This window comes from Salmo salar, chromosome ssa14 (genome assembly GCF_905237065.1).
Source record: "Salmo salar chromosome ssa14, Ssal_v3.1, whole genome shotgun sequence".
Classification (NCBI taxonomy): domain Eukaryota; kingdom Metazoa; phylum Chordata; class Actinopteri; order Salmoniformes; family Salmonidae; genus Salmo; species Salmo salar.
In genome coordinates this window covers 14356671-14466989 of record NC_059455.1, presented here as the reverse complement: position 1 = coordinate 14466989, position 110319 = coordinate 14356671, and the positions used below count along the sequence as shown (strand labels likewise).

The window sequence follows — 110319 nt, the reverse complement described above, 5'->3', positions numbered from 1 at the left end:
CCATCCCTAGCCCTCTCTCCAAGCCCCATCCCTAGCCCTCTCTCCAAGCCCCCTCCCCAGACCTCTCTCCACCCCCATCCCCAGTCCCCAGACCTCTCTCCAAGCCCCAGCCCCACTATCCATCCAGGCCCTGGCACATCCAGAACAAACATGGTAGCAAACACCCAGACTCCCCCATGCGGCTGCATGCCTAATGAATCGATGATAGGCTTTCTGTGGTGCAAGGGCATGTATTTATTTGCTTTAGCTAATGGATACATGTTTATTGGTAGGCCTATTTGGTCATCATTTTCGTTAAGCCTAACATTTCACGAAGCATGTCACGTTCGCTGTCTTCAAACTCCCTGTCGTAAATCAACCAAGGCGCAGCGTGCCTGTAATTCCACATCCTTTATTGAGGTGAAACCGAACAAAACAATAAACAGGTAAACAGAAAAGAACGTGACACAACTGAGGCGCACACAAAACACACACCGAAATAATAATTACCCACAAACACAGGTGGGGAAAAGGCTGCCTAAGTATGATTCCCAATCAGAGACAACGATAGACAGCTGCCTCTGATTAGGAACCATACTCGGCCAAAACAAAGAAATACACAACATAGAATGCCCACCCCACATCACACCCTGACCTAACCAAAATAGAGGAAATAAAACGTCTCTCTAAGGTCAGGGCGTGACAAAGCTGTACATGGTGTTTCAATGCTGTCATTTTTAGACTGCAGGCTGGTGGCAATGATGTAATTACTTGTTCAGTAATTCAATTTGGAAATTCAAACATTGCCAATTGTAAAATAAATGTTTGATGCAACAGCATACTAATCAGCTACCACTAGATGTTTTATAATATGCACCTGTCCTGTATAGTCTACCTGAACTTGCATGACATGAGCCGTCCTCGTGCTCTCTCCCAGCTTGGATGGAACGCTGTTGTGCGTCTTACAATGCCAAATAATAGTCAGTCCACCTTCAAAACACTAGCTTCCTAGGGATTGTTTCTTAATTCAGTATACTATCCATAGCCATCTACCGTATTTAGCTGCTATTTATAAACTTTGTATAGAAATTACACAGCAGCTAATGGTCATCCTCAATAAATACAAATAGCCTAACAATGAGGAAAAAAGTAGTTGGCTTGAGGATAAATTAAGCAACTTTTTATTGTTGAACTCAACCGATTTTGTCTGGCTAATAGCCTACGCAAATGGACTGCAATATTCAAGGTAAATTAAATGAAATCCAACTTCAACTTCAGAGAATCCCCTGGTCTTCTGAAGTTTTTTTTCACCACGCCCTGTCGGTCCAGGTTGCAGGCCCGACTGTTTTCTATACCGAGTATTGCCAACCCAGACAGTCTTTCCTGAGAGATTGTGCATTATAGGCCTATGATGCACACAATTTAAACTTAGTTTTGAATGGTGCGTGCCAAGATATACCAGAGATAAAGGACTGCTGATATTTACGACCACACAACACAAACGGCGGTTCACCAGTATGGACAAAAAAAATGTTGTCCACTAAATATGACCATCTATTTGCATCTGCCAATGTACTGGCTGTCCAGTATCCAGACGACCTGTACAGTTAATCTCTTTCCGTAACGTGTTGAGGCCGGCAATTAAGGAGAATGAGCGGCTCAATTAAAGATGTTGCAGAACTGCTCTATTTGAAGCGCAACTCCCTTCTGTCTAGTTTCCCTGATGTTTCTAAGGTAATCAAGCTGTTTTTACCATCCTGTAACTGTCGCTTCTGCGGAGAGATTGTTTTCTAAACTAAAACTCATGAAGAACTACCTAAGAAGCATTAGGCTCTCATTCCACTCATTAAACTGGCGCCGTCGTAGCCTTGACCGCGACATTTGTCAACCGATATCCAATAACCTTATCCCCTGAGAAACTGAGAAACTTTTTCAGTCATATTCCTAAAGCCCAGGAAACAAACACTTAGCTTCCTACAGTAGTACATACATATGGAAATTTAAACAGGTTCATATGAATGACATTTTGAAGGGTTACTGTCAAAATGTATTTATTAAATTAAAGAAAATAGATATCTATGACAGGCACATGGGCCCCCAGAGCTGCGAGGGTGTCCGGTATGCCAGTGGCAAGACATTGGCACATTCTTAGAAAATCGGGTTCCAAAAGGGTTCTGCGGCGGTCCCAATAGTGGACAGAAGTCTTTTGGGTTCCACGTAGAACCTCAAGCTGTGAGGGGAAAAGGATTGTTTGTGAGCACAGGCACATTTACTGTAGGTTGTCTGCCTCTGAAACTGGCTGAGGATCAAAGACGTGGGTTTCTTAATTACTGTACATTGAACCACATGTATTTGACGGAGGGGGGGGGGGGGGGGGTGTACCACGATGAAATAATACACAACATAAACACATGATAAAAAACACAATCCATTTGTGGTATAGACTTCCGGGGTGAACGCAGTCCTTGGCAGTGTGATATTCAGTGGCGTGTTGCTTCGTCTAGTCAACCGATGCTTATTTATCATGTGGCTACTGTTAACGGTGCAGTAGAAGAACAACCACATCTGTTTCTCGTTCATCACCACAGTGGGAAATGTACAGAATCACAACTAAAATACTCTCAATGATAACTCCAATGTAGTAACCTGGGTAATTGAGAGTTGACATATTGATGTTGTTTATTTCATCTTGAAAGCTACAGTATTTTGCTCACTAGTACACAACTGTATAAGGCCGACGTGCAGTATTAGTGAGATACAGTATAGTGGAGAGGTTTTGTGCTTGGCTGTGGGAAGAAGTACAGTATGGTCCATCACACACAAAATAGTACAGAAAGAGACGGTCCTATGTACTCAGCACCGCCACGGACTCACTGTTTTGGGGTGTGTGCACATGGAGTTTCCAGCGCTTACAGACAGGCTCCAGTCTCGACCATGCAGGAGGGAGACGATAATAACAGCATCGCACTCATTGTCATCAGGCGTATGATCTTAGATCTACTTTGTTCTAGCAACTGATCACACAACCTTTCCAAGAGGAATAGATATAGCAACTTCTGATTCAATACAGGAAGTATTGCTATTGAAATGTTTTGTATTTGATGTTAAATATTAAACTACTCAATTTTTATTGCGTACCTTGCTCCGGGTTTTTGTTTGAAAAGCGGACAACCTTCAGTGTAGCCTTGAGACTTCAAACCAAAAGACCTTGTGCAGAGGACATGAATAGTTGATATTTGATAGTGTGCTTTGGGGATTTAAAATGGGAAAAAAACAGACGTAGGAACTGACGATGTCGAAGACTCAATTTTATCACTGAAATATTTATTGTTTGCCAGTATAAAATAAGCCATGTGGAATTAAAGCCTGCAAGTGGAAAGTCATTATCATACTCAACTTTTCTCTGTGTTTTGTTCTTAACGCTCAGCCTTGTGCACTATCATTTCTATCCTTGATGTTTTGGCAAGTTATTCACCTTTTAGAATTAGCTTAAATATTGAAGCAATTACTGTAAACATTAGACCATAAAAGAACAGGATCAATTGCTGTGAAAATCGACATCGCTGCCATGCTGAATCATGAAAGAGTGAAAACAGTTTGTCTGGCATAGAATTAAATAGAATAGAATACTATACTTCCCAGGGGACTTTCCCAAGATACGAGGAGATAAAACAACTTAACACGATAAGAGGACCTGCTTCATAAATGTCACCTTGCTGAAATGTAGACCTATTACTGCTATTAGTGCCAGTCGTAGCTCATTAAAGGGGCAGTCTGCGATCACTACATACATTTTTTAACTTTTTATAAATGCTTTATGATATTAACTTCTTTTACTCCTTTGTTTGGAAATAAAGTAAGTGCAAACAAACACTGTGTAGCCTCAAAACACAGTTAAAACTGTAATTTTGATCTTGGATCCATAGCTCTGTCTATGAATTTGAGAGTGGTTACATTTCTCCAGACCCGTCACTCAGCTATTTACCAAATCAATGGCGAGGAGAGAACTTTCGTTTGAAATGCAGATTGCCCATTGAAACCGAGGTCTTTGAAAGTATTCTATATCTCTCCAAACCACAATAACACTTCGAGGTCTCCTGTGGCTACCAGAACACTATCACAACACGCCCTCCTCCTCTGTCATAGCTGCCCCTATACCATCCCCTTGGGCTGTGCCTGCTAGTGTGAAGAATACGAGGCAGCCTTTACCTCGCTTCTCTGAAAAGACATTCAACATACTATTGTCATCCCCCCACATGGTTTTCAAACACCGGTAGGATGAAACTTAACCAGTTAGCCTACACTATGTCATATGGAGCACCTTTTACTATCCTCAGGGGTTTCCCGTGCTGGCGTGCAGGGGCTACGTCCTCCCGGAGAGTTCCAGACCTGCGTTATATACACATAATGTTAAATACTTGGAAGTGTGCTTGATTTAGCTTGAGAGATGTGCAGGTGGGTAGAGTTAGTGTTATTGGGCTTATTCTGTTCATTCCATTGTACCAATCAAGTGGATCTGAAGTATTTCATGGTCTAAGTATTTGACTTACAATGCCGTGATAAAGTATTTGCCCCCTTTCTAATGTTCTATTCTTTTGCATACTTTTTATACTGAATGTTATCAGATCTTCAACCAAAACCTAATATTAGATCATGGGAACCTGAGTGAACAAATAACACAACAATTGCATACTTATTTCATAAACAAAGTTATGTAACACTCAATGCCTCTGTGTGAAAAAGTAGTTGCCCCCTTACACTCATTAACTGGTTGTGCCACTTTAGCTGCAATTACTCCGACCAAATGCTTCCTGTAATTGTTGTTCAGTCTCTCATGTCACTGTGGATGATGTTTGGCCCACTCTTCCATGCAGAACTGCTTTAACTCAGCGACATTTGTGGGTTTTCAAGCATGAACTGCTCATTTCAAGTCCTGCCACATCTCAATTGGGATTAGGTCTGGACTTTCACTAAGCCATTCCAAAACATAACGTGTTGCTTTTTAGCCATTTCATGTAGAGTTGATTGTGTGTTTTAGATCATTGTCTTTTTGCGTGACCCAGCTGCGCTTCAGCTCGCAGATGGAATGCTTGACATTCTCCCGTAGAATTATCTGATACAGAGCAGAATTCCTGGTTCTTTCTATTAACTTTTTGAGGAAAGGGGGGCAGTATTGAGTAGCTTGGATGAAAAACATGCCCAAAGTAAAATGCCTGCTACTCAGACACAAGAATATGCATATAATTAGTAGATTTGGATAGAAAACACTCTGAAGTTTCTAAAACTGTTTGAATGATGTCTGTGAGTATAACAGAACTCATATGGCAGGCAAAAACCTGAGAAAAATCCAACCAGGAAGTGGGAAATCTGAGGTTTGTAGTTTTTCAAATTATTCCCTATCTAATACACAGTGTCTGTGCGGTCATTTTGCACTTTCTAAGGCTTCCACTAGATGTCAGCAGTCTTTAGAACCTTGTTTCAGGCTTCTACTGTGAATGGGAAGAGAATAAGAGCTGATTCAGTAATGTGTCTGGAAAATTGGCATGAGCTCAAACATTCGCACGGCCGTGAGAGCGAGCTGCCTTTCCTTTCAATTCTAAAGACAATAGAATTGTCCGGTTGGAATATTATTGCAGATTTATGATAAAACATCCTAAAGATTGATTCTATACATCGTTTGACATGTTTGTACAAACTGTAATGGAACTATTTTGACTTTTCGTCTGGACTAAACTCACCCGCTTAGTGAATTTGGAGTGCTGGACTAAACGCGAACAAAATTGAGGTATTTGGACATAAATATGAACTTTATCGAACAAAACAAACATTTATAGTGGAACTGGGATTCCTGGGAGTGGATTCTGATGAAAATCATCAAAGGTAAGTGAATATTTATAATGTTATTTGTGACTTCTGTTGACTCCAAAATGGCGGGTATCTGTATGGCTTGTTTTGCTATCTGAGTGCTGTACTCAGATTATTGCAAAGTTTGCTTTCGCCATAATGCTTTTTTGAAATCTGACACAGCGGTTGCATTAAGGAGAAGTTTTTCTATAATTCTGTGCATAACACTTGTATCTTTTGTCAAAGTTTATGATGAGTATTTCTGTAAATTGATGTGCTCATTCACTGGAAGTTTTGGAGGCAAAACATTTCTGAACATTACACGCCAATGTAAAATGGGGTTTTTGGATATAAATATGAACTTTATCGAGCAAAATATACATGTATTGTGTAACATGAAGTCCTATGAGTGCCATCTGATGAAGATCATCAAAGGTTAGTGATTCATTTTAGCTGTATTTCTGGTTTTTGTGACGCCTCTCCTTGCTTAGAAAATGGCTGTGTGGTTTTTCTTGTCTAGGTGCTGTCCTAACATAATCTAATGCTATGCTTTCGCCGTAAAGCCTTTTTGAAATAAGACAATGTGGTTGGATTAACGAGAAGATTATCTTTAAAATGGTGTATAATACTTGTATGTGTGAGAAATTTGAATTATGAGATTTTTGTTATTTCAATGGCTGTTGGCGAGGTGGGACGCTACCGTCCCATATGTCCTAGAGGTTTTAAGGCAAGTCGTCCAGGTCCTGAGGCAGCAAAGCACCCTCCAACCGTCACACTACCATCCCGCTTGACCGTTGGTATGAGGTTCTTACTGTGGAATGCAGTGTTTGGTTTTCGCCAGACATAATGGGACCCATGTTGTCCAAAAAAAGTTTGACTTTTGAATCATCTGTCCATAGAACATTATTCCAAGAGTCTTGATGATTATCCATGTACTTCCAGGTGCTTTTTGGGAAAACTTGAGCCAACTTGGACCCCTGCGTGTCGACAAACTCCACTGTTACTTTACTTCGACAATGTTAAGACAGACTTGGCAGAACAAAACTCTGTCATCTCATGCTACTAAAGGCTGTCCAAGTTTTAATCAGCCCGGTATGTTTGTTCTGTCTCTGGTGGGTTCTAGGTGGTCTTTTTTCCTAGTCGTGCTGCACCTCTCAAAAACTTCTCCCAGGCGTTGTGAGATCTTATTATCTGTGCAGCTGCATCATTACTAAAAAACAGGACAACCTGGAACCTTACATGTGTGGTTGGGTGTGCTAGTGTATGGTTATAACCAGCTCCTGTCTCTGTGTGTGTCTGTCCACTAGGCACAGCCTTGGTGATCCAGCGTGACCAGGTTCACCTGCAGGACAGTGTCAGTCAGGGCCGGTTCACCTTCCAGACCTCTATGCACAGTGACGGAAGCATCGTCTTCGCTTACAAGGAGGTGATTCTCCTCTGGCAGTCATACATATCGACTGACTTTGGTGTGCTTATTCTTGTGTTTAGGTTCCTATTGACATCAGTGAGGTCAGTGCAGTGAACCACCCAGTCGAAGTGAGTGTCTCTGATGCGTTTGTGGTGCTTCATGAGATTGAGCAGATACCCAGTGAGTATCAACGTACTTTACTAACCTACTGCCTCTGTGTGTCTATTCTCCCTGCATCCCTGGTCCTCCAGTATGATTAGACCACTATGCCTGACCGCAGTCTGACCACCATTGACCACCTAACTCATTATGCCAGATGTCCGCAGGAGGACCGTCTATGAGTACCACAAAGTGAGCATCCTTAAGTCCAAGATCTCCAACTCCACTGCAGTTGAGGTGCTTCTTCTGCCCAGTAAGTCAAAGTCTGCAGTGCCCTTTACAGTTAGATCCATATGGTTATTGTTTGTGCTGGGTTGGAACGAAAATGTAACATTTTTGGGGTACTATTTGGCACAAAACAGACAAACAGGGCGGACTAGCTGAACTTGTGCAGTAAGAAACATTTTAGTTTTCTTTTGCAAAACATTTTGCTACAGTGTGCTCTAATGAATATGGCTCTGGCCTGGGTTTCAGGAGACGCTGCTCTATTGGAAATGCCTTCTTCTTTTGTCTCTCATTGTGTTTCCAGTTCACCAGCTGTGGTCCTTGTGTCTCGTCTGAGATCGGCTTTAACTGCAGCCGGTGTAGCGGACAGCGGAGGTAAACAGTGAAGTCCAAGTAAAGGTCATTGCCATTTGTAGGTACAGAATACACCGGAATGTTGTTGTGAAGGATCCAAAAGAAAAAAATACCAACCTAAATACCAAGCTCTCTCTCCCATATCAGCCCTGTGTGTTCTCATAATTCCTGTTCTCTCCTAATCAGGTGCTCCAGTGGCTTCGACAGACATCGCCAGGACTGGGTTGACAGAGGCTGCCCTGAAAAGAAACTGAACAATTCACTATTCAATTCATTAGTTTTCTTCTGCTTCAAGGAAACTAATTCAAAACTGGAAACTAAATTCCCACCGTCTTGATTTCACAGGGGGAAAAACAAAGCTGAGTTCAGATGGTTCACACCAACACCAGCACCACACCACCTTACATTGTTACTCTCACTCACACTACAACCACTCCAGTTGCTACGACAACCACAGTGAGACAACGGACCGCCACTTTCGTCGCCACGACGACTACCTCCACCACCACAACTACTACTACAACCAGACCCAGCACCACGGTATCCACCGCCCTGCCCTTCACCAGTGCTCCTCCAGTGTGTTAGTAGCACTACATACCTGGCACACTTTCTAACCAACGCATTCTCCCCAAAGCGTGCACTAGTTATATTCCTTCTCATGGATTCACTGTAAAAGGACTGAATTGTGTGAAAATCCCTCTTGTGTGAAAATGTGTCTATGCTTGCCAAAGCCAATCCAAAGCTTCTAAACCCATGATGTGAAGTAAAAGAGTGCGCACTCCAGGGAGACAGGTATAGAATAGGAGTTGGGCTGAGGTTTGTGTTTAGCTCTGGCTGCTCAGGGACGTAGTGATGGCGAGGGTACGCCTCTATATTTGGCTCTGGTGTGAACATTGACTGCAGCCCTCTGACTTGCCATGAATTGATCACTAGGTGTCCAAACAAATCCTTTACCCATCTGTATGTCCTCTTGTTCTTTCAGATCACACAAAGAAGTGGTTGCCAATCCTATTCTAATGAATAATGCATATGATCACGATAGGCAGGGCGTGCACTTTTGGGACTATTCCATTGGTTCCATTAGGCTGGGCAAGCAATAAGCAAGCGCACCGAAAGTACTTGAATGAACGCCAATATTATTTTGACCCAGATCTGAGCAACAGCCCAGCAAACTGAACATGTTAGGTAACGTCCCAACTTGTCCCCCTCCACAACACATCTAATTTTATTTTATTTATGCTAAACACATTGTGACATTTAGGACCTTCATCAGACAGAACATCAGATATTGTTTATGCCTACATGGAGTAGTTACACATTTTAGGGATGCCTCTCTTACACAGTTGTTTGTGCACAAACCTCCTTTCAGTTCTGTGCTTCCCCCAGAGGCTAGGCTGGCCTGCTATAAAGCTGACGTTCTGTCACAGCTCGCGGAACCCTGCATACTCCGAGGTGGTACGCAGGCCGCTGGAGAAGGACGGTGTGGTGGCCATCGACCCCAAACAAGCGTTCATCATCTCTGACTGAGACCTCAGGGAGAGCTTTATAGACGACAAGGACAGTTTCATTGACCCCGACCAGAGAATACGCTTCGTGTCAGACCAGTGCTGACTGGAACTAACCGGACCTGACCATTCAGGGGGCTTTGGGGAGGAACTAGTATTTTTATACTGTGGAAGGAGAATGTATGCTTCCGCTACCTCGCAGTCCAACCAAGGTGTAAGAAACTGGTACTTTCTGGTACTTTCTACGGTGGAAATGCAATTGTATGCTATTGCTACCTCGCAGTCTAGTGAAGGTGCGTGAATAGAGGAACAGACAGAGATTGTGAGACCAAATTCAGACACTTGGAGGACAAATTGAAGTTTGAAGAAAAAAAAACGCTTTGGCCTTCTTCAGTTCTTCCGTGGAAGAACTGTGTTGAGGAATTTATTCAATTACCTTTTATTCAGCATATGACAACCTCCAGGTTGATTTAAAAGCAATGACCGATATAAGCTAAGAATGTCATCAGCATGATGACCAGGTTTTGTTTTCCTGGTGGACTACACTACGGCAGCCTACTGGAGATGGAAATGGCGGTGCCACAGGAGAGAGTCTCATGCCTATGCAGAGTTGACTGAACTCAACAGTGACAGAAAAAGCTGGAACAATGTACTAATGATTCTCTACTGTAAATATGCTTTACCCATTGTCATTTTCATGACATTTGTAACATTTCTAATTTGTGTGAGAATGCTGTGTCTGCAGAGGACTGGACACAAAATCAATTCAACTGGACAGACGAATTGACCTATTCCTCTCAGGTCATTAAGTGATGTTTACTATAATGCATACCTTAGTGAAGGGGATGAAGGTAGGATGCTGTCGAATGTCTATGGAAAACAAAGGCAGGAGCACTGCTTGAGGGAAACAAGTGGATGTTAAAGGAAACACTCACTGGAACATAAACTGTTGAATGTTTGTTTCCATGAAGATGGATTTTTATTTCTCCAGAAGCCCTATGTGCAGCTCCTCGGCTCCATCAACACAGGTGGAATGTCAGACAGTGGTGCCACTTCCTCCTCTCAAAAACCCAAACAAACGTCTTTCCCCATCTCTTTAACCTGAAAGGTTAGGCAAGCTCTGTGTGTGTATGAATCTCAAGATTGATTACTTCAAAGGCTTTAGTTCATGACTTTGTTCCCACACTTGTAATAGTGGAAGACAAGTAGCTAGCCTTCACATTGAAATGTCTGTCTGTAGGAGCACAATGATAAGCCATAAGTAATTGAATGATTATTTTATTGTGCACCATAATTTACAATGAAAAATCAAACATCAAATGTACATGGTTAGAGAGAACTAACGACCATAGACCTTTAATGTGGGACTTTCTGTTTACCGGAAAATCCAAAATGATGTATTATGCATATTCAACAGATACTTAACATTAGACAAAGCATTGATGATTAAGGATGTAATTTGGCACTTTTTGCAATAACTATCTCATATGTAATTGTTCCCATAACAATGATAGACTATTAAAGATGTTAAAGGCCTAGTTCAGTCAAAAAAGTGATTTTCATGTGTTTTATATATGCATTTCCACACAGATTGGAATAATACTCTGAAAATAATGATAATGCGCTTTTAGTGTAAAGGCTGTTTAAAAAGAACACCTGCAATTTCTGCCTGTTTTTGTGGGATGGAGTTTAGGCCTGCCTGGTGGCATCACCAGGTGGTAAATTAGTTAATAGACCAATAGGAAATAACAGCTAGTTATTAACAGCTGCCAATAACAGCTAGTTTTCTGTTTTCTCCACTCCCACACAGCCCAAGCTAAACTCTTGCTTGAGAAATTGCTCTTGCTAAGAAGCTATTTTTGTTTGTTTTAAATTCAAATGGTAAAAAAAAATATCACAGTTAGGTGCTTAATTGTTTCCCAGAAATGATTTTACGTTGAGATAAAAATGGCTTTAACCGTTAAAATATGTTAAAACAATCAGTAGTATTAATCACAGTTTTCAGTCAGGAGCAACACAGCTTGTTAGTGTCCGTTCTCTTCATGACCTTATATGGCTATATGGTTACTGATTGGTTAAAAGGTCCAATAATAAAGAAATTATTGACATGATATTTACGATAAATAGTCTATACGAAACCATCTTTGTTTTTAACTTCATCCATTTTTTTTTTTACATACATATGTACTATTTTCATCTCATTATAAAAAAATCTACAACTCTCGTCTATGTCCACAGTGCCAAAATTAGTGGTAATACTGTCAGCCTGTACTTGACATTGTCCTGATGGTTGGTTAAAGGCAGGTAGCACTGGTGTGAGGGGAAGCTAGGGGTCATGACAGGGGTCAACATGCCTGATCAGTCTGGCTTAGGTTTCTTTATCTGAAAAAAGATAAGGCATGTGGGTCAAAATACAGAACATATACAGTATGAGACCACACACTATTGAATACAGGAACTAATGTGATTGTAGTACATGTGTGACTATCATGGCATACAGCATATATATATATACACTGGTACTATATATATATATATATATCATACATATATACACAGTACCAGTCAAAAGTTTGGACACACCTGCTAATTCAAGGGTTTTTCTTTATTTTTACTATTTTCTACATTGTAGATTAATAGTGAAGACATCAAAACTATGTGTTATAAAATATATTTATATTTGAGATTATTCAAAGTAGCCACCCTTTGCCTTGATGACAGATTTGCACACTCTAGGTATTCTCTCAACCAGCTTCATCAGGTAGTCACCTGGAATGCATTTCAATTAACATATGTGCCTTGTTAAAAGTTAATTTGTGGAATGTCATTCCTTCTTAATGTGTTTGAGCCAGTCAGCTGTGTTGTGACAAGGTAGGGGTGGTATACAGAAGATGGTCTTTTACCAAAAAGGGCTAAGTCCATATTATGGCAAGAACAGCTCAAATAAGCAAAGAGAAATGACAGTCCATCATTAATTTAAGATACGAAGGTCAGTCAATACAGAACATTTCAAGTTTCTTCAAGTGCAGTTGCAAAACCCATCAAGGGCTATGATGAAACTGGCTCTCATGAGGACCGCCACAGGAAAGGAAGACCCAGAGTTACCTCTGCTGCAGAGGACAAGTTCATTAGAGTTACCAGCCTCAGAAATTGCAGCCCAAATAAATGCTTCAGAGTTCAAGTAACAGACACATCTCAACATCAACTGTTTAGATAAGACTGCCTGAATCAGGCCTTCATGGTCGAATTGCTCCAAAGAAACCACTACTAAAGGACAACAATAAGAAGAAGAAACATGAGCAATGGACATTAGACTGGTGGAAATCTGTCCTTTGGTCTGATGAGTCCAAATTTGAGATTTGTGGTTCCAACCACCGTGTCATTGTGAGATTCAGAGTAGGTGAACGGATTATCTCCGCATTTGTGGTTCCCACCGTGAAGCATGGAGGTGGTGGTGTGTGGGTGTTTAGCTGGTGACACTGTCAGTAATTTATTTAGAATTCAATGCACTCGCTCTTCTATTAGTCTACAATAGAACAAAAAATTGTAAAAAAAAAATAAATAAATATATAGTAAAAATAAAGAAGGTATTGCTAGGTAACATTACATGTATGATCTTATTATTCATATCTCAGAGTAATTTGCTTGGCTAGATATAGCCTAATGTTAGCTAGCTAACATTGAACCTGGTTGGTGCGCTCTGAATGCTCCAAGAGCGAAACGCTCTGAATTAACGAACGGACAATCTGACAGCACAGTTGCAGTCACCAACACTCTGGATAACATAACAGCCTAACCAGCTCTGCTAGGGCAAGTAATGTTAAGTGAGCTGTTCTCTCATTTGTGTCTGGAAGTAGCTAACAAGTTAGCTTGGGTGCTTGACTGCTGTTGTTTGCACAGAATGCTCGGATCAACCCTTAAAGAGATGGGTGGGGCTATTGCTTAAGAGGGTGTGAACGGTGCTGAATGGGTGTAGACAAAGACTCCAGTAGTAGTACCAAAACATTCAAAGGCCATTTTCTCAAAAGTGAGTTTACAAGTTTATCAATGATCAAAGCAGAATGACTTTCCCACTGTTCTCAACTGTAATGTATGATAAACCATTTTGTAGCTCTGAGTCTCTACTTGTATCCAATGTAAAAAACACATTTCAAATTTTGCTACATAAGACTGATTTGAGCTGGCTGGTCACATATCTCTAACCCTTCAAGGGTGGAGCAAGTAGTCGTCTCCTCTCTGCCGTGACGAGACCAACATTTGTGGCTGCAGAGAGTCACGTGACACTTGATAAGTTGTTGTTCAAAAATCACAAGATATGTTTATAATTGTTATTGAGTGACAAGTAGGGCCAGGAGTTTTTCCTGACCACATGACCTGACCAGGTAAAACTCCTGGTCCTAGTGCTAAGTGACCTGGTCTGGTCCAGTACCTTAGGCTGTTTCTTGGGCTTAGTGAAGCGGTTCTGTGGGACCACGTTGAGACCTGCATTCTTCAGAGCTGTGATCCTGGCTGCAATGTCCGACACCTACAACAAAATACGTAACATTAACATGAATTTTCTCTCACTCAGATCAACTTAAAAGGACTTAAAAACACAATTGAATGTATATGTTTTTATGTTTTCAGGCAAATATCCACATTATGGACATCTTTCTAATTCTTTCTTTCAAACATTTTATTTGATAGTTTCATTATGTGACAATCACCAACATTCAAACATACAATTTTCTAATTCTAATGTCATCATACCCGAGGTAAAACCAGAGGTAAAATCCCCCGCTTTCTCCTTTTTTCCAAAGCAAAAGTCTGCGTCTGAAATGCCACAAAGGGCTCGGGTCAAAAGTCGTGCACTACATAGAGAATAGGGTGCCATTTTGGACACTAACTAGCTAGCTATGAGACACAGAGGGCATCCAGACTTGAACACACCTGGAGGTCAGACTGATGCACCTGGGCGGCAGCCGATGCCACCTGCTCCTCCAGGTAGGACAGCTCCAGGTCAGAGGTGGCATCGCCGATGGCCCGGGCACACTCCTCCAGGTCGTCCAGCTCCGCCTCCAGGCCGTACGCCGTGCCCGCCGCCACATACACCTGAATGGCACAATTCATTTGGTGCAGACAGATAGACTGACTGTTGGCATTTCAGTTTTATAACATTAGCAGAGGTTAGCATCACAGTGTTCTTGAACCCACAGGGACTGTGAAATACAGTGCCTTCGGAAAGCATTCAGAACCCTTGATTTTGAGACGTAACAGCCATATTCTAAAATGGATTTTAAAAAAATCCTTAGCAATCTATACACACACAGTACCCTATAATGACAAAGCCAAAACAGTTTTTTTGAAATGTTTGCTAATTTATTAAAAATTAAAAACAAGTATTCCAACCCATTGCTATAAGACACGAAATTGAGCTCAGGTGAATCCTGTTTCCATTGGTAAATCAAATTAATTGGACATGATTTGGAAAGGCACACACCTGTCTATATAAGGTCCCACAGTTGACAGTGCATGTCAGAGCAAAAACCAAGCCACGGGTCAAAGGAATTGTCTGTAGAGCTCCGAGACAGGATTGTGTCGAGGCACAGATCTGGGGAAGGGTACCAAAAAATGTCTGCAGGATTGAAGGTCCCCAAGAACACAGTGGCCTCCATCATTCTTAAATGGAAGAAGTTTGTAACCACCAAGACTCTTCCGAAACTCAGCAATCGGGGGAGAAGGGCCTTGATCAGGGAGGTGACCAAGACCCCGATGGTCACTCTGACAGAGTTCTAGAGTTCCTCTGTGGAGATGGGAGAACCTTCCAGAAGGACAACCATCTATGTAGCACTCCACTAATCAGTCCTTTATGGTAGAGTGGCCAGACGGAAGCCACTCCTCAGTAAAAGGCACATGACAGCCCACTTGGAGTTTGCCAAAAGGCACCTTAAGACTCACAGACCATGAGAAACAAGCATCACGTCTGGAGGAAACCTGGCACCATCCTTACGGTGAAGTATGGTGGTGGCAGCATCATGCTGTAGGGATGTTTTTCAACAACAGAGACTGGGAGACTAGTCAGGATCGAGGCAAAGATGAACGGAGCAAAGTGCAGAGAGATCCTTGATGAAAACCTGCTCCAGAGCCCGGACTTGAACTTGATCGAACATCTCTGGAGAGACCTGAAAATAGCTCTGCAGCAACGTTCCCCATTCAACCTGACAGAGGTTGAGAGAATCTGTAGGGAAGAATGGGAGAAACTCCCCAAATACAGATGTGCCAAGCTTGTAGCGTCATACCCAAGAAGACTCGAAGCTGTAATAGCTGCCAAAGGTGCTTCAACAAAGTACTGAGTAAAGGGTCAGAATACTTATGTAAATGTAATATTTCAGTTTTTTCATTAGTAATACATTTGCAAAAATGTCTGTTTTTGATTTGTCATTTTGGGATATTGTGTGTAGATTGTAGAAAAACAATTTAATACATTTTAGAATAAGGCTGTAACCAAACAAAGTGTGTGAAAAAGTCAAGGGGTCGGAATACTTTCCAAAGGCACTGTGTGTTAAAGGTTATACAGACACAAAGACAGACAGGTCTTACGTTCTCCTCCAGTCTGCTGAGTTGTTCGTCCAGCCTCTTGGTGTCAGTGTTGGGGGGTAGTGAAGGTGTGTAGGGAGGAGAACAAGCATAGTCACCCCCTTCCACCCCCTGGAGTAGATCCTCTGTCGCATTCAACACCGTCAGCACCTCAGTGGTGATACTGCGCAGTGACATCGCCGAGTACCTCTGCACACACGCAATTGGATTTAGACAGGTTTTATGCAATCCCTAAAAGCCTACGGTCCCTGTGTGGCACACATCCATTTATGTGAGAATAACCGTGTTAGACAAGCAGAGAAGAGCCAAAGAGTCAAGAGAAAGAAAGAGTGTTTGACTGGTTGACTGCGTATAGCGCTACCCCTGTTGCCCAAAGCACGGTCAAGTTATCAGTTTGCCATCGCACCTGCTGTAGCAAAGCGGAAAAGGAACTGGAGTGTGTTTTCTAGGTCCTAATTGTTAGGACTATCCTAACACAGAGTAATGGAACGAGGGAGGACAGAGGGGGGAAAAAGAAAGGGAAAGTAGAATGGCATAGAGGAGCAAGCACAGAGTTAGTGTTACAGCTGTTAGTTGCTTTGAGGTTAGAAATGTCGAAAGGGTAGATCCACAGAATTACATAGCAATTTAGGCATCTCTATGGGTAAAGCTAGGTGCTTTTTTCGTTTCTTACATTCTGGATCTCCTCTGAAGACAGTATCTCCTCCTGAACACAGGGGGCGCTCTCTTCTGGGTCCTTAGAAACTGAGAGCAACCGAACTTTCTCATCTGTATTCTTCTCAAAATGTTCCCCTTCTCTTTCCCCAAAATCATCCATCTCCTCCTCGCTTGTTTGCTCCTCTACCTCCCCACCTTCATATCCCCCTCTTTCTACTCCCTTGCTCTCTTCTTCCAGGTCTCGGGATGTCTCGCTCTTTGTCTGGTCTGATACTTGTTCCTTTCTCTCATCTAAATTCTGTGGTAGGATGCTTTTATGGGTCTCTGTTTCAGTCTGCTCATCTTTCTCTCGAGCCTCTTTCTCACCTCGCTCCACAACACGCTCTACTGTCTTATCCGAACTGTCCCTTTCTCTTTCCTTCCCTCCAGCCTTCTCTTGAGGTTTGACTCCAGTCTTATCTAAAGTGCCAAACCTGTCTGACAGCTGTTCTAACATTAGCATCTCATTAATTAGATATTCATCTATCTCTTCTTCTTTCTTAAACTCGCTTTCTCTAACCTTTGTTTGGTTCCTATCCTCTTCTCTCCCTTCTCTTTCGGGGTCCGCCACCATCTCTCCATCCATCTCTACCTCCATCCCACCCAGTGTGTGCTCTAGGTTGCTGATTATTTGGTCAAACATCACCTCTTCCTCCACAGTGTCCACACTTTCTGTTGTTTCTCGCTCTCTTCCTCCCACTTCTGCCTCTCCCATCCCTCCTTCCACCTTTCTCTCTGCTTCCCCTGCCCTCTTTCCTTCCTTCCCTCCTTCAAACATCCTCTCCATCATCCTCTGTACCTTCATGACTCCCTCTTCCTCTACCTTTGTGTCCATATCTTCGCTTTGCAGCTCTCCCTCTTTCTCACTTTCATCCTCAAAGTCAAAGAGTCTGACATCTAGTTCTCCGATGCTATCTCTCCTCTCCTTGTTCATCATCCTCCCTTCCACCTCCATCCCCCCCAGGTACCAGGGCTTCTCTCTCACCCTCTCCACCTGTACCCTCCTCTTCTCTCCCTCCATCTCTCCCCATCTCTCTCCATGCCACTTTCCCTCCATTTCTCCACATCTCTCTCTGACCCAGTCTGCCACTCTATTTGACAACTTCATTCTGTCTCCTTTGCTCCCCTCTTCCCTCTCGCCCTCGTTCTTTCCCACTCTATCCAGTTCGTCTTCCGTAGAGGAGAATTGGGAGGCGCTAACGAGACTGGCCAGATCTCTCAACTTGGAGGTCAGTTCCTCTTTATCTCCCTCCATCTCCCACAGTGCCTCAGCGTCTATCTCCTCCCGCTCGCCACCCCCTTCTCCTTCTCTCTCCTCCCTCCCTTTCTCCATCTCTTCATCATAGAGACCCACTCTATCCAGCTCGTCCTCTGTTGATGACAACTGCGCATCATTGACCTGTCTAGCCAGTCTGCACCGTTTGTATGTTAGCTCTTCCTTCTCTCCCTCCCTCTCTCCTTCTCCCTGCTCCTCCATCTCTCCATCGCTGACACCGACTCGGTCAAGCTCTTCCTCTGTTGATGAGAAATGTGTGACTTGGCTAGCCAGCATACGCAACTTTACAGTGTGCTCCTCTCTTCCTTCTCTCTCCCTCTTTTTTGTCCTCTCCTCCACCCGCTCTCTCTCCCATTCTCGCTCAACCCTACCCACTCTGTCCAACTCATCTTCAGTGGATGAGAATTCTGTGCCTCTGACCTGACTAGCTAGCTTGATTAGTGTTGACTTCAGCTCTCCTCCTCCATCTCCCTCCCTTTCTTTTGTCCTCTTCTCCTCCTCACCCTCTCCCGCTCTCCCTCCTTCCATCTCGATTTCTATATGCCATAACCGCTCCTCCTCCTGAGTTCCTTCTCTCCTTCCCTCCCTTCCTCCCTCTTCCTCTCCCGATCTGTACAGTTCGTCCTCAGATGATGAGACGTGTGCAAAGCCGACTTGGCTGGCCAGCTCTCTCAGTCTGATGGTCAGTTCCTGCTCAAGATTGATGGTCACTCCCATGGTCCCTCCTCCCTGGCCCTTAGGGGCCCCGCAGCCGGGGGCCTCCCCCTCAGGACCCAGGGGTTCAGGGGTCAGTGACCTGGAGGTCAAGCCACCATCCAAAGTCAGAGTGTCTGAGGTGACTGCGCCAGATTGGCTGGTCTTTTTCACACTTAGTTTCTTGGCCAGGGCATCCAGTAGCATGCTGCTATTCTCCTGTTAACAGCAGATAGAAGACATAGAAGCTATCAGAGAAATAAAATGGATGTCCAACATGATAAGGGGAATAAGTGAAATTGAGGTCATAAGTGAAAGTGACAGACTGTCTCGCTTTACCTCTCCTCTTCCCTCCCCCTGATCCTTCTTAGTCCTCTTCCTCCTTCGCGTCCTCCTGACTTTGCACCCCTCCTCCAGCTCATCAGCCCCGCTGCTCTCAGCCTCCTTCCCCTCAGGGTTAAAGTTCACGTCGAAGATGCCCGGCCGGGACGACCGACGTGAAGAGGGGGTGCACCGGTGCTCCACGGGCACCTTTCTCTTCAGGACGGTGAGCAGAGGCTTCTGGGGCTTCGGCCCTTGACCTCGAATCTGATCTTCTCCTACCTCAGATTCAGAGTTGAGGGTGTCCGTGCTGGCGTGGTGGTCCAGCAAGGGTGAGGGGAGGCTGTGCTGCTGGTCGGCAGAGGCCTGGGCATCTGGTGCCTCTGACCCCTGGTTGTTGTTGGCTTTTGTCATTTTCCTGCGTATCTCCAGCAGGGCGGCGCCCCAGGCCCCCTCTCCCCCCTCGGCGTCGTCTGAGCCCATCTCATCGTAGGCGGAGATCACACCGGACTCCTTCTCCAAAACGCTGAATACCAGTGACTTCCTCTTGGTCAGCAGGCTGGGCCGAGACAGCTGTGTGCTCTGCTGGGCGATCCAGTTCCCGTCTGGGCTCTTCAGCACTGAGGACGCACCTCCGGACACACACACATCAGGGTAGACAGATGCCACACACACACACACACACACACACACACACACACACACACACACACACACACACACACACACACACACACACACACACACACACACACACACACACACACACACACACACACACACAGCAGACAGGCAGACAGGCAGACACACAAACACAGGGGAGGATGCCTTTAGCCACCAGTCTTTTACTACAGTACATCAATAACAGGTCATTTTGTTTGTTTGTTTTCCCCATATTGGACTGTATAAAGTTGCATGTATGTACAGTGCCTTGCAAAAGTATTCAACCCCCTTGGCGTTTTTCCTAATTTGTTGCATTACAACCTGTAATTGAAATTGATTTTTATTTGGATTTCATGTAATGGACATACACAAAATAGTCCAAATTGGTGAAGTGAAATTAAAAAATTACAAAAAAACAGAAAAGTGGTGAGTGCATATGTATTCACCCCCTTTGCTGTGATGCCCCTAAATAAGACCTGGTGCAACCAATTACCTTCAGAAGTCACATAATTAGGTAAATAAAGTCCACCTGTGTGCAATCTAAGTGTCACATGATCTGTCACATGATCTCAGTATATATACACCTGTTCTGAAAGGCCCCAGAGTCTGCAACCACTAAGCAAGGGGCACCACCAAGCAGGCAGCACCATGGAGACCAAGGACCTCTCCAAACAGGTCAGGGACAAAGTTGTGGAGAAGTACAGATCAGGGTTGGGTTATAAAAAAATATCCAAAACTTTGAACATCCCACGAAGCACCATTTAAATCCATTATTAAAAAATGGAAAGAATATGGCACCACAACAAACCTGCCAAGAGAGGGCCACTCACCAAAACTCACGGACCAGGCAAGGAGGGCATTAATCAGAGAGGCAACAAAGAGACCAAAGATAACCCTGAAGGAGCTGCAAAGCTTCACAGCGGAGGTTGGAGTATCTGTCCATAGGACCACTTTAAGCCGTACACTCCACAGAGCTGGGCTTTACGGAAGAGTGGCCAGAAAAAAGCCATTGCTTAAAGAAAAAAATAAGCAAACACATTTGGTGTTAGCCAAAAGGCATGTGGGAGACTCCCCAAACATATGGAAGAAGGTACTCTGTTCAGATGAGACTAAAATTGAGCTTTTTGGCCATCAAGCAAAACGCTATGTCTGGCGCAAACCCAACACCTCTCATCACCCCGAGAATACCATCCCCACTGTGAAGCATGGTGATGGCAGCATCATGCTGCGGGGATGTTTTTCATCGGCAGGCACTGGGAAACTGGTCAGAATTGAAGGAATGATGGATGGCGCTAAATACAGGGAAATTCTTGAGGGAAACCTGTTTCAGTCTTCCAGAGATTTAAGACTGGGACGGAGGTTCACCTTCCAGCAGGACAATGACCGTAAGCATACTGCTAAAGCAACACTCGAGTGGTTTAAGGGGAAACATTTAAATGTCTTGGAATGGCCTAGTCAAACCCCAGACCTTAATCCAATTGAGAATCTGTGGTATGACTTAAAGATTGCTGTAAATCAGCAGAACCCATCCAAATTGAAGGAGCTGGAGCAGTTTTGCCTAGAAGAATGGGCAAAAATCCCAGTGGCTAGATGTGCCAAGTTTATAGAGACATACCCCAAAAGACTTGCAGCTGTAATTGCTGCAAAGGGTGGCTCTACAAAGTATTGACTTTGGGGGGGTGAATAGTTATGCACCCTCAAGTTTTCTGTTTCTTGTCTTATTTCTCGTTTGTTTCACAATGAAAAATATTTTTAATCTTCAAAGTGGTAGGCATGTTGTGTAAGTTAAATGATACAAACCCCCCAAAAATCAATTTTAATTCCAGGTTGTAAGGCAACAAAATAGGAATAATTACAAGGGGGGTGAATACTTTCGGAAGCCACTGTATTGTATCTTGAAACTGTAATTGTCTAGGACATGGAAGACAAGCTAGTAAATAATTGAGAAAAAAAGTGTAATTTTGAAAATGACTAAACTAGGTGTGTGGAAAGACCGTTGTAATGGTGCGTGTGAATAATGACTAGCAGAGTTGCGGTGGCCAGCAGGGTCTTACTGGAGTTGTCCAGGCGGTCAACACTCTTCCAGTTGGCCAATCCTGCCGCTCCTCCCTCCTTTTTCAGCCCCTGCTGAGAGTCCTGGGAAACCCCAGAGCACTGCATCATAACGTTGTCATCCAGCAGCGAGAAGGCAGAGTGAGACCGCTGAGACAAATACAAATAATGAAATAGTTGAATCTCTAAAGAGAGGTAAATATAATCAACATAGGCCACACTGTATATATATATACTGCTCAAAAAAATAAAGGGAACACTTAAACAACACAATGTAACTCCAAGTCAATCACACTTCTGTGAAATCAAACTGTCCACTTAGGAAGCAACACTGATTGACAATAAATTTCACATGCTGTTGTGCAAATGGAATAGACAACAGGTGGAAATTATAGGCAATTAGCAAGACACCCCCAATAAAGGAGTGGTTCTGCAGGTGGTGACCACAGACCACTTCTCAGTTCCTATGCTTCCTGGCTGATGTTTCAGTCACTTTTGAATGCTGGCGGTGCTTTCACTCTAGTGGTAGCATGAGACGGAGTCTACAACCCACAAAAGTGGCTCAGGTAGTGCAGCTCATCCAGGATGGCACATCAATGCGAGCTGTGGCAAGAAGGTTTGCTGTGTCTGTCAGCGTAGTCTCCAGAGCATGGAGGCGCTACCAGGAGACAGGCCAGTTCATCAGGAGACGTGGAGGAGGCCGTAGGAGGGTAACAACCCAGCAGCAGGACTGCTACCTCCGCCTTTGTGCAAGGAGGAGCACTGCCAGAGCCCTGTAAAATGACCTCCAGCAAGCCACAAATGTGCATGTGTCTGCTCAAACGGTCAGAAACAGACTCCATGAGGGTGGTATGAGGGCCCGACGTCCACAGGTGGGGGTTGTGCTTACAGCCCAATACCGTGCAGGACGTTTGGCATTTGCCAGAGAACACCAAGATTGGCAAATTCGCCACTGGCGCCCTGTGCTCTTCACAGATGAAAGCAGGTTCACACTGAGCATGTGACAGACGTGACAGAGTCTGGAGACGCCGTGGAGAACGTTCTGCTGCCTGCAACATCCTCCAGCATGACCGGTTTGGCGGTGGGTCAGTCATGGTGTGGGGTGGCATTTCTTTGGGGGGCCGCAAAGCCCTCCATGTGCTCGCCAGAGGTAACCTGACTGCCATTAGGTACCGAGATGAGATCCTCAGACCCCTTGTGAGACCATATGCTGGTGCGGTTGGCCCTGGGTTCCTCCTAATGCAAGACAATGCTAGACCTCATGTGGCTGGAGTGTGTCAGCAGTTCCTGCAAGAGGAAGGCATTGATGCTATGGACTGGCCCGCCCGTTCCCCAGACCTGAATCCAATTGAGCACATCTGGGACATCATGTCTCGCTCCATCCACCAACGCCACGTTGCACCACAGACTGTCCAGGAGTTGGCGGATGCTTTAATCCAAGTCTGGGAGGAGATCCCTCAGGAGACCACCCGCCACCTCATCAGGAGCATGCCCAGGCATTGTAGGGAGGTCATACAGGCACGTGGAGGCCACACACACTACTGAGCCTCATTTTGACTTGTTTTAAGGACATTACATCAAAGTTGGATCAGCCTGTAGTGTGGTTTTACACTTTAATTTTGAGTGACTCCAAATCCAGACCTCCATGGGTTGATAAATTGGATTTCCATTGATTATTTTTGTGTGATTTTGTTGTCAGCACATTCAACTATGTAAACAAAAAAATATTTAATAAGATTATTTCATTCATTCAGATCTAGGATGTGCTATTTTAGTGTTCCATTTATTTTTTTGAGCAGTGTATAAAGGTTCTGTACTGGTCTTATGTGACAGACTGGGTTTTGAACCTGGGTCAACTGCATGCCGCAGTTAGACATCTGAGCTAAAGCCTAGGTAAGGCTACTGATCACGTAAGGTAGTTCCCTGAACCACCTTACACTCCATACTAACCCATATAGAGGCCTTGGCGCGGGCTGATGTGGTGCGGGAGATCTTGGAGCTGGGGGAGCTTGAAGCCAAGGGCTGGTCACCACTCTGGTTGTCGGGGAGCCAGTCCAGGTCATAGTCAGGCTTCATCTCAGCTAGGTTCTTCCTCCGCCGGATGATCTAGCATGAAATAAACTGAGTTGAATTAAATTGTATTGAAATTAATTGAAATTAAATTAAATTGGACGTACTTTCTGCACAATGGTTGTGGTCAGTTCCTCAATCAGCTCTTCTCTGTGGTCTCGCAGATACCTTGCCTCGCTCTGCTTGTCCTAGCCAGAACAACAACAAAGTCAGCCAGACACTCAATAAGATGTTTACTGTTTTTAGACAACTCCATCCTGCAGAGTATGTTACCTGACTGTCGGTGTGTCCCTCTGCCTTGGCGATGGCCTCGTCGATGGCCTCCTCTGCCACCCTCAGTGCCACCGTTAGGGTCTCTGCCATGCTGTGCTCTGAAAAGGGATGGGGACATAACCAAGAGGTTTCTTTAGAGTAAAGTCGGTCTTGCTATACACACACCAGCCAGCAGAGGGCGGTAGTACTTAGTGTTTTGTTTGTCTATTTTTGGAATAATTTTTTTGTTTTTATTTATTTTTGTAATCGTTATTTTTCAGAGGGGAGTTACATGTACACACCAAAAAAAATTGTGTAACCTCGATCCATTGATCCATTATAGAGATCAGTCCTTTCTGGAGCCCAGATAATTTATCTATAAATCCCATCATTAGATGATTCGGTAGCTGACCTAAGTTGTAAATATGGGGAAAAAAAGGAATTACCTGGTAATGTGAATGTATCTTTCAAATCTTGGAATGTTCTCAAACCATTACTGTCCATGATATCGGTAAGGGTCCGGATTCCACATTCACACTACTGGGGGGATGCAAAAGGCCGCCCTCCAGATCTCAAGGCATTGTTGTGAAATATTGGAGTATGGGCATGCCATTTTGATTCCCAGTTACATTGTTTTTCAATTTTGCACCAAATAGAAAGTGTGAGCAATAGTAGCATCAAATCGTAATTTACATTAAGGGATATATCAGTGAAGACCACCTCTTCCAGGGCAATAGGAGACATTATATTTCTCTATATACTCAACCAAGAGGCAGAATAATAATGTCTGAAACAATTCCAAATGCTAGAGCCAGGAATGCTAGAGCCAAATGCTAGAGCCAGGAAATACAATTGAAAGTTTGGTAAAATATAGTCCTCCTACGTCTTTACCTCTTTGTAAATGTAGAAATTGTATCCGAGATCGTTTACCTTGCCATATACATTTTTATATATATATGGCTTCCCTGTGGCTCAGTTGGTAGAGCATGGTGTTTGCAATGCCAGGGTGGTGGGTTCGATTCCCACAGGGGGCCATTACAAAAAAAAAAACAAATGCATTAAATGAAATGTATGCATTCACTAATGTAAGTCGCGCTGGATAAGAGCGTCTGCTAAATGACGTAAATGTAAATACTGCACTATGAATTTTATCCCAATAGCCAGAAGGGGGAGCCATGGGATGCATTTAAGTACAGAAATTCAGCCATGGCAATATTCATTTTGACAACAAATATTCAGCCAGTCAAAGCAACTGGGATATCATTCCATCTACTGATGTCGGATTGAATTGATTTGAGCGTTCTGTTAAAGTTTTTGGCAATGGTTTAATCTAAAGAAGGAACTATATCTACTCCCAAATATTTAAAATGGGAAACGATTGGGATTCCATAAGTAGAGATGGAGTCCTCCACCGGGGTCTTGAGAGGCAGTAGAGAGATTTAGTTAGATACATTTTATAACTTGAGATTAAGCTGAATTTATCTATGATCTTCAATGCATTTGGGAACGATTGAGATACAGTGTCTAGATATAGTGAAATGTAATTTGCGTATAAGGAAATGAAATGATCAGTAGAATATAGAGAAATCTGTGTTATTTAAATCGATTGCCAAATTGCCTGGGCCAAGGGATCCATGGATAATAAGAACAGCAGAGGTGAAGTTGGATCTCCTTGTCTACTGCTTTTAGTGATTCTGAACGGAGCAGAGCAGATATTGCTTCGAGTGGCGCAGCGGTCTAAAGCACTGCATCCCAGTGTTAGAGGTGTCACTACAGACCCTGGTTTGATTCCAGGCTGTATCACAACCAGCCATGATTGGGTGTCCCATAAGACAGTGCACAATTGGCCCAGCATTGTCCGGGTTAGGGTTTGGCCTAAAGTCATTGTAAATAAGAATTTGTTCTTATTATTAAAAAATAACCATGACTGAGGAATTGGCATATGGTATTTTAATCATATTAATGAAATTGTTGTCAATTCCAATATGTTCCAAGACTGACCATTCTAGTCTATCAAATGCTTTTTCTGCATCGAGAGATAATACAGCCCAAAGAGCTGTTGTTTCTGATGATATAGTCGATGGAGGTTATCCGAGGATAAACGCTTTTTAACAAACCCACTTTGGACCGTGTGGATTAATTTAGGTAAGTAACATGCTGACCACACTGCATTGCGTGCGCGAGAGTTGCAAAATAAATTTACACATACATGTTATTCAATCATTGCATCCACACTGCTTGCACACATCAACGAGTCTGTGTAGCCAGGCGGTAAAGTAGAACTTGCTTCTATTTGTGAGGCTTGATGCGCTGCAAGTCCCGCCTCTCCCATCTCCTCATTGGTTTTTAGGAGTATATAGCCACATGGGTGACTGAAAGATGAACTGAGGTCCACACTCCAGTCCAGTTGGAGGCAGTAATGCACATTAAAGTTGTTTGCCAACTGCCATATAAAGTCCAAAGAAGAAGACTGAAAGAGGAGAGATTACTAACTCATTATCTGTGGATTAATTGTCATAGAGGACCTTATGCATTTCAGGTAAAACAACAACCCAATGTTTATATCCCAGGACAAATTAGCTAGCAACAGCAAGCTAGCTAGCTAAATTGCCATGACTGTTTAATGCTTTTCGACCTGTCCCGAAATTAATATAGTTGGTTCAGAGTTCGTTTAGATATTTCAACCTGGGTGTCCTGATCAAGTCTGGTGTGGATGGACAAAATCAACATGCGCACGCCTGGTGTAGTCAGCATGTGAGTCTCGAGACGCGACACCAATATTTTATAAAACAGTTTAATATCTGTGATTATCAAAGAGAGGACTATAGTGAAAACACTGGGTGGCATCCTTACCTTTTTTTAATAAGAGCCGTTAATTAGTGCCGTGTTCACATCTCTCCCAAATTAACCTTTAAGAACAGCTGTATTAATCATTTAATAGTGGACCTAATTGATTCCAACATTTTAAATAGACTTCAGTTGGAATACTTTCCCGTCCAGGTGATTTGCCTATGTTCTTGGTATCCAATGCCCCTTTGAGTCCACTGAGACAGATTTGGGCTCCAAGCAAGGTGGCTTCCTCTGTTGAGAGGAGTTCTTAAATGGTGCAATATGCAGAAATTGCTCTGCCATTTCCTCGTATCAAAAATTTGAATAGTTCGCCAACTTTTCTGTTTATGTGGCAAAACAAGCGTACCATGTAAATACCTTTTTAATAAAAATATTGTATTTTCAGCTGTTTGAAGCTGGTGTACAAAACTTAAAGTAAAAGAGGCAAAAACAAAACTTAAGAACGGGAAGCATAGAAATAAAACAGATCTACCGGTTCTTAGACTTGCTTTCAATGAGAATGACAGATCTATAGCTCATATTTCTATTTGAATTTGGTTGGGTCTCCCAAGAATTTACATATTGCAACTTTAATTATTTAACAAAAAAGTCTGGTTTGAAGTGGATTTACAATCAGAGGTGTACAGTTCTTTATAGGAGCGGGGGAATCTTTGATTCATTTAGGTTCTGATAGCAACTATTACTATGTCAGCTAATTGATCATTACTGCATAGCTTGTTAGTCAGTAAAGGACTGGGATGATTACCATGAAAGTAATGGTTAAGTCTTACTCGATGGATGGCAAATTCTGCTCTTTGTCTTATCAATAAATTATGTTCTGTCTTGACTTTGGAACAATAATAGCTACCTGGTCTGAAAAGAGTGTTTGTTGAGAACGTTCTAACACAGCATTTCCAATGCTGATATCTTCTTTAACTGTAATTTATTCAACACAGATGCAAATGTAGTTGCATTATGTTTTATATAACCTTTGGTGGCATCCCATAGAATCCGGGGGTCATCGACGAAATCTTTATTGCATTTCAAATTGATTACAGAATGCAGGATTTTGTAGTAATGACCTCTTAAAATGCCGTCTTGTGGCTCTTTTAGGAGATTCTGACATTTGAAGTTGGCAGTAGTAAGCGTGGTTAGACAAGCTCATATGTCGAATTTCTGTTTTCTTGATTAAAGAAAATAGAGGTGTAGATAATAGTATGAAATCCATTCATCAGAATGATTTATGCTTGTTTGATTAGAATGTGTATTATTTTGCTTTAGGATTATGTGCTCACCAGGCATAAATGAAATGTAATCAGAGAGTATATGCTGGAGAGCCTTGGTTTCATGTGAATTGTACAGTAGTTGCTAGAGCGGTGTTTGTCAGACATCCCCCCAAAAATTGGTCTTCTCACAGAATCGTCTGTAGCGTCCGAACGGTTTGGCCTACAAACTCCTCTATGGAAAGATGAGACTCATGAACACGATGGGTTTCTCTGTTTTGCTCTACGGCCCCCACAAGCATCTTGGGACTCGCTTGGAGTCAGTACAGCCAATCTGCCAACTTATGTCTCTAGTGTTTAGGCTACATGCTAATATGACCCCTCTGTGGAAAGGTGAGACTCTCACATACATTGTTTTGCTCCAGGACGACCACAGGCCTCACAAGAATCATCTGAAGGTCCCCGGTACGAGTTGAAAAAATGAATGGAAGTATATATGGATAGTGTTCAGTGGCAAAAATATGGGGTTAAATATGTGTAAAAAAAATATACAAATGTGACTTGTTTCAGGAAACTAGGCATATGTCGCACGTCATAACTTCACAGGAGAGGCATTTCAACATAAACATAATTTTTTTAAATCAAAATGCATTTTTGGGCAGAAATGCCTTCTCGAACATGTGAACTTTCATGTGCCTTAATATAAAACTTGTATTTCATCTGTAAATACGAATAAAATTGTTAAATTACGAGCCTAGTTGGTTAGCCACAGAGAAAGTAAGCAACCTTCCCGCTTGCCATGATTGGCTGAGATAATGAGTGGGCTGGACATGCCGAGAGTTGAGTTTGGATTGGTCTGCGGTGTTGCATCTTGTGTCTATAAAATGAGCTGCTCGTAATGCAGTTTTTTCAAAATGTATAACTTTAGCCATGGAGAACTGCAAATATGTTGCTACTGCTCTTAATAACATTGCTGCCTTGAATTTATCAGGTGCTATCGACAAAGGTCAGTGGGAAAAAGTTATGATGGACTACTTTCTGGATGACGATCGTGCCATGCAATGTTGACTTTCTCTCACTCTGAAAATAACACGTTTCGAAATCAGTGGAACACAACCGACCAAACAAGCTGTGCAAACTAAACGGAAACAACACAGGATGTGTTATAAAAAAAATCTAGTTTCAGATTCAGATATTATACGTTTCTAATTTTGTCAAAGTTGTTTTCATTGCAAGCTAAAGCTTGCTGTTAGCTAGCCAGCTGGAGTTCGATGGCTGGCTTGCTAACTAACAAGGAACCTAACCAAAATAACTAACTTTAGCTTGCTATGACAATCAGTTTGTATTGCTAGTAACTCTATGGATTGGGGTTATAGTATAGATTATAACATGACATGTCTAAACAAAAGACCCCAAGTTTAGGTTAGGTGGCTGGCTTGCTAGCTAACATTAACTTATGTGTATGAAGTGTCTAACGTTAGTGTAGTTTTCTCAGAATGCCATTTCACATTGCTAGTTATAGCCTAATGTTAGCATTGAACCTATTGTAGGCTGGACAATAGAACGAGTCAAAATTCACCCAAGGCTGAAAAACGACTTAAGAACGTTGGCTAAGCTGGAACACTAGCGTGAGCCCATAGCAAATGAATGGAATTGAACGTTCGCAGAGCTTGTTTTGACTGGAATGATGCTTAGAATTCCATTTCGCCTAAATGGCACAAAAAAATGTATCGGACGGAATTGAAAAAAAAACTACTTGTGTAGAAAGTAAACATCCGCACTCCGATGGTGTCAACTGTGCTTATGTCTGCATAATGAGAAAGTAGGGAAAAAATAAAATAAAAACGTTTGCTGCCCAGATTTACATAATTACAAAGAGGAGATTCTCCTGATTCAAATGGTGTAACTTTAAAAAAATCTAAATATACACAGTGAGATATTTGGCGAAATAGACCGGCATGCCTCTCCATAGGAAAACAGTGGAAAAAAGTGCTCAGTGTTACTGAGGGCAAAAAGTATTTTGGTGCTAGCATTTGATGACAACCAAGCTAGCTGCCCAGGCTTACATAATGGCACCCCAATGGTGGAACAAGCTCCCTCACGACGCCAGGACAGCGGAGTCAATCACCACCTTCCGGAGACACCTGAAACCCCACCTCTTTAAGGAATACCTGGGATAGGATAAAGTAATCCTTCTAACCCCCCCCCCCCCCTTAAAAGATGTAGATGCACTATTGTAAAGTGGTTGTTCCACTGGATATCATAAGGTGAATGCACCAATTTGTAAGTCGCTCTGGATAAGAGCGTCTGCTAAATGACTTAAATGTAAATGTAAATTCTCATGATTAAAATGGCATCCGACTTGAAAAAATCAAAAATATACACATTGCGAGATATTTGGCAAAATAGACAGACATGCCTATATTTCCCCCATAGGAAACAATGGGAAGACCCCAGAGTTCCAATATTATTTTTGTTGTTGTTTACATTTTAACTATAAAACAACGTGAGCAGGTCTCATTGCCAACAATAGCAAAGCAGGAATTGTGACGTTGAACAATATACTGGGAATAGAGTTTTCGGAAGGCGAGTTGATGCCACCGTGCTCAATAGAACTAATAGGAGCTGGCAGGGTGAAAAATGCACTAAAATAAGGCCTGTTTTTTCACGATTACTTCAAACGACGGCAAGCAGTTGGGAAATATGGTCATATTATGAAACTGGGCTCCACGGCGGATGCAATGAACTAGTTTTTATCAGAAAAGAACGTTGTTTCAAATGTCATGTGTCCAGCCTACCTATTGGTTAACTTTAGCTAGCTATGACAATCAGTTTGTATTGCTAGTTAAAGCTTGCTGTTAGCTAGCCAGCTGACGTTAGATGGCTGGCTAGCTACAGTAGCTAACATTCCTTGTATGAACTGTGCATAGTGATATCACTACTGTGCGTAGTGATATCTGGCCTTCTGCCTAGAAGGCCAGCATCCCAGAGTCACCTCTTTACTGTTGACATTGAGACTGGTGTTTTGCGGGTACTATTTAATGAAGCTGCCAGTTGAGGACTTGTGAGGCGTCTGTTTCTCAAACTAGACACACCAATGTACTTGTCCCCTTGCTCAGTTGTGCACCGGGGCCTCCCACTCTTTCTATTCTGGTTAGAGCCAGTTTGTGCTGTTCTGTGAAGGGAGTAGTACACAACGTTGTACGAGACCTTCAGTTTCTTGTCAATTTCTCGCATGGAATAGCCTTCATTTCTAAGAACAAGGATAGTCTGACGAGTTTCAGAAGAAAGTTATTTGTTTCTGGCCATTTTGAGCCTGTAATCAAACCCACAAATGCTGATGCTTCAGATACTCAACTAGTCTAAAGGCCAGTTTTATTGCTTCTTTAATCAGAACAACAGTTTTCAGCTGTGCTAACATAATTGCAAAAGGGTTTTCTAATTATCAATTGGCCTTTTAATATGATAAACTTGGATTAGCTAACACAACATGCCATTGGAACACAGGAGTGATGGTTTCTGATAATGGGCCTCTGTTCGCCTATGTAGATATTCCATAAAAAAATCTGTCGTTTCCAGCTACAATAGTCATTTACAACATTAACAATGTCTACACTGTATTTCTTATCAATTTGATGTTATTTTAATGGACAAAAAATGTGCTTTTCTTTCAAAAACAAGGACATTTCTAAGTGACCCCAAACTTTTGAACGGTAGTGTATATACATACATAAACATTCATACATATACACACATATATACACTTTCTTTTAATATACCTTTATTATTCCCAGCAAACCCTACCACCCTTCCCCCAATTGGAGTAAACTAATAAACAATAACACTTTGGCTTCTACCTTCAGTTTATACATACTATACACATTTTACAGACACAATCTATTTTACAATAGTTCTATTTTGTTTGGTTTTAGTCCTGGCCTTCCTCTATTTCTAATGTCAATCCAGTTTGATTTCTATTTGTAACTGTGCTATTTCACAAAAGTTCTGAACCTATATACATTTTACAGACCCTGTATGTTTTACATTTATTATCTTGTTGTTATTAGTCACGGTTGTCGTAAGGAGAAGCGGACCAAAGTGCAGTGTGTGTGTGTGTGTGTCGTTCCACATTTTATTTACACTGTGAAACTATGCAATACATGAACAAAACAACAAACCGTGACACAGAGTAGAAACATACACTACTCAAAAAAAAATCTCCCACAAACCCAGGTGGAAAAAAACCCTAACTAAGTATGATCTCCAATTAGAGACAACGAGGACCAGCTGCCTCTAATTGGAGATCATCCCAAACAAAACCACAACATAGAAATACAAAACTAGACCCTGACAACATAGAAATAGAAAACATAGAAGAAAAACCTGTCACGCCCTGACCTACTCTACCATAGAAAATAACATCTTTCTATGGTCAGGACGTGACAGTCCCACCCTTCAGCTCCATTCAACCCATCCCATCTATCTCTTAACCATCCATTTTGGATTTCTATTTGCCATACATTTTTAACTGTGCTGTGATGCTTCACAAAAGTACTGAACCTTTCTATTGTCATAGTTTCTACAGATTGTAAATTAAAGAAACATTTTTGCTAAAATAATTATTATATTTTTGATCGATTGACTATGACTTTTCAAAACACCCAGTATTGCTATCTGCAGGGTTAGTTCTAGGTAAATGTTGCAATTCTTCAGTCATTCCTGGACCTGTGACTAAAAACGAGCTACATATGGACAGTACCAAAATAAATGATCTAATGACTCTGCCTCCTCACAGCAAAATCTGCAGAGCTGGGAAGATTGTATCCCCCATATATATAACATTCTATTGGTTGCAAGAATGTTGTATAATAATTTAAATGGAAAAATTCTAAGTTTTGAATCCGGCGTCGTTTTGCGTGTCAATTCATAAACCATGTGCTATGGAATCGGTACATCGAAAATCTCTTCCCAACTATTTTGCAATTTATATGGCACAGTTGTAATTTTTTTGGTCCTTAAATGAAACTGGTATATATTTTTTGTTATCACAATTTTCTTTAACCATTTTTGGTCTTTAATGCAGGACAGACAGACAAGTTCCTTACTTTTTCCCCGTAGACTTGCTATTGTTACTTGCCATACAGTAAACGTCCCACACCTTAATGTGATGTTATATGTTGACAATAATTTGAAAATAAGTAAATGTATAGTTATTTTGCAAAAGAAAAGCCACGAGATAGCCACCATTCCCAATGCATGCCACCGGAACCAGAAGTTATTTTATGAACAAAATAATAATAATAATAATAATAATAATGATTGGGGATGCTTATATTTGTCAACAAATATACACAAGTATGTAATGGAAATGTTTTTTTTTGTTGCATATCTCCTTGAGATACCTCAGAGAGTGAGGTCCAAGCCAGGGATCAGCCATGATGGACAACAACCAGGGTTAAGTGCCTTGCTCAAGGGCAGATCAACAGATTTTTCACCTCGTCGACACAGGGATTCAAACCAGCAACTTTTCAGTTACTAGCCCAACATTCTAACCACTAGGCTACCTACGGCCCCCGTATCTGCTCTTTCAGTAAAGACATGAAATGCTTTAGAAGGGGAAAGCCGGAAGCCTACCTTCACTCTGTCTGTAGAAGGCGTTTTCACTACAGACGCTGCCCTCGTTGCCGATGCTCTCCTCATACGCGCTACCCTCTGCAAAAAGATACAACACACAGGGCATGGGTCATGTTCAGTAGGTCACAATGTAGCAAAAAGGTGTAAACAGGAAAATAAAATGGGTATTGGAAAACTTAAGGCGTTGGACAACTTTGTCTGTTTCAAATAATTGTCTCCTGTGATGTGCTTACTGAACAGGAGGACTATGGCCACAACATTCACACACTGAACATTCAAACAAACAGCTACAGTGCGCAGGCTATAGCGAGAAATATTGCAGATCAATTTAAACCACAATTCTTTTTGACAATTATTTTGAGCATAACAGTGACAAAATACTCTATTGACGTGAGCAAACATTGTAGCACGCTGATGGCCTCAGAGTAACTGCAGGCGAATAGATGTTTTTTTACCTGAGCAGTGTTAACTTATGCCTGGGCTGTGGCGGTCATGACATTTTGTCAGCCAGTGATTGTCAAGCAAACAACTGCCGGTCTCATGGTAATTGACCGTTAATGAACATAAACACATTTAGAATTGACTGGCTTCCATGCATAGCCTACAAGCCACTGATGCAGACATTTGGGTCATCTACATCCATGTAATATAGCCTACACCATCACAATAAATCCATTATTTATTTTAGACAGGACTAAAGGTACATGATACGAAGAAAATGTAGTCTATTTCAGAAGAACAGAAAAACATACCCTGAGTTGTCCTTACAGTATGTTAGGTCTTGATCTGGCTATGCCATGTAGCTGTGGGCTACACTAGTTCATTTAGCAGACAAGATTTGCTTAGAATTCCATGGTATTTTTTTATGTTATTTTATAGTATGAAGAATACAATTGAACGTAGCTGAATAAAATAGAAAGGATATTGTCTCAAAATGATTTGAGGGAGTGTGGACATGCGGCTATTTTATGTTGAGCGGTTGATAAATCCTCTACTGGATCGGTGGGTCTCCCGCGGGACGGTTGAGGTAACGTAGGCTGATGTGATTACCATGACATTGTAAATAACAAGAACATTTCCCAGGACATCGATATATTTGATACTGCCAGAAAGCTTCAATTCTTGTTAATCTAACTGCACTGTCCAATTTCCAGTAGCTATTACAATGAAATAATCACATGCTATTGTTTGAGGAGAGTACACAGTTATGAACTTGAAAAGGTATTAATAAACCAATTAGGCACATTTGGGCAGTCTTGATACAACATTTTGAACAGAAATGCAATCGTTCGTTGGATCAGTCTAAAACTTTGCACATACACTGCTGCCATCTAGTGATCAAAATCTAAATTGTGCCTGGGCTGGCATAATACATTATGGCCTTTCTCTTGCATTTCAAAGATGATGGTACAAAAAATATACAAAAAACATGTTTTGTTTCTTTGTATTATCTTTTATCAGATCTAATGTGTTATATTCTCCTACATTAATTTAACATTTCCACAAACTTCAAAGTGTTTCCTTTCAAATGGTATCAATAATATGCATATCCTTGCTTCAGGTCCTGAGCTACAAGCACTTAGATTTGGGTCATTATAGGCACAAATTTGATTTACGGTGTCCACAGATCAATTTATAAGTGAAAATGGCGGTCAGAACCGGAACCAGAGGGGGACCTTACATCTAAGAGGATTTATTAATGTTTCCAACATTTTCTGACTACTAAACAACTATTGATTTAATACCATGGAAAGTTACCGCAAGTCACAAAGAAAACAGGAGCTGCCTCCACTATTTCAACACCATTTCAACTTCAACATTTCAACATCATCAAATCACCTATGCTAAGTCTAATAGAGTGACAACTAAAAATTACCAAAAACAATTTAGTCCAATCAACTTAAGCTAAATATGATGGAGTTATCCATGGTTCTGATTTCTGTGTGTGTGTGTGTGCGTTCGTGCTAGTAGAAAAAAAACATTGACTCACTTTTAGAGAAACACCAATGCAATCCTTCTCTTTTATGTTGACAAAACGGTCTATGACTCTGTCATAGAGTACACAGTTTTATTTTTTGTTTTCTTAGGCCACCTGGCTAAAATGTTTGCTCACTAGTCTAACTTACTTTCATGGGCAACGTTAGCTAGTTAACATTAGCCTTCAATGTTTAGCTACATATTGAACTTCCATCAGCTGATTGGCTATTATTTTATATTTATTTTATCAAGGGAGGCCAAATGCTCGCTGCCTTCCCTTGCATTCAATGCTACGGGCAGCAACAATGTCATACTCTTTTTGCTCAGACAGCATCAGATAGATGGCCTACACATATGTTTTGCTCGCTCTGATGCTTTCTCCGGTGAGATACATTCAGCCTCTTGTGAATTGAAGGAAAATTATAAAAAAACAGAGAGACAAAAGATAAAAATGTATCTTTTTATAAAAAAACATTAAAAATTTTTTTTTTTTAGAAAGCCTGGCTTCCCTTGGCAACCATGAACACACACCACCGTTTGTGTACACATTTGAATGGTGTATCTGCGCCGCTCAGTGGACATTTAGGAGAAAATAACACACACTTCACAGACTGGACGAGGGGTCACTGGCTTTGATTCCTTTGACTCTGACTGATGAAAGAGAGAGAGAGAGAGAGAGAGAGAGAAACTGCAATACATAGCCAGTTAGCAATAGAGTCGCAAAGAAAACAGGATGAGGCTTATTTGTTCTCAAATCTAGTTCATGTCACTCAAGTTCACTGCCTTCCTCCTTAAAAGGACTGGAAATGACCATAGTGTTCCCCAATCCACTTCTGAACTACATGAACACTGGGCACACGCAGTCCAGGGATAAGGCTGATAATGCCTCACACAAGACTCAGTAATGCAGTTATATAACAACAAATAACCTCAGCTTTATGTGCATATTTAGAGCACCTGAATAGAGCTCAAAGCAGAATGAGAATGTATGACTAGGGCTGCTATGGTGACTGTAATACCGCCACACCGACGGTCACCAGTCATGATGGCAGTCAAATTCCACTTCACATTTAGTTTCTGCAAGCTCTGATGCTACTCAGCACTCTATTGTCCCTCTAATCACTCTGACATCAATGCAAATGTTATCGAAAATCTATTCAAATACGTCTTGAGCCCATGTTGCCCAACATTTCAATAGGTCATGCAATTGAGTGAGAAAACATGGCCTCTATTAAAAAGAGGAGGATCCCATCAGCTTTCTATAGGCTTACAATATTTAAAACTCAACTTTCCTAATATTAAGCACATTTCTTCTCTTTACAACAGGAGTATAGCCTACCTGGCTGGCATGAAAATGAACCATTCGCTATTTATGTATTTTTTTCCGCTGCCCCTGATTTGATACAGGTGCATGATAATGGCCCATTCTAAATCAAAACAAATTTCACACATATATTATTTAGTATATGTAAAGACAAGATTAAATCAAGAATAGTGTGATGGGTGACAATATTAGCCTATCACTTGTGAATAATATATTGTCACTTGTGAATGATACCTAGCTTAAGGCAAGAAACAGCGCATGTTTTTTTTGCTACTTTTTAAAATCATGTAGCCTAGCCCATAGGCCTATATGTTTTGATAAGGTGTGTATCACAACTAAAGTGGCCAAAAGTAGCATGTGAGTTTCAAGTTTGGGGAAGATAACTTTCACCATAAAAATGCACTTTTATAATAAAAGCAATGCATGCATAATCGCAATTGTGGTTACTTTTGAGAATTGTGTTTTCCTGCTAATGGAACATTTGCGCTTATAGCCTACTGCCATGTGCACATTGCTGCGCTTATACTGTGAAGAAATAGCCTAATAGTTTATCAACATTTAAAGCTAAACGTTCTCATCTGTTGCGTCAGGCTCATTGCTTAAAGGTTTTTTGATGCTAGTGGTTGTATTAATTTGGCATCTACCGCATCCCACAACTGTCCCAGACTAACATGCGTTTTTAATTTTTTTTATTTAAACCATCATCTTTGAAATGCAAAAGAAAGGCCAAAATGTATTATTCCAGGCCAGGCGCAATTTAGATTTTGGCCACTAGATGACAGTAGTGTATGTGCAAAGCTTTAGATGGATCCAATGAACCATTGCATTTCTGTTCAATATTTTGTATCAAGACTGCCCTAAATTGGTTTATTAATACATTTTCAAGTTCATAACTGTGCTATCACCTCAAACAATAGCATGGTATTATTTCACTGTAATAGCTACTGGATATTGGACAGTGCAGCTTTCTGGCAATGTCAGATATGTCTATGTCCTGGGAAATGTTCTTGTTACTTACAACCTCATGCTAATCACATTAGCCTACGTTAGCTCAACCATCCCACGGGGGACCCACCAATCCTGTAGAAGTTTTATAGCCAAGTTAACAAACAGATCACCGACCATTTCGAATCCCACCGTACCTTCTCCGCTATGCAGTCCGGTTTCCCGAGCTGGTCATGGGTGCACCTCAGCCACGCTCAAGGTCCTAAACAATATCATAACCGCCATCGATAAAAGACAGTACTGTGCAGCCGTCTTCATCGACCTGGCGAAGGCTTTCGACTCTGTCAATCCCCAAATTCTTATCGGCAGACTCAACAGCCTTTGTTTCTCTAATGACTGCCTCGCCTGGTTCACTAACTACTTCTCAGATAGAGTTCAGTGTGTCAAATTGGAGGGCCTGCTGTCTGGACCTCTGGCAGTCTCTATGGTGGTGCCACAAGGTTCAGTTCTCGGGCCAACTCTTTTCTCTGTAAATATCAATGATGTCGCTCTTGCTGTGAGTGATTCTTTGATCCACCTCTACGCAGACGACACCATTCTGTATACATCTGGCCTTTCTTTGGACACTGTGTTAACAAACCTCCAAATGAGCTTCAATGCCATACAACACTCCTTCCGTGGCCTCCAACTGCTCTTAAATGCTAGTAAAACTAAATGCATGCTCTTCAACCAATCGCTGCCCGCACCCGCCCGCCCAACTAGCATCACTACTCTGGACGGTTCTGACTTATGTGGACAACTATAAATACCTAGGTGTCTGGCTAGACTGTAAACTCTCTTTCCAGACTCATATTAAGCATCTCCAATCCAAAATTAAATCTAGAATTGGCTTCCTATTTCGCAACAAAGCTTCCTTCACTCATGCTGCCTGATATACCCTTGTAAAACTGACTAACCTACCTTTCCTTGACTTCAGCGATGTAATTTACAATCTAGCCTCCAACACTACTCAGCAAATTGGACGCAGTGTATCACAGTGCCATCCGTTTTGTCACCAAAGCCCCATATACTACCCACCACTGAGACCTGTATACTCTCGTTGGCTGGTCCTCGCTACATATTCCTCGTCAAACCCATTGGCTCCAGGTCATCTATAAGTCTTTGCTAGGTAAAGCTCCGCCTTATCTCAGTTCACTGTTCACCATAGCAACACCCACCCATAGCATGCGCTCCAGTAGGTATATTTTACTGGTCATCCCCAAAGCCAACACCTCCTTTGGCCGCCTTTTCTTCCAGTTCTCTGCTGCCAATGACTGGAACGAATTGCAAAAATCACTGAAGTTGGAGACTTACATCTCCCTCACTAACTTTAAGCATCAGCTGTCAGAGCAGCTTACTGATCTCTGCAGCTGTACACAGCCCATCTGTAAATAGCTCATCCAACTACCTACCTCATCCCCATATTTGGTTTTGTTTTTCTGATCTTTTGCACACCAGTATTTCTACTTGCACATCTATCACTCCAGTGTTAATTGCTAAATTGTTATTACTTCGCAACTATGGCCTATTTATTGCCTTACCTCCTTACTTCATTTGCACACACTGTATCCAGATTTTTCTATTGTGTTATCGACTGGATGTTTGTTTATCCCATGTGTAACTCTGTGTTGTTGTTTTTGTCGCACTGCTTTGCTTTATCTTGGCCAGGTCGCAGTTGTAAACGAGAACTTGTTCTCAATTGGCCATTTTCTTTAATAAAAGGTAGACTTGGTTTTAATGTAACTGTCACACCCTGATCTTTTTCACCTGTCCTTGTGATTGTCTCCACCCCCCTCCAGGTGTTGCCCATTATCCCCTGTGCATTTATACCTGTGTTCTCTGTTTGTCTGTTGCCAGTTCGTCTTGTTTGTCAAGTCAACCAGCGTTTTTGTATCAGCGTCTGCTTTTCCCCAGTCTCTCTTTTCTCGTCCTCCTGGTTTTGACCCTTGCCTGTCCTGACCCTGAGCCTGCCTGCCGTCCTGTACCTTTGCCCCTGTTGCTGTAATAAACATTGTTACTTCGACACGGTCTGCATCTGGGTCTTACCTTTATCTGGATAGTAACAGCCCTTCACTGACAGGGAGGCAGGTTATTTAAAGAGTGCATGGTGGGTGGAGGAATTGACAGACAAATCTATGGATATAGCAGCCTACAGCCTAATTTAATCTGTAAAACAGGCAGGCATGCCTCTTATTTCGTAAATAGGAAGAAATAGGCTCCAACACAAAGTCTTCTTGTTGTTAGTAAAGTCTAATTCAAATGAAGACGGTTGCCTACTCAAATTTGCCTACTTTCAGCAACATTAGCTGTCCGTTTCCGATTGATTGTGCTGTGGCTGCTGCATCAAGTTTTAGCAGCACAAAGTTACTTGAATCTGCCTTATTGAGAGGTCAATAACTCTGATAAATACATCATGGGTAAGAAAAATATTGTTTTTAATCAATTATAGTAGTAGCAAGCTATCAAAGTTGACCTTCTCATCTTTGCGCTCTTACTTCTCAAACTGAACAGAACATAAAGTATAGGCTAGTCCATGTGCAATATTTTTTAGACTAGGCCTAATTTAAAAGAAAACATTTGGAGGAAGCCTTTCACTCCTCCTGAACTGACACTGTAGGCCTACACAGCACAGGCATTGGATGGCAGCACACTAAGAAATATTGACATTTTATCAATTACAAATTACATGACCTCCCCTGGACTAGATTACTAGACCTCCCCTTGACTGAAATTGAAAAAGCATTACCCTCCCCATTTTCCTCCATGTAACCATTCTGGAAATGTTGATTTATCCCTAAGATGCTGGAAGATTTGCCACAAGCAGAGAGTCTCTGCACTCTTACGGTTGATGCAAACGTTCGGTTAATGTAGTGGCAGCAGTAAAAAAAAACTGTCCAGTCCAGTACCTGTGAGTTCTCCCAGCGTCCCATGCTCCGCCAGGTGTTTTCTGTATAGTGTCTTCAGCACCTTGGCACTACCAAACCTCTTGAAGCGACACTTTACATTGTTGTAGTACCACTCCAGGGACTGGGTCTTCAGAAGCCTGGCACAATGACAACAAAGAGGAGAGAGAAAAGAGGACTGATGAGATGTGGTGATATACAGTGCTTTGGAAAGTATTAACACCCCTTGATTTTTTTCCTGATGTTGTGTTACAGCCTGAATTTTAAATGGACTAAATTGAGATTTTTTGTCACTGGCCTACAGACAATACAGCATAATGTCAAAGTGGAATTATGTATTTAGAATATTTTACAAATAAATGAAAAGCTGAAATGTCTTGAGTCAATAAGTTTTCAATCCCTTTGTTATGGCAAGCCTAAATTAGTTCAGGAGTATAAATGTGCTTAACAAGTCACATAATAAGTTGCATGGACTCTGTGTGCAATAAAAATGTTTAACATGATTTTTGAACGGCTTCCTCATCTCTTTACACCACACAAACAATTATCTGTAAGGTCCCTCAGTCGAGCAGTGAATTTCTAACAGATTCTATTCAGGGACTATTCCATTTTGTTGTAACTTTTAGAACTATTCCATTAGGGAGGGAGAATTTTCCTTTGTTTTACTATCCTTTTGGGGATTTCAGGTCCCCATGAGGATAGAAGAACAAGATCACACACACACACACACACACATTTTGTCTGCCAGGGAAAGCATCTTAATTCTAGCTGCGTATGTAGGTCAACAGTCCACAGGTCTAAATCCTACAGTGGAACAGCTGGGCAGAACAGGGCTGTCATTAGAAACAGCTGGTCCAGAGTGTACAGGAGGAGACAGAAGGCCTGTAAAATCTCAGTTAATGACCTGCCAATGACCTGCTGAAATCAAATTATTAGTCACATACACATGTTTAACAGATGTAGTGAAATGCTTGTGCTTCTAGCCCCGACAGTGCAGTAATATGTAACAAGTAATATCTAACAATATCTAACAATTACACAACATATACCCAGAACTGTCACGCCCTGGCCATAGAGAGGTTTTTATTCTCTATTTTGGTTAGGCCAGGGTGTGACTAGGGTGGGCATTCTATGTTCCTTTTTCTATGTGGGCATTCTATGTTCCTTTTCCTTTAGCTTCACGGTTTGTTGGGTAGAGTTTATTGTTTTGTTTGGCGTCTTTCCAATAAAGAGAATACGTACGCTCACCACGCTGCACCTTGGTCCTCTACTTTCAACCGGTGTGACAGAACTACCCACCACCAACGGACCAAGCAGCGTGGTAAAAGGGAGTCATGGACCTGGGAGGAGATCCTGGATGGGGCAGGACTGTGGACAAGGCCGGGAGAGTACTGCCGCCCGCCGGAGGAGATAGAGGCAGCGAAGGCGGAACGACGTTTCTGGGAGGAACGGCTAGGAAGGCAACAGGAGGCCGAGAGGCAGCGGAAAATTTTTTTTTTTGGGGGGGGCACACGGGTAGATTAGCTAAGGCGGTTGTAAGACCTGAGCCAACTCCCCGTGCTTACCGTGGGGAGCAAGTGACTGAACAAGCACCATGCTATGCGGTGATGCGCACTGTTTCATCCATGCGCACTTACAGCCAGGCTCGGTACAAGCATCGTTGCCGTGCGAGAGTGGGCCGTCAGCCAGGAAGAAGTGCGCCGGCTCAGCGTATCTGGTCTCCAGTGTGCCTCTTCGGCCCAGGTTATCCTGCGCCTGCTCTACGCACGGTACCCCCCATTCACCAGCGCAGCACAGTTTGTCCTGTACCTGCGCTACTCCCGTGCTGGGCGAGAAGAACCATCCAGCCAGGACGGGGTGTGTCAGCCCCGAGCTCCAGACCTCCAGTCAGCCTCCATGGCCCAGTACGTCCTGTGCCTGCTCCTCGCACTCTTCCTCCAGTGCTCCCCCACAGCCCGGTCTATCCTGTGCCTGCGCCCAGAGCCAGGCCTCCTGCATGTCTCCCCTGCCTGGTGAGTCCTGTGCCTGCTCCCAGAGCCAGGCCTCCTGCATGTCTCCTCAGCCTGGTGAATCCTGTGCCTGCGCCCAGAGCCAGGCCTCCTGCATGTCTCCCCAGCCTGGTGAGTCCTGTGCCTGCTCCCAGAGCCAGGCCTCCTGCAATTCTCCCCAGCTTGGTGAGTCCTGTGCCTGACTCCTGTCCAGAGCTGCCAGAGTCGCCCGCCTGTCCGGAGCTGCCAGAGTCGGTGCCCAGTCCGGGGTCGGCGGCGAGGGTCCCCGCTCCAGAAGCGCCACCGAAGTGGGCCGTGCCAGAGGTGGAGCGTGGTCTGCGTCCCTCACCGGAGCCGCCACCACGGAGAAAAGCCCACCCAGACCCTCCCCTATAGGTTCAGGTTTTGCGGCCGGAGTCCGGGGGGGTACTGGGGGGGGGGGGTACTGTCACGCCCTGGCCATAGAGAGGTTTTTATTCTCTATTTTGGTTAGGCCAGGGTGTGACTAGGGTGGGCATTTTATGTTCCTTTTTCTATGTTTTGGTATTTCTTTGTTTTGGCCGTGTATGGTTCTCAATCAGGGACAGCTGTCTATCGTTGTCTCTGATTGGGAACCATACTTAGGTAGCCTTTTCCCACAGGGTTGTGTGGGTAGTTGTTTTCCGTTTAGTAGTTTGGAAACCTGACTGAACTGTTGGCTGTCATTTTGTTTCTTTTGTAAAGTGTTCTATTTCTTCATTAAACTTCAAGATGAGCACTAAACACGCTGCGCCTTGGTCTACTCCATTTGACACCTGTGACAAGTACACACAAATCTAGTAAAGGAATGGAATTAAGAATGCTAATTCCTGAACCCTGTCAACCAATGACACACTGACTGATATACAAATAATAATGAGTATTTATTTATGATGCAAGGTTCTTTGTAGATCAGTCAGTCGGCAGTAGGCTGCACTGTCAAACGACTCTATTGTCTCTTGAACACTCTCAGCCAAAAGCCTGCTTTTCTCTGTATACTCTCAGCCAGAGGTCTTCACGGATCCAGTTGTACCCGATACCCGAGAGGGTCCGGATTCAGAATTCTAAATAATGTCACAGGTCTGGGTCGGATCTGATATGATTGTCAGGAGTCTCGTTATGTGTAATTTTAAATGACTTGTCCGGAAGGAACCATATAGATCTGAACCCGACTGCTGCAGTAAAGAGCGAGAGAAAATGTGTTACATTTATGCTGCTGCTCTTTGCTTTTCACGAGAGTGTGTAGCTTGTTGTTGTTGTTGGCCAATCATAAGTGAACAAAGCGGCAATAGGCTACTGTCATAGAGCCTCCTTGTGGGGCAAAAGTTAGGAGATATCTAATCAATGGAAGATGGAATTAAAATGACGGAGTTAAAAGTTAAATGAGAAGGATAGTCTACAATGACCAAGAGCCAACAGACTGCTGCTTTATATCCTGAATGGAGTTGTTATTTGTAACTATGAGAAATTGCATGCACTACAGCCTTTTCTGCTGCTTCCCTCATTCGGATTGGACCGGGTCTGGATCTGAACAGGTCTACACGGAATGGGTCTAGTGTTCCTCGGGTACTTTCGGAACGGGTCTCTATATAAAAATACAAAATAAATTATGCATATCGGGTCCGGCTGGGAAAGCCCCAGGTCTACTTTGTGAACAGGTCCAACTTTTTTGACATGTGAAGACCTCTACTCTCACCTGTTGCTTCCTGAACCCAGTAAGCCAATGACACACTGTCTCTTGAACACTCTCAGCCAATAGGCTGCTTTACGCTGTACACTCACACAATCAGACTTCACCTGCTGCCTCATGTAGACTTAGTCAATGAACGGCGTACCCCTGTACACTCTCAGCCAATGTCCTGCTTTCCCTTGTACACTCTCAGACAATCAAACTTCACATATTACTCCCAGCCAACCGTTGCCCAGGTTGACTCACTTACAGAAGTCCCGTTTATACCTGGTAACATGAGACCTTTGTTCTGATTGTGCCCACATTTTTAAACAGGTGTAGACAAATCAAAAGACAGGTCAGATCGAGATCAGATCTTCCTGCCTACCTCCGGAGGTAGTCAGATACACACTTGTTCTGGATATCTTCCGAGTGTATATGAATCTGGACAGTGAATTCCATAAATCATCATTAGACTGGCGTTAAGGCGGCGCTAGTGTCAAACGCACACTCTTTGGCAATTTCTCCTTGTAAAAGCCAGCAATCCGCTAGTTTTGGTTATTTATCTGTCTAACATCAACTCCATTGCGCTGAGGTGGGAGGGGTGGAAATATTTGAGGTGTAACATGCGCCAATATGCCAATTTCAGTCAGCACAACTAGACCGACCAAAAGCTGGTTTTTGTGGTGACACAATTGTTTAAGGCATTGATTTTGCCAACGGAGGCACACACAGTAGCCTTATCAGCAGCCTACATCACCAATGTTTTTTGAAAATATCACGAACAGCAAAACAGTCAACAGATATTCCCCTTTTTAATTTATATTGGACATATATACATGTATACACTGTATATTTGTCCAGATTCTGTGAAACGTTTGGACTCATTTGTGCGATGCTGTCACGACAGTGACGGATGGTGGCGCCCCTCCTCGGCCGGGCGGAGCTCGGCGGTCGTCGTCGCCGGCCTACTAGCTACCATCGATCCCTTTTTGTTTCACTTTCGTTTGGTTAGGTCTAGGTAGGCACGCACCTGTTTTGGGTTAGTCAATAGTAAGGGGGGGGTTATTTAGGTTAGCGTAGGATGTATGTGGTTGTACGTGATTGTGTTGCTTGTCCGGGTTTTTTTGTGCGAAAAGAACGTGTACTGAGTTTTCCTTCTCCCAGTGGTTTATTTTATTTGTGTACACCACCGCAGAATCTTTAAGGGCTGCGCCCCTATACTTTGTCGACCACATACAGTTGCTTCAAATAAAGAAGTGTGGTCCCGAACTCTCTGTCTCCTGCGCCTGACTCTACCTCTCCTGTTGTTCCTCGAGCCAGCCCGTGACAGAAATCACGTACCACAACTTAATGGAGTCAGCAGGAGCTTCAGCGCTAGCCATGTCCATGGAGGAAACCGTAGACCAACACTCCACCCTGCTCCACCGGCTGGGGAACGCCATGGATCAGGTGTTGGCGCGCCTGGAGAGCTGGGACCGACGCGCTCTCGGCCCCCTGAACACGGCAGGCCAACAGCCTGCGCCCCCACCAGCACCCACAGCACCCAGTACCAGTGGGGTGAAACTCGTTCCCCCCAGGGAGTACGATGGAACGGCCGCTGGGTGTAAGGGCGTCAGCGTCCTTGTCTCCTGTCTCACGGGTAAGGCCCTGGAATGGGCAAACACCGTGTGGGACAGTCCGGACTCAGCCAGGGACAACTACCCAGAGTTCACCCGCCGCTTTCGGGCAGTATTCGATCATCCCCCGGAGGGGAGAGCGGCGGGTGAGCGGCTGTTTCACCTGAGGCAGGAGACGAGGAGCGCGCAGGATTTCGCTCTCGAGTTCCGGACCCTGGCCGCGGGAGCAGGGTGGAATGAGAGGGCCCTTATAGATCACTACCGTTGTAGTTTGAGGGAGGACGTCCGCCGGGAATTAGCATGTCGGGACACGACCCACACACTGGACCAACTGGTGGATCTGTCCATCCGACTGGACAATCTGCTGGCCGCCCGCGGACGTCCGACCCGGGCCCTGCTCATTCCACCCTCCAGCCCTCCTGCTCCCACGCCTATGGAGATAGGGGGGGCAGCAGCCAGGAAGACTGGAGGGGGAGGTCGCTCCTGCACCTCATGTGGTCGCAGACTCACCCAGACCCCCCTGTCTGTCACATGTATGTGTCAGTGTCTTTTCCTGGTTTCTCCCCTCACTCCCGGTTTAAGGCGCGAGTCGATTCAGGCGCAGCAGGGAGTTTTATGGACCGTGGGGTCGCGGCTAAGTTAGGGATTCCCCTGGTCCAGTTGGACCAACCCTTCCCCGTGCACGCCCTAGACAGTCGACCACTAGGGTCAGGGCTGGTCAGGGAGGTCACTGTGCCTCTGGTCATGGTAATGCTGGGGGGTCATGAGGAGCGGATTAGTCTTTTCCTCATCGATTCCCCAGCGTTTCCAGTGGTTCTAGGGATTCCCTGGCTAGCCACTCACAACCCTAAGATTTCGTGGGGACAGAGGGCTCTTAAGGGGTGGTCAAATGAGTGCTCGGGCAGGTGCATAGGAGTTTCCATCGGTGCGACTATGGTGGAGAGTCCAGACCAAGTCTCCACCGTGCACATTCCCTCAGAGTATGCCGATTTGGCTATCGCCTTCAGTAAAACGAAGGCGACCCAATTACCACCTCATCGATGAGGAGACTGTGCGATAAACCTCCAGGTGGGCGCTGCCCTTCCTCGTAGTCACGTTTATCCCCTGTCTCAGGAGGAAACAGCGGCTATGGAGACATACGTCACTGAGTCCTTGAGGCAGGGATACATTCGGCCATCTCACTCACCCGTCTCCTCGAGCTTCTTTTTCGTGAAGAAGAAGGAGGGAGGTCTGCGCCCGTGCATTGACTATAGAGGTCTAAATGCCATCACAGTGGGTTTCAGTTACCCACTACCTCTCATCGCCTCGGCGATGGAGTCATTTCACGGGGCGCGCTTCTTCACGAAATTGGATCTCAGGAGCGCATATAATCTGGTGCGTATCCGAGGAGGGGACAAGTGGAAAACTGCATTTAGTACCACATCTGGCCATTATGAGTACCTCGTCATGCCGTATGGGTTAAAGAATGCTCCCGCAGTCTTTCAATCCTTTGTGGACGAGATTCTCCAGGACCTGCTCGGTCAGGGTGTAGTGGTGTACATCGATGACATTCTGGTCTACTCCGCTACACGCGCCGAGCATGTGTCTCTGGTGCGTAAAGTGCTTGGGCGACTGGTGGAGCATTACCTATACGTCAGGCTGAGAAATGTGAGTTTTCCAAACCAGCCGTCTCTTTCTTGGGGTATCGCATTTCCTCATCAGGGGTAGTGATGGAATGTGACCGCGTCTCAGCCGTGCGTAATTGGCCGACTCCCACCACGGTGAAGGAGGTGCAGCGGTTTTTGGGATTTGCCAATTACTACCGGAGGTTTATCCGGGGCTTTGGGCAGGTGGCGGCTCCCATTACCTCACTGTTGAAGGGGGGCCCGGTGCGGTTGCAGTGGTCCGCGGAGGCGGACAGGGCCTTTAGTCGTCTGAAGGTTTTGTTCACCGACGCTCTGGTGCTGGCGCACCCGGACCCCTCTTTGCCCTTCATAGTGGAGGTGGACGCGTCCGAGGCTGGGGTAGGAGCCGTACTGTCCCAGCGCTCGGGCGCCCCCCCCCAAGCTCCGCCCCTGCGCCTTCTTCTCTAGGAAGTTGAGTCCGGCGGAGCGTAACTATGATGTGGGGGACAGGGAGCTGTTGGCTGTGGTCAGAGCCCTGAAGGTGTGGAGACATTGGCTTGAGGGGGCGCGTCACCCTTTTCTCATCTGGACTGACCACCGCAATCTGGAGTACATCCGGGCGGCGAGGAGACTGAACCGCGTCAAGCCAGGTGGGCGATGTTCTTTACGAGATTTCGGTTTAACATCTCGTATATCCCAGGTTCCCGGAACACTAAGGCCGACGCACTGTCTCGTCTCCATGATGCCGAGGAACGGTCCACCGATCCCACGCCCATACTTCCAGCCTCCTGCCTGGTGGCACCGGTGGTCTGGGAGGTGGACGCGGACATCGAGCGGGCGTTACGGACGGACCCTACTCCTCCGCAGTGTCCAGTGGGTCGTAAGTACGTTCTGCTCGGTGTTCGCGATCGGCTGATTCGGTGGGCTCACACGCTTCCCTCCTCGGGTCACCCAGGGGTAGAGCGGACAGTGCGTGGTCTTAGTGGGAGATACTGGTGGCCCACCTTGGTGAGGGACGTGAGGCACTATGTCTCCTCCTGTTCGGTGTGCGCTCAGAGTAAGGCTCCCAGGCACCTGCCTAGAGGGAAATTACAACCCCTCCCGGTTCCACAACGACCATGGTCCCACCTGGCGGTGGATTTCTTGACCGATCTCCCGCCGTCTCAGGGCAACACTACGATCCTGGTCGTTGTGGACCGGTTTTCTAAGTCCTGCCGTCTGCTTCCGTTACCCGGTCTTCCTACGGCCCTGCAGACCGCGGAAGCCTTATTCACCCACGTCTTCCGGCACTACGGGGTGCCCGAGGATATCGTCTCAGATCGAGGCCCCCAGTTCACGTCCCGAGTGTGGCGGGCGTTTATGGAGCGACTGGGGGTTTCGGTCAGTCTGACCTCGGGGTTTCACCCCGAAAGTAATGGGCAGGTGGAAAGGGTAAACCAGGAGGTGGGCAGGTTCCTGCGGTCTTACTGCCAGGACCGGCCAGGGGAGTGGGCAAGGTTCGTGCCATGGGCCGAAATGGCTCAGAACTCTTTGCGCCACTCCTCCACCAACATGTCACCATTCCAATGTGTGTTGGGTTATCAGCCGGTCCTGGGGCCATGGCATCAGAGCCAGACGGAGGCCCCTGCGGTGGAGGAATGGGTTCAGCGCTCAAGGGAGACCTGGAACGCTGTGCAGGAATCCCTGGAACGAGCCAGGGAGCAACAAAAAGCGAGCGCTGACCGGCACCGCAGCGAGGCCCCCGTGTTCACCCCAGGGGAGAGAGTCTGGCTCTCGACCCGGAACCTGCCCCTCCGCCTGCCCTGCCGGAAGCTGGGTCCGCAGTTTGTGGGGCCATTTAAAGTCCTGAGGAGAATAAACGAGGTGTGTTACAGATTACAACTTCCTTCTTATTATCGTATTAACCCCTCGTTTCATGTGTCTCTCCTCAGGCCGGTGGTAGCTGGTCCGCTGCAGGAAAATGAGGTACGGGAGGTCCCTCCACCCCCCCTGGACATCGGGAGGCCCCCGGCGTACACAGTCCGGTCCATCTTGGACTCCAGACGCCGGGCGTCTGTGGACTGGGAGGGGTACGGCCCGGAGGAGAGGTACTGGGTACCGGTGGAGGACATACTGGACCCAGCGCTCACCCGGGAGTTCCACAGCCTCCATCCGGATCGCCCTGCGCCTCGCCCTCCGGGGCGTCCTCGAGGCCGGCGTCGGCGCGCTGCGGGAGCCGCGCGTCAGGGGGGGAGTACTGTCACGACAGTGACGGATGGTGGCGCCCCTCCTCGCCCGGGCGGAGCTCGGCGGTCGTCGTCGCCGGCCTACTAGCTACCATCGATCCCTTTTTGTTTCACTTTCGTTTGGTTAGGTCTAGGTAGGCACGCACCTGTTTTGGGTTAGTCATTAGTAAGGGGGGGTTATTTAGGTTAGCGTAGGATGTATGTGGTTGTACGTGATTGTGTTGCTTGTCCGGGTTTTTTGTGCGAAAAGAATGTGTACTGAGTTTTCCTTCTGCCAGTGGTTTATTTTATTTGTGTACACCACCGCAGAATCTTTAAGGGCTGCGCCCCTATACTTTGTCGACCACATACAGTTGCTTCAAATAAAGAAGTGTGGTCCCGAACTCTCTGTCTCCTGCGCCTGACTCTACCTCTCCTGTTGTTCCTCGAGCCAGCCCGTGACAGATGCCCATTGCATGAAGGGTGTCAGTGACCGTAGGAACCCTGATTAGGAGCATCCATTTATTTAACTAAAAAGACTGATATTGTTTTTTGTTTATTATCTTCAACTTTACTCTGAGGGACGTAACTGTCAAATCGCGGGAATTTCGATTGCTGTCCATGCTGCTGAATCCGCTTGTAGGCTGTTAATTTACCTGGCAAAGTCACTATTGGCCATATCAACAGCGATGGTAGGCTATAGATATACAATTGGGAGCACTATAACAGTGAGTGGACATTTCCCTTTTCTCTTTATATTGGATATTTTTCCAGCTCCTGCGAAAATGTTGGATGTGCGTAAAACACTCCATAGTCTATGTTGTCTTAATATTATATGCCCATGGGACGCAATTATGGTTCCTGTAGCCTAACTCTATTTAGACATACTGTGGCTTATTTAAAACAAGTAGCTTTTTTGTTTTATTAGAATTTGATTCGAATTATTCACTGTCTTTTTAGGTCTTATCAATGGTGACTTATCTTGCTTTTTGGCAATGTTTGGCCCATGGCTCATGATGCGTTTTATAGTTGGCCTACATAAGTGCGAATGCTATGTTTAACAATATATTTCCATATTAAAGCCATGCAATTACTTAGAACAATGTGGACTGTTCAATATATTAAGAAAATATGGGATAGCCTCACATTTTGGCATTTTGTTTATGTAGGCTATTTAACAAACTAGGCTATAATGGACTAACATGCGAATTGGAGTTGGAGAATTGGAGAAGCAACCACATATTTAGCCAGGGTAGGACCAGGACATCTGGTCACAATGTGGACACAGAGGACAGATAAGAGACACATTTTAGTACCATGAGTAGACGCATGTCTGAAAATGTTGGCACAATCAGAATGTGGACAAGATCAGGACACAGAACCCATGTTAGCGCCAGGTATAAACAAGGCCAGAGAGATGCTGGACAAGTCAACCAGGGCAACAAGCATAGTTCACAGTTCTTCTGCATCCTGCCTCGTTGAACAGACTCACTAAGGCATGAAAGCACCACCTGTAGTGAAGCTGCTAGTCTCTCATGACAGACAAAATAGACTTACTGGCCAGACCATGCAAGATTTGATTCTGGGTGCCAAAATTATGCACCTGCATTAATTTGATTACTCTGTTGTTGCAGATATTTTTCCTGTGCAGCAGGAAATTTAAATTGTAATGTATTTTGAGATTTAAAAAGGCTTCTAAAGTTTGTGATTTCCACTTTAAAATGTCAAAACATTTATCAACCCCTACAAAAATGTCCATGAATTATAATCCACATGATAATTCACATTTCCTGTTGTTGAAGTAATATTTTCCTGCTGTGAGAAACTGGTCAAATTAAAGTAGAACTGTACATATGTAGAGGCATTGAGTTCTGGAGGAGCACCAATCCACTTCAGCCACAGCTGATGCATTAAATACAGTTGGTCCACAGAGAATCAGAAGTGTTCGACATCAATTGTGAGGATGAGATCCTCAACTCTAAAAGAAAGAGACATTTTCCCGATATTTACAGTACATTCAGAAGGTATTTACACCCCTTGACTTTTTCCAAATTTTGTATTGTTACAGCCTGAATTTAAAATGGATTAAATTGAGATGGTTTGTCATAGGCCTACACACAATATCCCATAATGTCAATGTAGAATCATGTTTTTAGAAATGTACATTTTTTTATTAAAAATTAAAAGGTTAAATGTCTTGAGTGAATAAGCATTCAACCCCTTTGTTGTTGCAATAGTAAATATGTTCAGGAGTAAAAATGTGCTTAACTAGTCACATAATAAGTTGCATGGACACACTCTGTGTCCAATAATAACTCATCTCTGTACCCCACACATACAATTATCTGTAAGGTCCCTCAGTCGCGCAGTGAATTTCAAACACAGATTCAACCACAAAGACCAGGCAGGATTTCCAATGCCTCACAAATAAAGGATACATTGAAAATCCCTTTGCGCATGGTGAATTTATTAATTACACTTTGGATGGTGTATCAATACACCCACTCACTACAAAGATACAGGCGTCCTTCCTAGTTGCCGGAGAGGAAGGAAATTGTTCAGGGATTTCACCATGAGGCCAATGGTGACTTTAAAACAGTTACAGAGTTTAATGGCTGTGATAGAAAACTGAAGATGGATCAATATAATTGTAGTTACTCCACAATACTAACCCAAATGACAGACTGAAAAGAAAGAAGCCTGTATAGAATAAAAATATTCTAAAACATGCATCCTGTTTGCAACAAGGCACTAAAGTAATACTGCAAAAAATGTGGCAAAGCAATTCCCTTTTTGTCTTGAATACAGAGTGTTATGTTTGGGGCAAATACAATATAACACATTACTGAGTACCACTCCATCTTTTCAAACTTAGTCGTGGCTGCATCACGTTATGTGTATGCTTGTAATCGTTAAGAACTGGGGAGTTTTTCAGGATAAAAAATACACTTTTATTCTAGAGGAAAATTTGGTTCAGTCTGCATTCCACCAGACACTGGGAGATTCACCTTAATTCACTTTTCAATAACCAAATGTACACTTGAATTTCTTATCAAGAAGACAGTGAATGTTCCCGAGTTACAGTGTTTACTTAAATCTACTTGAAAATCTATGGCATGACCTGAAAATGGTTGTCTAGCAATGACCAACAACTAATTTGACAAAGCTTGAAGAATTTTGATAAGAATAATGGACAAATGTTGCAAAATCCAGGTGTGGAAGCTCTTAGAGACTTACCCAGAAAGACTCACTGCCAAAGGTGCTTCTACAAAGTATTGACTCAGGGATGTGAATACTTATGTAAATTAGATATTTCTGTATTTTATTTTCAATCAATTTGCTAAAATTACTAAAAACATTTTTTCACTTTGTTATTATGGGGTATATGGTGTGTAGATGGGTAAGAAAAAATATATTTAATCAATTTTGAATTCAGGCTGTAACACAACAAAATGTGGAATAAATCAAGGGGTATGAATACTTTCTGAAGGTATCTATGAGTGTCTGATACACAGTGTGAATACGGGCCTATATCATAAGCTATAATATTACAAAAGAGACCAACCATTGGCTTAGTATTTACAATATCTAGATGAGCTTGTCTTAAGATATTTACTGTATGCAAAGCAGCATGGGATCATGAATAATAAATGAGGTTAATGAGTGCTTCAACACAACACAGAGGTTGTGGTCCCTGTGGACTGATGTGATTTAACCTAACCATTACTGGACAACCCAGGGTAAGCTCCATTAACTGGTTAACATTAATATGCACATAATAGCTTACACATAAACAGTGCTGCATGACCACAACATGTCTTGAACAGAACAAAAGATCAAATCAATGGGGAGAAGTGTGGCTTTAAAACCTTTACCAAAGATCAGTGTTACCTAAAGCAAACAAACTGCAACAAACACGGGTAATCAGAGAGTCTTATAGGGTCATAACTATATGCTTATAGTATGTGTCTCTAATTATTTGCTCATAGTATGTGTTTCTAGGCCTTCACGGGTGATAAACTTAGTAAATGTGTGTCTCTAGGCCTACACGGGTGATAAACTTAGTAAATGTGTGTCTCTAGGCCGACACGGGTGATAAACTTAGTAAATGTGTGTCTCTAGGCCTACACGGGTGATAAACTTAGTAAATGTGTGTCTCTAGGCCGACACGGGTGATAAACTTAGTAAATGTGTGTCTCTAGGCCGACACGGGTGATAAACTTAGTAAATGTGTGTCTCTAGGCCGACACTGGTGATAAACTTAGTAAATGTGTGTCTCTAGGCCGACACTGGTGATAAACTTAGTAAATGTGTGTCTCTAGGCCAACACTGGTGATAAACTTAGTGAATGTGTGAGTGGTGGTTGCTGTGTTGAGGTGCGACAGTGTGTGTGCAGGTACAGTATATGCCATAGTGAATATAAACTAAGCTGACACAGGCGGTGTATAGGTGTCACAAACAGTGACGTCTGAGAGAGGAGACTGTGGAGATTACATGTGTTTATGACAGTGTGGCTACCTGACATCTCCAGTACTAAATACATGTTAGTCACTGAGGTCGAAGGCTCAACACAAGCTCACACAGCGGATGAAGACTGTCACTGTCATTCACCATTGGCAAATAGGCTAGCTGTACGGTATACAAAATGCACACACACATAGACACACCCACACACATAGACACACCCACACACATTGACACACCCAAACACGTAGACACACCCACACACATGGACAGTTCTCTGACAGTCTTCTCTTCCATCTCCAATCTACCATCCTACTACACCTCCTTCCACCTCTCCATCCCCGCTTATACCTGTACACAGAATCACACATTCCTCCATCCCCACTGACCTGCCCTTCTGACACGCCGAGCAAACCCAGGCTTTGTCCTTCTTGCTGTAGGAGCGGCAGGTCTTGCAGACGTTGTACTTGCAGTCCAGACACGTGCGCTTGGGGTTGACCAGGAATGTGAAGGGAGAGCAGCAGCGGATGCAGCAGCGCTCGTTGAAGCGATGCTGCCGAGAGAGCAGGGAGCAGCGACTACCCTCCTCGTCCAGCTCCTGCTTCAGCTCACTGAGGGAGGATGATGGAGGAGGAGGGGGGGGGAGACTTGTGTAAGGGACAAATTGTAGAGGAGGAAGTTCTTGAGGGCTGGATGGCATACCAATTGAAGTATATTAAACCTTTTATAGTCTACTCAATGATACATTATTAGCATGTTTTAACCACTCCTATAAAAATGGTTAACTATCAGGTACTCAGCAAGGTTTCGTTTTGGGACCACTATTGTTTTCACTATATACTTTACCTCTTGGTGATGTTATTCGGAAACATAATGTTAACTTTCACTGCTATGCGGATGACACACAGCTGTACATTTCGATGAAACATGGTAAAGCCCAAAAATTGCCCTTGCTGGAAGCCTGTGTTTCAGACATAAGGAAGTGGATGGCTGCAAATGTTCTACTTTTAAACTCAGACAAAACAGAGATGTTTGTTCTAGGTCCCAAGAAACAAAGAGATCTTCTGTTAAATCTGACAATTAATCTTGATGGTTGTACAGTCATCTCAAATAAAACTGTTAAGGACCTCGGCGTTACTCTGGACCCTGATCTCTCTTTTGACGAACATATCAAGACTGTTTCAAGGACAGCTTTTTTCCATCTACTTAACATTGCAAAAATCAGAAACTTCTGTCCAAAAATTATGCAGAAAAATGTATGCATGCTTTTGTCACTTCTAGGTTAGACTACTGCAATGCTCTACTTTCCGGCTACCCGGATAAAGCACTAAATAAACTTCAGTTGGTGCTAAACACGGCTACTAGAATCTTGACTAGAACCAAAACATTTGATCATATTACTCCAGTGCTAGCCTCTTTACACTGGCTTCCTGTTAAGGCAAGGGCTGATTTCATGGTTCTACTGCTAACCTACAAAGCATTACATGGGCTTGCTCCTAGCTATCTTTCCGATTTGGTCCTGCCGTACATACCTACACGTACGCTACGGTCACAAGACGCAGGCCTCCTTATTGTCCCTAGAATGTCTAAGCCAACAGCTGGAGGCAGGGCTTTCTCCTATAGAGCTCAATTTTTATGGAATGGTCTGCCTACCCATGTGAGAGACGCAGACTCGGTCTCAACCTTTAAGTCTTTATTGAAGACTCATCTCTTCAGTAGGTCCTATGATTGAGTGTAGTCTGGCCCAGGAGTGTGAAGGTGAACGGAAAGGCACTGGAGCAACGATCTGCCCTTGCTGTCTCTGCCTGGCCGGTTCCCCTCTCTCCACTGGGAATCTCTGCCTCTAACCCTATTATAGGGGCTGAGTCACTGGCTTACTGGTGCTCTTCCATGCCGTCCCTAGGAGGGGTGTGTCAGTTGAGTGGGTGAGAGCCCCCCCTTGGGTTGTGCCGTGGCGGAGATCTTTGTGGGCTATACTCGGCCTTGTCTCAGGATGGTAAGTTGGTGGTTGAAGATATCCCTCTAGTGGTGTGGGGCCTGTGCTTTGGCAAAGTGGGTGGAGCTATATCCTGCCTGTTTGGCCCTGTCCGGGGGTATCGTTGGATGGGGCCACAGTGTCTCCCGACCCCTCCTGTCTCAGCCTCCAGTATTTATGCTGCAGAAGCACAGTTCCCGCTCAGCCCAGTCAAAACTGTTCGCTGCTCTAGCACCCCAATGGTAGAACAAGCTCCCTCACGACGCCAGGACAGCGGAGTCAATCACCACCTTCCCGGAGACACCTGAAACCCCACCTCTTTAAGGAATACCTGGGATAGGATTAAGTAATCCTTCTTTGATTTGATTTGAGAAGGTTTGATTTCACTATGACTGAAAAAGAAACCAGGTAGTAAGTATAAAGATGCAGTCTATCTAAAAAAACTGGAGGCCCCTTACACTTGAGTGCTGTGATGCAAAAATCCTAGCAAAGGTGTTGTTGGATATTATTCATCCTGATTAGACAGGTTTTTTTTAAATGAACGATACATTGGAGATAAATAAGACAAGTACTTAAAACAATAGAACACTATAAAAAATCTACGAAACCAGATATGGTATTCATGGAAGATTTTGAAAAGGTATGTTAAAGTAATTTTGATAAAGTATGACTAGAATTGATATATACAGTAAATGCTTGGACTATTTTAATTTTGGTGAATCTCTTATACAATAGGTTAAAGTTATGTATAGAACTCCAGGTGTAAAATAGTAAATAATGGCTATTTCTCAGAAAGTATTAAACTGTCAAAAGGAGTAAAACAAGGTTGTACACTCTCTGCATATCTATTTATTGTGGCCATCAAAATGTTAGCTATTAAAATCCGATCCAACAATAATATAGAGGGGCTAAAAATCCAGGGCTTAAAAACAAAGGTGTCATTTTATGCTAACGATGTAATTAAGTTTCCTCTTAAATCTGCAATCTGGATCCCTGCACAGCCTCATGATTTAGATCATGTTTCTAACCTCTGGATTACAACCCAACTATGATAAGTATACCATATTACATATTAAGTTGCAAAAAAATACAACACTTACATTACCGTGTAGTTTACCAATAAAATGGTCTGATGATGAAGTGGACACACATGGTATTCATATCCCTAAAGAAATAAAGGAACTACCTTACTCTGCTTATCTTAATCGGTGCACGGTCAAAATGGAAGTAAGCATATGCCGATTAAAACACCTGGTTTTCTGAGCAATCTTTTTAATTATTAGGACATGTAAACACCTTAATTGGTGTTCCAGCGGTGTACTTGATCTGTGCATGTGCTAGCACCAGCCAAGTGAGCCTCCCTCTTTAGTGTGTGTGAAGTATGTCCGGAACAACTGAATGTATGCATCTTAGAAGTAGTTTTCATATAAAAACTTTATATGTCCGAAGTCAGAATCAAATATGCTTCCCAAAAATAACGTTCTCCGTGGTAGAACGTTTATTTTGATTGGCTATTTGATTTTCAGCCATCAGGTAGCCTGATTTCAGATGTGTCCACGTAAACAGTATTACTAGGGAATCACTCTTCTTGCAAAGCATGTAAACATTTTAATTGAACTATTATATTAATCAGACTATCTACAATAATCACATTATTGTGTGCATGTAACCATACTCATTGATGAGGGACTAGTCTGATGAACTGATAACTGACAAAATGTTTTAATAAAATCAAACCAAACATTTTTTTGTCACATGCGCCGAATACAACAGGTGTAGACCTTACCGTGAAATGCTTACATACAAGCCCTTAACCAACAATGCAGTTCAAAAAAGAGTTAAGAATATATTTATCAAATAAACTAAAGTAAAAAATAATAAAAAATGAACAAAAAAATAAAGACGCTATGTACAGGGGGTGCCGGTACCGAGTCAATGTGCGGGGGAACAGGTTAGTCGAGATATTTTGTACTTCCTCTGACACTGCCTAGTATATAGGTCCTGGATGGCAGGAAGCTTGGCCGCAGTGATGTACTGGGCCATACAACCGTTCAGGATACTCTCAATGGTGCAGCTGTAGAACTTTTTGAGGATCTGGGGACCCACGCCAAATCTTTTCAGTCTCCTGAGGGGGAAAAGGTGTTGTCATGCCCTCTTCACGACTGTCTTGGTGTGTTTGGACCATGATAGTTCGTTGGTGATGTGGACACCAAGGAACTTGAAACTCTTGACCCGCTCCACTACAGCCCCATCGATGTCAATGGGGGCCTGTTAGACCCGCCTTTTCCTGTGGTCCACGATCAGCTCCTTTGTGTTGCTCATATTGAGGGAGAGGTTGTTGTCCTAGCACCACACTGCCAGGCCTCTGACCTCCTCCCTATAGGCTGTCTCATTGTTGTCGGTAATCAGGCCTACCACTGTTGTGTCATCAGCAAACTTAATGATGGTGTTAGAGTCATGTTTTGCCATGCAGTCGAGGGTGAAAAGGGAGTACAGGAGGGGACTGAGCATGCACCCCTGAGGGGCTCCAGTGTTGAGGATCAGCGTGGCAGACGTGTTGTTACCTATCCTTACCACCTGTGGAGGCCAGTCAGGAAGTTCAGGGACCAGTTGCAGAGGGAGGTGTTTAGTCCCAGGGTCTTTAGCTTAGTGATGAGCTTTGTGACACTATGGTGTTGAACGCTGAGCTGTAGTCAATGAACAGTATTCTCGCATAGGTGTTCCTTTTGTCCAGGTGGGAAAGGGCAGTGTGGAGTGTGATTAAGATTGCATCATCTGTGGATCTGTTGGGATGGTATGCGAATTGGAGTGGGTCTAGGGTATCCGGGATGATGCTGTTGATGTGAGCCATGACCAGCCTTTCAAAGTACTTCATGGCTACCGACGTGATTGCTATGGGGCAGTAAGCATTTAGGCAGGTTACCTTCGCTTCCTTGGGCACAGGGATTATGGTGGTCTGCTTGAAACATGTAGGTATTACAGCCTCGGTCAGAGAGAGTTTAAAATGTCAGTGAAGACACTTGCCAGTTGGTCTGCGCATGCTTTGAGTACACGTCCTGGTAATCCGTTTGGCTCTGAGGCTTTGTGAATGTTGTTCGGTTTTAAAGGTCTTGCTCACATCGACTACCGAGAGCGTTATCACACAGTCGTCCGGAACAGCTGGTGCTCTCATGCATGCTTCAGTGTTGCTTGTCTCGAAGCGAGCATAAAAGGCATTTAGCTCGCCTGGTAGCTCGTGTCACTGGGCAGTTTGCGGCTGGGTTTCCTTTTGTAATCCGCAATAGTTTTCAAGCCCTGCGACATCCGACGAGCATCAGAGCCGGTGTAGTAGGATTCAATCTTAATCCTGTATTCACGCTTTGCCTATTTGCTGGTTCATCTGAGGGGGTAGCGGAATTTCTTATAAGGGTCCGGATTAGTGTCCCACTCCTTGAAAGCGGCAGCTCTAGCCTTCAGCTCGATGCGGATGTTGCCTGGTATCCATGGCTTCTGGTTGGGATATGTATGTATGGTCCCTGTGGGGACGACGTCAATGCACTTTTTGATGAAGCTGATGACTAAGGTGGTATACTCCTCAATGCCATTGGATGAATCCTGGAACATATTCCAGTCTTTGCTAGCAAAACAATCCTGTAGCGTAGCATCCGCATCATCTGACCACTTCCGTATTGAGCGAGTGAGTCACTGGTACTGCTTTAGTGTTTGCTTGTAAGCAGGAATCAGGAGGATAGAATTATGGTCAGATTTGTCAAATGGAGTGCGAGGGAGAGCTTTGAATGATTCCCTGTGTGTGGAGTAAAGGTTGTCTAGAGTTTTTTTTACTCTGGTTGCACATGGGACATGCTGGTAGAAATTAGGTACAACGGATTTAAGTTTGCCTGCATTGGAGCGCCGCTTCTGGATGAGCATTTTCTTGTATGCTTATGGCCTTTTACAGCTCGTTGAGTGCGATCTTAGTGCCAGCATAGGTTTGTGGTGGTAAATAGATGGCTACAAATAATATAGATGCAAATTCTCTTGGTAGATAGTGTGGTCTACAGCTTCTCATAAGATACTCTACCTGAAGCGAACAATATCTTGAGACTTCTTTAATATTAAACATCGAGCACCAGCTGTTATTGACAAATAGACACACACCCCCACCCCTCATGTTACCAGACGTAGCTTCTCTGTCCTGCCAATGCATGGAAAATCCCACCAGCTCTATATTATCCGTGTCGTCGTTCAGCCACGGCTCGGTGAAACATAAGATATTACAGTAGTCTTGATCGTATATCATCCATTTTATTTTCCAATGATTGCACGTTGACCAATAGAACGGATGGTAGTGACTAACCACTAGCCTACCTGCCACCCCCAATGACGGGGATTTGGGCCGTTTCCGAGAAAGCAGTATATCCTTCGCATTTGACTCGTTAAAGTAAAAATCTTCGTCCAGTTCGAGGTGAGTAATCACTGTTCTGATGTCCAGAAGTTATTTTCGGTCACATGGTGGCGTAGCAGGAAGATTGGAATGCTGTGAAGTAAGAGGTCAATTCAAATCCCAGGGGTGGACATATGGAATAATAATTACTTTATAAATGAACATGCAAAATGTAATCATGTGTGTTAAATATGTAAGCTGAAAACACTGTGTTAAAAAAGCATTGTTTGTGTGTGTATGAGTGAGCCTAACCTTGCCAACAAACAAAGAGCTGTGAATGGCTCAGCCACAGTAACAAGGGGTGATGTATAATGATGAAACAATCATTTTTTTGTAGAATGTTTCTTTGGGACTATCCCGATGACTGATACATAGGAATGTTAGTATTTAATAAAATGTATGCACTCTACTGTAAGTCGCTCTGGATAAGAGCGTCTGCTAAATGATTAAAATGTAAAATGTAAATGTTCTTGCAACGTTCTCATGAAATGTGTCTAGAACATTAATATCTTATAATTTGAGAACATGGCAACCATGTTCTGTGTATGTTTGGTGGGACGTTGAATGAATATTCTCCTAACCCTCAGAAAACTGGACACATGAATGTTCTTGCAACCTTCCCATGAAACGTGTCTAGAAAATAAATATCTTATATTCTGAGAACATGGCAACCATGTTAGCACTCTTTTACCAGGTACTGCAGGAATGTGAGAATAGAATGGCAACCACCTCAGTGGTATTGGGTAACATAAAACTCAGCAAAAAAAGAAACGTCCCTTTTTCAGGACCCTGTCTTTCAAAGATAATTCGTAAAAATGAAAATAACTTCACAGATCTTCATTGTAAATCGTTTAAACACTGTTCCCCATGCTTGTTCAATGAACCATAAACAGTTAATGAACATGCACCTGTGGAACAGTCGTTAAGACACCAACAGCTTACAGACGGTAGGCAATTAAGGTCACAGTTATGAAAACTTAGGACACTAAAGAGGACTTTCTACTGACTCTGAAAAACACCAAAAGAAAGATGCCCATGGTCCCTGCTCATCTGCGTGAACGTGCCCGAGGCATGAGGATTGCAGATGTGGCCAGGGCAATAAATTGCAATGTCCGTACTGTGAGACGCCTAAGACAGTGCTACAGGGAGACAGGGCGGACAGCTGATCGTCCTCGCAGTGGCAGACCACGTGTAACAACACCTGCACAGGATCGGTACATCCGAACATCACACCTGCGGGACAGGTACAGGATGGCAACAACAACTGCACGAGTTACACCAGGAATGCACAATCCCTCCATCAGTGCTCAGACTGTCCGCAATCGGCTGAAAGAGGCTGGACTGAGGGCTTGTAGGCCTGTTGTAAAGCAGGTCCTCACCAGACATCACCGGCAACAATGTCGCTTATAGGCACAAACCCACCGTCGCTAGACCAGACAAGACTGGCATAAAGTGCTCTTCATTGACGAGTCGCGGTTTTGTCTCACCAGGGGTGATGGTCGGATTCGAGTTTATCGTCGAAGGAATGGGCGTTACACAGAGGCCTGTACTCTGGAGTGGGATCGATTTGGAGGTGGAGGGTCCGTCGTGGTCTTGGGTGGTGTGTCACAGCATCATCGGACTGAACTTGTTGTCATTACAGGCAATCTCAACACTGTGCGTTACAGGGAAGACATCCTCCTCCCTCATGTAGTACCCTTCCTGCAGGCTCATCCTGACATGACCCTCCAGCATGACAATGCCACCAGCCATACTGCTCGTTCTGTGCGTGATTTCCTGCAAGACAGGAATGTCAGTGTTCTGCCATGGCCAGCGAAGAGCCCGGATCTCAGTCCCATTGAGCACGTCTGGGACCTGTTGAATCGGAGGGTGAGGGCTAGGGCCATTCCCCCCAGAAATGTCCGGGAACTTGCAGGTGCCTTGGTGGAAGAGTGGGGTAACATCTCACAGTAAGAACTGGCAAATCTGGTGCAGTCCATGAGTAGATGCACTGCAGTACTTAATGCAGCTGGTGGCCACACCAGATACTGACTGTTACGTTTTTTGACCCCCCCACCCCCTTTGTTCCGGGACACATTATTCAATTTCTGTTAGTCACATGTCTGTGGGACTTGTTCAGTTTATGTCTCAGTTGTTGAATCATGTTATGTTCATAGAAATATTTACACAAGTTTGCTGAAAATAAACGCAGTTGACAGTGAGAGGACATTTCATTTTTTTCTGAGTTTATATAGTTTCTCCCTCTTAACTCGGATCTCTGAGACCACACTGAGTGTGATGTGTCTTCCAGTGCCTCTGGGCTCTCACTCATCCCTATATGGTATTGTGTGATGCTCCTGCATGTCAAAGGAGAAATTGAAAAGCAGAAAAGCAGCATGCATAGAGCCAACAGCAAGCACTTGGGGACAGACGGGTAGAGAGAGAGAGAGAGAGAGAGAAAGCCTTAGCCCAGGTATACTAGCTTAATGAAATGAGAGTTTAGCCTCTTGATGCAATAACAACTGAAAAGGGTGGTGTGTGTGTGTGTGTGTGTGTGTGTGTGTGTGTGTGTGTGTGTGTGTGTGTGTGTGTGTGTGTGTGTGTGTGTGTGTGTGTGTGTGTGTGTGTGTGTGTGTGTGTGTGTGTGTGTGTGTGTGTGCAGTAAACAAATTATAGCTCAATGTCATTAAGCCATTGTGTCATTAATAGACAGTAACTAAAGTACCAGTCAAAAGTTTGGACACACCTACTCATTCCATGGGTTTTCTTTATTTTTTACTATTTTCTACATTGTAGAATAATAGAGAAGACATCAAAACTATGAAATAACACATATGGAATCATGTAGTAACCAAAGTAGCCTCCATTTGCCTTGATGACAGCTCTTGGCATTCTCTCAACCAGCTTCATGAGGTAGTCACCTGGAATGCATTTCAATTAACAGCTGTGCCTTGTTAAAAGTTTTGGCCAATATTATTTCCTTCTTAATGCATTTGAGCCAATTAGTTGTGTTGTGACAAGGTAGGGGTGGTATACAGAAGATAGCCCTATTTGGTAAAAGACCAAGTCCATATTATGGCAAGAACAGCTCAAATAAGCAAAGAGAAACAACAGTCCATTACTTTTTACCTTTATTTAACTAGGCAAGTCAGTTAAGAACAAATTCTTATTTTCAATGACAGCTTCGTTCTGCCCCTGCCCCTTGTTCAGGGGCAGAACGCCAGATTTTTACCTTATCAGCTCGGGGATTCGATCTTGCCACCTTTCAGTAACTAGTCCAATGCTCTAACCACTAGGCTACTTGCTACTTGCATGAAGGGCCGTCAATCCCTGAAATTTCAAGAACTTGAAAGTTTCTTCAAGTGCAGTCGCAAAAACCATCAAGTGCTTTGTGAAACTGGCTCTCATGAGGACCGCCACAGGAAAAGAAGACCCAGAGTTACCTCTGCTGCAGGGGATAAGTTCATTAGAGTTAACTGCAGCTCAGATTGTAGCCCTTATTATTGCTTCATAGAGTTCAAGTAACAGACACATCTCAACATCAACTGTTCAGAGGAGACTACATGAATCAGGCCTTCATGGTCGAATTGCTGCAAAGAAACCACTTCTAAAGGACACCAATAAAAGAAGAAACTTGCTTGGGCCAAGAAACAATGGACATTAGACTGGTGGAAATCTGTCCTTTGGATCTGATGAGTCCAAATTTGAGATTTTTGTTTCCAACTGCCATGTCTTTGTGAGACGCAGAGTAGGGGAACGGAGGATCTGCGCATGTGTGGTTCCCTCCGTGAAGCATGGCGACGGAGGTGTGATGGAGTGTGGGTGCTTTGCTGGTGACACTGTCTGTGATTTATTTAGAATTCAAGTCACAGTTAACCAGCATGGCTACCACAGCATTTTGCAGCGATACGCCATCCCATCTGGTTTGCGCTTATTTATTTTATTTTATTTTACCTTTATTTAACCAGGTAGGCCAGTTGAGAACTAATTTTCATTTACAACTGTGACCTGGCCAAGATAAAGCAAAGCAGTGTGACAAAAACAACAACACAGAGTTACACATGGGATAAACAAACATACAGTCAATAACACAATAGAAAAATCTTTATACAGTGTGTGCAAATGCAGTAAGATTAGGGAGGTAAGGCAATAAATAGGCCATAGTGGCGAAGTAATTACAATTTAGCATTAACACTGGAGTGATAGCTGTGCAGATGATGCTATGCAATTAGAGATACTGGGGTGCAAAAGCGCAAAAAAATAACAATATGGGGATGAGGTATTTGGGTGGGCTAATTACAGATGGGCTGTGTACAGGTGCATTGATCAGTTAGCTGCTCTGACAGCTGATGCTTAAAGTTAGTGAGGGAGATATAACCAGCTTAGTGGGACTATCATTTGTTTTTCAACAGGAAAATTACCCAAAACACACCTCCAGGTTGCATAAGGGCTATTTGACCAAGAAGGAGGGTGATGGAGTGCTGCATCAGATGACCTGGCATCCACAATCACTCATCCTCAACCCAATTGAGATGGTTTGGGATGAGTTGGACCACAGTGTGAAGGAAAATCAGCCAACAAGTGCTCAGCATATGTGGGAACTCCTTCAAGACTGTTGGAAAAGCATTCCTCATGAATCTGGTTGTGAGAAGGCCAGGTGTACAAGTGTACAAAGCTGTCATTAAGGCAAAGGGTGGCTACTTTGAAGGTTTCTAAAATATAAAATACGTTTTGAATGGTTTAACACTTGTTTGGTTACTACATGATTCCATATGTGTTATTTCATAGTTTTACATTTACATTTAAGTCATTTAGCAGACGCTCTTATCCAGAACGACTTACAAATTGGTGCATTCACCTTATGATATCCAGTGGAACAACCACTTTACAATAGTGCATCTAAATCTTTTGGGGGGGGTTAGAAGGATTACTTCATCCTATCCCAGGTATTCCTTAAAGAGGTGGGGTTTCAGGTGTCTCCGGAAGGTGGTGATTGACTCCGCTGTCCTGGCGTCGTGAGGGAGCTTGTTCCACCATAGGGGTGCCAGAGCAGCGAACAGTTTTGACTAGGCTGAGCGGGAACTGTGCTTCCTCAGAGGTAGGGGGGCCAGCAGGCCAGAGGTGGATGACCGCAGTGCCCTCGTTTGGGTGTAGGGACTGATCAGAGCCTGAAGGTACGGAGGTGCCGTTCCCCTCACGGCACCTCACTATTATTCTACAATGTAGAAAATAGTAAATATAAAGAAAAACCCTTGAATGAGTAGGTGTGTCCAAACTTTTGACTGGTACTGTATGTCACCAGCATTTGATTAAAACAGGATCACAGGATCTGATGCTAACTAAACTATCCAGTGTCTTATCTCTGAAACTACCTATGAATCAATGAGGAAATTATGCTTAATAATCAATATGATGATGAATACAGCTGAAGTTCAATCAAGCCACACTTCAGGAAACCAGCAGTGCATTATGCTGTGTTGAAACTGCACCATCAAGCTCGCCCAATCTCCCCAGCCTGGCTGTACAAATCCAGACATAAATGGAAAACAACAAGATTAGTTGATGGTAAGCGCCTGCCCTGTTTACTAGAATCAAACACAGCAGCAGCAGCTAAACTCACTTCCTAATCACTGGGGAAGTGAAGGGTAAAACATCTGGTTGGAAGATAGAGCGGTGAAGACCGCCAACAAGAGTATGCTGGATATGCGAAGGTTGTACAGTTGTGATATAAACTAAGTGAAGCCTTGGTCTTTACAAACTGGTCATCCTCTTGTCAGTTGCCACTATCTTGAGATCAGTCAAAGAGGAATGAAAAAAGGTTCAGCTTAAGCTAAACCTAGTTAGAGTCTCCAAGGACTGAGCACACACTCCTTATGTGGTTTATAAATTCCAGGTTGTAGCGACAGCACATCTCTACTATTCTCAGTCAAGTGGATCAAGCCTCCATGGTAGCTACATCTCCATAAAGTTGATACGTACCTTATTGCACTGAGTGTCGCAATAGATCACGAGTGAATGCTGGCCAGACACCAAAGATTCAGGCCAAGACTTTGATTAGTCCAAAACAATCTAATAATCTTGGCCAAATCCCCATATTTCAGTTACCACTGATTCAACAACAGCCTCGTGAACCAGCCTGGTTGCGTGATAGCTCACCATTTTAACACAGCTATCAGACTGGTTCTGCGAGGCTAGATCAACTCTGTGCCCATTAGGACAGAATAACTCACTGTGGTTTTCAGACGTGGTTTTCAACAGGGAAAGAGATACAATCGCATCATGTACATAAGCATGCATTAGAGGGAGAGAGAAAGAGAGAGAGAGAGAGATAGAGAGAGAGAGAGAGAACTGTCCCTGAAGGTTCTGGAGCATAATAGAGAGATAGGACTGAAGTGATGACATTCTAATGTTATTTTAACCCTCTAAAGGGCATAACTCAGACCATGAATCCATTAACAGATGCATTTAATTCATTGCGATTGTGGGTATTCAGAACCAACCAAGGACACCTCTTAGTTTCATTCAGTTAGTATCCAATTATCACAAACAGCACACTGTGGTCTTGACTCTTGTATCTAAGGACCTTCAATAGCTGTCATTGGAATTCACACACCCCTACCTAATTGTGCAAATCTGAAAGGACTGGTAATGACTGGATGGGTATAAGCAATATAGTACTGTACAGTAATGCCTCTATTTCCCCCCTGATAGGCCATATTGATTATCCCTATCTTATCCTCTCAGATCTCCCCAGGTCCCTTGGGGGTTTGGGATTGGGCCTATACCAGTTTCCATGGTGATTTAGGCAGGAGGTGAGTCATAGTCAAACAGGAAAGGGCAGGCTCTTCCTGTCTCTTGTTTTGGAGACACAGTGGGCCAGAGGCAGGATGGGAAATCTCCTGTGATATCCAATGCCTGGACTCCAGCCACCCAAGTCATAGACTGTTCTCTCTGCTACCGCATGGCAAACAACAAGTCTGGAACCAACAGGAGCCTAAAGAGCTTCTACCCCCAAGACATGAGACTGCTAAATAGTTAGTTAAATAGTTAACCAATAGCTACCCGGACTATCTGCATTGACCCTTTTTGCACTAACTCTTTTGACTCATCACATACGCTGCTGTTACTATTTGTTATCTATCTTGTTTCCTAGTCACTTTATCCCTACCTACAGTATATGTACATACCTACAGTACCAGTCAAAAGTTTGAACACACCTACTCATTCAAGGGTTTTTCTTTATTTTTTACTATTTTCTACATAGTAGAATAAGAGTGAAGACATAAAAACTATGAAATAACCCATATGAAATCATGTAGTAACCAAAAAAAGTGGGGCGGCAGGTAGCCTGGTGGTTAGAGCGTTGGACTAGTAACCGAAAGGTTGCAAGATCAAATACCTGAGCTGACAAGGTAAAAATCTGTCGTTCTGCCCCTGAACAAGGCAGTTAACCCCCTGTTCCTAGGCCATTATTTAAAATAAGTATTTGTTCTTAACTGACTTGCCTAGTTAAAAAAAGGTTAAAAAAAAATCAAAATCGGTTTTATATTTGAGATTCTTCAAAGTAGCCACCCTTTGCCTTGATGACAGATTTGCACACTCTCTATTTTTCTATTTTTTTCTCTCTGTGTTGTTGGGAAGGACCAGTAAATCAGCATTTCACTACACCTGTCTACACCTGTTGTTTACGAAGCATGTGACAAATACAGTATGATTTGATTTGACCTAGATGGAAATCTGTGATCCTCCATAACCCATAGCAAGTCCCAACAAGTTGACTACTTTAGAATAGTGAAAGCCTTCAATGGCACTACCCATGCTAAACCAGGCTTTGTGGCAAGTGTGCCCTCCATCCAACTCTATGGTCCAACGATCCAAACTCACCTGAGGCGCTCGTCCTCTTTCTTCCGGAGCCTCATGTCCCGCTGCACCACTTGTAGAACGTGCTCTGCCTCATCGTCCGTCAGTCCCGACATGTCCAGCTTCCGCCTCATGGCTGACTCAGGTACCTCAGTCAATCCAACACCCTGCCCCAATCTGTTGTCTCCACTGAGCTCAGGACAGACTGTAAGGGGATGACAGATATTGGGAAAAGGTCAAAGGATGACGTTTCTCCTAGATTATGATATAAGGACAGTTTGGGTTGTTTCTTCTAATGGTTAAGGTTTGGATTTGAGAGGGTTAAGTTTGTCTTAAGTGTGTGCCTAACGTAGATCAACACAGCACAACAGAGAACTATGCTCAGTGTCGTCTCCTCCTTCAGCAAAGTCGTTTTCAGTGAGCACACTCTTTGAAAAAGGGTTCTAAAAAGGGTTATTTGCGGAGGAATAGGGTTCTACCAAGAACTGTTTTCGTCTGAAGAACCCTTTTTGATAAACAATGGTTCATTGTAAGGCAAAGGGTTCTATCTAAAACCTTTAACATTCTATGTTTCTTTCTTTTAAATAGTGCCTGAGCATTAGTGTTGACCTAAGTAATTAAACTTTAAAATCAGGAGTTTGAATAATCTGATCAATTTAAAAAGATACGTGTGAGAATGTTTTAAAATGTATATGGAAATATTGTGAATGCATCTGGTATTCCCTTAATCACTTTACATTTACAGAACTGACAATTTATATATTTGCCATGATTTCTGTCTTTCAAATTCGTATTTTCTGTGATTTTATTGAGCAGAGAATAGGTGAATAGAAGGGAGTATGAGTGAACCAGCAGTGTCCCCATGGGGACAAACCCAAATAACCATATATGGTTCTACTTTACACCTTTTTTCAAAGAGTATATCACACACCTCACTGCTGTATCACTAACAACTAGCTACATCAAGATTAAACTAAAACAGATATACAGTTGAAGTGAATGTGAAATGTCAGAATAATAGTAGAGAGAATTATTTATTTCAGCTTTTATTTCTTTTATCACATTCTCAGAAGTTTACATACACTCAATTACTATTTGGTAGCATTGCCTTTTAAATTGTTTAACTTGGGTCAAACGTTTTGGGTAGCCTTCCACAAGCCTCCCACAATAAGTTGGGTGAATTTTGGCCCAATCCTCCTGACAGAGCTGGTGTAACTGAGTCAGGTTTGTAGGCCTCCTTGCTCGCACACACTTTTTCAGTTCTGCCCGCACATTTTCTATAGGTTTGAGGTCAGGGCTTTGTGACGTCCACTCCAATACCTTGACTTTGTTGTCCTTAAGCCATTTTGCCACAACTTTGGAAGTAAGCTTTGGGTCATTGTCCATTTGGAAGACCCATTGGCGACCAAGCTTTAACTTCCTGACTGATGCCTTAAGATGTTGCTTCAATATATCTACATATTTTTTCTTCCTCATGATGCCATCTATTTTGTGAAGTGCACCAGTCCCTCCTGCAGCAAAGTACCCCCACAACATGATGCTGCACCCTCCCCCCCCCCCCCCTCCCAGGCTTCACGGTTGGGATGGCTTGCAAGCCTCCCCCTTTTTCCTCCAAACATAACGATGGTCATTATGGCCAAACAGTTAGATTTTTGTTTCATCAGACCAGAGGACATTTCTCCAAAAAGTGAAATCTTTGTCCCCATGTGCAGATGCAAACCGTAGTCTGGCATTTTTTATGGCGGTTTTGGAGCAGTGGCTTCTTCCTTGCTGAGCGGCCTTTCAGGTTATGTCGATATAGGACTCGTTTTACTGTGGATATAGATACTTTTGTACTTGTTTCCTCCAGCATCTTCATAATGTCCTTTGCTGTTGTTCTGGGATTGATTTGCACTTTTCGCACCAAAGTACGTTCATCTCTAGGAGACAGAACGCGTCTCCTTCCTGAGCGGTATGACGGCTGCGTGGTCCCATGGTGTTTATACTTGTGTACTATTGTTTGTACAGATGAACGTGGTACCTTCAGGCGTTTGGAAATTGCTCCCAAGGATGAAGCAGACTTGTGGAGGTCAACAATTTATTTTCTGAGGTCTTGGCTGATTTCTTTTGATTTTCCCATGATGTCAAGCAAAGAGGCACTGAGTTTGAAGGTAGGCCTTGAAATACATCCACAGGTACACCTCCAATTGACTCAAATTATGTCAATTTGCCTATCAGAAGCTTCGGAAAGCCATGACATAATTTTCTGGAATTTTCTAAGCTGTTTAAAGGCACACTCAACTTAGTGTATGTAAACTTCTGACACACTGGAATTGTGATACAGTGAATTATAAGTGAAATAATCTGTCTGTAAACAATTGTTGGAAAAATGACTTGTGTAATGCACAAAGTAGATGTCCTAACTGACTTGCCAAAACTATAGTTTGTTAACAAGAAATTTGTGGAGTGGTTGAAAGACGAGTTTTAATGACTCCAACCTAAATGTATGTGAACTTTCGACTTCAACTGTACAAATTAAACCTGTTTTACTTTAAAGGTCTAATGAAATTCTGTGTCTGTGCTCCTGGAATGAATACATGGTGGCTTTGCAGTGTTTTGTCAGTGTGGGAGCTTTCTGGTATGCAGGTCAGGTAGAAAGACCTTCCTATCCAATCCTTACATAGCATAATTTGTCTTCCTGTGTACAAACAATGCAGCAAGAGAGCCATAAGCGTTCCGAAATGCACACTTATTTACAAAGTGTTATAAAAATGATCTCCTTTTACAGAAGACTGAATTGTAATTAGTCCCTTTTCACTTAGCAATGAGATGCCTTTACTTGAGTGAATGAATATAACCTAATCATCCATAAATTAAATATAACTGTAGGCTCTGACTCTCTCTTAAATCAAGATACCATTGTCTAGGTTGGTTCCAAGTCCTTCATTTCCTCCAAGACAAAAGACAAATCATGGTTGGTATTTTGTGTGTGTACGGGAAACACAAAACTAAATATTTTATATGAACAATGATGAATGAAAAGCTCAACTAACGCTCTGTGCTGAAAAACAAGACTGAACACAAGATTACAAGTGTGACTGATTGAAAGAAAACATGGGTGAGCTACACTGTGCTAGATACTTGTAGTCTCAGATTGAACAACAACATTGAGCTGTCTGACTCTTCAGGAGCAGCCAAATACCCACCAGACCTGGGTTCAAACACAATTTGAAAACCTTCAAATACTTTTAGCGTTTGCTTCAGCCTGCCTGAAGTGCCAGATTGGTGGGTTTTGCACTTTTGCAACTGTTGCATTTGATCCATTGCACCGGGCAAGGTCAATCAAGCCTAGATAAAGTATTTGAAATTATTTGAAATAGTATTTGAACCCAGGTATGACACCTATCACTGGCTTGTTAATAACTCCTGATTAAGGTGCTAACTACAGCAGGTGATTAGGACTGCTCTCAGCACAGCAGCACCCTAAACCCCATGGTGAGAGAACACACATTTCAATCTGCTAAGCCACAACAATCAAGCCGTTTTGTAAGGAGAATTAGTACTCATGACCTGAATTACATTTCCCAAGTGTTAATTTTTCTCTCATTCTGACTCACAGAACAATATTTAAAACAACGTTAACTGTATATGAACTAGAGGACAATCAGGACAGTCAGACCCGAACCCGAATGGAGCCAACGACAACCAGACCTAGACCCGACCCGTACCCTAATGGGTCTGGGTCTAGACCAGACCCGAACCGGAATGGAGCCAACGACAACCAGACCTAGACCCGACCCGTATCCTAATGGGTCTGGGTCTAGACCAGACCCGAACCGGAATGGAGCCAACGACAACCAGACCTAGACCCGACCCGTATCCTAATGGGTCTGGGTCTAGACCAGACCCGATTGGACCCGAGTGAGAAAAAAAAAGAAGAACATCCGCCAAGTTGCCATTCTGGTAAACAAATAGGTTTTTATATGTTGGCTTGGCCTTCTATAAATCAATAAATTCACCTTATTAGTGCAAAATAAATATGCTATAGGCTATGCAGAGCTGTGGTCGGGTCCATTCGGGTCTATTAGCTGTAGTTGACTCGAGAGCCGATGGCAATCAAACAGACCCGACCCGGACCTGAGGGAAAAGTTTGAATTTTTGGACCCGGACTCGCTTAGGTCCTGGGACGGGTCTGGGTATCCAGGTTCAGGTAGACCCGTGAAGACCTCTAATACCGTATGTCAGAAGTCCCAGAAGAGATTCAACTGTGTGTGTGTGTGTGTGTGTGTGTGTGTGTGTGTGTGTGTGTGTGTGTGTGCGTGCGTGCGCATGTAGGCAGTCCAAAAGCTGATGTCTCACTCCAACTCTGACATAATAGCGTATAATAACTGATTTACAATCTGTTGAGCTGATGTGAGGAGGAACACAGGAGTCCCTATTCCTGGAGTTAACAGCAAACATTGCCTGCATCTGTACAATCCTGTTAATCCATTCAGTATCTCTTTTGGAGGGGGTGGGGAGGGGGGGACGAGAACGAGAGAGATTGAATGTACATTTGTGATTAATTCGTTATTATACCAGTACTACCTTGTGATGATAGTGATGAACAGTGAAATCCAATTAATATTAATGAATCGGCTACTACTATTAGGATATTCTGCTTCATCAGTCGTATAGTACTACTATAACTTTGACGGGGTGTAATAATAACATTTTAATTTGTCATTAAAAACGTAGCTGATATCAGAACATTAAAATGTAGAGAAATAAGTAACTCACCGGGTCCGTGTCCTAGTCTTCTTCTGAGTTCCACACCGGTACAGTAAGCAAATCCCGGTCTCTGGCCAGATGTTGTGCAAGTCAGCTGTCGTGCGCGCATTAACACGATTTATAAAAAACCAGAAACACTCTAGCCTACATGATCATATCCGTGTAAGTCAAGTCCATTTCATTCCCATTTCATGTTAGTCTCTTCAGAATTTCAACTGACTTTTTAGGCAACTCATGCATAAAGCTAGTAACCTATGTTTCAGTCTCTGTACAGTACGGAAAGGGCGGCATCTGGGCTACTAACAAGCGCAGTTGAAGTTGCAAACACCTGCTGGCGAAAGAGCCTATCAGACCGCGACATAAAAACCGTTATTTTACTGTTTGGAATGAACGCGGCACAGTAGGCTAAACTGTAAATTAATTTGTACAGCCCGTCAGTAATATAACAAAGACTATGCCACAGTAGTTCATTTCATCGACAAAAGTTAATATAATTGAGCAATACATTTAACATGAAATGTTTTTAACTGAATGAGAATAAAGTCATTATATTCTAAGCTTCCATCATCTATTTCTAAGGAGCAACTATAGCTGGATTTTGAGGTTAACTTTTCATGGAACAAAGTTTAACACTCCATAATCACATTGGCCCACTAAACCTGAAATGCGATGAAATAATACACTTGTAAATACAAATTTGTTCATGGGCACATTTTAGCACATTTTTAATGTATGTCATGAGCAACCTAACGCTCTCTGAAGCTTTTACCCTGGGATCCCTTTCCCATTCAGATAGCCATGCTCCTCATACCCTTACTGAACCCAACCAGAAAACAATGCATTCTATACACGTGTCAGCCCAGCATGAAAAAAAAGAGAGAAAAACAGGTACTCAACTGCAAGAGATGGTGAAATAAATACAAACTAATAACCAGGAAACTCCACAGCCTGTGACTATATCCCAGAAAAAGAAAAGCAAGCTCCTGCTGGAACAGTGAACAGTCACACAGTGAGGTTTCCTGGGGTAAGGAGGCTTTTTGTAGCCTGGTCCCAGATCTGTTTGCGCTGTCTTGCCAATGTGAATGGTCATTAGTGGGACACAGATCTGAGTCCAGGCTTTTTGAGGGAGCCAGTAAAGGGATTCTTTGGAGAATTAAGCTGGACTAATGATTGCTTCATGTGAAACCCCAGTCACATGAGGATCCAGTCAGCTGGGGCTGCTGCCAGGGCTATGGTGTGGTGTGGTGTGGTGTGGTGTGGGAGGGCAAAGTTCTCTGGGGGCCTCTGCTGCTCCATGGCACGTCTCTAATCTCTGATGCTTGTAGTAGACTCGGTATCAGAGCGCAGAATCACACCGTAATCACACTATTCCCCATATACTGCACTAAGTAGTACACTATACAGGTAGTTGAATTGAATTGAGAGAGAGAGGAATGGTGAGAGAACTGGGAAGTGGGTGTGTTGCATGCATGGGTGCATGAGTGTGCGAAATGCATTTGTGCGTTGTGCTTGCGCATGTGCGCCCGTGTGATAAAAGTACAAAAGGGAGTTGAGTGTGTAGCAGGTTGTAGTGTATCAGTATGGAGCAGGCTGTGTGGCTGCTGGGCGTCCTGTGTCTGCAAGTCTGTCTGCTCTCCACCACAGCCCTCCCTGACCAGACAGACGAACAGCAGCCTTACAAACCAACCAAGCCATGGTAAGACATTCCAATCCTCTGTTCTTTACTGGTCAGAATGAACTGTGTTCTTCTACCCACAGAGTTAATTAGAACACTAATATAAATGTTTCTCCATGGGTCTACCAACCTTTGGAGTCGGGGAACATTGTGAGTCAGTGAGAGTTTGTCCACTAAGGTCACAAATAAAGTAATCAGTACGGTACATGATTTACTCTTGTCTTCAAAGCACATCATGTCACGTCCTGACCAGTGAAAGAGGTCATTTGCCATAGTCGAGTGGTCAGGGCGTGGCAGGGGGGTTTGTTTTGTAGGTATTTTGGGTTTTCTGTTTCGATGTGGGTTTGTTCTAGTTATCATTTTCTATGTGTTGGTTTTCATGTTCGGCCGGGTATGGTTTCCAATCAGAGGCAGTTGTCTTTCGTTGTCTCTGATTGGAAGCCAGACTTAGGCAGCCTGTTTTTCCTTTGGGGTTGTGGGTAGTTGTTTTCCGTTCTAGTCTAGTGTACCTGACGGGACTGTGTTGGTCGTTGTTATTTTGTCAAGTGTGTTCATTAATGAGTTTGAAAATGAGCACTATCCACGCTGCGTCTTCGTCTCCATTTTACAACCCCTGTGACACATCAATGATATTACTGTGTGCATGTGCAGGCTTCAACTGTGTGGGGTGACACACGTCATGTTTTCACTCAATTATCCAGGACCTCTGCCATTCAGGACCTCTATACCAGGTGGTGTCAGAAGAAAGCCATTAACATTGTCAAAGACTCCAGCCACCCGAGTCATAGACTGTTCTCTCTGCTATCGCATGGCAAGCGGTACCGATGCTCCAAGTCTGGAACCAACAGGGCCTTGAACAGCTTCTACCCCCAAGCCATAAGACCGCTAAATACGGTAAAACTTCAATTAGTAGCTCAGGCATTTATCACTGAACACCAACAGCGCTTATTGGAGTCTATTTCCTTAATTCACACAGCTTTTGCTCAATAAAATGCTGAAAAGACCACCGCACTGTTTACTGTGACCAGTATGACCAGTATAAACATTATAATAACAAATCCATCGCAGATCAGACTTGCAAAGACTAGGCTGCCTATCATACACCCCCAATTTCACACTTCAGCACCATTCTCTCACCAGTTTCACCTTGTTGAGCTTTGTATCCCCCGTAGTTCCAATCACATCTGATAGAATTCACTATTCAACGTTTGTCCAGGTCCCCAGGACATTGTGAGATGCCTTCAATACCGTCCACTTGGGGCAACTTAACCATCAAAGTTAATTATGATTGACCGTCAATTTTTTTCTGTTTTAACAACCTTTTAACAGCCTTACCTACTTTCTCTTAGACATTTATCTCCCCCTGGACAGATGTTGAATACTGAAGTGAGACCGTGAGATCTCGTTGCTAGTTGAGCTGACCATGTCACCACACTTCTGTTTCATCCATGGCAAGGATGTGGATCTCCTTTCTCTTCTTTTGCGCAATCTTTGCACACTCACTGTAGTTCACTCATAAACAAGAGAATTTAGACCCTGAGTTTATTTGAAACAGGCTCTTATTGGCTGATACTGTATGTGTGTCGATGCCCGACTATTAAAAAGAACAGGCAGCTATTTGAGACTGCGTTTATCTGAAGTTTTACGGTAGTTAGTTAAATAGTTAACCAACAGCTACCCGGACTATCTGCGTTGACTCTTTTTTACTCTTCACATATGCTGCTGCTACTGTTTTTTTTATCTATCCTGTTGCGTAGTCACTCTATTCCTAGTTATATGTACATAATTACCTCAATTACCTCGTACCCCTGCACATCGACTCGGTACTGGTACCCTGTGTATATAGCCAAGTTATCGTTACTCATTGTGTATTTATTATTGCCTTTTTATTATTAAGTGTTATTACTTTTCTATTATTTCTCTATTTTCTTTCTCTCTGCATTGTTGGGAAGGGCCCGTAAGCATTTCACTGTTAGTCTACACCTGTTGTTTACAAAGCATGTGAATAATAATATTTGATTTGAATTGAATTATAGTAATAGAGAATGGAAATGTACGAATAGATGAATTGCTATCATATTCATATTTCTGTGAGGCTTATGTTCAGAAGGTTTTTTTACTTCCGATGTTCGTTTCTCAATAACTAATTCCTATTAACAATGAGGATGCAATTGTTGTATTGGGTAATATCCTGCTGATGTAGAAATTGTATGGTGTCAAAGATAATACCAACTCCTTATCTTATCTGAGGGTACAGTTCCAGTGCTAGAGAAGTTACATTGCGCCATTGGGGTTGTCGAAGCAATTGTCATGGTAACATGGTGCTGTCAGCTCCCTACCAAAAACCCATGTAATGTTATTCATCCACACGTACAAGAGAGCTATCCAAGCCTACTGTAGCTAGGCTGGCTGGGCTGTCTGTCCACTTTAGTGAAGATACATGTTATATAATACATGAACTCCACTAACATCACTAAGGTATGAAAATATATGCAGTCAACAGGAAGGCTCATGTCCAATCATACAGTGAGCACCACCTCAGATGAGAAACAATTAACCCACAACTTCAGAAACTGAATTTCATAAGAACCACTGTCTGATTCCACTCTCATCTGGCCTCAGAGTTCAAGGACTAAGAGGCAGACTGAGGCCGAGGGCCAATGCAAGAACGGTTGTCTCTCCCTCATAGGAGAGATGAGTGGACTCTCCAGAATGCCTGGGCCTCCTACCGGTTGGGTAAGACTCGATGATTCGATTGGATGAGTTTGTTAGCCACATTCACAGGGTCGCAGATGTAATTGCAGGGTACAGTGAAATTCTTAAGCTCAGAGCTCCAACAATGAAGGTCAAAAAAGAGAAGGGAATGAGAAAATATTAAATAATAATATATACGTATTATTAGGGTAAATGTCCATGGGGGGGTGGGAAGTCAGGGGGGGCAGGAGGGGGAAAGGGGGAGCAGGTAACTGCCTAGTGGTGGCTATTCAGGAGCCTGATGGTCTGTGGGTAAAAGCTATTGGTCAGTCTTACAGTTTTTGACATGATGCTCCTATACTACCCGCATCTGAGTGATGGAAGCAGGGAGAAAAGGCCGTGGCTTGGGTGGCTTAGGTCCTTGACAACCAAACAAAGACTTGAAGAATCAAAGTGGTTGAGTGGTCAAGAACCACTGTTCTTGTTTCCACTGTCTGAACCCTCGCTCCTTTATCCTCAGAGTTTAAGGATTAAGAGGCAGAAGAAATTCAGGAGTGAATGCAAGAAAAACCAGAAAATGTGTCGCTCCCGCCCAGGAACCTTCACACTCATGAATGCTCCAGAGCGCAGTTGGGTAAAACACCAACAACCAAAGAGGTTGTTAGTAAAGCAGAAGCTGAGAAAAGTGATGTTTTCTTATGGTTTGACAATATGTATCACGTTTCAGGTAAGACCCAGATGCAGAACATGTTGAATAAACAACAGTTTATTAATCCAACAGGGGCAGGCAAAAGACAGGTCAAGGCATGCAGGGGTCAGTAATCCAGATAGACAGGGCAAAGGTACAGGACGGCAGGCAGGCTCAGGGCAGGCACAAAAGGTCAAAACCAGGAAAACAAGAAAACAGGAACAATCGAGAGCCATTGGTTTTGTCTTGTCTTCCATCACACCTGCTTCCAATTCCATCAATTACATGTTGTGTATTTAACCCTCTGTTCCCCCCCATGTCCTTGTCCGTAATTGTTTGTTGCAGTGCTTGTGCACGGTATGCTGGTATTTTACCGGGTTTTGTTTTACCCATTTATTGTATTGTTCTGTTGACGATGGTTTATGATTATTAAACACAACCGTTGTAAATCAGTTTCCGCTCTCCTGCGCCTGACTTCTCTGCCACCAGTAGCATCGCATTACATTTACACCACTGCCCCATACAAATGATAATTACATTTAGTCTGTTTTATGCATAATACGCATAGTATTTGTGTCATGCAATGTGTCATGCATATGAACTCAAGATAGTGCATTTATATTGTTACAGAGCAGACATATTCATGCATGTGTATACAAATGTAAGCACAAGCAGGGGTCTTGAACCCCCTTGAGGTTCTTGAAAGAGCCGCCAAGGAAGTAAAAGGGAAAAAGGCCATTTGAGCAGCAGCAAGGGATGAAGAAAATAGACTGAATGACACTGAAGACGTACATTAAGGATAAAGAAAATGAACATGTACCTGTGTGAAAGAGAGGCTATGATAGAGTAGCAGAGGAACACAAGGTATTATCTGATGACATGGAGTCTGAGCTTGATAAACATATCAAGAATCTCGCGGACAAGTTTCATGGGCTTAGTTGCCTCAAATGCAGAGACGTTGCCTCTAAATTGGCACATCGAAACAACATCCCTGTCCCAGACAACTCGTCAAGAAATGCATGGGTAAGTGATATTGCAAAGAGATACACTACCGTTCAAAAGTTTGGGGTCACTTAGAAATGTCCTTGTTTTTGAAAGAAAAGCTAATTTTTTGGTCCATTAAAATAACATCAAATTGATCAGAAATACAGTGTGTACATTGTTAATGTTGTAAATGACTATTGTAGCTGGAAACGACAGATTCTTAATGGAATATCTACATAGGTGTATATAGGCCCATTATCAGCAACCATCATTCCTGTGTTCCAATGGCACGTTGTGTTAGCTAATCCAAGTTTATCATTTTATAAGGATAATTGATTGTTAGAAAACCCTTTTGCAATTATGTTAGCACAGCTGAAAACTGTTCTGAATAAAGAAGCAATAAAACTGACCTTCTTTATTCTAGTTGAGTATCTGGAGCATCAGCATTTGTGGGTTCGATTACAGGCTCAAAATGGCTAGAAACAAAGCCCTTTCTTCTGAAACGTGTCAGTCTATTCTTGTTCTGAGAAATTAAGGCTATTCCATGCGAGAAATTGCCAAGAAACTGAAGATCTCATACAACGTTGTGTAATATTCCCTTCACAGAACAGCAAAAACTGTCTCTAACCAGAATAGAAAGAGGAGTGGGAGGCCCCAGTGCACAACTGAACAAGAGGACAAGTACATTAGAGTGTCTAGTTTGAGAAACAGACGCCTCACAAGTCCTCAACTGGCAGCTTCATTAAATAGTACCCACAAAACACCAGTCTCAATGTCAACAGTGAAGAGGCGACTCCGAGATGCTGGCCTTCTCGGCAGAGTTCCTCTGTCCAGTGTCTGTCTTCTTTTGCCCATCTTAATCTTTTCTTTTTATTGGTCAGTGTGAGATTGTCATAATTAATGTCGTTTTGTTGAAGGGAGGACCAAGGCGCAGCGGGAATGTGGATACTCATATTTTAATTTAAAAAAAGAGTAAAGCATCCACCGGACAAAAAACAATACACACGACAGGAACAGTCTTGCAGGCACACTAAACGCAAAGCAAGAACAACTACCCACAACCCCAAAGAAAAACACACACTCCTATATAGGACTCCCAATCAAAGGCAACTCAACACACCTGCCTTCAATTGGGAGTCCAATCACCCACACAACATTTAACAAACACAAACCCCCTGCCACATCCTGACCAAGACTAACACAATTACGCCCTCTGCTGGTCAGGACGTGACAGAGATATGGCTTTTTCTTTGCAACTCTGCCCAGAAGGCCAGCATCCCGGAGTTACCTCTTCACTGTTTAATGGGCATCTGTACGCCTAAAAAATGTGCTTTTCTTTCAAAAACAAGGACATTTCTAAGTGACCCCAAACTTTTGAACGGTAGTGTATATACTGTGTATCTGAATGTAGACATACATTTAAGATATACAATATACCACACCCCCATCCCATTAATTAAACATTGACCTACCATCACCCACTTTCACAGGACATCATCACTCACTTACCCCAAGGCAGCTCAACTTACCCTGTTCCTATGCTCAACTTACTCCATACCCCAGGGGTAAGTTGTGCCAAGAGACCACCTTTTTTGGACAAGCTATGTTTTCAAAACTGTAACGTTGACATGAATTCTGATTATTTCCATGGATACACAACATCCTGAAATATATGTAGATATTTTTGTTAGAAAGAATACTATATTTCCCTTGACGAAGTGATGCTGAATATTAAATATCTCAACATACCCCACTCTCCCCTAATCACAATCAACAGGAAGGCGTACCCCCTTTCCTGCTTCCTAGACAACCTCCTCCTCCACTCCACCTTAGGTGAGAAACAAACAAATTAAGACAAGCCACTGGGCTTGTTTCCATCTCTGATCATTCTCTCATCTCGCCTTAGTGTTCCAGGACTTAAAGGCAGGAGAGGCAGAAGAAAGCCAAGAACAAACAAGAACATAACACAAAGTGTGAGGTGTCGCAATTGGCTTGGACTCCATCTTGAAGGCAGCCCAGTAGCTGCTGAAGACATTCACATAATCATCTATTGCTACTGGATTATCAATACCAATAATAACTACAGTGTTTGTTGGTATTTTATTTCTCTGTATGCATTTAGACTGCAAAACTATGTGAAACGTCTTGGCAAATAAAATTGGCTGTTGTTATTATTATTATTACAAAATCACATATTAAACCAAACCAACAGCCAGGGAAGCCAAGATCAACTCCCTCTTGTCTGACAAGCTGTTCCAATAAGAAAGTATATTACTCAATCCAATGGAGGCTCCTTAGATGAGGAAAGAGGGGACCATCCTCCTCAGTGAATTTCAGAAAAATAAAATTGGTGAAACATTTAAAAAGTTATACTTTTTTAGATAAAACTATACTAAATATATTCACATCACCAAATAACTGATTAAAACACACTGTTTAGAAATCCAGTCCCACTCCATGGCCGGAGCCTTCCTCTGTGCCAGTGCCCAGTCCAGGCACGGCGTCCAGTCCCGCTCCATGGCCGGAGCCTTCCTCTGCGCCGGTGCCTAGTCCAGGCACGGGGTTCAGTCCTGCTCCATGGCCGGAGCCTTCCTCTGCGCCGGTGCCTAGTCCAGGCACGGCGTCCAGTCCCGGTCCAGTCCCGCTCCATGGCCGGATCCATGGTCTGGGCGGGTGCTAAGACCCGCACCGGAGCCGCCACCAATGCTAGTCATCCCCCCCTAACCCTCCCCATTTGGTTTTAGGTGTTGCGGCCGGAGTCCGCACCTTTGGGGGGGGGGGGTACTGTCACACCCTGACCATGGAGAGCCCTCGGGGTTCTCTATGGTGCTTTAGGTCAGGGCGTGACATGGGGGTATTCTAGATTTATATTTCTATGTTGGTTGTATGGTTCCCAATTAGAGGCAGCTGATTATTGTTGTCTCTAATTGGGGATCATATTTAAGTGGTTCATTGTTCCCACCTGCTTTGTCGGATATTGTTTTTGTATGTGTGCATGTTGCACCCCGGTTATCACGTTCATTGTCTGTTTATTGTTTTTTTTATGTTTCACTTTAAATAAAAGATGTGGAACTCAACTCACGCTGCGCCTTGGCCCGTCCATTACGACGATCGTGACACATCCTCTGGATACATTGACTTCGATACAAAACCTAGGAGGCTCGTGGTTCTTAACCCCTTCCATAGACTTCCACAGTAATTATGAGAACTTCCGGAGGACATCCTCCAACCTATCAGAGCTCTTGTAGCATGAACTGACATGGTGTCCACCCAAACAAAGGATCAGAGAATTAATCTAGTACTGAAAGCATAAGCTACAGCTAGCTAGCACTGCAGTGCATGAAATGTGTTGAGTAGTTGACTCAAAGAGAGAGAAAGACAATAGTTAAACAGTTTTGAACTCTTCAAAAATGAAGACGCAAAAGAGAGAGTGAGAGAGAGAGAGAGCTAATGAATGCAGCTAGCTAGTTTGGCCTACTCAAACACCCGGCTCAAACAGAAAGGGATACTATGTCAGCTAGCTGGCTATGGCTATCCAACACTGGAACTCTTCCAAGTCAAGGGAAGCTTTTGGTTTTATAAATGTATTGCTACCGGGGCCTGCCAGTGTAACTGCTAAACTACTTGCTGACTGTACACTGTACTGCATGATTGTAGCGGGTCTACTAACGCGTTACTTCTAGTAGCTATGTTGACTATGACGTTAGCTAATATGGTGACAATGATATAGGCCAGGGTTCCCCAACCAAATTTGGCCCAAGGGTGGTTAATTTTCCACCCAAGTTTTCTTAAAAATGTAATAATAATTGTTGTACATAAGAATGTAAAAACACCAGAAAATCAGCTCCAAATGATTTTAATTTATGAAATCTGTTCCCAAGTCTTCACATGCATAATAGAGAAACACATGATCATACACAAATGTAAGCAAGATTTGAAATTATTATGTTTTAGTCAAACACATCTGTTTGGGCTTCTTGTGGTCAATTTGCAGTCTACACATTTATTTATAATTATGTTACGGTCCCCCGACCATCCGCTCAAGAAAAATATTGTCCCGCGGTTGAATCTAGTTGAAGTCCACAAGCGAAGAGAAAAGGTTAGAGGAGGTCGCGAGAAGGAATTATATATACAATGAGCAAATTGATCATGCTGTTTGTATGTGGCTGCTATGAAATGGAACTGTGTTTGCGTGTGATCAGGGTGTATTCATTCCACTGATTCTGTTGAAAAACTTTTCTTAAACGGAAACAAATGGAATGAAGCGGGGATAAACATACATGAATTTATCCAATAGAAACTATCGTTTGCAACTGTTAGACTAATGATTACACCCTAGATCAGCTAGGTGCAGCCAAGAGTGCGCAAGGCGGTATTGAATGTGTCACTGTCTGTCACCTTGATTACAATTTTTTTTTTATCTCGACCTGTGCACCTACGTTGTAAGCTTTAATTCATAGGCTAGGTTGTAGCAACCTCATGATGGGTATAGGGAAAATTAGAGTATCATGTAGTAGCCTATACCTATAGATGTTACATTGAACTGGGTGAATGGAATATGAATGAGCCATCCAATATGCTGTAATAGAATTAAGGCCATGCTCATAAAAAATATACAATCCTCCCTCATTTTAAATGGCACCGACCACCACTGACTCATATTTTCCTAATACAGTCCATACCTCCTCCCTCTTGTTCACACACAGTTAAAAATTGCCCTGTCTCTCTGTGTGTGTGTGTGTGTGTGTGTGTGTGTGTGTGTGTGTGTGTGTGTGTGTGTGTGTGTGTGTGTGTGTGTGTGTGTGTGTGTGTGTGTGTGTGTGTGTGTGTGTGTGTGTGTGTGTGTGTGTGTGTGTGTGTGTGTGTGTGTGTGTGTGTGTTATTGTTGGCATTCCTCAGTGTTCCCGCTCTACATCTGGTAATCATTAGCCATGTCAGTATAAAGAGGATTTTGTGCGTAGTCAGGATCCAGTGCGTCAGTATGGAGCAGGCTGTGTGGCTGTTGTGTGTCCTGTTTCTGCAGGTCTGTCTGCTCTCCACCACGGCCCTCCCTGGACAAGACAGACGGACAGCAGCCTTTCAGACCAACCAAGCCATGGTGAGACATTCCTCTGGATTCTACTATGTTTATTCCCTGTCCTATAATCTGTGATTCTAACCCTGTTCCTGGAGAGCTACCCTCCTGTAGATTTTCACTCCAACCCCAGTTGTAACTAACCTGGTGCAGTTTCTCAACTAGCTAATTATTAGAATCAAGTGCGCTAGAGGGGGAGGTTTTCGGGGGTGACTGTGGGGGTGACTGTGACTAGAATGTAATGTAAATGTTGAGCGGCTTCACGGCCGGTGGATTGTATATTTAATTATTAAACAAAGAAATACATTTTTTAAAGGGTGCTAAATTAGGGTTGAGGCGAAAACCTACAGGACGGTAACTCTCCAGGAACAGAGTTGGAGAGCCCTGCTCTAGAATGACACACAGTTAGAATGTGCACATTGGTATAGAAATCAATTTGGTTCTATCACGTTCATTCTGAACCACTCTCAACAGGGAGGCTCTTCCCCATTCCTCCCAGGACCTCCACCTCAGGTAAGAAACAATTTTATCTCATATTACCACATTACATTTCCACATAATTTCTACGTAACAAAAAAAAAAAACACAAAGTCAGTAGTCTACCAAAGATTGCTTTGAGACATGATCAATTCTAATGGTATCATCATTTGGACATCAGGTAGACATGAAGCCACTGGTTGTGCAGCTCAGAGCAAAGAGACATGAGGAGAGTGTCCCCGACGGAGACAGGGTAAAGGGATGCAGCGGCCATCGTCCAGGGGGTTGTTCAGTGATGCAGAATGCTATTAGACCTCCACCGCCACCCGAGGTAAGAGAGAGAAACAGAGAGAAAACAGAGAGAGAGACGCTATAGTGTTGAAACATGTAAAGGATATGTAGACTTACACCTGATTTTAACTAAGGTGCTACATCTCTGTCAAGGGAATAAGTAACCTTAAATGTATCAAAACTACACTCTTAGAAAAAAGGGTTCCAAAAGGGTTCCACCTGCATAAAAAAATGGTTCTTCAAAAGGTTCTCCCATGGGGACAGCCAAAGAACCCTTTAAGGTTCTAGATAGCACTTTTTTTCTAAGAGTGTATAAACTGGCTGATAGAGTGGACAGCCCATATCATAACAATGCTATTGTACTGTCATACTGCAAGGTTGATATGAAATCTCTTAAATTCATTTGTTCTCAAGGAAACCCTGACTTTGTGATCAGTAACAGATTTGATCGGAATCACTATGCTCCTTTCCGCTCTTAATCCTTTTCACCTCAGAGTTCCAGGACTAAGAGGCATGAGGGAAAAAAGGGCAGACGCAAAAGACCCTATCGTCCTGGAGCCTTGGCTGCATTTTCCGAAGCAGCTGTTCCTGTAAGTGTGGTGTACCCGACAATCGTCCATATAAGGGAATGCTAAAGGTTTACATGGTGGTATATGTATCTGATTGTATTAATCCTTTGCTGCCATACGTACAAAAAAAAATGATCTGTGCATTCAGCCTTACAGATCCTCAGCATAGAAGAAGACGGTACTGAGACAGAAGACAGGCCATGGAGAGGAAACCCACCGCTGAAACTTGCTTTATTTTGGGTCATAAGTGAAATAAGCATGAAAAAAAAAGATGTGGTATCGACAGTAAAACACTCAGTCCTGCTTTATTTGAAGTGCATCTTGAGAAAGCTTTAAACATTCATATAGGCTTCATAAGCACTGCATAAATGGGACACAAATAATCTATAACTGTATTTCATGCTCTATAAAATATTTCTTAATGTGATTTATAAATGTGAACAAATAAATGTATGGTTATGTCATACAGTTATGCCATATTATGAATCTTTATAGAGCAAGATATAAGGCTATAGATGATATGTGAAGCATCTATGTGGTGCTTTATGAAGCCTTCATAAGATGCATTTCAAATAAAGCGGGACTGAACTTTCATTGACTTTGCTTTCAGTTTTCCAGCAACGCAATTATAAATAAAACTCTCCCGCGCTATGGACTGGACTAGACTATGAAAGCAATTCACTCATTTCTGATTGTTCTGTAAGACAAATCACATTGGGGTCACCAAACTTGTAGGTTATTTTCCTGGAATCTAGTTAGTTCCTGGAATCGACTCTGTATTTTAATGTTTTTCAAAGCGAGTTAAAACATAGGAAACAAACAGTTCAAGACACGCGTTCAATGTATTTGCTTCAGTAGTCAATCATTTCACAATGTCTCTTTATTCTTTGTCAAATGCTCAATGTTACTGCATATTTTACCATAGCAAACGTTTCAACAGTTGTATATGTCTGTTCTACTAAATAGAAATGTATATTACAGGACAGGAACACAATCCAATGTATTCCTACTGTGGTTATTATGAGAGATTTGACTAAATCCAGTAAACATTAAAACCCCAGATGTATTGATTTTTTAAAAGGTCATCATGGACGTTTGCAATATCTCCACAAGTTCCAATCAACAGTTGAAACTTAGGCAGATTTAGGGAGGCAGTTAGAGAATATACACATATTGAAAACAGAGTTAGAAGACCAGCTGTCTGCAATTTTTAACAGAGCAGTGAATCACCTCAGTGCTGTCTTTGGGCGGTGCCGTATTAGACTGGAATCCAAGCTGATATGCTCTGTTTTACCAGTGAATCAGTTCGGATCCCAGACTAGTGCAGTGTAGACACTTGGCTAAAGAGCAGAACCTTAGCATATAAATATTTACAGAACAACATACTTCAGCCTACACTTGAAAGTAATGTACAGAAAGATGTACTCCCACAGATAAAGACTTGATCCAATATCAACAAACACGTGTACTGAATTTTAAGTCCTGAACTCTTTGAACCCTCCATATCTATCCTTAAAAATGCAATTCTAGCTCATAGGCTAAAACATAAACTCAGCAAAAAAAGAAACGTCCTCTCACTATCAACTGCGTTTATTTTCAGCAAACTTAACGTATAAATATTTGTATGAACATAACAAGATTGAACAACTGAGACATAAACTGAACAAGTTCCACAGACATGTGACTAACAGAAATGGAATAATGTGTCCCTGAACAAAAGGGGGGGGGGTCAAAATCCAAAGTAACAGTCAGTATCTGGTGTGGCCACCAGCTGCATTAAGTACTGCAGTGCATCTCCTCCTCATGTACTGCACCAGATTTGCCAGTTCTTGCTGTGAGATGTTACCCCACTCTTCCACCAAGGCACCTGCAAGTTCCCGGACATTTCTGGGGGGAATGGCCCTCACCCTCCAATCCAACAGGTTCCAGACGTGCTCAATGGGATTGAGATCCGGGCTCTTCGCTGGCCATGGCAGAACACTGACATTCCTGTCTTGCAGGAAATCACGCACAAAACGAGCAGTATGGCTGGTGGCATTGTCATACTGGTGGGTCACCACATGAGGGAGGAGGATGTCTTTCCTGTAACGCACAGCGTTGAGATAGCCTGCAATGACAAGCTCAGTCTGATGATGCTGTGACCCACCGCCCCAGACCATGACAGACCCTCCACCTCCAAATCGATCCCACTCCAGAGTACAGACCTCGGTGTAATGCTCATTCCTTCGACGATAAACGCGCATCCTACCATCACCCCTGGTGAGACAAAACCACGACTCGTCAGTGAAGAGCACTTTTTGACAGTCCTGTCTGGTCCAGTGACAGTGGGTTTGTGCCCATAGGTGACGTTGTTGCCAGTGATGTCTGGTGAGGACCTGCCTTACAACAGGCCTACAAGCCCTCAGTCCAGCCTCTCTCATCCTATTGCGGACAGTCTGAGCACTGATGGAGGGATTGTGCGTTCCTGGTGTAACTCGGGCAGTTGTTGTTGCCATCCTGTACCTGTCCCGCAGGTGTGATGTTCGGATGTACCAATCCTGTGCAGGTGTTGTTATACGTGGTCTGCCACTGCGAGGATGATCAGCTGTCCATCCTGTCTACCTGTAGCGCTGTCTTAGGCGTCTCACAGTACAGACATTGCAATTTATTGCCCTGGCCACATCTGCAGTCCTCATGCCTCATGCCAGGCACGTTCACGCAGGTGAGCAGGGACCCTGGGCATCTTTCTTTTGGTGTTTTTCAGAGTCAGTAGAAAGGCCTCTTTAGTGTCCTAAGTTTTCATAACTGTGACCTTAATTGCCTACTGTCTGTAAGCTGGGTCTTAACGACCGTTCCACAGGTGAATGTTCATTAACTGTTCATGGTTCATTGAACAAGCATGGGAAACAGTGTTAAACCCTTTACAATGAAGATCTATTAAGTTATTTGGATTTTTACGAATTATCTTTGAAAGACAGGGTCCTGAAAAAGGGACGTTTCTTTTTTTTTGCTGAGTTTACATACATCAATGATGACAATAATGTAATATTATGGCATTGTACTGCTTAACTCTATTCCGTTATTATTACGTTGCACTTTATATTGCTATACAATTCATGAAGTCACGGAAACTGTGGTTTATTTTCTGTGAATTGTTTCTCTGTGTCCTTACTCACAGGAGAGAAATATTGTGTTTTCTCCAAACAAGACAAACACTTTGACAACTTTTCACAAAGTAAAACATTGCACTTGTGTAGCCTACAACTTAGTGTGAAAGCTTTGACATCCCTGTCAGCTAGCACGTAGATTTACACACTGTAACGCCCTGGTTTTTGTTCTTTATTTTGGTTAGGCCAGGGTGTTACATTGGGTGGGCGTTCTATGTTCATTTTCTATGCTGTCTGTTTCATTGATTTTGGCCGTGTGGCTTCCAATCAGGCACAGCTGTTGTTGGTTGTTGCTGATTGGGAGTCACACATAAGTGCCTGTTTTTCCGTTGGGGTTTGGTGGGTAATTGTTTCTGTTAGATTATTTCCTAACAGGACTGTTTTGCTGTCGTGTTTTTGTTCAGTTTTGTATAGTGTTCTTACGTTAATTAAAATCATGATGAACACTAACTCCGCTGCGCCTTGGTCTACTCTCTCTCCCGACAGCCGTTACACACACACACATTCACACTGTGGTTTGTTGTTGGTTATTTCTCTCTTGTTTTTCACTGCACTAACATCTGATTTGCGTTTTCGCTGTCATCGCTTCATTTATGAAATAACTTTTTGAAAGAGCTCATGCTGTAATATCTAATGAAATGAATCAGGTCTTTAATTTTGCGGTGTGGTTCACCATCACTCAAATTCATCTTCTCCAGAACTGTTCAATTATCTGACTACAAATACATGACAGCAGATGTTGAGAGAGTTTGTGGCAGCAAAAAATAAAGCTAGGACTTTGCTTACCGGTACTTTTGTTTTGGTAACACTAATTACAAGCCTGTAAGCCCCATATGGTTTCTAAACCCAGTTATATTAGTAAGAATGCTGTACTCTGTTATGATTGAGCAAATTAGGTGTGTTTCTCTCGCTCTCTCTCCCTCCCCTCTCATTCTCATTCTGTCATTCTCTCTCTCTCTCCCTCCCTCCCTCAATCTCAAAAAATAACACCCTCCTTGTGATGTGCTATGAGTCAGAGTTCCCAAAAACACAGCGGAGGATACGGACCAGTAGCTACAGCTCACTGCAGTAGAGGAGACAAGCAGAGGCGGTAAGGCTTACTTATTTGTGGATAAAGTATTCCTGGTAGTGACATTGTGAAGCTGGTTAGTGGTTGATGTGTTCCTTAGCGAGCAAAATTATTCGACAATAGATTGGCTGAAGATATGATTGGATGTGGAGAGACAGGTATACAGTATAAAGAAACAAAGACACCCTATGTATGTCATATACTTTCCCCAAATGTGTAGAGTAAATCCAGGTGAATGTTTCAGCTTGATTTATTTATTTTATTTCCGAAATGCTATATCCACCAATTTGTATGTGTTCATCAGAAATTACTTATAGGTACCTTCATGTGTGTAAAATATGACCGTTCTCTGATTTTTTTTATTCATCGATTTTGTACAAAACGCTATGTACCCATTGTTTCAGCTGGAATGGAATGTTTGTATCCTGTATATTTGTACTGAAAATGTATATATAGCGTTTTGGTGAGAAACTCTGTTTAGTGTCTGTTATTATTGGTCCATCACTGGTGAGAATGTCTGGGATGGGCATAACACACACATACCCTACTGGATGATACCTCATGAGGTAAAAGACGCAACACATACCCTACTGGATGATACCTCATGAGGTAAAAGACGCAACGCAAAGAGCTGGGATGGATTGAGCAAATGTCATTTTGATAGCGTCTCCACCTGGAACCGTGGAATATGTGTGTGTGTGTGTGTGTGTGTGTGTGTGTGTGTGTGTGTGTGTGTGTGTGTGTGTGTGTGTGTGTGTGTGTGTGTGTGTGTGTGTGTGTGTGTGTGTGTGTGTGTGTGTGTGTGTGTGTGTGTGTGTGTTCGTTCATCTTCCTCTGACTGTGCACTGAACTGGGTCAGAGTGAGATCCCATAGAGATCACACAGGGTTCAAAGCAAGCAGAGGAAAAAGCAAGGTGATAGTGAAGTGACTGTGGCCCAAACTTTGCCTCTGGTCTCCATATAATCACTCTCTGCCTGTTGTAATTCTTGCTTTTTATGCCTTGCATTTTATTTTACTATATCTGTTTTACTGTAAAATCCATTGAGATGTTAAAATGTTAATGCACTTTCAATGAAAGGTGCATTTAAGAGAAATAAGTGCACTATTGAGACCAGCTAACTAGGTGAAGCATCCCAGTTATTAGAAAGGATCTCACATGAAAAGACTAGTAGATTCATGCTCTTGGGTGTGACAAACCGTTGTCCCCACACATAATGACTCAGGGAAATAGAGGTGTTAACATTCCTTCCTTTTTCCTTTCCCTTTCAATGTATACTGAACAAAAATATAAACACAACAAGTATTGTTCCTATGTGTCATGACCTGAAATAAAATATCCCAGAAATGTTCTATATGTTCCAAGATCTTATTTCTCTAAAATGTTGTGCACACATTTTTTTACATCCCTGTTAGTGAGCATTTCTCCTTTGCCAAATTAATCCATCCACCTGAAAGGTGTAGCATATCAAGAAGTTGATTAAACAGCATGGTCATTACACAGGTGCACCTTGTGCTGGGGACAATAAAAGGCCACTCTAAAATCTGCAGTTTTGTCACAAAACACAATTCCACAGATGTCGCAAGTTTTGAGGGAGTGTGCACTTGGCATGCTGACTGCAGGAATGTGCACCAGAGATGTTGCCAGATAACTAAATGTTCATTTCTCTACCGCCTCGAATGTCGTTTTAGAAAATTTGGCAGTACATCCAACCGGCCTCAGGACCTCCATATTCGGCTTCTTCACCTGCAGAATCATCTGAGACCAGTCACCCGGAGAGCTGATGAAACTGTGGGTTTGCACAACCAAATAATTTCTGCACAAACTGTCAGAAGCTCATCTGCATGCTCGTCATCCTCACCAGGGTCTTGACCTTACTGCAGTTCGGTGTCATAACCAATTTCAGTGGGCAAATACTCACCTTCGATGGCCACTGGCACACTGGAGAAGTGTGCTCTTCACTGATGAATCTTGGTTTCAACTGTAAATTGGTCTCCCGAGTGGTGCAGCGGTCTAAGGCACTGCATCTCAGTGCTAGAGGCATCACTACAGACCCTGGTTCGATTCCAGGCTGTATCACAACAAGCCGTGATTTGGAATCCCATAGGGCCGTGCAAATTGGCCCAGCGTCGTCCGGGTTAGGGTTTGGCTGGGGTAGGCCGTCATTGTAAATAAGAATTTGTTCTTAACTGACTTGCCTAGTTAAAAAAATTAAATTCCGGGAAGATGGCAGACAGCGTGTATGGTGCTGTGTGGGCGAGAGGTATGCTGATGTCAACGTTGTAAACAGAGTGGTCCATGGTGGAGGTGGGGTTATGGTATGGGCAGGTATAAATTACGGACAACAAACAGAACTGCATTTTATCAATGGAAATTTGAATGCACAGAGATACCGTGGCGAGATCCTGAGGCCCCTTGTCGTGCCATTCGTCCGCCGCCATCACCTCATATATCAGCAAGATAATGCACGGCCCCATGTTGCAAGGATCTGTACACAGTTGCTGGAAGCTGAAAATGTCCCACTTCCTCCATGGCCTTTATACTCACCAGACATGTCACCTATTTAGCATGTTTGGGATGCTCTGGATCGACGTGTACGACAGCGCGTTCCAGTTCCCGCCAATATCCAGCAACTTCGCACAGCCATCGAAGAGGAGTGGGACAACATTCCACAGGCCAAAATCAGGCTGATCAACTCTATGAAAAGGAGATGTGTTGCGCTGCATGAGGCAAATGGTGGTCACACCAGATACTGACTGGTTTTCTGATCCACGCCCCTACCTTTTTAAAAAGGTATCTGTGACCAACAGATGCATATCTGTACTCCCAGTAATGTGAAATCCATAGATTAGGGCATAATGAATTTATTTCAATGACTGATTTCCTTAAATGAACTGTATCTCAGTAAAATCTTTGAAATTGTTGCATGTTGCGTTTATATTTTTGTTCAATGTAGTTTGATTTGATTTGAATTTGCTGCACAGACTGGGTTGAACATGGTGAATTCCATTAAAGACCCTTTGTACTACTGACTTCCAGTGCTCCATCGTAATCTTCCTGCTTTGTCCTACAGATACAGATATTCCTCCAGTATGGATCTGACCGAAGAGGATGACTATGATTACCACAACAACCTCACCCTGAACTACAGCTACGAGGACTACCACACCGTGTGTGAGAAGGCTGACGTGCGCTCCTTCGCTGGCCTCTTCCTCCCTGTGGTGTACGGAGCCTGTGTGGTGGTAGGGCTAGCCGGTAACTCCTTGGTGCTAGCTGTGTACGCCTACCACACACGTCTGAGAAGAACCATGACGGAAGCCTTCCTAGCCCACTTGGCCGTAGCCGACCTCCTCCTCCTCCTCACCCTGCCCTTCTGGGCTGCAGACGCGGCGCTGGGCTGGGAGCTGGGCCTGCCTCTCTGTAAGCTGGTCTCGGCCTGCTACGCCATCAACTTCACCTGCTGCATGCTGCTGCTAGCCTGTGTTAGCATGGACCGCTACCTAGCATCTGTTAGAGCGGAGGGCAGGAACCAGGGAAGGCTGGGCAGGGTCTTCACCCGGGCGCACTGTGGGAAGGTCTGCCTAGGGGTGTGGGCTGTGGCTTTCCTCCTGGGTCTTCCCGATCTTCTGTTCTCCAGAGTAAGGGAGACCCCCGGGAGGAGGGTCTGCATGACCGTCTACCCGCCCAGTCTGGCCCGGGAGGTCAAGGCCTGCCTGGAGGTGGTTGAGGTCTTACTGGGGTTCCTGGTTCCTCTCCTGGTTATGATGTGGTGCTACGCCGGCGTGGGGCGTGTGCTGAGGCGGCTGCCCGAGGAGAGCAGGGGCAGGAGGCGGAGAGCTATCCGGGTGTTGCTGGTCGTGGTGGGGTTGTTCGTGGTCACCCAGTTGCCCTATAACGCGGTGAAGATGTGTCGGGCGATGGACTCGGTCTACACACTGGTGACCCACTGTGGTGTGAGTAAGGCCCTGGACCGGGCGGCGCAGGTCACTGAGAGCCTGGCTCTGACCCACTGCTGTCTCAACCCACTACTCTATGTCTTCCTAGGGTCTTCCTTCAGACAATATGTGCTGAAAGCAGCCAAGGCATTTGGAGAAAGGACGAAGAGGAGAAGGGGGGAGCAGAGAGAGGACGAAGGAATGGAGATGTCCTTCAACTCTCACAACACTGCCTCTCAGGAAACCAGCACCTTCTCCATATGAGAGAGAGAGAGAGAGAGAGAGAGAGAGAGAGAGAGAGAGAGAGAGAGAGAGAGAGAGAGAGAGAGAGAGAGAGAGAGAGAGATGATCTCTTTGGCTAACACCTTTGTATCACATGAGATTCTAGCACTTCTATAGCATGAGGACCTCCTCAACCCACCAAATACACGCCTCCCCTCAAGAAGGCCAGTCTGGAAAGATCCACCCAATGATGACTTCAACAGAAATCTGACCTAGACACAATGGGAGTTACTGGACCTGACAAATAATCACCTCATCGCCAAGCAACAGCCCCCTGGTTTCAACCTCCCCAGGAAGGAGGGATTCACCCTCAATAGGTTCAGGACTGGCCACGGCCCATGCCTCGCCAACCTCCACCAATGGGGCATGAAAGAAAGCCCACTATATGCCTGTGGTGTGGCGCAAACCCTGCACCACGTTCTTGAATTCTGTCCAATCTACAAACTCAGCGGAGGCCTACTTACTCTTAACACAGTGGGACTGGAAGCAATAACATGGCTAAAAGATCTCATTCATAGTCTTGCTTCAGTGTATTAAGAAGCTATCAGTGCTGTATAACCAGATGCTTTAGTATCATTAATACTATATATCTGATGCTATGGAATTATTGAGCCCAACCAGAGGAAGGGTAAGGGCCAGCCTGGTCCCAGATCTGTTTGTAAATGTGCTGTCGTGGCAGCTCCTATGGTCATTGTCAAGAGGAAGTGACAAAACAGCACAAACAGATGGGATTAGGCTAAGGAGAAGCATTCCAGTTATCAGAAAGGATCTAGCATTAAAAAAAAATAGTAGATTCATGCTCTACCCTGCATCTTGAAACCACATTTTTGTTTCGACACCAGCCCTTGTCCTCAGACATGTGGTTGACAATGACCTTAGGGGTAGCGAAGTGTTTACATTCCTGTCTTTTTCTATCAAAACAACAACAAGTTCCAGACGTTAATTAAAGTGACGTTATAGGGGATGATGACTTTGTGTTGCACAGAACGCACCCACACCCTCTCGTTTGGCCAAGCATGTCGGGGAGTTCACACTTGTCAGTGGGGCCAGGGTACATTGTAATCGTATGAGATAAGAAAATGGCTATTTGAAGTTGTATGTTTATTTTTTGGGGAGAAACATATCAAATGTAAGCAAGTTACTTGTGCCAATAGCAGTCTTCTGGGATGGGTGGTGCCACTAATTTCAATCTCATTAACTCATTCCTCAAAATGTCAGCCACGACTTACCAAAACAGATCAATCTTCTGCACTCTCTAAAAAAACATTTGCGTATGTGGGGTGGGTCAGCCTGACCTCAGAGCCATACAAAACATATTATATGTATTTTTGACCACCTCCAGAACGTGATACCTACAAATGGTCTAGTTACTTTGGACAGAAACAAAACTAGGGAGGTTGGTCAGGTGTAATCTGCGACCGTCTAGCAATCCAAAAGGTTGCATGTTTTTGAGTCGTGTCAGTGACAACTGTAACATCTTAGCTAACCCTTCCCCTACCGTTATTCTAAACGTAACCCATTTCACCTAACCCGCTACAGAAATATAACATTTACGTAAGTATTCACACCCCTGAGTCAATACCTTGTAGAAGTGATTACAGCTGTGAGTTTTTCTGGGTCTCTAAAAGTCTCTAAGAGCTTTGCACACCTGGATTGTGCAACATTTGCTCATTATTCTTTTCAAAATTCTTCAAGGTCTGTCAAATTTGTTGTTGATCATTGACAGACAACTATTTTCAGGTCTGCCATATATTTTCAAAGTAGATTTAAATCAAAACTGTAACTCAGCCTCTCAGGAACATTCACGGTCTTCTTGGTAAGCAACTCCAGTGTAGATTTGGCCTTGTGATTTAGGTTATTGTCCTGCTGAAAGGTGAATTAATCTCCTAGTGTCTGGTGGAAAGCAGACTGAACGAGGTTTTCCTCTAGGATTTTGCCTGTGCTTAGCTCCATTCTGTTTATTTTTTATCCTGATACCCCCCAGTCCTTAATGTTCACAAGCATACCCATAACATGAGGCAGCCACCACTATGCTTGAAAATATGGAGAGTGGTACTTAGTAATGTGTTATTCAGATCCCTTGACTTTTTCCAGATTCTGTTAGGTTACAGCCTTATTCTAAAATATATGAAATTGTTTTTTCCCCTCATCAATCTACACACAATATCCTCATAATGACAGAGCAAAAACATTTACGTAAGTATTCAGACCCTTTCACTCAGTACTTTGTTGAAACAGCTTCGTCACTATGGGGTATTGTGTGTAGGTTGATGAGGAAAAACATTAATCCATTTTAGAATAAGGCTGTAAAGTAACAACATGTGGAAAATGTCAAGGGGTCTGAATACTTTCCGAAGGCACTGTATATGGAACTAGTTTAGTGCCAAAAAAGGGGTTAAATATGGGTAAAAAAAAAAATAATGTTCTCAGCTAACATATGGAATTGTTTTAAGAACGTCATACCATGGATGATATAGATATTTGATTTAGCATTTTAGGACCCCTTTAGGTATCCCCCAAAAAGATTTTCAATTTGGCCTTTACTACTATGGCCCATAGAAACGCATTGAATAACACATTCATAAATGGAAAAAAAAGACAAGTAAAAAAATGTATCATAAGGAATAAGGTTTTGAAGTGTCTGTCCGAAATATCAGGAAATATATATATATTATTTTGGGGGGCACAAAACTACCTCCATACTTCCATTCATTTGTATGGGTTACCTTTAGACGAGTCCGGTGGGGGAAGTAGAGCAAAACGTGTTTGTGAGGGTCTGTCTCCCCTTTTTATTGAGTGGTCATATTCGTTTTTAGGCCAAACTGTTCAGACACTGAAGACGTTTTTGTGAGAAGACCAATTTCCGGGATGTCTCTTGGTCTGACAAATAGCACTGTTAGCTCTCTCACTTTCTACTGCAGATGCAGAACTGCGACATAGGCGGATGAAATGAACTGAGACGCAGCCCACGCAAAAAAACATATCGCTAGCTTAAACTGACAGATTTTGATGGGGATTGTATTATCTTACTTAGTTTGACACACCGGTGCCAGAACAGAAGTACTCTATTGGGGTGTTATTTTCTAAAGTACTATTCTAGGGATCGGAGGAATCTCTAAAGATGTCAGCCCTGGGACAATGTCAATCCCCCAGTCTCAAAACTAAAGACACTAAATACCAGCATCATCCAACGACCCAGAGACATTGTTCGTAATATTCCGTTTGCAACATGTTTCATTTGCCTTAAGAGTGTGGTAGGAAAAATCTAAATATTATTTCACCTGCTAAAGACCAGTTAGCCTTTCAAAAAACCTGAGACATCTGCTGTTTATTACACACATTTTTTACATCGACGCTGTTAGCCAAAACCCTCTGTTGTGGACAAAATGTTGAGTGACATCCTCACTCTTTCCACCCTAAAGAATTCAAGAAATCTGTTCGGTACATTTATTATTCACCTCCTTGTCTGCTACCACCTCAGAAATTCACCCCCTTACGGGTGAGCAGCGAGATTGAGACCGGTTTTTAAAAACTTGTTAGTTGTTAATGGTCCCGAACAGTTATTCTGATTCACATGTAAAATAGCCTTTTGAGTGACTAAAATATCACCTATACTTGGCATAGAAATGCTCCAAATTTGAGAAAAAGTACTCATTCTGCCAGAAATGTGGAAAACACAGGCTGAGTGGGCAGGGATCTTACTGAAATTCCTATGTCAAGAAACTTGGATGCAGTGAGCAGTGTTGCAGTAAAATCATCTCAAGCTAATTTGGTGATACACAAAGCAACTCAAACAATGAAATTGCATCAATAACGTCAAATATTTTACATCTGCCATTCGGCATGTCTCTTGTGATGTTCACAGCAGCACTGACAGATGTGTTGACATGACAACTGTGTCAGAGTTCTGAAAGACTCCTCCACCTCTTTTATTCCATGCAGGCTGAATACCTAGCTAGCCAGTAACTAGTCTAAACGTTTAATTGTATTTGCTTACACCCTAATCAAATGTTCATACTTCGATCTGGTTTCATCCAAATATCCAATTCCGTGAAAAACATGCTTTTGACCGTTCATGACCCTTAACCCGCTCTAAGATCACTTTGAATAAAATAACTATCAAAGTCTTAATGTTTTGGTTGCAATCTGTTGCCATCTGAGCTTGTTGTTGAAATGGCTTGTTTTTACATTTTACACTTTTTTTTCTGTACAATGTCAGTAAATAAACACCATTCTTACTCAGAAAGTGTATAGTAAGCAAGGACAGCTGAATGATGTCATACTAGTCTACGGACCAGATACCGTAATTTATTTACTCCAAATGTATACTTAAGATGGTGTTTATTATTACCGTCAGTAAAATGTTTATGCTAGGGTAACATTCCTGTTATTGACAGGTAATCAAATATCCAACCTACTGCATAGGAACTCATTTCAACAGTACATGACCATGAGCCCACAGCAATTGAATGTGTTTAATATAAAACTTTGGTCCAACAAAATGTGCAAATATACAAAATATAACAAAAACACAAAAGAATATTCCTTTGATTAGGACAAGAAACTAGAAATATACAAAAGCACTTCACTCAAGGCACCATTCTGGTCTATAAAAATTCAGACCAATTGTCATACGGCAGGTCAAATTATCATAAGGCAGTTGAACAGCTTCAAGTCCTGCAAAAAATAACTACAACCAAGAATCATTTTCTTTCATTGAAGTTTAAAAAAAAACCTCTATACATCTATTCAAATATAACTAGTTAAGGGAAATAACATACTTGAGCCTAAAATATTAGCAGTCACATTAATTTACAAAGCAAAACAGTAACATCCATACAGTTAGGCCTTCAGTTAAATAAGACTGAGTAGGATCGAGTTCGGAAAAAGACGCTTCACATTGCATGGTGGAGATGAGGAAGACATCGAGTCAGTGAGAATCAATACTACCTGACGTAATTACATACATCCGGGTCTACATACAATCACACTGGATCAACAAGCATCTCCACGACCGGAAACGTCAATAACTGTGTCCATGTCAGGAATGAACACCATCACATAACTATGAGGTGTTAAATATCAAAAGGATCTACAGAAAAAGAAAAACCCTGGCGTCAACGCAATGTGATTCAGTTGTGGAAAATACTTTGGTCGTCTAAACAAAGACGATGCAGAGATGCATCTAAATAAGTGCATTGGATAGCCAACAACAACCCCACATCATGGCTGCATCCACTCAGGCACTTTGCTAACTGTAATCTAACTCTAGAATGTAGCAGGGTTTTCTGTCACCTGACTCAAGTATGGCTGTATTATTGTCTGGACTCTCGATGTATTCCCCTCACACATGAATGAGAAACTTCCCTCAGTACCCCCATTTGAGCACGGCGACTCCTGGTATAAACAAAGGGCGACCAATTACTGTCATACAGCGGATCAAATCCTCATCATCCTCTGGCAGATAGGTTCAGCTGCTACATTCTTCATAATTCACATTTGGACAGATAGTAATGGCTGGTAGAGCCATAGCCAGAGATAACTGACGGCTGGGAATAAGAGGTCATTATAGGTCGCTGATATCTAGGGGCTCAGAAAATGTCAGTGTTTAGGGTTGATGCCAAAGGGATAGTATTAGGAGTACAACCATTGGCTTCAGAATAGGCAGTGCACTAATAACTCAATGTAGGATTAAATTAGGAAATTTAAACATGACAGAAGAACCTCTGCTACGCTAGGGAAAAGTAAAGAAACACCCCGCTGTTCGTACGAACATGACGCCCTCTCGTCCCTCAGTAATTGAGGATCTGGACGTCAAACAGATCACAGACTCCCTCATTGTCATCCAGGTTGAAGTTGTAGTCCACCCCTGCATTGGGAGACAGTCGCAGCAGAGGGAACACTGTAACACAAAATAGAGAGAGGAGAAAACTCAAATATCACACTGTTAAACTTGTATATCTTGATGGTCTTTGGAGAGAATACTGAGAGCAGCCAGATAGGATCTTTAGACTCTCAGCCCTAATGCTTACCATCAGAAGACATCAGCTCATCTATTAGGTCAGCCACACCTAAAGAACACAGAAAACATTTATCTGTAAGTACACCACAGGGAGTAAAGCCATGTTAATATAAGCCCCCATCCAAACCAGTTGGCCACCCTCCCAGTTCCAGACCTCCCTCAGCTGCTCTCCTGAGGGAGAGACCTCCCCTCCCTCACATTTCTCTCTCCTCCTTCAGCTAGTGTCCGGTGTTGGTTAGTTTCAGCAGGCTGCGCACTTCCCCCTCTCACCCCCCCTCACTCACTCACCCTCTCTCTCTTCCTTCATGTGGTCTCCTGTGTTGGTTAATTTCAGAAGGCTGCCCACGTCCAGCATGGACTGGAGGTCCTGGCCCAAGTGTCCTCCCAGAACCCCTTGCTGCTGGACACCTGTTGGCGTGCCGACCAACTGCTGCATCGCTAGACCAGTAGTCGCCTGGGGGTGGCATTCTACAGGAGGGGAAGGAGGACAAAACAGTAGCATGGCATTAGTCTGGAGCATGATGGGATTTGATGCTGCAAATACTTCCCACTGCTCTTACTCCCTCATCTATACAGTTGTTGATTTCAGATTTTTTTTTAAAGATTGTTATTGTCATAAGTCACTAAAATCCTTAGCCTGTAGCAATCAGAAGGGAATCTAAGATAACACCACCAGTAATTTGTAGAATATCTTCACAAATGATGTGAGCCCTGAGTGAATGGCCTAGTAGTCCTCCTTACCCATGTGTATGTCTGGTGGGGTGGAGGAGGGTGTAAGATCCTCATCGTGCCTCCGCAGTGGCGCCATCTTGTGTTCAGAGATGTGGTGTGTCACAGGGCTGGGGAAATGGGCTGAGTCAGAGGGCAGGGGGAACCTCTGCAGGTCCGCAGGGGTGGTGGGTGGGGTAGGCATGGAAGACAGGTCCTCTGGGGGAGGCACAGAGAACACAACAGGTCTGGAGGAACCAGACTCTTTGTTGATGAGCATCACCTGGATCGGAGCTGACGTGCTCCTTAGATTCACCTGGTACCTCTTCTGGCCTCTCTGACCCTAGGAGACCACGGGGACAGTTTGTACACCAAATAGCCTTTTCATAAAATGGTGTCGACCCAAAACAAACTTCTCTGGTTCGGATAGTTTCTTTCCACATCATCCTTTCCAGTACAGTTCAACCAACTATGGTGAATGCGTAAACAGTCCAGCCCAGTATGGATTAGCTTGGTTCGACTTAGCTCAGTAGTGTGAAATAGGTATAAAGCGCTTGACTTTGTTCCAATATCCACCCTAGCACACCACATGACATACCGTTTCAGGCACCGGTACCTCCAGTTGTGTTCCTGAGGGAGCGACCACCGCCAGAAGAGTGTCCCCACTGAACGCATCACAGATGTCCTCGTGGGTCACATACATATACGTGGGGGGTGTTAAGGAAAGAAATGGGGAGAGAGACTGAAGTGGAGCAGGAAAGACTGACATGATAATCAGTGTAAACTGGAAAAACTAGACCAAGAGCATTAAACAACAAAGAGCCTAAAACTGATCTGACATGCTAATTACACTCATGTATGTAATCCCATCCTTACATTTAAGGGATTTCCTCCTTTGAGTTCATCATTAAAAGTAGGGGGGCCTTTCAGGGACATAATCACTGTCAGCATAAATGAGGTTGAACACAGGTATAAGAGAAACAGACAAAACCCATCTCATATTTCACCCTGTCTAATCCAAAATTCAGCCCAGTCTTTTAAGACCGAATCCTTCTCTCAAATTCTCACAAACGTCCCACCAATAAATGCATGATTCACGCTAAAACTTCGAGCTACACGAGTTTCTCGAGTGACTTACGGTCAGTAACACACGCAACCTAATGGGGCAGTGCCCCACCACCCCCACAGCGCGAGGGAGTTCATGTTGAAGGATATCTGCTGGCGATAGGGTCATCGTTCATGTGTTTGATGCTCTGCTCCAGCCAGGCCTTCTGGCTGTCAAGCTCCTTCTCCTGCTCCTCCAGCTCACACAGCTGAGCTGTCAGCACCTCCACCTGCTCCAGCACCTCCGCTGTCTGGCAGCCCAGGTTCTCCCCTCTGGGACAGGATGAGAGAAGGGGTTTGAATGGGAGAATGTGTGTGTAGGGCATTTGGATGTGCAGTGATTTTTTGCATTCCTTTCCCTTACGTGTTGCATGGAAATTAACACCATCCAGAGTGACTGACTTCACTCACCCTGACCCTGCAGACAACAGGCAGCCGCCCAACTCACCTCCACTGAATTATGTTCTTGGTTTTCTTCTCGATGAGGCCCACTCCCTCCAGCACGTTGGTGATGTCATAGATCCTCCTCTTCTGTCTCACGGCCAAGCTGTCTGCAGCCTGTCAATGGACACAACAGATGTGTTTAAAAACTAGATAATACTGACAGACACCTGAAGAGACCATTACTGAGAAAACTAATCTTGAGGAAAACTGTACAGTCACAATACATTGGGGATGAAAACCCATGCAAACACGTGGAAATGATGAAGCTGCTTTCTATTGTGTAGAATTAAACTACTGAGTACTGTGTATATACGCCTACCCCCCAGGCTCAGAATTGGCACAAACCAACCAAAACTTGGCACATGAAGACTAAGTAGACTTCATACAATGGAAGGAGAGGGAGGGAACCTGCCTGCCTGCCTGCTGAGTAAACAGCCTGCTGTGGCGCGCAAGTAGAGAGGGAAACGTCCAAACTCCTTATCAGTGAAGAAGTTGAAAACAGCCAGTTCAAACAGCCAGGCTGTCCAGGTGGGTAGTAAGTTAGGTGGTCCTAGTCTACTCTGCATTAATCAATCAATCATTACAATCACTGTAAAAGGAAGGAAACATTGTCAGGAACCAGACACTTATGGGGGTGGGGTTAGTGGGGGTGGCCAGGTGTGATCATCTTGGTCGCATTAACAGTTTAAGTAACTTGTTGCATAACATACATGTCAAGAAAACATTATTTCATAGCTATGGACCAATGACAACAGGTAGCTAGCTATGGAGCCAACAAGTTAGCTGCCTTGCTCGGTATCTGCCTTTTAGTGGGGAGATATAAAGTAAGTATTTTGACAGAAATGAAAACTGGCAGAATGAAAGTGTGCCAGCACCTAACTAGCTAGCTAGCAAGCAAGCAAGCTTTTCTGGCTAGTTCATTTCCAAACTTGGTTGAAAACAAAAATGTAAAAACTTTCTTCACTGTGAAATGACCTTGAGACGTTATAACACATTGACAATCTGAGATTTGGTCAGAAGAATGACTGTTGAATCAAGACCTTGCTTTGGCTTTGTTCAATTTCACACCAATTTCTCTAGCTGGATGATGGAGAAAACACCGACATAACATTGCATAAATAGTGACAAATATGAGGAGAAGCAAGCTTCGACAACTGACCACTTTCAGGTCAAGTACGCCGTCCTTCGCCTCTTGGAGTAAAGTCACGAACTTGATTGTGAGGAGCCCCAAACTTTTCTCGTGTCGACTCGATGCGGCTCCGCCGTTCGGCAGGCTCGAGCGCATAGACTCAGCCATTGTCTCGAGCTCCTGGGTGAGAAATGTTTCTATAGCTAGCTAGGTTGTTGAACTCACTTCTTGGGTGGTGAAGTGATGGCTGAGAGAAACGGGAATTTTCTCCATTCAGTTTATTTACCTCAGTCAGGACGACGGCAAACACTGTTTGAGGTTTTTAAAACGAACGGAAGTGACGTTAGATTACAATTGCCATGGCAACTTCCCTTACCCCATGCAGAGATATTAGCAAAAACAGTCAGTACGAACATAGACAGAAACTGCTTCGATAATAGAAATCCCCTATTACACTTGTCAACGATGTCATAGCGACGTTGGCTAGCTAAGCTCATGCGCAGAAACACCTCTCTCTCTCTCTCTCTCAAAAGTTTCATAACACCTACTCATTCAAGGGTTTTTCTTTACTATTTTCTACATTGTAGAATAGTGAAGACATCAAAACTATGAAATAAAACATATGGAATCATCTAGTAACCAAAAGTGTTAAATAGCCACACTTGATGACGCCTTGATGACAGCTTTGACAGCTTTGCACACTCATTCTCTCAACCAGCTTTACCTGGAATGCTTTTCCAACAGTCTTGAAGGAGTTCTCACATATGCTGAGCACTTGTTGGCTGCTTTTCCTTTACTCTGCGGTCCGACTTATCCCAAACCATCTCAATTTGGCTGAGGTCGGGGGATTGTGGAGGCCAGGTCATCTGATGAAATTCCATGACTCTCCTTGGTCAAATAGCCCTTACACAGCCTGGAGGTGTGTTGGGTCATTGTCCTGTTGAAAAACAAATGATAGTCCCACTGGGATGGTGTATCGCTGCAGAATGCTGTGGTAGCCATGCTAGTTAAGTGTGCCTTGAATAAAATAAAATAAAATTACAGACAGTGTCACCAGCAAAGCACCCCCACACCTCCTCCTCCATGCTTCACGGTGGGAACCACACATGCAGAGATCATCTGTTCACCTACTCTGCGTCTCACAAAGACAACAGTTGGAACCAAAAATCTCAAATTTGGACTCAGCAGACCAAAGGACAGATTTCCACTGGTCTAATGTCGATTGCTTGTGTTTCTTGGCCCAAGCAAGTCTCTTCTTCTTATTGGTCCTTTAGTAGTGGTTTCTTTGCAGCAATTTGACCATGAAGGCCTGATTCACGCAGTCTCCTCTGAACAGTTGATGTTGAGATGTGTCTGTTACTTGAACTCTGTGAAGCATTTATTGGGCTGCAATCTGAGGTGCAGTTAACTCTAATGAACTTATCCTCTGCAGCAGAGGTAACTCTTTGTCTTCCTTTCCTGTGGTGGTGAAATGTTCTGGATTGACAGACCTTCATGTCTTAAAATAATGATGGACTGTCGTTTCTCTTCGCTTATTTGAGCTGTTCTTGCCATAATATGGATTTTTACCAAATAGGGCTATCTTCTGTATACCACCCCTACCTTGTCACAACACAACTGATTGCCTCAAACGCAATAAGAAGGAAAGAAATTCCACAAATGTACTTTTAACAAAGCACACCTGTTAATTGAAATGCATTCCAGGTGACTACCTCATGAAGCTGGTTGAAAGAAATCCAAGAGTGTGCAAAGCTGTCATCAAGGCAAAGTGTGGCTACTTTGAAGAATCTTAAATATAAAATATATTTTGATTTGTTTAACACTTTTTGGTTACTACATGATTCCATATATGTTATTTCATAGTTTTGATATCTTCACTATTATTCTACAATATAGAAAATAGTAAATAAATAAAAGCCCTTGAATGAGTAGGGGTGTCAACCTTTTACTGGTACTGTACATGTCAGTACATACACACAACAAGTAGGTCACATGGGGGAGAGGCTTTGTGCCGTGAGGTGTTGTTTTATTTGTTTTTTGAAACCAGGATTGCTATTCACTTGCACTTTTAAAGATGGAAAGGAGTTCCATGCACTCAGAGTATTATACGGAGCTATGTTTCCTTAAATTTGTTCTGGACCTGGGGACTTTGAAAAGACCCCTGGTGGTATGTCTGGTGGGGTGTGTGTGTCAATGCTGTGTGTAAGTTGACTATGCAAACAATTTGGAATTTCCAACACATAAATGTTTCTTATAAAAACAATTAGTGATGCAGTCACATGGAAAATAGCAAAAATAAAGAAAAACCCTGGAATGAGTAATCAAACTTTTGACTGGTACTATACTGGCGCCGGAAGAAATGGCAGCAGTTTTACGGGCCCCAACCATGTGCTATTATGCGGTTTTTTTCGCGTTATTTGTAACTTATTTTGTACATAATGTTTCTGCAACTGTATCTTATGGCAAAAAGAGCTTCTGGATATCAGGACAGCGATCACTCACCTCGGTTAAGACAAAGATTTTTTCTTCAACAAGCAGGACGCACAGGACATTCTCCGAACAGCCGACAAGGCCAACATCCCAGTAATTGGCAAGAGGAAGAGACGCGGATACAGAGGACACAGAGCGGGGTGCCTCGTAAGGACTTGCAGAAGGCTAGTGGGAAAGCTGCCGTTACCGTCAATATTACTCGCCAACGTGCAATCATTGGACAATAAATTAGACGAGGTACGAATATCCTACCAACGCGACTTCAAAAACTGTACTCTCTTATGTTTCACGGAATCCTGGCTGAATGCTGCACCGGCAAGATAGAACAGCACACTGCGGTAAGACGAGGGGGGGGGCAGTCTGTGCATATTTGTAAACAACAGCTGGTGCACGAAATCTAAGGAAGTCTCTACATTTTGCTCGCCTGAAGTAGAGTATCTTGTGATAAAATTCAGACCACACTATTTGTCTAGAGAGTTTTCAGCTATACTTTCGTGGCTGTTTATTTACCACCACAGACGGATGCTGGCACTAAGACTGCACTCAGTCAGCTGTATAAGGAAATAAGCAAACAGGAAACCACTCACCCAGAGGCGGCGCTCATAGTGCCCAGAGACTTTAATGCAGGGAAACTTAAATCAGTTCTACCTAATTTCTATCAACATGTTAAATGTGCAACCAGAGGAAAAAAAATTCTAGATCACCTGTACTCCACACACAGAGAAGCGTACAAAGCTCTCCCTCGCCCTCCATTTGGTAAATCCGATCACAATTCTATCCTCCTGATTCCTGCTTATAAGCAAAAATTCAAGCAGGAAGCACCAGTGAATCGGTCTATAGAAAAGTGGTCAGGTGAAGCAGATACTAAACTACAGGACTGTTATGCTATCACAGACTGGGGCATGTTCCGGGATTCTTCCGATGGCATTGAGGGTACACCACATCAGTCACTGGCTTTATCAATAAGTGCATCGAGGACGTTGTCCCCACAGTGACTGTACGTACATACCCCAACCAGAAGCCATGGATTACAGCCAACATTCGCACTGAGCTAAAGGGTAGAGCTGCCACTTTCAAGGTGCGGGACTCTAACCCAAAAGCTTATAAGAAATCCTGCTATGCCCGCCGACGAACCATCAAACAGGCAAAGCGTCAATAAAGGGCTAAGATTGAATCATACTACACCGGCTCCTACGCTCGTCTTATGTGGCAGGGCTTGCAAACTATTACAGACTACAAAGGGAAGCACAGCCGCGATCTGCCCAGTGATACGAGCCTACCAGACGAACAAAATCACTTCTATGCTCGCTTTGAGGCAAACAACACTGAGGCATGCATGAGAGCATCAGCTGTTCCGGACGACTGTGATCACGCTCTCCGTAGCCGACGTGAGTAAGACCTTTAAACAGGTCAACATTCACAAGGCTGTGGGGCCAGACGGATTACCAGGACGTGTGCTCCGGGCATGTGCTGACCAACTGGCAGGTGTCTTCACTGACATTTTCAACATGTCCCTGATTGAGTCTGTAATACAAACATGTTTCTAGTAGATACCATAGTCCCTGTGCCCAAGAACACGAAGGCAACCTGTCTAAATGACTACAGACCCGTAGCACTCATGTCCGTAGCCATGAAGTGCTTTGAAAGGCTGGTAACAGCTCACATCAACACCATTATCCCAGAAACCCTAGACCCACTCCAATTTGCATACCGCCCAAACAGATCCACAGATGATGCAATCTCTATTGCACTCCACACTGCCCTTTCCCACCTGGACAAAAGGAACACCTACACAAGAATCCTATTCATTGACTACAGCTCAGCGTTCAACACCATAGTACCCTCCCTCTGCAACTGGATCCTGGACTCCTGATGGGCCGCCCCAAGTGGTGAGGGTAGGTAGCAACACATCTACCACGCTGATCCTCAAAACTGGAGCCCCTCAGGGGTGCGTGCTCAGTTCCCTCCTGTACTCCCTGTTCACCCACGACTGCATGGCCAGGCACGACTCCAACACCCTTATGTTTGCAGACGACACAACAGTGGTAGGCCTGATCACCAACATCGACGAGACAGCCTATAGGAAGGAGGCCAGAGACCTGGCCAGGTGGTGCCAGAATAACAACCCATCCCTCAACGTAACCAAGACTAAGGAGATGATTGTGGACTACAGGAAAAGGAGGACCGAGCACGCCCCCATTCTCATCGACGGGGCTGTAGTGGAGCAGGTTGAGAGCTTCAAGTTCCTTTGTGTCCACCTCACCAACAAACTAGAATGGTCCAAACACACCAAGACAGTCGTGAAGGGGGCACGGGAAAGCCTATTCCCCCTCAGGAAACTAAAAAGATTTGGCATGGGTCCTCAGATCCTCAAAAGGTTCTACAGCTGCAACATCGACAGCATCCTGACTGGTTGCATCACTGCCTGGTTCGGCAATTTCTCTGCCTTCGACCGCAAGGCACTACAGAGGGTAGTGCGTACGGCCCAGTACATCACTGAGGCTAAGCTGCCTGCCATCCAGGACCTCTACACCAGGCGGCGTCAGAGGAAGGCCCTAAAAATTGTCAAAAACCCCAGCCACCCCAGTCATAGACTGTTCTCTCTACTACCGCATGGCAAGTGGTACCCCCAAGCCATAAGACTCCTGAACAGGTAACCCGAACTATTTGCATTGTGTGCCCCCCCCCAACCCCTCTATTACGCTGCTGCTACTCTCTGTTTATCATATATGCATAGTCACTTTAACTATACATTCATGTACATACTACCTCAATTGGCCCGACCAACCAGTGCCCCCGCACATTGGCTAACCGGGCTATCTGCCCTGTGTCCCACCACCCACCAACCCCTCTTTAACGCTACAGCTACTCTCTGTTTATCATATATGCATAGTCACTTTAACCATATCTACATGTACATACTACCTCAATCAGCCCGACTAACCGTTGCCTGTATATAGCCTCGTTACTCTTATAGCCTCGCTATTGTATATAGCCTCGCTACTGTTATTTTTCACTGTCTTTTTTCTGTTGTTTTTATTTCTTTACTTAACTAATGTTCACCTAATACCTTTTTTGCACTGTTGGTTAGAGCCTGTAAGTAAGCATTTCACTGTAAGGTCTACACCTGTTGTATTCGGCGCACATGACAAATAAACTTTGATTTGATTGTATGTATTTAGTATTTTCGTATTTATACCTGTGTTTTGTTTTGTTAGAAATGTTTGATGTAGTGGTGTAAGTTGTTGATAATTTTGTACAATGAAAAAAAAAAGTATATATAAATAAATAAATAAAATCATGCGCAGAAACATGTAATTTTCTAATGATCGCACTGAACTGCGCATGTCCAGGGCGTCAAATCAATTCGATATTACAAAGTATTTTTTATTTCTTAATTTTTTTAAAACCTTTTTTTAACTAGCAAGTCAGTTAAGAATAAAGTCTTATTTACAATGACAGCCTAGTGGGTTAACTGCCTTGTACAGGGGAAGAACGACAGATTTTTACCTTGTCAGTTCAGGGATTCAATCTAGCAACCTTTTGGTTACTAGCCCAATGCTCTAACCACTAGGCTACCTGCCACCCCGGTAGGTAGGAGTAATAACATATTCAACCACTTAAGACATTGGCTCAAATCTAGGTTGTGGCTTTAGATTTCTAGAAAATTAACAACTAATGAATAATTATTCCCCATAGCTAGCTACCTTGACTTCTCAAATCCCAAACCCGGCCTGGTCTGTTTGGTCTGTTTCACGCGTTCCAGAAGTCTCACAATGTTGCGCCTCTGGGTTTAGAAACCAGGGAAGAACGACTGCCCCCTCACATAGAGGATTTCAAGTTGATGGCCGACCGCGGTATCAAAGATATTCTACTCTATGTTCGCATCTATCTGTGGCGGTACTGCAAGCATTGTTTCCAGAAAACAGTATTCCCCCATTATAGTGAATTGGGAAATAGCTTTGTTCGTAGTCAATATTCATGGATATAATTTTTTTTAAATCAGAACACAATCATGGTATCAATAACTGCTTCCAGTA

At 43.4% G+C, this 110319-nt stretch overlaps 4 protein-coding genes and 2 long non-coding RNA genes across 9 annotated transcripts; 4 read left to right on the top strand and 2 right to left on the bottom strand.

The window, feature by feature from the left end:
• Positions 1-6549: 6549 nt before the first annotated feature.
• On the top strand, positions 6550-10745 carry LOC106568917 (uncharacterized). Its single transcript, XR_001320418.2, has 4 exons — positions 6550-7249; positions 7483-7643; positions 7920-7990; positions 8156-10745. It is a non-coding gene; the product is annotated as an uncharacterized lncRNA (long non-coding RNA).
• On the bottom strand, positions 10737-74519 carry LOC106568916 (rab effector MyRIP). Of its 3 annotated transcripts, none has more exons than XM_014139747.2 (16): positions 73509-74519; positions 68775-68955; positions 54903-55124; positions 40951-41087; positions 33760-33837; positions 24095-24192; positions 23929-24009; positions 23702-23857; positions 21754-21901; positions 19055-19668; positions 16724-18934; positions 16054-16239; positions 14404-14565; positions 14224-14286; positions 13904-13999; positions 10737-11856 (listed from the first exon to the last, which is right to left on the bottom strand). In XM_014139747.2, the coding sequence occupies exons 1-16, from the start codon at positions 73606-73608 to the stop codon at positions 11833-11835; spliced, it is 4557 nt and encodes a 1518-aa protein (XP_013995222.2). In that variant the 5' UTR covers positions 73609-74519; the 3' UTR covers positions 10737-11832. The 3 variants fall into 3 exon arrangements, with proteins under 3 accessions (XP_013995222.2, XP_013995223.2, XP_013995224.2); XM_014139748.2 differs by having other exon boundaries at positions 19055-19656; XM_014139749.2 differs by lacking the exon at positions 14224-14286.
• Positions 74520-75075: 556 nt separating this feature from the next.
• On the top strand, positions 75076-79008 carry LOC106569019 (uncharacterized). Of its 2 annotated transcripts, none has more exons than XR_006758748.1 (3): positions 75076-75195; positions 75876-77910; positions 78389-79008. It is a non-coding gene; the product is annotated as an uncharacterized lncRNA (long non-coding RNA). The 2 variants fall into 2 exon arrangements; XR_001320432.2 differs by lacking the exon at positions 75076-75195 and having other exon boundaries at positions 75956-76068; positions 77797-77910.
• A 5413-nt stretch (positions 79009-84421) lies between these two features.
• LOC106568918 (uncharacterized) lies at positions 84422-87011 on the top strand. The gene is made up of 5 exons (XM_014139750.2): positions 84422-84638; positions 85089-85127; positions 85273-85422; positions 85877-85972; positions 86100-87011. The coding sequence occupies exons 1-5, from the start codon at positions 84522-84524 to the stop codon at positions 86118-86120; spliced, it is 423 nt and encodes a 140-aa protein (XP_013995225.1). The 5' UTR covers positions 84422-84521; the 3' UTR covers positions 86121-87011.
• A 1694-nt stretch (positions 87012-88705) lies between these two features.
• ackr4a (atypical chemokine receptor 4a) lies at positions 88706-95346 on the top strand. Its single transcript, XM_014139751.2, has 2 exons — positions 88706-90187; positions 93239-95346. Exons 1-2 carry the CDS (start codon positions 90105-90107, stop codon positions 94362-94364), a joined length of 1209 nt encoding a protein of 402 aa, XP_013995226.1. The 5' UTR covers positions 88706-90104; the 3' UTR covers positions 94365-95346.
• Positions 95347-98843: 3497 nt separating this feature from the next.
• e2f5 (E2F transcription factor 5) lies at positions 98844-104246 on the bottom strand. Its single transcript, XM_014139753.2, has 8 exons — positions 103820-104246; positions 102665-102774; positions 102328-102489; positions 101711-101819; positions 101146-101455; positions 100693-100872; positions 100415-100453; positions 98844-100284 (listed from the first exon to the last, which is right to left on the bottom strand). The coding sequence occupies exons 1-8, from the start codon at positions 103955-103957 to the stop codon at positions 100175-100177; spliced, it is 1158 nt and encodes a 385-aa protein (XP_013995228.1). The 5' UTR covers positions 103958-104246; the 3' UTR covers positions 98844-100174.
• Between the last annotated feature and the right edge of the window lie 6073 nt (positions 104247-110319).

Bases quoted from the DNA above. Each gene is read 5' to 3' on its own strand.
- LOC106568918 (XM_014139750.2), top strand. From the start codon at position 84,522: ATGGAGCAGGCTGTGTGGCTGTTGTGTGTCCTGTTTCTGCAGGTCTGT. The intron at 84,639-85,088 runs GTGAGACATTCC...CACTCTCAACAG, and splicing joins TTCAGACCAACCAAGCCATG to GGAGGCTCTTCCCCATTCCT. The intron at 85,973-86,099 runs GTAAGTGTGGTG...CTGTGCATTCAG, and splicing joins TTTCCGAAGCAGCTGTTCCT to CCTTACAGATCCTCAGCATA.
- LOC106568916 (XM_014139747.2), bottom strand. From the start codon at position 73,608: ATGCGCGCACGACAGCTGACTTGCACAACATCTGGCCAGAGACCGGGA. The intron at 41,088-54,902 runs GTCAGTGGGGAT...TCATTGTGCCAG, and splicing joins TCGGCGTGTCAGAAGGGCAG to GCTTCTGAAGACCCAGTCCC. The intron at 16,240-16,723 runs GTAAGAAACGAA...GCGTGTGTGCAG, and splicing joins CTTCAGAGGAGATCCAGAAT to AGGTACTCGGCGATGTCACT.
- ackr4a (XM_014139751.2), top strand. From the start codon at position 90,105: ATGAGTCAGAGTTCCCAAAAACACAGCGGAGGATACGGACCAGTAGCT. The intron at 90,188-93,238 runs GTAAGGCTTACT...TTTGTCCTACAG, and splicing joins AGAGGAGACAAGCAGAGGCG to ATACAGATATTCCTCCAGTA.
- e2f5 (XM_014139753.2), bottom strand. From the start codon at position 103,957: ATGGCTGAGTCTATGCGCTCGAGCCTGCCGAACGGCGGAGCCGCATCG. The intron at 100,873-101,145 runs GTAAGGAGGACT...CCCCTCCTGTAG, and splicing joins CCCACCAGACATACACATGG to AATGCCACCCCCAGGCGACT. The intron at 100,454-100,692 runs GTGAGTGAGTGA...TGTGTTCTTTAG, and splicing joins CATGAAGGAAGAGAGAGAGG to GTGTGGCTGACCTAATAGAT.